The sequence below is a fragment of the Diceros bicornis genome, chromosome 38, assembly GCF_020826845.1.
Source record: "Diceros bicornis minor isolate mBicDic1 chromosome 38, mDicBic1.mat.cur, whole genome shotgun sequence".
Taxonomy (NCBI): Eukaryota; Metazoa; Chordata; class Mammalia; order Perissodactyla; family Rhinocerotidae; genus Diceros; species Diceros bicornis.
Genome location: NC_080777.1, coordinates 9,793,451 through 9,894,500, shown reverse-complemented (window position 1 = coordinate 9,894,500; position 101,050 = coordinate 9,793,451). Strand labels below are relative to the sequence as shown.

Genomic DNA, 101,050 nt, shown 5'->3' with positions numbered 1-101,050 from the left:
AGGAAGGCTTCATGGAGGAGGTGGCATTTCACTTGGATCCTGAAGAATAAGAGACTTGAAGGATGATTAGGATTTTGAAAGAGGGCAAGTGAGAAAGGAGTGTTTGAGACTAGAGGAGGAGGATGAGTAATGGCAGGAAGGAATATCAGTGATCCAGGGCAGCTGGAGTGGGGGAGGAGGGGATGGGCAAGATGAAAGAACACGTAGGGGCTTTGAGAGTGGAATTTTTCTCTAAGGTTAAGAGGCAGTTGCTGTAAATGAAGCAAGAATTGATGACGGCCTAAATAGGGGGGTGGCAGTGGGGCTGGGCAGGTGGGAAGACGAATTCCCAAGTTTCCCTCCTGGGAGTCCAGGAGTGGCCAGGAGGGGTGAATGGGAAGGGAAAACACAGCCAGGATCCACCGAGCACTGGCACTCCCAGAGACCCCATCCCACCCACCCCTGGGGCTGTAACAGTCCAGGACTCAGATTTTGTAAATAGAAGAGACTTGTGATTTCCTCTAAAAGGAAACCACTTCCTAGAAAAGAAAAAGCTGGGAAACAAAGCTGGGAATTCTCCTGACCTGGTCTGTTTTAGAAAACAAGGCCAAGGAAGGCAGCAACTGTGCACATCTGGAGTTCATCATGCAGTCCTTCTCAGAGTGCCTCATGGGATTGGGGGCTCATTAAGAATACTGAGATTGCGGGCTGGCCCCATGGCTTAGTGGTTAAGTGCCTGCGCTCCGCTGCTGGTGGCCTGGGTTTGGATCCTGGGCACGCACTGACGCACCGCTTCTCCAGCCATGCTGAGGCCGTGTCCCACATACAGCAACTAGAGGGATGTGCAGCTATGACATACAACTATCTACTGGGGCTTTGGGGGAAAAAAATAAAATAAATAAATAAAATTATACAAAAAAAAAAAAAAAGACTGGGCCGGCCCCACGGCTTAGCGGTTAAGTGCACGCGCTCCGCTGCTGGTGGCCTGGGTTTGGATCCTGGGCACGCACCGATGCACCGCTTCTCCAGCCATGCTGAGGCCGTGTCCCACATACAGCAACTAGAAGGATGTGCAGCTATGACATACTTGCTCTCGGTCCCTGCTGCCAACTGGCCATGGATGTACCTATGTCATCGGTTTTCTCCTTCTCTCCTAGATCATTTCCTTCAGCATACAAACTTGCTTTAATTTCTCCTGTTTCTAACCTTTCTTGACCCCATATCCCTGCCCCATTTCTCTCTTTCTTTTTACAACAAAATTTCATCAAAGAGGTGTGTATACTCATCATCTCTAATTCTCCCCTCCCATTCTCTCTTACCATCCCTCCAGTCAGATATTCAAGGTAAACCATTGGCCAATGACCCTCATGCCCCTGATGTTGCTAAAACCCAGGGTTACTTCTCAGTCCTCATCTTACTTGACCTAAAAGTAGCAATTGGACACAGGGCAATGCTCTTTCCTCCTAGAAACAGAGGTGGGGAGAGAACTTCATGTGGGATGTCCTTGAGTGGGCAAGAGGGGATCAGATCTAGAACCCAAGGGGAGAGGCTGGCCTTAGCTGGGAGCACAGACAGCCCATCCCTAGTCATAGGAGAGAAGGCAGATGCAGATGTGAGGGCAGATGTGGCAGTGGTACCTCGCGCAGTTCTCTTCCGCTTGCTTGAATTTTTACTCACGGAAATAGGCATTAAGGACATCAGCTGAGAGTGAGAATGGGATGGAGGTGTTGGAGATTTGAAAGGGAGAAGGTACAAAATAATGGTCTAAGACAATGGGAAAATGACAGGACAGGAGACATAACAGTATTGTTACCAGGCAGCATTAAGAGTCCAGTTGAGTTAGTGATCAGTTGAATGTGAGACAAATCAGCATGTATGTTAGTTATCTATTGCTGCTGACAAATTATCCCAAACTCAGTGGCCTAGAACAACAAATATTTATTATCTCACAATTTCTGTGGGTAAGGAAGTCAAGGAGTAGCTTAACTGGGTGGTTCCGGCCTCCGAGTCTTTCTTGAGGTTGCATTAAGATGTTGGCTGGGGCTGCAGTCAACTGAAAGCCTGACTGGGGTGGGAGGACTACTTCCAAGATGGCACACACACATGGCTGTTGGCAGGAGGCCTCAGTCCCTCACTTTGTGAGGCTCTTCAGAGGCTGCTTGAGTGTCCTCACGACAGGGCAGCTGACTTCCTCCAGAGCAAGTGATCCAAAAGACCAACGAGGAAATTGCAGTGCCTTTTATGACCTCATTTCTGAAGTTGCACTGTCACTTCTGATTTATTCTCTTCATCAGAAGCAAGTCACTAAGTCCAGCCCACCATCAAAAGGAGGGAATTAGCCTCCACCTCTTAAAGGGGGGAATATCAAAGAATTTGTGGGCATGTTTTAAAACCACCACAGTTTGATGGTGTGCTTTATTCCAGTCACGTTCATCTGTGCAGGTATAGAGACAGGCATAGCGTAGGTAAGAAGCTGGATTATGGGTTATGGATATCTGAGAACAGGAAATCTAAGAGGCAGAGACGTGATGGTGCCTGGCTTTCTGCAAGCAGAAGTTGAATTCCACTGAATGTTGGACACACAGCTCCAGCAGCCTCAACACCAGGACTTGTGGGTCCTCCCACTACCGTCCTCCCAGTAACAAGCCTCCACTCTGGTCAACCACCTAATTCTGTCCTGCTATCAACCGGCCTCCTTGGACTACTCATCATTTTTGCTCCAGTACAACTTTGCCTTCCCCATGGCCCATCATGGCTTCTCCTGCTCCAACTCTGTCTCTTGCCTCGTCAAGTACAACTCCCACCACTAACTAGCAAATAGTTCTTGGTGGTTTTCTCAGTCCATTTTCCCAAGAGAGAGAATCCAATTGGCCCAGCTCACTTTTTGAGCCAGGCCACACAGGTCCACTGCCCCTGACCAAGCTAAGGGATTAGTTGCTGTGGCATGTGACGTCAGTGTCCATCCACATCCCTCGGAGCCCTTCGCCATTTTTATGCACACAGGGTCTTCTGCTGCCCCAGCCCCTATCTGTGTTTCTCAGGCTGCCATAGCCCACTTTGCCAGCAGTCATGGAAGCCAGAAGTGCCTCTCTACCTGGGGACATACACACTCCAGGGTGCTTGGTGACATGCTGGAGCATAAACATGACATATTGTCTTGAACTATCAATTACTCAATGATTTTTTTGTCAGAGGAATGTTTTTGTTTTTTTCTTTTTGTGAGCAAGATCAGCCCTGAGCTAACATCCGATGCCAATCCTCCTCTTTTTTTGCTGAGGAAGACTGACCCTGGGCTAACATCCATGCCCATCTTCCTCTACTTTATATGGGACGCCGCCACAGCATGGCTTGATAAGTGGTGCGTCAGTGTGCGTCAGGGATCTGAACTGGCGAACCCCGGGCCACTAAGCGGAGCGCACAAACTTAACTACTGCACCACCGGGCCGGCCCCAGGAATGTTTTAAATTTTGAATAAGAAACATATTTAGGAAGCTGCCAGACTCTATTCCCAAGGAGCACATACTTGCTCTTCTCCAAATTTAAGGAGGTTCTTCCCGTTTTAGTAGGGCAATTTTGAATGTGTAAGAAAAAACACACATACATACAAACGTATGAAATAAAACACACCAAAAAAGGAAAGATAAACACAGAGGTCAGAATAGTGGTCCTTCCCATCTTGAAGAGGGGGAGATGGGGTGGGAGAGGAGTATAGAGAAAATGTAAGTTTTAGGTAATGTTTTCATTCTTGGGTAGGGTGGAGGATTCATAGGAGTTCATTATAGTATTCATAATAAATTTTAAAAATCCATGCATGGACTAGTGATGAGAATATGTCATGAAGCAAGGATTATAATTAATCCCATTTTAAACATTGACAGTAAAAGACAATTCCCACAGCAGGCAGCAGGGGAGATATTTATGGGCTGGGAATCCTGCCCATCGACCCTCAAATCCGACAACCCTGGTGCCACAGCAGAGCCGGGAGTGAAACTGGATGGGAGGAAGGCGTCCACAGCCCCTCAGTCATTTCTCCCAGCAGGCTACACTGGGAAACAGCCCAGTTTCCCACCCCCAGCTGCCCACTTCACCAGGACAAAGAGAACACTGAATTTTCAAAGAGAAGGCAAAGGAGGAAAAAAAATGTTCCTAGGTTCTTATTAGACTTTCATTTCTAACAAACTTTAGAGGAATTCCACACCCTGAACCTGCAAGAGCCAGGTGGTAACTTGGGCGTATAGTAGCAACTTCCCAAGGTTGATTACAAAACATTGACATATGGGGCTGGCCCCGTGGCATAGTGGTTAAGTTCAGTGCACTCCGCTTCGGTGTGGACCTAAACCACTCATCGGCAGCCACGCTGTGGCATCGAGCCACAAAAAATAGAGGAAGATTGGCACAGATGTTAGCTCAGCGTGAATCTTCCTCAGCAAAAAAACACAAAAAATAAAAATTAATTAATTAATTAATTCTAAAAAATCAAGATGAGCTTAAATTTATTTTTTAAAAAAATTTGAGATAGATCCTTCCCGTGGTGACTGTTTGAATACGTCTTGTCCAGTCGTTCTCCTAAATATTTCTTGAGTTGCTTCCCTCCTCCCCATCCCCAAAGCCACGGCTTCAATTCTTTATCCCTTCTAGCCTGGTTCACGGCAATAGCCTTCCAAATTTCTCAAATCCAAATCTAGTCTGCTTCTGTTGCTTGAAGTACCTCAGTGCCCCTCATCTTGCCTTGATGATGACATCCCAGCTCCTTGGCCGGGCACCACGACTCTCACCACCTGGCTCCTGCCCTAGCCCCATCACCATCACAACCCAGACCACCCACGCTTCCTCCAGGCAGAACTAACTATGAGAAATCCCCCAAAGCCACCAGGTCCTTTTCTACTTCCATGCCCCCTCTAACTGAAACGACAGTCACTCTGTTCTCTCCCTGCTCAGCCAAGACTCATCTTCCTAGATTAAGTTCAAGCATCACTCCTCCACAAAGGCTCCCAGGCCAACCTGTGCATCACGTTGAATTGTAATCATTGGTTTGCATCCTAGCTCCATATCTCCTCCACTCCTCCTATTAGAGTTGATATTTCTTGCATGCAGGGACTGCATTTTTCATCCCTGGGTCTCTATCTCCCCCATTACCTCAATCCCCTTGGCCGTGCCCACTACCTGACACTTGTCACACAGTAGCTGTTCAGTACAAGTTTGATGAATAAATAACGAGCTAAACATACAAGTCACATTCAAGCTTTGTGTCTCACTTCCTTGGATAGGCAAGAGGCAGAGTATAATTAAGCCCAGGGTGGGTATCATTACAGGAATTTAAGTACACATGTATCCTGAGGGCTCTTGTTTCGTGCTTGACTCTCTGAAAAGGTTTGCAAGTATGACTTAAACCAAGATAACTTGAGAAGGGCTTAGAAAAGGGCTAGGAGTATCTACATAAAATAGTAATTTAGATGCAACCAAGAAGAGTCCTAGACCAAGACTCAGGAGACCCGGATCCCAGCCTCGGCTTGTCCCATCCTCACCATCACCTGGAGAAGTCATTTTTTCCCGGGTCTTCCTTTTCTCATCTGACACAGAGGACAGGGGAGGCCCAGAACAAGGCTCTGCTAAGCTCTCACCCAAGCTACACTTGTCTGGAGGCGACAAGCTCCCAGGCACCTGAACGCCACCATCAGCCAGAGCTAGGCAAAGTCTGTCCCAGGAGAAGGCGAGGCGCGCCTTCCCGGGTACTGCGCATGCGCACAAGCACCGCGCGTCAATCCCCGGGCTGAGCCTTTACTTACGTCATCCTCTGTTTCAGCAACAACCCTGAGCAATAGCAACTATCACCACCCGCCTTTTACAGATGGGGAAACTGAGCTTCATCACACAGGTTCATGAGGAGCAGAACCAGGATTTGAACCCAGGTTTGTCTTACCTAAAAGCCCGTATTTTTTTCCAAGATACTATATTGATACTGTTTAAAGAGTCAAATGATGGCTTGAAAACCTGTAGAATGCCCCTGGGGAGTTGAACTGGAGGAGGCTGCTGTCTTGTCACAGAGTTCCCGCAGGGGCTGCCGGTTCCTGCTGCTCGTCTGAGGTGAGACCCTCTTCTTTCAGCCCCAGGGAACAAGGGCCGGGAGCACCAGAGAGAGCCCCTGCTCATAGCGGCAGCCACGACAGGATGGGGCCTCTCAGATCCGGTGAGATTCTAGCTAGCTGAAATTAGGGCTGCAAAAAAGGCAGTCAGTGGCAAGGAATTTTTAAAGTTATCAAAGGCATGGTGTCTGGCTTCAGCAGCTGGTGGTCTCTGCTGCCCCCTAGAACCCTGTTGCATCCCAACAGGCACGTGCACTCATTTAAAACCAAGGGCTTGGTATAACATTATCTGTGTAGTAACACTCTTCCTGTTTCACTCCTCAGAGGATAGTTGCTAGCTGGTTTTTCTGAAAACACCTATAAACAATATTTTAAACATTTTTTTTTAAATGACTGGGGCATTCTGAAAATTGATAAAGGGAAAGAATCATGCGTTCATCCTGCCTTTCCTGTATGGACCATATTTCAGAGTAAATAGTCGACAAGGCAATGCTTTGCTTTACAGAAGAATTGCAGCTAATAAGAGAATGAGTGATAGAATTAAAAGAGTCACCATTTTGCAACCCTTAATGAAATGATGGATGTAAGCAGCCATCCCCAATGGATGCTAAACTATTAGATGAAAAGTTAATAAGGAACTTTATAATGGATGGATCAGGCTGACAACACCTAAACCCACTTATCAATCACGCATCACTAAAATCGGACACTGTTGCCTTCTTACATGATATAATAGGTTGTACAACACAGGTCCACCTGTGATGAATTCTATCTTCTCCCCAAAAATGGACTTGAATCTAATCAAACCTCTAAATCTAATTGCCATTTTAAAGAAAATAGAAAGTTAAGCAGGGTTTTTCAATGTCTGTATTATTGACATTTTGGACCAGATAATTCCTTGTAGGGGGGAGCTGTTCTGTGCGTTATAGGTTGTTTAGCAGCACCCCTGGTCTCAACTTACTAGATGTCATAACACCCCTGTAGTCATGACAACCAAAAATGTCCAGACATTGCCAAATGTTCCTGGGGTGGCAAAATCACCCCCAGTTAAGCACCACTGGGTTAGAGACACATGTTAAATGACACCATGAGAATACAATCAGCCAGCTCCTGAATGTGGGAAATTCTGCGGGACGAATGATGCACTTTCTTCCACAAATAAATGTCATGGGAAAAAAGGGAGTGAGGGCAAGGCTGTTATAGATCTAAAGGTAGTTAAGAAACCCATCAATCAAATGCAATGCATGAGTCTTCTTTGGATCCCAATTTGAATAAACTGTAAAAAAAAAAAAAACATTTTGGAGACAACTGAGGAAAACTGAACATAAGAGGGGTACTACGTGATATTAAGATATTATTGTTAGTTTTGTTGGGTTTAATAAGATATTATAGATAGATATGTATCGATAGATAGATAGATAGATAGATAGATAGATAGATAGATAGATATAGATAGATTTTAAATGCTAATCTGATAAACACACTAAAGTTTTTTCAATTACACTGCCATTTTTCTGCCTTTTGATTTAAAATATTCAAGCCAAAAAAAATGCAAGGGTGAGTAAATAAAACAAGAATTTGAGAAAGTTGATCAATGTTGAAGCTGTGTGATGAGTAGAAGGGAGTTCATTCTGCTCCTCTCTTTACTTTTGTGTGTGTTTTACATTTTCCATTACAAAAGGGTAAAAATAAAATTAAAAAGGATAAAATAAAAGAGTGGAGAAAAGGTCTTTTGCTTCTAGTAATGATAGGTTAGGTAATTCAAAACAACCCTCCCACTAGGATAACAAATTGCTGGATGAAAGTGTTTAAATTTTAAAAGCATCAAAAGTTTAAAAATTGGTGCAGACTGACCAGCTCAAAATCCAGGAAGGCAAGAACCCAGAGAGATAAGTCGTGCATACAAAGCTGCTTTGCCCTGAGCGTGTATGTGTGTTTGTTGGTTTGTTTTTGCTGCTCCTGATAGAACAACTGAGAAATAACTTTGAAACTAAACAACAGCCCTGTGGGAAGAAGCGAACAACAGCCATGGCCCAGGACCTGTGAAGGCGAGAAATCCAACACCCTCCCACACTTTAAATTGGACCCTGAAGGTTCATCTCCTAAAGGTGTAACAAAAGTAAACCATCACCTAGAATTGCAGCCTGAATCTGAGTGACTTGTCCAAAGAACCTCAAGCCTTGAAAGTCTGAGGTGGTCCCGGACTAGACCCAGGATCTGAAACAAATGAAAATCCTCTCTGGAGGAGGGTGGTATCATCCTAGGTCTCTTAATATTCCTATTTTTCAAAAGCAATATTTATCAAGAGCCATAAGTAACAACAGAAAATAGATACACAAAGACTTAAGCTTTGGGAATTTTCATACACTAACCACAAAATATCTAAGATTATTATAGTGAAACCAATAAAATACCACTTTAAAACATATCATTAGGGGCTGGCCCCCTGGTGTAGTGGTTAAGTTTGCGTGCTCTGCTTCAGTGGCCCAGGGTTCACTGGTTCAGATCCCAGGCGCGGACTGATGCACCGCTTGTCACGCCATGCTGTGGCAGCATCCCATATAAAGTAGAGGAAGATGGGCACGGATGTTAGCACACAGCCAATCTTCCTCAGCAAAAAGAGGAGGATTGGGAACAGATGTTAGCTGAGGGCTAACCTTCCTCACCCAAAAAAAGAAATAGATTGACAATTGATCTTCTCAGCAGCAACAATGGTAGTCAGAATTCAGTGCAATGGGGCCAGCCCGGTGGCGCAAGCAGTTAAGTGCGCACACTCCTCTGCAGCGGCCCGGGGTTCACAGGTTCGGATCCTGGACGTACACAGACGCACTGCTTGGCAAGCCATGCTGTGGCAGCGTCCCATATAAAGTGGAGGAAGATGGGCATAGATGTTAGCCCACGGCCAGTCTTCCTCAGCAAAAAGAGGAGGATTGGCAGATGTTAGCTCAGGGCTGATCTTCCACACACACACACACAAAAAGAATTCAGTGGAATGAAATAGTCAATGTGCTGAAAGAAAATCAGGACCAACCCATAATTCTATGCCCAGCAAACATATCCTTCAAGCATTAAGCTAAAGTAAAGATATTTTCAGATTTTAAAAAAAAAAATCTGAGTTTTGTTTAAAGACAAATGAAAACTGAGTAAACTCCAAGCAGGAAAATGATTCCTGATAAAAGGTCTGAGATGCAAAAAGCAAAGAAATGAAAAGCAAAGAAAGAGGTAAATATGTATGCATCTCCAAATGAAAATTGACTGTGTAGGGGCCAACCCAGTGGCGCGAGCGGTTAAGTGTGCGCGCTCCAGTGTGGCGGCCCGGGGTTTGCCAGTTCGGATCCCGGGCACGCACCGAAACACTGCTTGTCAGGCCATGCTGTGGTGGTGTCCCATATAAAGTGGAGGAAGATGGGCACAGATGTTAGCCCAGGGCCGGTCTTCCTCAGCAAAAAAAAAAAAAAAAAGAGGAAGATTGGCAGATGTTAGCACAGGGCTGGTCTCCTCACCAAACAAAAAAAGAAAAGAAAACTGACTGTGTAAAATAATAACAACAATAATGTTTTATGGGATTTTAAATATAGAGAAAATGAAAATATGTGATCACAGAAACACGTAAATCAGGAGGAGATCAAAGAAATTTAAGTGTTATAAGGGCTTTGCATTGTCCAGAAAATGGTGAAAGTACTAATTTACCTTAGAATTTAATAAGACAAAGATATAGTTTGTAATATCTAGGATAACCACGAAAAGAATAGTAAATGAATGTATAACTAGCCAATCTAATGGTGAAATGGAATAATAAAAAGGTTAATTGATCCAAAACAAAGCAAAAAAAAAAAAAAAAAGAGACAGAGAGATGAGGAGAACATTGAATAGATGGGACAAATAAAAAGCAAAAAGAAAGTACGTTTAAATACAAATATATCAGTAGTTACATTAAATCTAAATGACTACATTTAAAGCATAAAATTCTCAGACTAGTTAAACAACAAGGTGATATGCTTTAATTATAAAAATATAGAAATATTAAAAGTAGAACAAAAACTGCACACAACCACTTATCGAAAGAAAATATAGTATAACTGGTATAGCTATACTAATATCAGAAAAAGAACCCTTTGAGGCAAAAAGCATTGCTAGAGATAAAGAGACATTTCATAATAATAAAAGATCAATTCATCAGGAAGTTCTAGTAATAATTTTAAATTTGTATGCTCCTAACAACATAGCTTCAAAATATATAAAGTAAAAATTGACAGGACAAAAAAGGAAAATAGGCAATCTTAATGTAAGATTTTAATACAATACTTTTAGTATACATACAACAAGCAGACAAAAATATCCATAAGGATATAGAAGATTTGAACAATACAGTTAACGTGCATTGGCCTGCATAGAATACTGCACCTAACAACAGCAGAGTATACAATCTTTTTGAATGTACATGGAGCATTAACCAAAATTGGCCACTACATACACCATAGTCCTGGTGACTTGAACACCCTATTGCCCATAGTTGACAGATGGAGGGGAGTATATCTCACCCAAGATGGGCCAATGGGTCCCTTCCCTGGGTTTTCAGACTTGTATCTGAAGGCTGAAATGAGAAATAAAATGTTCAGTACTTTTCCACCCACGTTTCCTGCCATGAGGGCGAGAGAGGCAAGGTCTGGAGAGAGAATCCTACTGTTATTTTGAGTCTCTGTTTCAATTGTCCCTGAGGTATATGTATATGCTACCCTTGGTTTTCCCATGATATTCCAGAATCTTGATCATGCACTTACTTTTAAAAAAAAATTTTATTGTGGTAAAATATAAATAACAAAAGTTATCATTTTAACCATATAAGTGTACAGTTTGGTGGTGTTAAGTACATTCACATTGTTGAGCAAACATCACTACCGTCTATCTCCAGAACTTTTTCGTCTTCCCCAACTGAAACTCTGTGCCCGTTAAACACTAGTTCCCCATTTCTCCCTCCCCCCAGACCCTGGAAACCACTATTCTACTCCTAGACCACTTTTTGACTCAGTTTCTCTTTTACTTAATAAAAGAGAGGTTCCAGTGCTGACTAGTGGGGTTTATTATAGAGAAAGGTAAGAGAAAGTGAGGCTGGAGAAAGAAAAGGGATGGAGACACAAACCAGATGTGGATTTCATACTGGGCCTCCTGTCCCCAGGCCTCAGCAGCCCTCCACAGATCTGCCCCAGTCTTTTGCATCAAGAACTGATCTTGCAGGCCATTTGCATGTTGTATGTCCACCAGCAGGTGTCATAGGTTTCCCACTGTGGCTGGCAGCAAGACTTCTCAGAGTACCACCATGAGTTCATGTCTTTAATGAGCTCACCCATGGCAAGTATTCTGCTTCAGGTCCTGTATGCACCTTCCACATCCCCTTCCTGTACTATCACAGCCCTGCTAGGAACTTCAGATGCTTTGCCATGACCTTGGATTAAGTCTTCGCTCTGCAGGCCCCCACACCTCAGGATCCAGACTGTATCATGCATGGTACTTTTGTTTTTGGCTTAGTTTGAGTTGGTTTCTGTTACTTGCACCAAAGGAGTCTCTGTACACAGCCTCCTTGTAATATTTTTTTTAATTAGGAGACTTTACTTTTTAGAGAAGTTTTAGGTTTACAGAAAAATTGAACAGAAAATACAGAGCGTTCCTATATACCACGCACCACCCTGCAACACACACACACGCAGTTTCTCCAATTATTAACATCTTGCATTAGTGTGATTCATTTGTTGCAATTGATGAACAATATGAATACATTATTTTAACTATAGTCCATAGTTTACATTAGGGTTCACTCCTTGTATTATACGTTCTGTGGGTTTGACACAGGTATGATGGCTTGTATCTAATATTGCACTATCAAACAGAGTAGTTTCAGTGCCCTAAAAATCCTTTATGCTTCACCTACTCATCCCTCCCCCTTTTCCTCCTGCTGAACATCTAGCAACCATCTTTTTACTGTCTCCGTAGTTTTGCCTTTTCCAGAATGTCATATAGTTGGAATCATACAGTATGTAGCCTTTTCAGACTGGGTTCTTTCACTTAGCAAAATGCATTTAAATTTCCTCCGTGTCTTTAAATAGCTTGATAACTCCTTCCTTCCTTCCTCCCTTCCTTCCTTCTTTCTTTCTCTTTCTTTCTTTTTCTTTCTTCCTTCCTTCTTTCTTTCCTTCCTTTCTCCCTTTCTTTCATTTGTTTTTAATTTTTTTTTTATTTTACTTATACAATAAAGCTCTAAGCAAAAGAAATTAACCTGAAATATCTATTTGCTAGCTGGTGGGAGAGGTGTGAGGAGGCTCTGAGCTTCCTGGAGATGCTCAAGTCTCTCCATATTCGTTGCCACACTTCCTTTCAGCCATCCTTCTTCCTGTCTCTTAAATGTCTTCATGATTTGAGCCTTTATCATTACAAACAACTCCCTTATCTCTCTAATAATGTTTTTTGCCTTAAAGTTTATTTTTTCTGGTATTAATATTGTTGCTCCAACTTTCTTCTTGTTAATGTGTACATGATTTATCTTTTCCCAAAATTTTATTTTCAAATTTTCTGCATCTGTATCCTTATGTATCATTCTATTAATGTAGATCAGTCAATCAATCAATGATTGATTCTCGGATTCCCTAATGTTAAATCAACCCTCTGTTCTTGGAACAGACCAAAGTTTGGTTGTGATTATTATCATATGCATATAGCTGGATTTGTTTGCTAATATTCTCTTCAAAAGACAAAGAAGGATGTGGGTCAACCTGGGGAGGGCATGTCCTTGGGTGAGGTGGCTCTCTGCAACTGAGACAAACCCTAAAGGAGCTGAGAGCTGGAAACTTTCTGCTAATCCCACTCCCTGCAGTTGGGGCAGCCGACATCCAATGACAGATAGAGGCAAGGGTATAAAGACATGTTGGCCCAACTTAGCATCTCTCATGGGCCATGGATGGTCCAGAGCATCCCATGGCATTGGCCAAAATTTTGTTACAACTGCATTGCATTCTGACTTCTCCCTCTGACCAAGACTGCTTCTTCTCTCTTCCATTCACAGGTGTTGTTGATCCCTAATAAATACTCTGCATACCAAACTCCATCTCAGCATCCACTGCTGGAGAACCCAACTAGCAACAGAGTAGGCAGGGCCAACTTCATGGGCAGGCAACCTGTGCAGCCACACAGGCCCTGCTCTCAGAAGGGCCCCAAGTTTGGTTAATGCTCTGCTGTCACCATCTTGAAAGTATAAATTTTGATGGACTGATCAATGCATTTGGAGAAAAGTAAGCCAGAAAACTCTTATGATCAATCAAGATATCAGATTAATAGAGTATTATTATTCATTGTATTATATAAAATTATGACACTAAAAATATATTTTTGCAATTTGTAAGTTTATGCTGTTTCTCATGTATCACTACTACCCCTATTACATTTTACAAGAAAAAAATATTTTTAAAGGAAAACCTTTATATTTTGATGGCTCTTTTTCCTGGGTTTTGAAGAGTGTGGACACATTTTTGTTTTGCACTGAGCCCTACAAATTATGTAGCCAGCCCTAAGGGTAGGATCATGCTCCACTAACTTGGTTGTCCCATAGGAATCTAGAAGAGATGGGTAATGCTTTAAGATATTTTCTGTTATTTACACCTTAATGTGAATGAATTTCAGATTGTTTTATGAAAGATCTTAAAATGTGTGAGATGAGAGGGCCGACCCCGTGGCATACTGGTTAAGTTCGGTGCGCTCCGCTTCAGCAGCCAGGGTTCTCGAGTTCAAATCCCAGGTGTGGACCTACACCACTCATCAGCCATGCTGTGGCAGCGACCCACATACAAAATAGAGGAAGATTGGCATGGATATTAGCTCAGGTCCAGTCTTCCTGCCAATCTTCCTCAAGTAAAAAAAGAGGAAGATTGGCAACAGATGTTAGCTCAGGGCCAATCTTTCTCAGGAAAAAAAACAAAAATGTGTGAGATGAGATTCTAGGGGCCCTGCATACATGGAAAATAGAATACCATTAAGATGAGAAAAAGAGATGAAATGGGGACCAAGAACTTAAAGATAAACTCCAAATTTTGCCCAGAGTTAGGTTTGTTAGAATCTTGTTCTTGATGCTAGTGTGAACAAAACACACAGTCAAGCTATGAAAAACTAAAAATTAAGATGTCATTTATATGAGTCATAAAAAAATTCCCTTACCACCAGAAGTATGCTAGCACCACATATAAAACTGAGCCATCAGGAATGCCATTCAACTTCTTGTTTAAAACTGGCTTTGAATGGCCCAGCTCTAGAGAATTGGAACCACTTCTTATTATCTGGGGTCCTCTGGAGGGATATCAACTTGTCAGAGTCCTACACAGAGAAAAATATCTGGAGTTAATTAAAATGTGCCAATACTGTCATTTTCCACGTGGGATGGGAAGAACTAATGTGTAGTTAGGATATCAGCAAAAGGCTAGTAAAAATAGAAATCACTGGTAAATTGAATGCACAACTCTTGGGAGGTGATCAAACTACAACCTTTTTTTACATCCTGTTACATGTGTATTTGATATTTCTATTTACATGCCCACTTTGTGCACAAAATGAGGACCTGTTTTCATGTAAAAGGAACTTCCACAGTTAACAACGCCCTAGCTGAGGATAGTGGGATAAACCAAGCCAGTCCTATTCTAAACAGATTTCAGACACAAAAAGAGTCTATTGGACAGGGGAGAAAAGAATGAAGCCAAGAGACTTGGCCCCTAGCGTTTTGACCATATATCCTCCGTAAAGACCGAAAGAACTGGAAATGAATATTGAATACTGGTTAGTAGTTTTGATTTCACAGTAGCATGAGTTAGCACTTTGAAACTACTTTCTGTGTATTCCTCGATTAAGTAAACGAAGAAATCTATTAAGAATGACGGAAGCCTGTTTCTCATTGTTGGAGAAGGGAATGACAAATATGGAAAGAGGGAACTTGAAAACAAATCACGTAGTGTTTGCTTGGAGGTCAATATGAAGGTCAATATGAGCTGTGTGGCAAAGTATCATTTTTTATATGTCAAAATTGTATTTCATGTATTCACTTTTGTAAATATAAAGTGAGCGTAAGTTTGTTTACCAAATTTTTTTAATGACTTATTTACTTAATTAAGAGAGAACCAGCTGGATGGTAAAGTTGGTTCAAAGAGAATTTGAGAGATGAAACATTATGGGCACATGGGCCGGCACCGTGGCTTAGAGGTTAAGTGCGTGCGCTCCGGTGCTGGCGGCCAGGGTTCGGATCCCGGGCGCGCACCGACACACCGCTTCTCTGGCCATGCTGAGGCCATGTCCCACATACAGCAACTAGAAGGATGTGCAGCTAATACATACAACTATCTACTGGGCTTTGGGGGAAAAAATAAATAAATAAAATTATTAAAAAAAAAGAAAAAAAGAAACATTATGGGCACAGAATAAAGAATGGTAAAGTAGGATTTCTGGGTTATATAACTGGTTAATGTCATACAGGGCAAGAAAACTGTAACCTTTGGGATTTGGGGCTTTTGTTTTTGATTTGTTGGGTTTGTGTTTTTTAGTTTTTGTTGTTTTATTTTTTCCCCAAAAGAAATTAGTTGCATCTGTACCAGACAAAAATCTACATGTTAATATGTAACCTTATAGAGTCTGGGCCCTATGCAATAATGAATAACAAATAAAACAAAGGTATGTTCCCCTGAAAAAGAAGAAAATTCTTGGGTAAGCCTGTTAGCTGGAGAGTGGACAGAGTGTCCTCTATGGAAAGACGACAGGGGCTGTCCCCTTGGCGTAGCGGTTAAGTGCGTGAGCTCCGCTGCTGGCGGCCTGGGTTCAGATCCCAGGTGCACACCGATGCACCGCTTGTCAGGCCATGCTGTGGCGGCGTCCCACATAAAGTGGAGTAAGATGGGCACGGATGTTAGCCCAGGGCCAGTCTTCCTCAGCAAAAAGAGGAGGATTGGCATGGGTGTTAGCTCAGGGCTGATCTTCCTCACAAAAAAAAAAGAAAAAAAAAGACAGAGGACAGCGATCTGTCCACCATGAGGGCCTAGAAGCATTGCTACTTCAGTAGCAATAAGCACCCAGATCTTGGTTTCTAAATACCATTCTCCACTAAAAGGAACCAAGGCTCCCTGAAGAAATGGTTAATTCCAGAGCTGGGGCAGAAAACGTATAAAAGGAATCTGGAATATACATTTATGTGCCAGAAAGTAAAAGAGTGCTTAAAGAATGGTGGGGACATGTAAAAAGGATACAAGAGCTCGACTGAAGGGACTCCCACTGGCCAAATCTGGGGCAATTTGAGCATTAAGATAAATAATGGTAGTAATGGATTATAATCTATTGAATAAAATATAAGTGACTGGAGAAGGGAAAGCTCTTCCTAACAGTAGAATGCCAGCCAATAAAGGTAAAATAAATAATAAAACAAAATTGACAAACCTTTAGCTAGATTCACCAAGAAAAAACGAGAGAAGGCTCAAATAAGTAAAATCAGAAATGAAAGAGGAGAAATTACAACAGACACCTCAGAAATACAAAAGATTATAAAAGAACACTATGAAAAGCTATATGCCAACCAATTCGACAATCTGGAAGAAATGGATAAATTCTTAGAATCATACAACCTTCCAAAACTGGATCAAGAAGAAATAGAGAATTTGAATAGACCAATCACCAATAAGGAGATCGAAACAGTAATCAAAAACCTCCCCAAAAATAAAAGTCCAGGACCAGATGGCTTCCCTGGTGAATTCTACCAAACATTCAAAGAAGACTTAATACCTATCCTTCTCAAACTCTTCCAAAAAATTGAGGAGGGGGCGAAGCTCCCTAACTCATTCTACAAAGCCGACATTACCCTGATACCAAAACCAGACAAGGACAACACAAAAAAAAGAAAATTACAGGCCAATATCACTGATGAACATCGACGCAAAAATCCTCAACAAAATACTAGCAAATCACATACAACAATATCTTAAAAAGATTATACACCATGATCAGGTGGGATTTATTCCAGGGATGTAGGGATGGTTCAACACTTGCAAATCAATCAACGTGATACACCACATTAATAAAATGAAGAATAAAAATCACATGATCATCTCAATAGATGCAAAGAAAGCATTTGACAAGATACAACATCCATTTATGATAAAAACTCTGAATAAAATGGGTATAGAAGGAAAGTACTTCAACATAATAAAGGCCATATAGGAGAAACCCACAGCTAATATCATCCTCAATGGTGAAAAACTGAAAGCTATCCCTCTAAGAACAGGAACCAGACAAGGATGCCCACTCTCACCACTCCTATTTAACATAGTATTGGAAGTCCTAGCCAGAGCAATCAGGCAAGAAAAAGAAATAAAAGGGATCCATATTGGAAAGGAAGAAGTGAAACTGTCACTATTTGCAGATGACATGATTTTATATATAGAAAACCCTAAAGAATCCGCCAAAAAACTTTTAGAAGTAGAAAACGAATATGGTAAAGTTGCAGGATACAAAATCAACATACGAAAATCAGTTGCATTTCTATACACTAAAAACAAAGTAGCAGAAAGAGAAATTAAGAATACAATCCCATTTACAATTGCAACAAAAAGAATAAAATACCTAGGAATAAACTTAACCAAAGAGGTGAAAGATCTGTACACTGAAAACTATAAAACATTGCTGAAAGAAATTGAAGAAGACACAAAGAAGTGGAAAGATATTCCATGCTCTTGGATTGGAAGAATTAACATAATTAAGATGTCCATACTTCCTACAGCAATCTATAGATTCAATGCAATCCCTTCAAAGTTCCAACAACATTTTTCACAGAAATAGAACAAAGAATCCTAAAATTTATATGGAACAACAAAAGACCCCGAATAGCTAAAGGAATCCTGAGAAAAAAGAACAAAGCTGGAGGTATCACACTCCCTGATTTCAAAATATACTACAAAGCTGTAGTAACCAAAACAGCATGGTACTGGCACAAAAAAAGACACACAGATCAATGGAATAGAATCGAAAGCCCAGAAATAAACCCACACATCTGTGGACAGCTAATCTTTGACAAAGGAGCCAAGAACATACAATGGAGAAAGGAAAGTCTCTTCAACAAATGGTGTTGGGAAAACTGGATAGCCACATGCAAAAAAATGAAAGTAGACCCTTACCTTACACCATACACAAAAATTAACTCCAAATGGATTAAAGACTTGAATGTAAGACCTGAACAATGAAACTTCTAGAAGAAAATATAGGCGGTACGCTCTTTGACATTGGTCTTAGCAACATTTTCAAGCACCATATCTGACCGGGCAAGAGAAATGATAGAAAAAATAAACAAATGGGACTACATCAAACTAAAAAGCTTCTGCACAGCAAAAGAAACCATCAACAAAACGAAAAGACAACCTAACAATTGGGAGAGGATATTTGCAAACCATACATCTGATAAGGAGTTAATCTCCAAAATATATAAAGAACTCATGCAACTCAACAAGAAAAAAACTAACAACGCAATTGAAAAACGGGCAAAACCTGAACAGACATTTCTCCAGAGAAGATATACAGATGGCCAACAGGCACATGAAAAGATGTTCAGCATCATTGATTATCAGGGAAATGCAAATCAAAACTACAATGAGATATCACCTCACTCCCGTCAGAATGGCTATAATTAACAAGACAGGAAACAACAAGCGTTGGAGAGGATGTGGAGAGAAGGGAACTCTCATACACTGCTGGTGGGAGTGCAAACTGGTGTAGCCACTATGAAAAACAGTATGGAGATTCCTCAAAAAAATAAGGATAGAACTACCATATGATCCAGCTATTCCACTGCTGGGTATTCATCCAAAGAATGTGAAAACACCAGTGCATAAAGATACATGCACCCCTCTGTTCATTGCAGCGTTATTCACAATAGCCAAGACTTGAAAGCAACCTAAGTGCCCATCAAGGGAAGAATGGATAAAGATGTGGTATTTATACGCAATGGAATACTACTCAGCCATAAGAAATGATGAAATCCAGCCATTTGTGACAACATGGATGGACATTGAGGGTATTATGCAAAGTGAAATAAGTCAGAGGGAGAAGTTCAAATACCGTATGATCTCACTCATTAAGTACTAGATAATAACAACAAAAAAACACATAGAGACAGAGATTGGATTGGCGGTTACCAGAGGGGAAGGGGGAAGGGAGGAGGGTGAAAGGGATAATTAGGCACATGTGTGTGGTGATGGATTGTAGTTAGTATTTGGGTGGTGAACATGAGAACATGATGTAATCCATGCAGAAATAGATGTATAATGATGTACCCCTGAAATTTATACAATGTTATAAACCAATGTTACCACAACAAACCAAAAAAAAAAGAAATAATAAAACGAGAAAAACACTATTTTCTGATACTCATAGTAATGGTTGATTCAGGCAAGAAATATCAATGAATGCTAAAACCAGTGGATGAAAGTTTGATGAGGAACAGGATATTTATACAGTTTCAAAGTATTTCCCAATAAATGACTGATTAATTACAAAAGGGAAAATAGTAACTTTACAAAAGGGAAACTGGTAGATACCACCTCCACTAAGTGATCAAAATTAACATCAGCAGTAATGGGGCAAGTCAATATCAGGTGCCTCCTGATGTAATGTCCTGAGAAGGACACAGCATCATTTCTATATTATTGCCAAAAATGCATAACCTGAATCTGGTCGTGAAGAAACATCAAACAAACCCAAATTGAAGGACTTTGTACAAACTTCGTTAGCCTGTATTCTTCAAAAATGTCAAGGTCATGGAAGACAAAATAAGACTGAGGAACTGTTCTAGATTAAAGAAGACTAAAAAGACACAACAACTAAACGCACTTCATGCTCCTTGATTGGATCATTTACCTGGGAAAAATAGTTATGAGACATTATTGCGATAATTGATAAAATTTGAATATAAACTATGGATTAGATAATAGCAATACATTGATGTTAAATATTCTGACTTTGATACACCCTGAAGGGTAAATGGGCACAATGTCCGCAACTGATTCTCAAATGGTTCAGAAAAAAAATATTATATACACACCATATATGCATATAGAATAATATATGTATATATCATATGCGTGTAAGAGAAATGGAGGAGTTTGGTGCCTGCAAGATGATGAGGTTTGGAAACCACTGCTCAAGACACAAGACAGTGTGGTTTGCTGAGAGAACAGAAAGAATTTGAACTTTCTGGACTCCAATCCCACCACTGCAATGAAATGTCAATGACCAAGTCCAGAGACCACTCCCCAATTATCTTACTTGATCTCTGATCTGTTACTGACTTCTCCTCCTTCAAAACATCTCTTCCGGGGCCGGCCCCGTGGCGTAGCAGTTAAGTGCACACACTCTGCTGCTGGCAGTTTGGATCCCGGTTGCACACCGACACACCGCTTGTCAGGCCATGGCATGGCGGCGTCCCGTATAAAGTAGAGGAAGATGGGCACAGATGTTAGGCCAGGGCCAGTCTTCCTCAGCAAAAAGAGGAAGATTAGCATGGATGTGAGCTCAGAGCTGATCTTCCTCACCAAAAAAAAAAAAATCTCTTCCCTCTGCTCCCATTGCTGTGGCTTCTCTCGTTTTCCTTCTGCCTCTTTGGTTGCTTGCTCTCCCTCTCTTTACCAGCTCCTCTTTCTCTGCCTAGTCCATTAGTGTAAGTGATATTCAAGGTTCTGGTCTTGTCATCCTTCACAATCTCCCACATCAAGTTCATCTACACTCATGGCTCCCATGACCACCTTCATGCTAATGATTCTCAAATCCTCATCTCCTGCTCGAGTCTCTCCTCTAAGTTCCGTATCTGAATTTCCAAGTGTCCACTGGAAATCTGCACCTGGATATCCCAGAAGCCTCTCAAACTCAACATGTCCCAACCTGAACTTACCGTCTTCCTGCTTCCCTCGGCCATACTCCCACCGCAGTCTTCCCTAGCTCAGAAAATAGCCCATTTCTCAAGACAGAGCCCTGAGCATCATGCTGCACTGAGCACATCCAGTCAATCACTGAGTCCTATCTTTTCTGCCTCCTAAGTCTCTCTCACATCTGTCCATTTTGTCACTACAGTCACCCTCTTGCCAGTCCACTCACCCCCATCTCTCCTCCTAACCGTCCTCCCTGTCCCTCCAACCCATGTACCACACTGAAGTTAAAAGCCCCGGCTGAAGCCCTTTTACTTAGTCCAAGCTCCGTCAGAAAGCTCACGGAGCCCTGGCTCCTGCTCTCCTCTCCGGCCTCCTCTCCCACCGCGTCTCCAATCTTGCATGCTACATACCAGCCACTCTAAACTTCTTTCAGTTTCTCCAACCCAATAGTACTCCCTCAGTTTGGAACTCTCTCCCCTTCCCATCCTTTCTCAATCCACTTGCCTCTCCTACCCATCCTTACATGAGCTGAATTCAGCTCTCAGGCCACAGCTTGGTTATGACTTTCTCAGTGAAACCTTCCAGGACTCCCCAAGTCTGGGTGAGGATTCCCCAGTAACACATTTCCCACCATAGCACTTATCACAGTGAACTGTAATTGCCTGCTTACTTGTCTACATCCTCCACGAGGACAGTACTGTGCCTTGTTAATGGTTGAAGCCTCAGTGCCCAGCATTACACCTGGCAAATTACACCTGGCCACAAATAATGGTAGACAGATACATGGATGGACAGATGAATGGATGGATGGATCAATTAATTTATGATAGATAGAAAGATGATAGGTGATAGCTGATTGATAGATGATAAAAGATATAGATAGATGGATGGATGGATAGATAGCTGATAAATAGATGATAGAAGACAAATGATAGAAGATAGATAGATACATGGAAGGATGGATAGATAGATGGTAGACAATAGAAGATAGATAGATAGATAGATAGGTAGATAGATTAGATAGATGGATGGATGGATAGATAGATAGATAGATAGATAGATAGATAGATAGAAGATATATGGATGATAGAAGAGAGAGGAAGATGATAGAAAATAGATGATAGATGATATAAGAGATAGAGATAGGGACCGGCCCGGTGGCTTAGTGGTTAAGTGCACGCGCTCCGCTGCTGGCGCCCCGGGTTCGGATCCCGGGCGTGCACCAACGCACCGCTTCTCGGGCCATGCTGAGGCCGCGTCCCACATGCAGCAACTAGAAGGATGTGCAGCTATGACATACAACTATCTGCTGGGGCTTTGGGGGAAAAAATAAATAAATAAAATCTTTAAAAAAAAAAAAGAGATAGAGATAGATGAAAGAAGATAGATGGATAGATAGATAGATAGATAGACAGACAGACAGACAGACAGGGATGATGGATAGATAGATTCAGATAGATGATAACTAGGTAAGAACAAGAGAGAGAGTAGATAAATGAACGACTCAGTATCAGACTCTAGAGGACTTTGGAATCCGGAGTCGTGACTGCCTGAGACCCATAGTAATACACTTTGCCAATTTTAGTTGTTTATGCTTAAAAATATCAAAGGCCTTTTGAGGTACAGATTTCCTTTTCCACAGCTAAATTGGGGTTTTTCTTGCTGGGAAATAACAATCCTGCATTTTGCCACGTGGTGGAGCCAACACAACACCAAAGAGGCCTTCAGAGGCGCCATTTCACCCGCACTCTCTGGCTGGGTGTGATGTCAGCCACCATTGTTCACAATGCAGGGCGTTATTTTGGTGTAAATACTTTATTGCAGGCTTACAGTTGTTGTTGGAAATCTTGGTGATCTTTAAAACTCTCGAGATTCAAAGAAAGCATCCAGCTCCAGAAAAGGATAGAGAGAGTTATTTTCTCTCCAGTGAGAGCCTGTCGGCCTGTTGGTACAGACTGTTTCATCGTGGGGCGGGGCGGAGAGAGGCTGCATTCCTGGCCAGAGTTCTGTTCCCAGGAAGGAGCCTTCAGTGTGGCATACCTGCGATGGGGCTCAGGCGCCCTCTCCACCCAGATCCTTACCCCTTCCCTGCCCAGCCGGCCCATAACACTCACATCCTTAATCTTTCAATGACTTTCTCAGTGCCCTTCCAAGGCCCTACAGGATCCGGCCCCTCCCCACCTCAGAGCCTCACCTCTGGCCCCCCTCACCATGTTACCACGACCACCACCCCAGCCCCATCCCCATGCACAAATCCTCAAGAGGCCAAGGGAGTTCCCTGGGTTTCCAGTACTTTGTAGTTGGCTTCGAAATGCCCCCAGGGGTGGAAATGGGGTGCAGAGCCTGGGCTGTGTGTTGATGGCCAGTCTGATCCCAAGCAGACCCCCTGAAGATTTCTTGGGATCCCCACTCCCCTCACCTGCACCAGCACCCACACCTGAGGGATGGACCAGCCCAGCTGCAGAGAGTGAGGGGAGGAGGGAGACAGCAGGAAATGCTTACAGGGCCTTTGTTCTAGAACATTCAGAAGCACCCCACCCTGGGGGAGGGGTCTCCTGGTTCTCCTTGTAAAGAGGGACGGTGCACCCCACCCCACTCTAAACACAGACATCTGAAACAATCCTTGTAGATTTAAATCTGGGCTCCTCAAAACTCTCAATTCAGAGACCCTTCAGCAAGACCTAGGGCCCCAAGCAGCATTTCCCCCACGCTATGTCAGTGACACGAACACGGACAATACCAACAGCCTTGTCTTGGGTAAGCTTTGTGTCTATGATCCTTCACTGAATAAACCTTTACCAAGGACCCACCAGGGGTCAGGACCTATGCCAGGATCACAAGGTGAATAAGGAAGACAGAGTCCATTTCAGGAACCTACAGGCTAGCAGGGAATCGGACACACAATATTGTAGCATCTGGTGATAAATGCTGTAACAGAAGTCATATAAAAAATGCCAAGGTCATAGCTCTAATTATTCATTATCATGCTTTTCAATTTATATTCAAATCCACATCACAGAATTTACACTAGAGAGCACTTATGTCTTGACATGACTTGCTTTTTTCTTTTTTTTTTTTTTTTTTTGCTGAGGAAGATTAGCCCTGAGCTAACATCTGTGCCAATCCTCCTCTATTTTGCATGTGGGTCACCGCCACAGCATGGCTGCCAACGAGTGGTGTAGGTCCACACCTGGGAACTGAACCCCAGCCACCGGAGCACCTCAAACTTAACCACTAGGCCACGGGGCTGGCCCATGACTTGCATTTTTGATCAGTTCCTAGACTGGAAAGAAATTCCTCCAAGACACTCCCTTCTAAGTATGAGTCAGGAAGCCAAAGCCTCCCCAGCATAAGTGTCCCAGGGCTCAGTTGGAGGCAGAGTGACTGAGCCCCAGGACGCTGTCGGCGTCCGAGCAGAGGTTGGGCATAGCCTGAGAAGTAGGCAGCAGGATGAGACCCCCGCTCTGTGAGTCTGAGGCCCCCGCATGGGCTCCAGCCCTCCCTGTGGCTGCTGGATCTCCAGCTGCCCCAACCCTTCTCTGGCCTCAGCTTCTCATCTGCAGCAATGACAGGAGAGGAGATGGTCCAGCCCTCCCTTTCCACCTCCAAGCCTGTTGCTTTTGTGATTCTCATTCTTGCCGTTAAGAGCTGAGGAATCTCCGTGCACTGAGTCAGACGCTGTGTGGCCACATTGTTAAGACGTGACTCAGACTCTGATTCAGCTCTGAGGCCCCCTTTGTAATTTTCCCTTATTTGGCCCTGGGCAGGTCTCTGTGCTCTCTCTCAGGAGCTGCTGCGCAGAGCCTCTCTCTGAGCTAAGGAAGAGCCCCAGCGCCCGACACTCAGACAGTGACAGCTTGGGACGGGCTCTGTAGCTGACCCGCTCCTCCTCAGAAGAGACTGATGCAAAGGAGTGACTTGTCAGGCTTTAAGTCTTACGGAGATTTTTTTTTTTTTGCTGGGACAGATTCACCCTGAGCTAACATCTGTTACCAACCTTCCTCTTTCTTTTTTTTTTTCCTCCCCAAAGGCCCAGTACATAGTTGTACATTCTAGTTCTTCTATGTGAGCCACCGCCGCAGCATGGCTACAGACAGACAAGTGGTGTGGTTCCTCTCCCAGGAACTGAATCCGGGCCGCTGAAGCAGAGCGCACAGAACTTGACCCACTAGGCCATCAAGGCTGGCTCAAAATCCTATGGAGATTTAAGTCATAGGGAGAATGACTTGGGCACAATTAAGCTTCCACTAGCTGTGCACTGGAAGCCCAAACTAATATTCTAAAAAATAAATATTTCCTAGAAAAATCTTATATTATATCTCCTATAAATATCTCATAGAAAAGTTTCCTCTGTATATATATATAAAGAAGAGAAAAAACAAACAAACAAACCACCTCCCAGAGGAGGAAGAAGCCTCAGCCAGTAGAAATTCCTGGTTATTGTACCCCAAGCACTGGCTGAATTTACAAGGAGCCCCATGATTGGAAGTTGGAAGTAAAGGAGATCTTGAACCAGGCACGATTTGAGGCGGAAAAAGCCCGATAAACCTACACAACGGTACAGGCAGAGAAAGAGGAGCTAGTAAAGGAGACTGAGAAAGAACAGCCAGAGAGCTGGGAGGAAAACCAGAAGAGGGAGGTGTCCGCAGAAGCAGAAGGAAGAAAGGTTTTTCCAGAAGGAGGGAAAGGGCATCAGTGCCAGAGGCAGCCGCAGGAGACAGAGGTGAGACCTGAGAAGCCCTCCCTGGATTTAGGATTCGGGAAGCCGTCAGTGACTGTGGCCATTGCAGTCTGCAGTGTGCAGATGAATTCGGTCAGAGTGTTCATTTTCTCCTTCATTTGCTCTGCAAACCACATTGCCCCATGTCTAGGGCAGAGGTTACCAAATGCAGCCTTGCATTAGGATTCCAACTCCACTACTCACTAACTGGATGACCCTGGGCAAGTCACTGAAATTCTTGGTACCTCAGTTCCCTAATATGTAAATGTGGAAAAAAGATCTCATCAGGTCATTGTGAAGAAAACACTGACTCGAAAAGATATCTGAACCCGCATGTTCATTGCAGCATTATTTACCATAGCCAAGACACGGAAACAACCTAAGTGTCCATCAGTGGATGAATGGATAAAGAAAATGTGGTATGTATATACAATGGACTATTATTCAGCCATAAAAAAGAAAGAAATCCTGCCATTTACAACAATATGGATCCACCTTGAGGGCATTATGCTAAGTGAAATAAGTCAGACCGAGAAAGATAAATACCGTATGATCTCACTTGTATGTGGAATCTAAAAACAAAAAAGAAACAAACAAACAAAAAACCAAAGGTCATGGATACAGAGAAAAGAGCCAGAGGTTGGGTGAAATGGGTGAAGGGGGTCAAAAGGTACAAACTTCCAGTTAGGAAATAAATAAGTAATGGAGATATAATGTACAGCATGGTGACTATAGTTAATAACATTATGTTGCATATTTGAAAGTTGCTAAGAGAGTAGATCTTAAAAGTTCTTATCACAGGAAAAAAAATTCTATAACTATGTATGGTGACAGATGTTAACTAGATTTATAGTGGTGATCATTTCACAATATAAACAAATATTAAATCATTATATTGTAAAACTGAAAGTAATATAATGTTGTATGTCAATTATACCTCAATTTAAAAAAATGAATAAATATGTGCAGAAAATTCAAGATGAGGACATGCTCTCCCCAGGCTGCTCCAGCCAATGACAACACGGGAGAGATACTGGACTGGCCATTTCTGCCCAGTGCAGACCTCCAATGGGTCAGCTTTGCTCAGGAGGCTCCGTTGGGTTGGCTGAGACTTTCTCAGGACAGCATTGCAGGCTAAGGATCCCCATCGTCTTTCCTTCTCTCTCTCTTTTCACAGGTGTCAGGCCTGCACAGTGGTCTGAGGGCTCGCCTACCTCCCGTGCTTCTCCTCTTCATCTTTCACAGGCATTACCCTTAATAAATCCCCTGTACTTCTAACATCGTGTTGGCATTCGCTTCCTGGAGGACCCAAATTGACAGACTGGGTGAAACAGAATTCTTTGCTACAGGACTTGTCAGAACCTTTAACATAATAGTATGCATTATGATTCATTAAGAGGGGAACATACTATGAAGTACTTCCCAAATTTATTTGACCACTAAACGCAAACGTCCACCCTCTTACACCCACATACACACCACAGAACATCCATTAACATCTCATGGAACTTATGATCTACTGAACAAAGTTTGGTAAACAGTGAGCTAGAAGACCTCTAAAGTTCCATCCAACCCCGGGATTCTGTCCTGTGGATCTCCAAACATGAAACACTTCAGCAATTACAGTGCATCCAGGGCCTCGTTGTACAGAAGGAAAGCCCCACGGCCTCCCTTGATTTTTATCAACAACCCACGCTATATTTATAAGGCTCCTCCCATCAGAATTACAGAGCACTTTGCTAACACCCTGATGCCATTATCTCTGTTTTACAGACGGAAAAGCTGAGGCACAGAGAGGTTAAGACACTTGCCTCAGATCCACACTCAAGTTCTTGGTGTTGCCACTGTGTCACAGTCAGCTTGACCCGTTGCATTGATGGAAGACTAAAGGGAGCCAGAGCTGGGGGAAGGGAGACTGGAAGAGTTCCCAGAATCTGGGTCCCCGGGATAAGTTGGATCACAGCAAGAACAAGATGGCACTGGGCTGAGCCTTGTGCCTGCAAGGAGCTGATGAATAAATGAAAAGCAACAGGATATATTGATATATACGAGGAAGCCATTTGGTTTAAAACTAATTCAGCCTGACCTTGTTTTTCCAGAAAGGCCTGAGTGGCCTGTTGAGCCTGCATTGTATACCTGCTTTAAACATTTACTACGTCCCAAAGCTGAGAATGATGCCCTTAAAGATAGGGATGTTTCCTCCCCTATATCGGCATTTCTTTACGGATAAGCCTCTCTTCCCAGAAACTAAGGATTAATTACTGACCTGGTTTAACTCATCTCGTGACCACTGACCCGCTGACCACCCACTGGCTGTGCTCACCTTATGACCACCGACCTGCTGTGCCGGCTAAGCATCTCATGACTGCAGTAAAAGAGACATTCCTGTCATATGTGATGTATGCTCTTTGTTCCAAGACAGTATGTAATCACTCTACACCCCACTTCTTTGGTGCCCTTCCTTCCTTGGTGGAAAAGTTTTCCCAGGCTATAGTCTTCAAATTGGCTCATAATAAACTCACCCCAATTTTGATTTATAGATTGATTATGGATTATTTGCATTGACAGAGAGAGGAGGTGAAACATAACAAAATAAGAAAATCATGCCTGACCCCAGGTAGAATACAACATTGCATAGAGGAGAAAAAATATTGAAATGTCTAGATTGCCATAAAACAAATGTAACAGAGTGCAGGGGAAATGTGGAGACCAAAAGTGATCAGGTGACAGAGTTGGGTGGCTGTCATATGGAACAGCAGGATGGGCAGTTGGCTGCCCCCAGCCCCCTCCATGCCCCCTCACTGATCTAGCACCCTGACCCCAGCCCCTTCTCTGCAACCCCCAGATCCCCCTGGTCCATGCACTAAAGGATTATGGCTTAACCCAGCAAAGGCTTCTGCCCCAGTGCCAACATCAACTTCCCTTCCAATGGCTGGGTGTCTGGGACCACAGTGGCTATTAAATATTTTCCTTTCCATTCCATTCCCTGGTAACAAGCCTGTTCATTGATTGGCTGAGAAAAAGAATAGAATTGAGTGAAGGAATGAAACAAAGAGCTCAGACAGAGCCATGTTTCTCAAGACACAGTTACCTAAATGGCCATGGAAATGGGCACTGGCAATTCTTAGCGTTTTCAAACCACTGCCAAAGAGCACAGGGGAAACTGGTTTCTGCCTGCCAGCATGTTGGGAAAGTCCCACAGTGACCACCAGGACTGCAGACTCGGGAGGGCGGAGCGGGCAGAGAGCACTTCAGCCTTCTTACCCTGTGAGCTTGAGCATATGTGGGGCAGATCTAGAATGTCTACGTGGGAAGGACTTAGGGATGAAAACGTGGACGGTAGATGGAGCGGGGTGCGCTGGGGCTTGTCTTGATGCCGTTTTTGTTTCCTAAGACCCTGTTCTGGCTTAGACACATATTTGGGGGGTGTGGGGGGACCGCTGATGGAAATCATGGGTGGGTTCACTGCCTCTCCCAGCACCAGGGGGCGCAGGTCCTTGAGCTTTCCACTTCCTGTTGAGTGGAGAGGAGCATGCTTCCCTTCATTCATTCCCTCCGGCAGGCAGTGAAAATGGAGGGTTCCTACAGCGCCTTTAGAAAAGGGGCTGTCACCGTTGATAATGACAACAGCACCTAAGGAGGTACATTCCCTAGGCAATTTCTCATGCCGCATGATGCCATGCTTATTCATGAACAACTCTGTGGACTCTGCAAAATAGATATGATTTCCCCATTTTAAGAGATGAGAGAACTCATGGTTAGTATCTTGAAAATTGCAAAGGACTGCACAAAGACAAGATATAATTCATCACGAGCAACATTATTATTGGGGGACTCCCGCTGTGAAAATCCACCCCCAGGGACAGAATTTAGTGGGGGAGGGGAGCAGCAACTCTGTCTCTGGCCTCTCCTAGAGGGCGGGATGGACCCTGAGCTCCAACTCACTGGAAGAATCGTCAAAGGGCCCAGCAAACCACACGGGCTTTCTGAAGCTTCTTTCTCAACTTTTCCTCTCTCCTCCTACTCTGCACCTCCCAGCTTTCGCAATACCAGGGAGAGGCCCGTCCCGTCTCCTCTTGAGCCCTGGGAATCCCACAGGGAGCAGCCTCCCCTTGGTGGTATCCAACAGGCCTGTCCAACCCCCCTAAGGAAAGAATAAGCCATGTAACTGCTTCCAAAAGAGAGAAGTCTCCTTTCAAACAAAACCATCGTTTGTAACACTGTGGAATTCTTGTTCTCTCCTCGCTCCTTTGGATTCAGATCACAGTCCTGACAGGGGGAGAAGGAAGAGCTGGCTTTTCCTCAGCGTCCACCGTAGTGAAGACGCAGGCCCCTGTCATCCCTTTTGCCCCCTAAGTCGGGAAGAGAGACTGGACAGGCTGTGGTCCAGGCTCGCTCCACCACGTTAGCCACAGCTTTGCCGGGCCTCCGTTTTCTTGTTTATAGAATGAGGAAGTGAGATCTCCCTTGATCGATTGTGAAGATTAAATGTGCAAGTGTGTGTAAAGCATGGAGCTCGGTACCTGGCACACGGACGCGCTCAATTAAAAAGGTGGCTTCGAATGGTGCGGCCAGAACCCGCAGACTGTGCCTCTGACACCGCTTGAACATCTAGGGCCATCGAGTTGGTGTGGCCTTGATGTTTTGTTTTCTCTACTTTTCACTTGGAGAAAATCTTAAGAAAAATGCTACAAAAAGAGATTGCCTTGCTGTGGCCCTTGGAGACACACATATTTTCTCTCTCTCACACACACACACACACAACTGCTGGCACACAAGGGCTGTGGCCCACACCCAGGCAGTTTTGGGTAATCCCAGCTGCTTTGGACTCACCCACTGCCCTCAGGGCTGGTGACTCACTCCAGGAAGTTCCTCCACGGCTAGGCCAATGGAGAGTGTGTATCTGTCTGCGTCTGCGTGTTCCTGTGGAAGGATTGTGTGGTGAGAGAAAGACGAGATTTTGCCGGATCCAGTGAGATAACATTGTGTAAGAGGCTTTGAAACATATAAAGAGCAGTGTTTATTCAGGTTTAAAAACTGGACCTTGTCCAGTGGCGGGGGCAGTAATCATCATGTGTATCTGCAAATTAATTTAAGTAGCTCAGGACAGCTACAGGCCTTTGTGAGCGGAGTCCTGTGTGCACAGAGGCCCCAGAAGGCTGGTGAATCAGCTGCCAGGGCTGCATGGGAGAGGGTGTTGCCCAGGCAGGGGAGAGGCCTTCCAGGATGAGCCAGGAGGCTCTTCTGCCGCAGGGCTGCATGAAGTTTCTTTCTTTTTTTTTTTTTTTTATAATTTTTATTTATTTATTTTTCCCCCAAAGCCCCAGTAGATAGCTGCATGTCATAGCTGCACATCCCTCTAGTTGCTGTATGTGGGACGCGGCCCCAGCATGGCCGGAGAAGCGGCGCGTCAGTGCGCGCCCGGGATCCGAACCTGGGCCGCCAGCAGCGGAGCGCGTGCACCCAACCGCCAAGCCACCGGGCCGGCCCTGCATGAAGTTTCTGATTTGACTGCCATGATAGGTCTGGTCCGCCCAGTCCTTTGTTGCTTAGAGGACTTGGGATCAGCCATCTGCCTGGGAAGAGGCCCTTCCCCCAGGGATGAGCAGTCCTCGAGGAGACTCGCAGGAGGAGAAGTCAGCACACCCTGGCTGCTCTGCCACACTGGGCAGATGGACGAGCTTTCTCTCAAGAGCTCAGAGTCCAGAAGAAATTGGAATGGGCCCAAAGGAAATCAGACAGTGAAACAAATTAACAGTTTCCAGGAAGGGCTGTCTCTTTCCTCTGTTCTCAATAGTGATGGTTTCATAAAACCCTTGCACCAGAAACCCTGCAAGCTAGAAATGAACGCCTGTGTTCCCCCATTTCATCTAAGGGTAGAGAAAGCAGAGCCCAGTGGCGGGCAGTGGTACCTCTCCATCAGGCAGCGTGCCCAGACTTGCAAACTGGAGATGGAGGATATCAAATAAAAACACCTCAAGACTTACATAGGGAAGACTTAATCAGAAGAAAAGATTATTGCAATAGAGAGAACAGTCTAATCTCAGAAACTGGTAAGTGTCTCCAAATCAAACAGAAAAGGAGTTTTCTCTTACTGGGTTAAGGGAGGGGCAGGCTGTGATAAGCAGAATTTTGGGAGGGGAAGCTAGACAAACACGGGGAAATGACGAGGGCTCTGACAGGAAAAGGGTCTGGCTGTACTCGGCTGCTTCCCAGGAGAAGCTGGTGGAGGGGGGCACATTCCACTTTTTTTGTGTTTGCTCAGGCTTGGAGGCAAGCCGAGTTCAGAATCCTGTAGGAAAGAGAGAAACCCAACTAAAGTTTGGTCAAGCAAAGCAGAGTGTAATAAATGGGCACTGAACACTTGGTCTAGGGCAAGAATAGATGGGGGAGGGGAGGATAAAACCAAAAAATCTAGGCTGATTCCATAGACATGCGGCGGCTGGTGACTGTACTCATTGATATGTCAGCCTGTAAAACCATAAACCAGTTTAATTATAACTGATATGAGGGTGCCTGTAAAGGCATTAACTTAACAGACTTTTGTATAGTCTTTTCTTTTAGGTACCTCTCATACCTTAATTTTTCACTAGCTTTTTGCAATGAAACTTTCAATAAGGCTATTTTGGAATTTTGAAGACTTTGTTTTTAAGTACACTTCTTAAATGCTCTTATCTAATTGGACAATCCCCTCTAATGGCCAATGTAATTCCCCTGAGGTTGGTGGCAGTTTGGTAGGACCCTAGCCACAAATGGGGTATAACCCACATTTCTGTCCTGCCATATTTTGGGGCCCCCAACCTGATGGTTACCAAGTCAGGATCTCAGGACTCAAAACAAGTTTAGTAAGATTTTGCTGTTCTTTGTAAACATTTACACCTTCCAAGACCATAGTTTTTAAGCAGGTGTGCCAGAAGGTGACATGCTTGATTCTTTAGAAATTAAAGATTGCATTCAGTTTGTCTGATTCAAGGTTCTCAAATCTAGTGCACAAAAAGACAAGTTTTGGAATCTCAAAGGAGCCCCAAAGTGGCCACTATAATTTTGTGTGTGTGTGTGTGAGGAAAATTAGCCCTGAGCTAACATCTCTTGCCAATCCTCCTCTTTTTGCTCAGGAAGATTGGCCCTGGGCTAACATCTTCTTCTACTTTATATGTAGGACGCCTGCCACAGCATGGCTAGATAAGCAGTGCATAGGTCCGTGCCCGGGATCCAAACCTGCAAATCCCAGGCTGCGGAAGCAGAGCACGAGAACTTACCACTATGCCACTGGGCCGGACCTGGCCACTATAATTTTAAATCACCTTTTCTATTATCAATCTATTGGGACAAAAATTTACAAAAGGAAGGATGTAGTTCTTTTTTTTTTTTTTATAATTTTATTTATTTTTCCCCCAAAGCCCCAGTAGATAGTTGTATGTCATAGTTGCACATCCTTCTAGTTGCTGTATGTGGGACGCAGCCTCAGCATGGCCGGAGAAGCGGTGCATCGGTGCACGCCCAGGATCCGAACCCGGGCCGCCAGTAGTGGAGCACACACACTTAACCACTAAGCCACAGGGCCGGCCCAAGGATGTAGTTCTTGAATATAAACCCAGCTGGAGTTCCTGAGGGAGGAACTTCTCCGGAACTTTTAGAAGATGAAATTCCCACGTTAAAGCATGCTGGACAGAGAGACAAACGGACACCAGTTATAAGTCCCAGGTTGTTACCTGTGCTTCTGACCCACTGTTAGAGTTGTTTGGATAAAAGACACAAAAGACAGAATCTGAGTACTCACCAGATGGGGAATAAATCCTCGGACAGCAGCGGCCACAGCCGACTCAAACAGAGAAACCCTTCCAGACAGCATTCGCTGTGAGTTGGCTTGGAGACAATTGTCTCCTGGTCAATCTACCCCAGACTGGGCTATTGCCCCAGAATCCCAAAGAAATGCAAAGACTTCAACCAAAAGGGAGGGAGGTCAGATCCTAGGAGGGCTCACAATTGGAGGAGCTGGCGGTCTGTGGAAGCGGTGAGCACACAGGGGGACTCATGTGGATACCAAACCCATTTCCAGGGGACACCAGTCAGGAAAGGTGAGATTTCTTCAGGCCCTGCTTTCTTCTCTTTCTTTCTTTTTTTTCCTCCCCAACACCCCAGTGCATGGTTGTTTATCCTAGTCGTAGGTCATTCCCATTCTTCTATGTGAGCCACTGCCACAGCATGGCAACTGACAGACAGGTGGTGTGGGTCTGCGACCTGGAAATGAACCCGGGCAGTAGATGCAGTAAGCACTGAACTTGAACCACTAGGCCCTCAGGGCTGGCTCCAGGTCCTGCTTTCTGACACCATAAGTCAACCTACAATAACAGAAACCAGTTTAAGAGGCAAAGCATTTATTGGGGATCAAAGAATTGCAATTTGGGGAACACAGATGCAGACAGAGACCCAAATAGTGTCCTCATTATGGAGAGGAGCTCAGGGTTTTTATAGAAAAAAGTGAGTAAGATGAGGTGAGTTGTATTGGAAGAGTTCATCGATGCCAGGTGAGGTAAGGTGAAGTTTGTACTTCACAGAGTGGCTTGAGATTCAAACATCGGGCAAAAGGCTAGACTTGTACATCATTGATTGGTTAGCGATTCGGTCATCAGTAAAGTCCAGTGTCATCAGTCCTTACAAACAGGATATTCTTGTCCTTACTGACTTCTTGGAATGTGGGTGGTTTGGTCCAGTTTGGAAGATGAAGAAAACAAGACGTGCAAGGCAATTCCTCTGAAACGGCTGCTCCGGCTCTATTCTAACATGGCTCCACTCATGTCATCTTTCACAGGAACAGGGGGCTCAATTCTTAAACCTGAATAAACACTCATGGCGGCCGAATGCAACTCACATATCCTAAGACTCTTTCCTCCTTTCCAGGAAGTTTAGAAAATGGGGAGCAACAGGCAGTCCCCGAAACATTTTGAAGGGCAGAGAAATAGATCCTTCAGAATGCAGTCTTATAAAACGGGTGTGTGGCCCCTCAAGAATGAAGCCAATGCTGACTTTAAAGCTAAGAAGAACCTGGCCCCTGATGATGCTGGGAAAGTACCTACCAGGCTGGCTTGTATCACCTGCCAGCACACTCTCAGCACTCTTTGGCTAGGAAAGGACCTCAGAGGTCACCAGCCCCCAGCTCTGCAGGCCCCTCCAACTGTAGGGCTCCAATCTGGCTGGCTCTCAAGCCTTAAAGACCAAAGACTTCCTGACCTACTAAATTAGCATCTTGGTTGCCAGGCCTGGAATCTGTATTTTTAACATGCTCTGCAAGTGATTCTGATGCCCAGTCAAGTTGGGGAACCTCTGACCACTTGAAAGCCACCAGTAGTGCTGTACTCTCTGTCTCACAAGGCGGCCCCCTTCCTTGTGGCACAGCTCGAGCCATGAGACAATTATTTTTTATGGGTTAATCTCCATAATATATAAAGAACTCACACAACTGAACAACAAAAAAACAAACAATCCAATCAAAAAATGGGCAGAGGATATGAACAGATACTTTCCCAAGGAAGATATACAGAAGACCAATAGGCAAATGAAAAGATGTTCAACATCACTAATCATCAGGGAAATGCAAATCAAAACAACACTAAGATATCACCTAATGCCTGTTAGAATGGATATAATCACCAAGACAAAAAAACAACAAATGTTGGAGAGGATGTGGAGAAAAAGGAACCCTCATACACAGCTGGTGGGAATGCAAACTGGTGCAGCCTCTATGGAAAACGGCATGGAGATTCCTCAAAAAATTAAAAATGGAAATACCATACGATCCCACTATCCCTTTACTGGGTATCTATCCAACGAACCTGAAATCAACAATCCAAAGAGGCTTATGCACCCCTATGTTCATAGCAGCATTATTCACTATAGCCAAGAAGTGGAAGCAACCCAAGTGTCCCTCGAGTGATGATTGGATAAAGAAGATGTGGTATATATATATATATATATACACACACACACAATGGGATACTAGTCAGCCGTAAAAAAAGACAAAATCGTCCCATTTGCAACAACATGGATGGACCTAGAAGGTATTATGTTAAGCAAAATAAGCCAGAGAGAGGACAAACAGTGCATGATTTCACTCATATGTGGAATATAAACTAATACACAGACAGAGAGAACTGTTTGGTGGTTACCAGGGGCAAGGGGGCTGGGGGGTGGGCACAAGGGGTGAAGGGAGTCATTTATATGGTGACTGACAAACAATAATGTACAACTAAAATTTCACAATGTTATAAACTATTAAGACATCAATAAAAAAAATCTACGCCCCTTTAAATCCATCACTAGTCCCAGCTCTCCCTCTGGAGAAACACAGAATGAATACACTCCCTATTCTCCATGACAATCCTGTAAACACTTGAAGCTAGCACCAAGTGCCCCTCTTATCCTCCTCTTGTACAAGAAAAATGCCTCCATTTTCATCAAATACGTCTCACCCATTTTATTTATTTCTCCATCATCCATTAAGAGTCTATGATGCCCACATGCCATAACAAAGGCTAAGGCACAGGACCTGACCACAAAGTGTGTGTTAAAAGATACTGTCTTCAAAGGGTAAAATAATGACTCTCATACAAATATAAAATGAATATATGTTATGGCCGGCCCCGTGGCCTAGTGGTTAAGTGCACGCGCTCTGCTGCTGCCGGCCCAGGTTCAGATCCTGGGCGCGCACCCACGCACTGCTTCTCCAGCCATGCTGAGGCCGTGTCCCACGTACAGCAACTAGAAGGATGTGCAGCTATGACATACAACTATCTACTGGGGCTTTGGGGGGAAAATAAATAAAGAAATAATTTTTAAAAAATGAATGTATGTTAAAGTTTTCAATTAACTGATTAATGAGTAAGAGAACTGGTAGGTGTTTTTTTTAAAAAAAAAAATAAGTCAAAGGAGAATACAAAAGAGCAGCCAATTAGGAATACAGAATTGAAATTTGTTAATAGATGCAAAACTGTGTGATCGCACTTCCACCACAGAAAATTCAGTTGCATACATTTGCATTAAATCCATCACTAGTCCCAGCTCTCCCTCTGGAGAAACACAGAATGAATACACTCCCTATTATAAATACAGAATTATTTGCATTATTATCAATTTTCTACAACTTACTCGAGTTGTCGAATAGCTTGAAGACTGTGAAAGGCGCAGATAACTACTGATCTGATCCCTTGGAAGGGTACATTAGGTTCCTTCCACCTAGCATTCCACAGGACACCCCCTAATCCTTTTTTGTTTTTTTAATTCCAAAGACTTTTAAGTTTTTCCTGACAGGTCATTGTTTTGCAGAAAAGTCCCAAATATTCAAATCTCAAACTCTCCTTCAAGATCAACTTAAATGCCACTTTCTCCACAGAGTATTAACCGGTCTTCCTTCCTCTGGCTAAAATATAATTCTCAAATAAAGGTAAAACCATGACTCTCATATAGATATAAAACGAACACATTTTAAAGGCTTCGTTTAACTCGTTAATTAAATGAGGCAACTAAGCAGATGTTGTAGCTGGTTCAAAGGAAAGTCAAAGAAGCACAGATTTCTATGAAGTGAGGAATATTGAAATGAATGTGCAAATTGACTCAGCTGGCTTTTCCACAGTGGGGAGAAAGATCCCTCCACCGGACAGAATTAATTTGCATATCTGCACCGCATTGCTACAGTTATCTACAACTCCGAGTTGTAAAATAATTCAAAAGCAATGAAAGGCTAAGAATCAGATAACCTGGAAGGAGGTGCTCTAAACCAGGGTTTCTCAGCCTCAGCATTATTGACATTTTGGACCAGGTAAGTCTTTGTGTGGGGAGCTGTCCTGGGCATTGTAAGATGTTTAGCAGCATTCCTGGCGTCTACCCAGTGGAGGCCGGTAGCATCCCATCCCCAAGTCATGACAATAAAAAATGTCTCCAGACATTGCCAAATGTCCCCCAAGGTGGGGTGGGGTAGAGAGAGCAAATTCACCCCAGTTAAGAATCACTGCTCTAAACAATGCATAGTTTTCCATTGAAACTCAAATTCTTCCGTATTAGTGAAGGGGACAAGAGGGGAAAAGACCACATTCCTGGGCACACACCCATTTCTCTGTTTATGAGCTAGAATCTCAAGCTCTCTCCCCAACAGAGTGGTCACAGTGGCCCCTAACACAGGCACCATCCTAAATCCTCTACCAATATTCACTCCATCCTCCCAGCTACACGTGAGTTTCACATAAACAACGAATAACTTTTTAGTATAACTATGCCCCCATGCAATATTTGGAACATACTTACACAAAAAATTATTGGTGTTTACCTGAAATTCAAATTTAACTGGGAGGATGTATTTTTATTGGCCAAATCTGGCAACCCTATCTGGGATCAAATAGCTGACCAGTAGCAGTGTAGCATTGTGATTATAACAGGCCTTGGTGACTTAGAATCCCTGTTCTGCCGATGACTAGTTGTGCAACATTGGGTAGTGTTCTTTAACTCTCTGATGCTCAGTTTTCACATCTGCAAAATGGGGACAATAGTGTTACCAAACCAGGTTCCTTTTAGCCACCACACCGTTATGCCCATCACGGAGAGGAGGAGTTTGCAGCAGAGAAAGGGGTTAATTCACAGGGCAGTCAAGCCAGGAGAGGAGAGAACAAATCTCAAATCCGCCTCCGGAAAATACGGATTAGGGATATTTATGGGATGAAGGGGCAGGGTAGTCTGAAGGGTGGGGACAGACAACTGGACGTAAGGAGAAGGGAGGTAATTGCTGATCTGGGCAAGGGTAGTCAAGCTTCACGGCTCTTCATTGAGAGGCATGTTCACAAAATGGTGGCCTGAGGGTGGAGTTTTCCGCCCCTTGACGTCAAAGGGTCACCTATCCGACGTAGGTGCAGGCCCAGCTGATGAGTCAGTAGTCTTAACCAGCCTGAACTGGACAAGGAGCCGGTTCCTGAAAAACCCAAGCACCCTGCTACCATGGTGACCCAGGCATCAGAGATGTTATCTACAGGGTGGATTTTAGTAATGCATTATCTACTTTTGCAAACAGACAAGTGAGTATAGTTAAAGCAAGTTGGCCCCCTGTTTCAATAGCAGGACAACCTTCTTAGGGAGTTGCTGGGAGGATTAAACGAGAGAACGTACGCAGAGCCGTTAGGATAGCGTTTGGCGCAAAGAAGGGCCCAGTGGATGGCCTGGCAGCTAATTTATTCCCCTCAGCCTCCCTCCCCGATGTCCTGACTCACAGGGTGTTTCCTGGACGGTCACGACCGCCCCAGCCTCGGGTTTCGCCCAGCCCTCCTGCCCAGGAGGAGGGAAGTCGGCTGTCGGGTTCTGGTTCGAGGCCGGCCGGCCGGGCCATCCCGGGGCCGTCCGCAGGGGGCAGCAGCGGCCCCGCGGGCCCCGCGTGCGGCCGGCGCTCTGCAGGCCGCGGGCTGCGCGCGTCCCGGGCCGGGCGCCGAGAGGCCGGGAGCGGCGAGGCCACACCCCGGCGGGCGGGCGGGCGGAGGGCGCTTCCCGGGCGGTGAATCATCGCCCGCAGTCCGCTTGCAGCGCGGGGCCCTGGCCGCGCCCTTGGAGACCCGAGCCGCGCTCTCTGGACCGCCGGGCGCCGGGACGCGCACGATGGCGGGCATCGCGGCCAAGCTGGCGAAGGACCGGGAGGCGGCCGAGGGGCTGGGCTCGCACGAGAGGGCCATCAAGTACCTCAACCAGGACTACGAGGCGCTGCGGAACGAGTGCCTGGAGGCCGGGGCGCTCTTCCAGGACCCCTCCTTCCCGGCCGGCCCTTCCTCCCTGGGCTTCAAGGAGTTGGGACCCTACTCCAGCAAGACGCAGGGCATCCAGTGGAAGCGGCCCACGGTAGGAAGCACGCGTGGCAGGGCGGGGTGCGGGCGGCGGCGCCCCAGCCCAGGCCTCCGGGCCAGCGAGGGCCGGGCCGGGCGCGCGGAGAGCCCGATCGCTGCAGCCGGGGAGCCGCGGCCCGCAGCCCAGCGCTCGTGCCCGCCGCCCGGCCTCCAGAGCCCCGTTACCCGGTGCAGGCGCGGGGGGGGGGCGCTCCCCGGGTAGCCCGCGTCCCCAGAGCAGGCCTGTCCCCTCTCCCACCCACGGCGTCTCCCGGGACGCGTCGGGGCGCACGCTGCCCTCAAATGCCATTAGCAGGCCCACCAGGGGAGCCCCCTACGGACTTGAGAAAAACTCGAGTGGCCTAAGAGGGCCTAAGAGGGCCTGGGGGAAACTTTATTGGACTCCAGTGGGGAGACGGTGGGGGGTGGGGAGGAGGGTCTGCGGAGAAAGGGTGGGAGGCACTATCGGACTAGGAAAAGTCAATCTTTACCTCAGGTTCCGTCTGCTTCAGGGAGGGGGACCATCCGCAGCCTGGTCGTTGTGACTAAGGCTTGTCGCATGCAGTCGTAGTTAGATTTGTGCAGTCAGAGTTTCTTGTTTATTTTTCCAAAATGTTGCTGGAGAGACCTCCCCATAACATTTACACTGAGAAAGAACAGGGAGATGCAGCAGGGAGCCAATTCCTACTCGTCATTCGACTGGCCCAGAATTCTCCCTGGAGTACCTCAGGGGCCCCTTCAAGCTCTCTTGTGTCACCCCCCCAGGCTCTCTGTACCCCTTGCCCTGGCAGGCCTTGGGACACCTTGCTGCCTAATCTAATTGTCGGTTTCCCATGGAGCCCCTGCCGGCCCACCCTCTATGGGCCACTTCGTGGACCGCCCCCCACCCCCCACAACCTAAAGGAGGCTCCTGGGAAATGCAAACGCTAGATTCCTGTTGTGAGAAGATGCATTCCTGCTTTGCTTCCACTCCTCTGAGCCTCCCAGGTCGCCTTCTGTCACCCCAGATCCAGCCCCTGGGCAGCAGTGCAGTAGGAAGTGCCCTAGGCCAGGACTCAGCACTTGAGCTCCTTGCCTGCTAACCTGCCGGGTGACCCCACCTGAGCAATTGAACCTCTCTGCCTCCATTTCTTCATCTAAAAGAAGAGGGAATACCTCAATATTTTCCTCTCTTCTGGCTTTCCTTTCTCGAAAGCACCGGGTTCCGTCCTGTCTCAGGCCTTCTCACCTGCCCGGATGCTCTTTCCTGGTTTTCTGGAGTCTGGCTCACTCTCATTCTTTGGGTCTTAGCCAAATGTCCCCTCCTCAAAGAGGTCATTCATGACCATTCTTAGCAGCGCCCCCCCCATCTTTATCACCACCCTGCTAATGTCCTTCAAAGCATTTTCACAATTTATAGATATAATTACATGTATTTGTCCATCCTTCCTACGGGACTGTAGGGACCACGTGTGCATTATTCACCAGTACATCCCCAATACCCAGCAGGGTTAGTGCCCTTTCACACTATGCATGCATTCATTTAACGCTATTTATTGAATGCCTCTTATATGCCAGGCGCTGTCTTCAATGCTTGGGATACCTCTGGGGACAAAAGACAGTGACTCTTTGTGGAATGAGTGAATGAATGAATGCGGGATTGTAGTGAGCCTCAAATGAAATTATGGTTGCGAAAATGATGAACACGTGAATGTATTGACCTTACATTTGTATAGCACTTTACAGTTTACCACGTGAATTCGCACACTCCTTCACTTATTCTTTCATTCGTTCAATAAGCATTTATTGAACACCTACTGTATGCCAGGCACAGTGCTTATAGTTTCTGCCTCTGAAGACTTTAGGGGCTAGTGAGGGGAGACAGACAGGTCACCCAACAGTTGGAAATGCCTGTAGGAAATAGAAATTTGAAGCCGTTTCAGGGCCCCTGCTTAGGGTGGGGCAGGCTGTGCACTGCACTGCCAAGGAGGATGTGGCTATTATAGTCCCATCCAGCAGTTGAGGAAATTGAGACTTTAAAAGGTTAAATATTTGCTCAAACAGGTGTCCGGGGTGGAGCCGGGACCGTGTCCAGCCTGTGGGTGGTTACAGCCCACAGCTCACAGCTGCCCTCTCTGCCTCTGTCCTGCCTTCTCAAACACTGCTGTGGTTGGAGTCAGGCAAAGGAATCAGAAATGTGTCCGCTGGATTTGGACATTAGCGAGTCATGGGTGATGTTAACAGAGCAGTTGCAATGGGATGGAATTTCAGTGGGTGGAAGCCAGGTTGCTGTAGCCTCCAAAGTAAGGAACCGAAAGGAAGAATGTGATCAACTAATTTCAGAAGGGTGCTGTCAAAAGAGAGAGAGGACAGAGGGAAGGGAGAGTGGGACCTGGGGATTGAGAGGCTGTTTCAGATGAAAGCAACTGGAATGTGTTATATGTCGACTCACCAGAGAAGGGACTAAAGATAAAGACGGGGGGAGATAGTGAGACAGGGTCCGAAACCCCAGTTTCCTTAAGGTTCACTGAGGCTTAAAGAGAAGTAACTTGCCAGGGTCCTAGAATTCGTATAAGAAGTGACAGAGCCGGGATTCAAACCCAGGTGGTCTGAATCCAAAACCCTCAAGCCCCTTCCTCTGTGACATTCTGTATTTAATTCAATGCCCGACATGCTGTGCAAGATTCGTAATTTTCTGAAGCATCTCTAAGCACCACTCTGAACTTTGCCTTCTTTGGAGAGGCTGCCAAAGGTATGAGAAGTTTCTGAAATATATTGGAAAAATCTTTCTGGGGTAAGTGTCTGGTGCACTGAGGATTATCAATACAATTCTTGGGCTCCCAGCACTGAGCCCCATCTATTCCATCAGCTGGATAAGTGCTTGGCTGGCAGACCTCGGGCAAAGCTGGCTTCGTCTGCCTCAGTAGAAAAGCGTTCTCACTGTCCGTCATCCTCAGAACAGGCCCACTTGAGTAGGGGAGGGACAGTGCAGAGGCATGCAAGGAATGTGCTCTGCTCTGCTGCAGCTTGTGGTTCTGGAAGAGTTTACAGTCTAAGCCAGGATGGACGGAAGCTAGATCCAGGTCTCACCCAGGAAAAGCTTCTGCTCACCCGAGAGGGGCACACCGAGGGGTGTGGGGTGGAACTCCTGCAAACCAGTGTTGCCCAAGCCGAGAGAAGCCCAGATTTACGCTCTGACTTCCTTTGTGGCTTTGGGGTGGAGCTCTTCAGAATCAGGAAACGCACCCTAAGAGGGCTGTGCGGGGGCCAGACTTATTCAAGGTTGGCTTCCATCAGGCTGCTTGTGGGCCAGTCCTGCGGTTTAACACCCTTCCAGGCTTGTTACTGATCAATTAGAGGCAGCGCAGGAGCAGAAAGAGAAACACTTCAGAGCAGTCGGTTCAAATCCCAGAGCTGTCCATAACTTATGAGCAGCGTAACTTTGGACACGTTGCTTTATCTCCTTAGCCTGTTTCCTCACCAGTAAACTGGGGACAACACCCATCTTGCGTTCCTGAGAGGGCTCCATGAGATAGAGCCCCAAGCCCGGTATTGATATACAGCAGGTTCACGATATATGGATGCTCCAAGGATCATGGCCCTGTGGACAAATTCAGAAGGCCAGCTACATCCCCCTGCCCTCAAGAAGCGTGTGAGTGTTAGGAAGATGGAGTGATACCCATCAGCTCCACCAGACAGTGCACAACCAAATACTAAATTGCAGAGTACAAATACTCTGGGACTCAGAATTGAAGGGATGAGTGAGGGCTGAACTGTGAAGGAGGGCTTCATGGGGGAGGTGACAATGAGTGTTGAGATATGGGAAGATGTGGAAAAGGAGAGAACAGGGTGGGAAAGGGAGGAATTCCATGCAGGCAAAGCATCTTACATGCAGGCACCGAGGAGAGGGGCTAGCGTGTTGGGTAGGGTGGTTCCAGAGTGTGAATGATCTCAATGTCCTGCAGAGGTGGCTGGACTCCATGCTGCCAGGCCCTAGGCAGGGGCATGATGAAGTAGGGTCTAGGCAGTTTGGAGCATTGGGGTCCAATGACTGCCCTTCTTAGCAGGGAGGTCCCCCACCACCTATCAGGACCCCCAGAGCAGGGGTCAGAGAAGAACCCCATGACAGTCTAACTGTAACTGCAAAACCTTCCCCGGAGGGAAGGAGAAGGGGGAGAAGGGGTCTGATGTCCCCACTGGGAACTGAGGCATCCTAAATGCAAAAGCACGTGCCTGGTGGGTTGACAGCACTCTGTGGGTCTCATTCCCAGGAGATCTGCGATGACCCCCAATTTATTGTTGGAGGAGCCACCCGCACAGATATCTGCCAAGGAGCCCTGGGTAAGTGATGGCACCTAAAGCAGGTGCGGGGTCTTGTCTGCAAAGTTGTGGGTGGAAGGGACGAGGGATGATCTGTGGCTTCTCTCCCTCCCCAAGCAGCTTGGCGATTTCCATTTCCAGAAGCTTCCTAGAATTTCTTGTCCCCTGAGCGCCCCGTGCTAATGCACGCAAATGCACAAATGTGCACCGAGGCCTCCTGTGTCCCCGGCATTGGCAAAGTTGTTGAGGTTACAAAGATGCTCCCGCTGGAGGATGGAGGAGCTCCCAGATGTCAGCCACCCCTTGGTCTCTACCTCCTGGGGCCAGTATTACCAGTGGCCCATGAAACAGTCAGGCTCTGGGCTGAGGGCCAGGTGGGAGGACTTCCCCAGCTCAATTATAGCACTGAGACCTCAGTTCTCTGGGGCTTCGGGACAGGGGATGGTGACTCAGTGTGAAGGAAGAGGAAACCCTAATTCTGGTTGCTGAGAGGAAGTTCAAGTACCAGGGCGTTCTCGGTGTTTGCAAGACCGGCTCACCATGGTATCACAACAGTGGGAGGCAGTCGTAATGTTCCTCTAAGGAAGATTAACTGGAGTCGCTGAATTGTGAGAGTCTGGAACTTTGCTCTCTGAAGCTGAGCTCTGATTTCTTTCTGGATAGAGTACCTGCTGAGATTGGAACCTGCAGAGTCTCCAGCTTTGGTCTGAAAGCTCCTAAGTTTTCTATGAACACGTCTTAACACTGGGGCCTGGGGCCATGACTTAGATTCTCATAGAGTCCACCCTCAATTTTTTTTACTCACGATAAATACAGGCCTATGATCACTGGAGCAGATCATTTGCTCTGATAAACCAAAAACTTGTTTCCTCCCATCGGCTTCAGCTTGGTCCCCAAACTAGTCCATGGTAACAAAATTGGTCAACCTGAATTGTGCCTCCTTTCTTGGCCCACCTAGCAGAGGTCTGATACTCAGAATATAATAGGTAATATTTATTGAGTGTATACTCTGTGCCAGACACGAAGCTATGCTTGCAAAATCTCTAAGGTATGGTGATGATTGCCATTTTAGAGATGAGGACACTGAGGTCCTGGGAGTGATTTGTGTAAGGTCAGCTCGCAGCTGAAGTGGGGGCCTGGGATACAAATGCAGACCGTCTGAATCCAGGGCCTGTGTGTTTAACCCTGAGCTAGACTCCCTGGAAGGGGGCCTGGAAAACTTCCCACCCCTGACAGGTGTCAGGGCAGCTGTGTGAGCCATTAGGACGGGCACACTGGGAGGCCACAGGAAGTGCCTCTCAGGGATGACGTGAGCCAGGGCTGGGCAGGCAGAACCCAGCTGGTCTGAGCTCAGCCTCTGTGCACAGATTCCCGAGATGCCGGAGCACATTCTTACCTGCAGAAAACACCCCACCCCCATTTCTTGCATATTCCCCACAAAAGATAGAAGCCCTGGGGTCCTTGGGCACCTAAGGTGGGTGCACTGGGAAAAATCCATTGGTTGGAGAAAATGGACATTAATAGGGCTGGAAGTTGATGGAGACTTTGAACCAACCCTGCGGGCTTTGGAGAATCTGGAGATGAACACAGCGGCTGCCACACCTGAGCTAAATTCCACCTGGGCTACACTCCACACCTGGGCTCAATTCCACGCCTGGATTATACTCCACACCTGCACTCAATTCCACACCTGTACTGCACCCCACATCTGACTACATTCCACACCTGGACTAAATTCCACAACTGGATTAAACATCTATTTCAAAGTTTAATGACATAGTAAGGGACAAATTTCAAGTAACAAATACAAGATGTAAGTCCTGTTTAAATATTAGCAGACCATTTAGGGAGGAGACAGGCATAGCTTACATTCCTGGGGTAAAATTCCCCATGAGATGCACCAAATCAAATAGAAACAAGATGAAGTGGAAGTCCTTTTAACATTTCTCAGTAACCGGTCTATAATTTCTAAGGGTTTTTTTACACCATCTTGGTCATTTTGTTCTCTTGGCCTTTTATTTTGGAGGATCCTCATTCGATTACCATCTGTGAAATGTGGTTGACTGAACTCTCACCCTGATTCTGGCATCTGGGCAAAGAGTGGTGATGGGGTGGGGATGGTCACCAAGTCCCAGCAGACTCAGCAGCATCTGGAACAGGGGCCATGGCAGCGACACCTGGCCACATGACCATAGATAAGAGCTGAGGCTCAACTCTCAGGATACAGTGGGCAAGTCTTCACTCGGAACCTCAGTCCCTTCTACAAATGGGAGGGAAATAACGTGAATGAGGTGACCTCAAAGATCCCCTAAGATGTGGCATTCAGCTATTCTACAGCCGTTCCTCGGGCCTGACACTGAGTGTAGACCTTGGGCTAGAGGATTTTTCGATGCTGTATCTTTTGTAATCATCCCAAGTCTGAAGTAAATATTTTCACCCCCACTATGCAGAAAAGAAAACTGAGTCAGGGGGGTACATGAACGGCCACTCAGCTAAAAATGGCCAAAGGAAGGAACCCTGATCTGCTTTTAAATCTTTCTGTGCTCTTTTTCATAACCCCATGCTCCCTCTGAGTTGCTGCGATGCTGCGTTGAGGGAATGTGAAATTCTCAAAGCAGATTTCCTTTTCTTCCCTGTGCTTTCTGCCCTGAGATTCCCTCAGTTACCCCGTGAACCTGGGCAGGAGTGTCCTTGGACACTTGTACATCTCCCAGCACCCTACCGGCCTTCACAGCGCTGCCCAGCAACGGTTAACCCACCAGCTCCCACGCTCTCTCCCAGAAGGCTCGACTCGAAGCCTCACCAGTGTCGTTCAAACTGTGTTGGCAGAACTGGTTTGCAATGAGCCACCTGTACGGCGGACCCTGATTGTGCTAAGAATTGAGTCAGCAAAGAAAAATCTGCCCATCTGGAGAGAGGGCCAGAGACCCGGGCTGCTGCAGCTAGTTATAGCTCTGGGATTGCTGGAAGCAACCTGTTCTTACAGGTGATTGCCACTGGGAATGGTCCCTAGGGGCCCAGGAAATTCAAATGTTGAGCTCCTCATATCTTAGGTTTTCACTGTGCCTCTGCGGAGCTTTCTTCACTGTCCCCCATAGCCCCCCACAGCCCGCACAGCTCACAGGGAAAGGCAACTCCCCAGCCTGGTGCCCCCACAGGCCCTTGGCTTCCTTGGGGAGGGTTCAAGGCTGCCAACGCTGTCAAAGCTCTTAAAACGGCACAGCCCCATCTCCTTGTAACCTGTTCTCAGGGCCCCGAAGAGGTGGCTCACCCTGCCTCTACCCCCAAGAGTCACATGGGCCCCCGAGCACCTATGGGAGGTGTTTGGCTGCAAGGTGCCCCTCCCCACAGCCCAGCTCAGCAGAGAGTGGATAGCGAAGACCCATGGGAAAAGCACCCTGGAAGAATTTTCCAGTTCCTGCTTCCTCTACCGCTTACGAGCCGGGGTGGCCATGGGCAGGTTACCCAAGCTCTCTGAGCCTCAATTTCCTCTTCTGTAAAATGGGAATAATGATCATGCGCCCTTCCCAGGGCTGTGGTGACAAGTGAGATTAATATAGGCAGACAGCTTTGGCAAACTGTAGGATCCTGAACAAATTCAGGGGGCCGTGATTATTACCGAGTCCAGCTACATGAAAGGTCTCTTCAAATTGTAGAAAAGGAGATAATCTGGGTTGGAAACCGGATCCTTGTCTCTAAAAAGTCAAAATCTAAGAGTGGAAGTACCAAAGAGAGGGAAGGGCAGACATGGTGTCTGCATTTAGGTAACACACAGATTGTAGCGCTCAGAGGAAGGGGAGATGTAAGAGGAGATCATAAACATAAAGGGGGCAGACGCACCCCCTTCAATTTTAAAAATTGAATTTTTTTTACATATTTATCTTTTTTTTTCTTAGTCAGAACATTTAAGTTCTGCTCTCTTAACAAATTTCAGTTATGCAATGCAGTGCTATCATCTACAGTCACCATGTTGTACATTACATCCTCAGACCTTACTCATGTTATAGCTGAAAGTTTGTACCATTTACCAACCTCTCCCTATTTCCCCCATGTTTAAATGTCATAAATAATTTTTTAAATGATTTTTAAATTATAATTTTTAAAAGTCCATTGTATTTGTGCCTTTTTAAAATTTTAATTTTGAAACTTATTTTTTAGAACAATTTTAGATTTACAGAAAAATTGAGATGATAGTACAGAGGCTTCCATACACCCCACCCACAGTTTCCCCTGTTATTAACATCTGACGTTACTGTGTATCTCACATTAGTGTGATACGTTTGTTACAATTAATGAGCCAATATCGATACACTATTATTAACTCAAGTCCAGACTCTGTTTGGATTTCCTTAGTCTTTACCTAAAGTCCTTTCTCTGTTCCAAGATGCCATCCAGGAGACTACATTACATGCAGTTGTCACGTCTCCTGTTCCTCTGGGCTGTGACGGTTTCTCAGACTCTCCTTGGTTTTGATGACCTTGACAGCTTTGAGGAGTACTGGTCAGGGATTCTGTAGGATGCCCCTCTATTGGAATTTACAGGTGCCTTTTTTAAAAATAGTGCATGTAGTTTAAAAATGCAAAAGGACTAGAAAATAGTTGTTGGCTGGTTTGACGGAGAAAGTAAATACATTCTTTTCACTTAAAAACCATTGCTTCACCAGCAACTCCAGCAGCACCCTCGCCGCCCCAGCGGAGGCCTCTCCTAACCCCCTGGAGCAGATGTGCGGTGTCCATGAGTCATCGTTTCCTCTCAGCCTCTCTCTGGGTAGAAATGCTCTTTCACAGCTTTTCTCCCCCATCGCTGCTGCCCGTGCTCCCCACTCCCTTTCCTGCTGCATCTCAGACAGCCTTGTAAACAGGGCCAGGATGGATCGCTCACCCTACTGTTTTGCCCGGAGGCCCCTGTCCTGTCCTGGCTGCCCCAGCCTTGGCCGTCACACAGCAGGGTCCCCGCCTCATCTGAAGCCTGAAGGGCAAATCTCTCCTTGGCTGTCCCTGACTTCCCCTCTCCAGGCAGTAGATTCAGTGGGAATCTTCCCCAAGAGAATCCCCCCGTTGTCGCCTACACTTTCCTCTGAAGCCGCAGGGTGCCCAAAAGGAATTCACAGGGTCCCGCCTGCTCCCCATGGGCATAAGGATCAGAGTGTGACTTTTCGCTTGTCGGGTGCTCCCTGAGCCGGGAGCCAGGCCACACCCCCCCGTATGGCCTCAGTTGTCTGTCTCTGAGATGAGAGGGTTGGGTCAGATTTTCCTAAGGTCCCACTACTTCTGATATTCTTTGACTCCAAAATATGCTACCTTCTGCCAGCAGTCCCCACGCCCCCCCAAATCCCCTCACACTCATGTTTGTGAGCAGTAACGTCTCCGCTCCAAGGTCTAAGGATCATTGCTCAGATCATCCCCCAACAGTATCAGCCACAGAGAAGCCCCCATCCTGGAGATCTCAGAAATGAGGGACCATGTGTTCTGTGAGGTCTGATGGGGTCCTGGCCAGGAACAGTAGTGGTGATGGAGCCCCAGGATGAGGGAGGGCCACTCTGGCTGGCCCACCATCGAGTGACCTGGCCAGCAGGTGTGCAATGGAGCAGACTCTGGACCAGCACTGCCCAACAGAATTTTAGCGATGATGGAAATGTTCTGTGTCTGCACTGTCCCATTTGGTAGCCACTAGGCAGATGTGGAACACTTGAAGTGTGACTAATGCAACTGAGGAACTGAATTTCTAATTTTAATAAATTTCAATTTAAAGAGCACACATACATTGTGGCTACTGCAGTGGACGGCACAGCCGACCATGGAGCATTGGGATCCAGTCTCCCATCCTTGACTCTCCAGGCTGGGATGGTCCTCACAGGCCTGTGTGTCTCCACATGGAGCCAAGCAAGGCACTTACATCAGTAAACAGCTATAAACAGCAGATTCAAGAGTGAGGACTTGGGTTTCCATCAGTTACAGGTTGGCCTCTTGGTTCTGCCACGTCCTGGCTCTGTCACTTTGGGTGACTCACTATCCCCTTCAATCCTCAGTTTCCTCATCCATGAAATGAGGATGATAATAGGGCTGTGAGGATGAAATGAAATAATGCATGGAAAGCTCGAGCGCCAGAGGCTGACACATGGTAAGTGTGTAGTAACTGCAAATGGCAGGTTATCTTTGGGGAGGGTGTGGCTCGAGGGGAGTATGTCAGATGAGGTTGGGGGTGAGGTGGAGCGCACTGTGCCATGTCTTGAGTACCTGACTGCGTCCCAGCTCTAGAGCCTGGCATTGGCGACCACTGAAGTTGTAGAGAGGGGTGACAGAGGAGATGGTGTTCAGAGAAAAGTTCAAGAAACTCAGGGAAGTCCCCTCTGCCCCACTTCCATGGCACGTGCAATGGCCGTTGCTTCCTGATGTTCCCTCCAAGGCCCAGGGGCCCTGGAGTGCCACAGCTCTCAAGGCTCTGTCCTCTCCCTGCACATGGACTTGGCCACCAGCACCCCTGTAACTTTCAGCTGTGAGCTTCCACTTACCCATCTTTGAAATGGGAACAATAGTGACATTTGCATCTTTCCTTTTCCCATGAGGTGGAGAGCTTTAGAACTGTATGACTGGAAGGTGCCATTGGGACCCAGGGCCCCTTGTGGTCTCTGTCTCTCTGGGATCAGGATCAGAGTGAGAGAAGATCTCCAGCGTTCATTCTTGTTGGGCTGGTCCATCACGTGATCTTTCTCCTGCATCTTGCTGCCCCAGCCTCCATGAGACTTTTTCCCTTTAGTTCAACACTGAATGCCCCCAGGAAGTCAGGAAAGTAGACTGTCCCGCTGGTTCCTCAGAAGGGGAGGGAGGAGAGGTCCCCAGGAGTCGGAATTTAGCACAGGAGTTGGCAGCCAGGGCAAGGCTCCCCTCCTCCTGTGGGGGTCAGTGAGGACCACAGGGGTTAGGGGAGGAAGGGTGTGGATTTGACTGGGCCTGGCAGAAAGACGCCATGTCCGCTGGAGTACTGGCAGATAAAAACTCTGATTTAAGGTAGTGACCAGTGGGGCCATGGCCGCAGGGAACTGGGGCAGGACAGGGACTCAGGTGACGGGCGGGGACGCCCTTCTGAGAGTCCAGTAGTCCATGCAGGTTCGGAGTGGGAGAGTGTGAACCTCGGGCCTCAGCATCTCGTCTCCCTCCCTTTTAGGGCCTCCTCCAGCAGGAGCAGCAGGGGGAAGGGAAGGGAGAGGGGACACGTGGTTTGTTTTTTTTTATAATTTTATTTATTTATTTATTTTTTCCCCCAAAGCCCCAGTAGATAGCTGTATGTCATAGCTGCACATCCTTCTAGTTGCTATATGTGGGACGCGGCCTCAGCATGGCCAGAGAAGCGGTGCGTCGGTGCGCGCCCGGGATCCAAACCAGGGCCGCCAGTAGCGGAGCGCGCGCACTTAACCGCTAAGCCACGGGGCCGGCCCAAGGGACATGTGGTTTGAATCATTTGTTCTTGCTCACAGTTCCCTGTGCAGTTCCCGGAAGGAGGCTGAAGGCTTTCGTGCTAACCAGGGTTGAGATGTGACTAGAGTGAAGCATCTTCCCCCCGCCCCCTCCCAGCCCCTAATATAATGAGACATGACTGTGTTTGCATGGAGAGGGATTCTGGTTTGGGGTTACCCTTTTCTGGGCTGCTGCCGGGCCAAAAAACGAGTCACAGAAGGGACAGCCCCGTGTGACTCATCACTCACCATCTCGAAGGCCTGGGCTGCTGGCAGGGTGTGCACTTCCTCTAGAGAATCCCCCTGCCCGCCAGCTCCTGGAGTGGCCCTAAATTGGCTCCTCAGGGCTTCTGTCCTCCCCTTTCCAAAGCTGAAACTCCAGCAGCCTGACAGTAGGACTCCCCTCCCTCCCTGGGCTGCCTAGGCCATGAGAGATTCATCCTGTCTGGCAGGGTATCGGGTCTGCTGGAGACTGTTAAATACCAGCGTCCCAGGAAGGGTCACTGGCTGCCAGAAGCAGCCTCAATATCTTGGTCCATTTATCATTTCCTAGCAAAAAAAAAAAAAAAAAAAAAAAAGGCACCAAGGGAATGGGACACAGGATAAGCGAGACCTGAGACAGCAGGGTTTCCTGACTGTTTGGGGCCAGGCGGTTCTCGGTCACGGGGAATATCCTGTGTGCTGTGGGGTGCGCAGCAGCATTCCTGGCCTCTGCCCACTGTGCACACAAGCACCACCCTCCCCAAGTGCAACAATCGAAAATATCTCCAGACATTGCCAAAAATCCCCAGAGCGGGTGGCAGAAATGCCCCTGCTGGAAAACCGCTGATAGCCAGGGAGAGTGAAGGGGGCACACAGGAACATCAAGTACTATGGGAACCGTGGGGGTGGTCCTGGGCATCGGGGCGCAGAATGGCCCTGCAGGGAGCCTGGTGAAGGCAGCGGCCAATGAGAAGGATCCTAAATGGGTGGTGAGGGGGCAGCGGTGATTGGTCACTGAGCTGCTGGAGACCAAGGTCGCACACTTCCCGTGTGGCGTCACCTAACCCAGCCACAGTTGGGAGTCAACATTGTCGTAGGAAAGGAGAAAACAGCATCGAGAGTGCAAAGGCAGGGCCGCATGGCTGGGATATTTGACCTTGTGGGAGAGGGGCTCCAACCCTCCCAGCGTCCAGGGGAGATGCTTCGGCAAAGCAGGAGATGGGGACCTCCCTGCTTCTCAGAGGATGCTCCCCTCATCAGGACCGTCTGTCTTATCAGCTTCCTGGACCAGGTGAAGGGTGCATCTCAGGTCCTGGGGTGCCCTGGGGACCGCAGGGTGACTGAGCATCTGGACGTCTTGGCACGGCATCCTGCCACAGGCATATCTCAGGGCTGGCTCCATTCTCTTGCGGGTACCCCCCAGAGAGGCAGACTCTGTGAGTTAGCAGATGCATCTTACTGTCCCTGGCCAGGCACAGGTTTCAGTAGGGTCCCTGTCTCGTTATACCTGTATCTAGTGTGTGACAGCTCACCCGCAAAATCAGTGGCTTACAATAACAGTCATTTCCTTGTTCTCGCTCATGGTTCTGACGGATGACTGGGCTCAGCCAAGTGACTCTCAGGATCTCTCACCATGGTTGCAGTCAGACGGGGACAGGGCCAGGGTTACCTGAAGGCCCCTCACGCACATGTCTGGTGCCCGGGATGGAGGCTGGACCACCTGGAGGCCCAGGATCTCTGCCTCTTATGTGGTCTCCTCCAAGGAGACTTTAAGGTAGCCGAATTTCTTACACAGTGGCACATGTCCCAAGAAAGATAATGGGGAGCTGTCTCGCTTTTTATGATCTAGCCTTGGAAGTCACGTAGCATCACTTCTGCCGTACCCTCTTCATTAAGACAGACAGAGGGGCCGGCCCGGCAGTGCAGGCGGTTAAGTGCGCGCGCTCTGCTTCGGCGGCCCGGGGTTCGCAGGTTCGGATCCCGAGCGCGCACCGACGCACCACTTGTCAAGCCAGGCTGCGGCAGCGTCCCATGTGAAGTGGAGGAGGATGGGCACAGATGTTAGCCCAGGGCCAATCTTCCTCAGCAAAAAGGGGAGGATCAGCATCGGATGTTAGCTCAGGGCTAATCTCCCTCACAAAAAAAAAAAAAAAAAAAAGACAGAAGCCCGCGCAGGTTCAAGAGGAGGGACACAGATTCCACCTCCTGGTGGAGAATGGCAGGGTTCTAGAAGAGCATGTGAAACCGGAAATATCGTGGCCACCATTTTGGGAAGATGCCATGGTTCCTCCCCTTTGAATAATGGCCTTGTCCTTCACCAATGGTGACCCAAGGCTGCTCAGACCCTAGCTCATCATGGTTGGGTGGGTGTGTTCTCTGGGACCTCCCAAAATGCAGGGCAGAGGGGCACTCATCTGGCTGGGCTGACCCTGCCAGTTTCAGGACCCCCTTTACCTGCCAAGCTTTGCTGAGGCACCCTACCGGGCCCAGACTCCTGGACCACCCAGGCCAGCCAATTGCCTCTCTGCTGCCATTCAGCCAGCTTTCTTGGTGCCTGTGATGGAAGCAAGTGGGCTGGGACTTCAGGCAGAAGAAAACCAAAAAAATGCAGTCCTTTCTCTACACAAGACTTTTGTCTCTGCCTGCTCTCCCCACATCCAACCAGCCCTCTCCCTTCTGGGTCCTTAATCCCTCTCCAGGCCTCCTTCCCTCCTATCCTCCCATTACTGCAAGATGGGCCTTAATTCTCACCTGGATTTCTGCTCTGGGTGCCTGCCTGTCTCCAATCCATTCTGGATGTTACTCCCAGAACCCTGTCCCCAGTGGTGGAAACAGTTAAGTGGACAAATTAAATATAACTTTTGATTGTGCTATAATGGGGTCAACTAGGATGCAGTGTCAGGACACAGGAGGGGAACTGCAAGGAGTTAAGAGGGGCCCCCCAAAGGCTGGGACTGAGTCCCCAAGGATGACTAAGGAGCAAGAGGAAGCGGGGAGCAGGGTATGCACGTCCCATACTTATTATTCTGGAAAGTGCAATATTATCGTGCCTGAAGGGTCTGGTGCAGAAAGGGAGAGGGTGAGAAGGAATTAGCTTCAATTCCCCCAGGGGTCAGTTCAGACTCGTAAACTAATCTCTCCAGCCTCAGCCCTCCACGCACCCTGCACCCCATGCCCGACCTCTGCCCTGCTCCCTGCCCCTCCTGGACTGAGCGCTCCCCTACTCCTTTTGAGAGTCTGCACTTGACCTTCCCTCTCTCTGCCGGTGCTCCCCATCGCCCCCACCACCCTGTTATTCAGGACAGTCCCAGCTCCCCTCCTCTGAGCCTCACCACCCACCCCACCCCCTCCTACAGCCCCAGTCTGCCCTGTTCAGACTTGAAGCCTCGTGCTCGCCACCATCTTCTGTGACCCTCTGTTCCATGTCAGTCCCTGGGTCCTGAGCCTCCGAGAGTGAGAGCCATTCTTTAGCCCTAGCACAGGCCAGGTGTGGAGGGACGAATGAGGAGACAAGGAGCCGGAGACCAGGAGGGAGGAAGAAGAGATCCCCATACAGCAGAGTCAGCTCGAGGACAGGTGCTCAGAGGCTTTCAAGGGTGACACGGGCAGGTCGGGCCACAGGACATGAGAGAAGCGACAGAGAGGGGTGCTGAGGCCAGGGAGGGTTCTGGAATGCCATGGGGCTAGCCTCGGGCTTGTGTTCTGTCTGCTCGTTCTCCAAGACAAAGAACTGCCTCAGTCTGTGTTTTTGAAGTATTTGCACATGAGTGTGTGTGCACGCGTACATGTGTGTGTACACGTACACGTGTGTGTGTATTTTGCTTCACAGAGCACATGCTCCACTGTGATACGGTCCCTGCACTCACAGAACTTGGAGTGTCAACAGGCAACTGTGCTCTAGTGGACAGAGCTAGAGCAGGACAGGTGGGAGAGAAGCCCAGCCTATCCTGGATTGTCTGCTTCTCTTTCCTGTTTGTGGAGGAAAGACGGTGACAGTGGAAAGGAAAGAAGGAGAAAGCAGACAACAAATATTATGTTCCCCTCTTGGGAAAACTAACGGCAGCCGCAAATATTAGTAACCCAACCACATCCTGCTCCCCGCAATGGGCCCCAGGTGACCACGGCCCGTGTGCGAGGCTGACCTTCGGGACACGGGCACAGAGGCCTGGGGAGCATGGCTCTGGAAATTTACTGACATGGCTCTGCATGAATTTACCTTTTCAGAAAAGGAGCTTAAAGAAGCCATTCATAGGGTCTGCTTGGGAGTGTCGTGTCCTCAGAGGGCGGTCTGGGCAGGCCCCTGAGTGCGTGCCTGGGGAGGGAAGCCTGTGTGTACCTGGTGTGCTCACAGAGGAGCCAGGAGGGGGGTGAGCCCAGCTGGAGACAGTTAAACCTTTTTTTAAAAATTATTTTATTGAAGTCCTAATGGCTTATAACGTTGTATAAATTTCAGGGGTACATTATTATATTTCAGCTTCTGCATAGACTGCATCGTCTTCACCACCAGTTTTCTAGTTTTTATCTGTCATCATACATATGTGCCCCTTTACCCCTTTTGCCCTCCCTCCATCCCCTTCCCCTCTGGTAACCAACAATCTGTTGGAGACAGTTGAACCTTTTATCAAGGTAGGCCTAGGTTGTCTGGGTCCAGAAGGGTGAGGCAGCCGTGCTTAATGATCCAGAAATCCAACTCAAACCTTCTTTTCTCAAGCAAATCAGAAGAGGAGGGGGAGGTTTGGACTTGGAGGGGATTCCTTGGGGGCCCATGAACAAAAGTGGCTTGAGACATCTCAGCAGGTGCCTGAGGCTGGGCCAGAGAGAATGTCACTGAACAGTTGTTGAACAAATGAATAAATTAATAGATGAATACTCTCTGCCATAGGCACAAAAGTGGTAAAAATTCTGTTTGAAAACCCATAGCCAAGGCATGCAGAGAGAGCAACTGATTCTCAAACTGCAGACACAGGAGGAGGCAGGAGGCCGTTTGGCTGTTAAAGGACCCTCTTGCCTTGTGTTATGTGAGGGAACTCTAGGGGCGGAATAAATATTCCTCTGCTCTTGTAGGTTCTTCTGGCTGGTCTAAGAATTAAATTGACATGAGACAGAATAACAGGAGAAAATCAAACAAAGTTTAACAACATGTATACGTGGGAGAGACCCAGGAAAACTGAGTAACTTGCCAAAACAACCAAAGCCACCACCTTAAATACCAACTTCAGCTAAAGAGAAAGGAGGATGTTGGGGATAGTGGTTTGGCACTTCAAAGGGGAGGAAGGCAATTTGCATGGAGTTAGAAAAGCAAATATTTCATAAACAAATGTTTGCCATGCCTTTCACAGACAATGGGACATGGGGAGGACTTGGATCAAATGGGCCTTACTAGGTTCCGCCTGTCTACCACACCTAGTTCATATGATACTATAGTCATCTATGGTGAGAGCTCCTTCCTGGGGCAGGCCTTCTAAAATTATTCTAGGCAGTCAGGGGGAGGTCAAAGTTTCTTCCTGAGTCTTTTGTTCTTAAAAATAATCAAGCCAGAGAGACACATTTTGGGATAGCAATTCTACTCCCCTATAAGACAAAGCAGAGAAGAGACTCATCCCTCATCCCAGGGAGCTGAGCGTGGCTCTCAGGCCCCCTGATCCGGCACCAAGGGGCATGAAGGGGGACTGTCAATAGTCCCAGCTGAGGTTCCCCCAGGCCTGGGAGTGGGGGAGCTGCACACGGCGGTGGTCACTGTTGGGTTTGGGTAAATGCGTTTGTATCTATAACCTCATCCGTGCTCATTTATTACCTTTGTTTACTCATTATTTGAACCCCGCCCACTACTTTCGAAGAGTTTGAGGAGACCCAAGACGATGAAACAGGCTCCATATGCACTCAGGGGTCACAGTCCTTCCCCGCCACCACATCCTCCCCATCTGCAGCTCTCCCCTCCTCATTCCCGCCCCCACACCACCCCCATCATCAGCCGTCACCCCTTCTGGGACAGGACAGCCAAATATGGCCAATGTGGCACATAACTCAGCCTCAGTCAAGACTTCACCTCTTTTCGGTCTCAGTTTTCTCCTTTATAAAATTAGAAGATAAAAACAGCAAGCACGTGCTTGCTTCCGCAGCACATATGCTAAAATTGGAATGATACAGAGAAGATTAGCATGCGCCTGTGCAAGGATGACACGCAAATTCGTGAAGCGTTCCATAGTTTTGAACACGATGCAGTCTATACAGAAACTGAAATATAATAGTGTACACCTGAAGTTTACAATGTTATAAGCCAATATGACCTCAATAAAATAATTTTTTAAAAAAACAGCAAGCACTTAGTGTTCTAAATGCTTTACATGTTTTCTCCCGTTTAATTCTCCACTCTATGAGGCAGTTTACTATTAGTAAACCCATTTTATATGTGAGGAAACTGAGGCACAGAGAGAGTACTTTGACCCGGGTCAGAGCCAGGATTTGAACTCAGTGTTCTGGCTCCAGTGTTTCTTAACTTTTGGGGGTGGAGGTGGGAGAGAAACCTGACTCCTTCTCCCTAGAAAACCACATATATTCACATACATGCAAAACTGGAACAAAATGTTTGGGTTTCCAGATCTCTGAAGCCCATTCATGGACTCCTAGTTTCCCTTTTCATCTGATACTGACAACCTTCTGAGGATATGTGAGTATTATTCATTCCCCTTCCACAGCTGAGAAAACCTGAGGTCAGAGAAATTAAGAAATGTATCCAGGGCCTGGCCTGGTGGCATAGTGGTTACGTTCACGTGCTCTGCTTGGGTGGCCTGGAGTTCACAGGTTCAGATCCTGGGCATAGATCTGTACACTGCTCATTGAGCCAAGCTGTGGCGGCTTCCTATATACAAAATAGAGGAAGATGGGCACAGATGTTAGCTCAGGGACAATGTTCCTCAAGCAAAAAGAGGAAGATTGGCAACAGATGTTAGCTCAGGGCCAATCTTCCTCACAAAAAAAAAAAGTTATCCAAGTTCACATAATCATAAGTGGTGGGATCTGGATTCAAATCCAGGTCTTCTAACCACAAATCTAGTGGTCATTCTTACCCCATCTGGTCAGGCCTCATAGGTCTATCCAGAAGGTCTTTCCACTCTGCTCCCTTCTGGTGTCCCAGTGTGGCTGTGCAGTGCCCGTGGAGCCATTTGCTCTGTGCCTAGCAGCTGGGGAACAGCCAGCAAAGGCCCTCCACCCCTGTGAGCCTGCCTCCAGCCTTACTTGGGACCCCTCAGCCCTTAGGCTGACTGGCACCCTGCCTGGAGTGCCCACCTGTTCTGTGCCACTCACCCACTGCCCAAAGGTCTCAGTCCACCAGGCCAGTGCTCCCAGTGGGCAGGGACCCTGCCTGCAGGTTTGGTCACCTCTTACTGGCTCAGTGCCAGGAGAGAGGGTGCTTGGGACAGTGTGGAATGGATGGGCACACGGCACCAGGGAGGAGGCTGTGCAGAATGGGATCCCCAGGGGCTGGGCTGGAGGAATAAATCCAGCCAGAGGAGATGGAGAGGGCAGCCAAGAACCCGGAATCTGGTTGAGGGTGCGGCAGGTGCCTCTTGGTGCCGGGAGGCAAAAAGGTGTGTGGGAAAGTGAGAGAATGGAGTGCAAGCAAGATGTGGAACCAGTGAGGTCAGTTCTTTGAGGGAGCGGGCATGAACGCAGCCTCCAGGGAGACACACCTTTTATGGGAATCCAGAGCCACTGGGGAAGGTAGGGTATCTCAGTGCTGCCCTCAGTAAAAGATAAAGGGGCAAATCTGGCATGAGGCCCTGGGCCACCAACTGCCCCTGGGTGACTGATTTCTTTCCTGTCATGCTGGCTTTCTACCCAACCCCCATCCCAGCTCCGGACTCCCAGAAACCTACCTCTCCCATTTCCACACAAAACTGCTTTCTGTCATTTTCACATGAGAGCATTTAAATCCAACGTTCCCTTTCCCACAGGTATTTGCATTCTAGGTCTGATCTCAATGTGGGGTGAGGATTCTTCTGTTATGGGAATTGTTGGGGAAGAAAAATTTCTCCTCTACCCTTCTAAGTTCTTCTGGCTGGTCTAAGAATTAAATTGACATGAGATAGATTAACAGGAGGAAACCTAAGAGAAGTTTAGTAACATATATACCTCCTGTGTACATGGGAGAGGCCCAGGAAAACTGAGTAACTCGCCAAAATGGCCGAAGCCATCACCTTAAGTACCGTCTTCAGCTAAAGACAAAGGAGGATGTTGGAGATGGGGAGACAGTTATGGGAGGTTACCAGGAAAAGCACAGTAAACAAGAATAAGATTGTTATGCAGATTTAAATTGTTGCCTTCTCCATTGGTAACAGTTTCTAGAGATTGAGTCATCTCCCTTTTCCTGGTACAGCTAGGGAGACACCCTTACAAATGGAAATTTCTCTTACACTGTCTTTTACAAAGCATAACTTCTACTTGTTTTCAAAGCTTCTCCAATGTCTGCTGTTTTTCTGAAAAAATAACCAGCCTAGGGGCCAGCCCGGTGGTGTAGTGGTGTAGTGGTTAAGTTCACACACTCCGCTTCAGCGGCCTGGGGTTCGCAGGTTCAGATCCCGGGCGCGAACATACTCACCGCTCATCAAGCCATGCTGTGGCAGGTGTCCCACATATAAAGTAGAGGAAGATGGGCACAGATGTTAGCCCAGGGCCAGACTTCCTCAGCAAAAAGAGGAGGATTGGCAACAGATGTTAGCTCAGGGCTGATCTTCCTCACCAAAAAATAATAATAACCAGCCTAAAATCATCCTTATGCCAAAAAGACATGTTTTGGGGTGGCAAATTCTGCTCCCCTGCAGTATCTTTTTTTTTTTTTTGTGAGGAAGATCAGCCCTGAGCTAACATCCATGCTAATCCTCCTCTTTTCGCTGAGGAAGACTGGCTCTGAGCTAACATCTATTAGCAATCCTCTTCCTTTTTTTTTTCCCCCCAAAGCCCCAGTAGATAGTTGTATGTCATAGTTGCACATCCTTCTAGTTGCTGTATGTGGGACGTGGCCTCAGCATGGCCGGAGAAGCAGTGCATCGATGCGCGCCAGGGATCCGAACCCAGGCCACCAGTAGCGGAGGGCACGCACTTAATGCTAAGCCATGGGGCCAGGCCCCTCCCCTGCAGTATTAAGCCTGGATGTAGTGTGGGTTTTTGGAGGAAGGGAGCAACGGGCTGCTGTAGGCAGCTCCTGCTGGACTAAGCTTGAGGCTGTTGGGGCATCTAGGTGGGCTTTTAGGACAGGAAGCAGAAAATCCCTCCACCCTGGGAGGGTCCCCAGCTTCTCAGTCCTGTACTGGTTGAGTGTCTTCCAGGACAGAAAAGAGGGACAGAAATTAGCTGGGTGTGAGGGGAGCCCGGACATGGCAATGGCTAGTCTGTCGAGCCTGTGGTCAGGGCCTTCAGCAGGTGGTTCTGGGCAGAGACCTGTCTGTTGCCTTTAATGATAGATGTGGCCAGCAGCCGCCTGCTGAAGGAGATGTCACAGACAGCCACCTGTAGTGACCCAGCTCTGACATTTGTCCCCACTTGTGTCCAGGGCACTGGAGAGACAGAGGCAGGCATCAGGCTCCCAGGATGAGAAAGGCAGAGGAGAGGTTGTGAGTCAGATCTTTAGGGTGACTTAGGCAGAATGTGCTAGTATTTATATGTGCCTCGCCTCATTCCTCAGAGAATTAAGGCCTAAGCAAAAAAAAAAAAAAAAAACATTCAATAAAACCATGGATTGTAAAGAAAAAAATCAGTTCTAAAGAAAAGACAATCCAGAAAGAAGAGGAGAGAGAAAAATAGACATAGATGCCATTAAAAGGACCTCAGCTGCTGGGAGTGGGCCCTACATTTAGTGCTGATGCCCAACAGCCGTAAAAGAATCTCACTGAGCCCCCAGGGAAGGTCTGGTTCTGAGCAGCCCAGCTCCTCTAGAACGTGCCAGGGAACCAGCTGCAAGCATGCCCCTCACTAAGTAAGCTGGCATTTCCAATGGGCACTGCGGGTCACTGGCCATGTGAGATGTCAAGGAACGGTTCCAGGGTCAAGTCAGTTTGGGAAATATGCGTATTATGTCCCCTCACCCTTGGGAAGGTCACCATGTGTAATTATTGAAAAGCTCTGACAAATCTCCACACTGGACCTGGTTAATGGAACCCATTTCTCAGGGAACATCTGTTAACTTCTTGAGGACCTGGTTTCTGCAGAACACACTTTGGGAGACACAGGAATAAGTGAATTGATTGACTGTTCTTATTGAATATAGACCAATTATTATGGAAGACCTCTACCAAAAATAATATTCACTTATGTCGACACAAATAATCCATAATCAATCTATAAATCAAAATTGGGATGAGTTTATTATGAGCCAAATTTTGAGGACCATATAGCCCGGGGCCTTCCTTCCCCAAGGAAGGAAGGGCAACAAAGAAGTGGGGTGTACAGAGTGGTTATATACCTTCAAAGCGCATGTATCTCATATGATTGCAATGTCCCTTTTACAATAGTCACAAGATCACCCTGCCAGATTGCCCTGTCAGCATAGTGATTGATGGACACAGTGGGTAGCAGGTCTCCTGTCTCCATGGGCGTGGCTGGTGGTGGGTGTGTTGTCTCGAGTTGGGTGGTCACAGGTTGAGCACAGCAATCAAGTCCTAGCCTGAGGAAAAATGCTTATCCTTAAAGAAATGCCAATGTGGGGGAAGTTGCGTCCATATCTTAAGGGCATTTGTTCTTGTCTTTGGGACATGTTAATTGCTTAAAGCAGATATACAATGAATGTTCAGAGGCCATAGGCCCCTTTTGGAAAAACAAGGTCAGGCTGAATTAGTTTTACACCAAATGGCTTCCTCATATGCTCCAATATATCCTATTGCTTGCCATTTATTTATCACTTAGAATAACTATGTTAAGCTAATTTTTTTTTACTGTAAGTACTAACATAACCAATTATCTATTGAGGACAATAAACTAGAGTTTGTGGTAATAAAACCACAATCTAAGCACATAGAAGGACACATATTGATTGTCCTTCTATATAACAGATCATCCAAAAATAACTTCAGATTATGAAGATATAAATTACAAATGGGGGCCACTGTAATGTTTCCCCATTTTTTATTTTTTTCTATTTTTTATTCTTCCCCATTTTTTTCTTTTTAGCATATTATACATACTGTCTGTATGTATAATTGCTTTGTTTTACTTAACACATCTTGTAGATCATTCCATATCGACAGAGAGAGCATCTTCGTTCCTTTTATGGCTGCGTATAATTTCATTGTAGAGGGGGACCATAATTGTTTCACCAGCCCTCTATGGAAGGACATTTAGCTTGTTTCCAATCTTTCTGTTACAACCAATGCTGCAGTAAAATAACCTTATACATAACATCATTTTTTCATGGAAGTATGTCTGAGGGCAGATGACTAGATGGGGAATTGCTGGGCCTCATTGATATCGTCAAATTGCCTTTGTAGAGACTGCACCAATCTCTGTGCTCACTGACAAGGTATCAGAGTGTTTACAGTGGTCCCCCTGTATCCATGGGGGACATATTCCAAGACCCCAGTGGATGCCTGAAACTGCAGACAGTACCGAACCCTGTGTATACTATGTTTTTTCCTATACATACATACATATGATAAAGTTCAATTTATGAATTAGGCACAGTAAGAGATTAACAACAATAATAATAAAAGAGAACAATTATAACAATATACTGTAATGAAAGTTACTGTAGATCTTAGCAACCTCAGCATACAATTTTTTTTCTTTCCTCATTAAGTGGAAAACTTTCACCTTTTCACTTAAAGGAAGCACTTGACGGCTTCTCTTTGGCATATCCGAATTGCCAGCATCATTCCTCTTGGTTTGGGGCCGTTATTAAGGAAAATAAAGGTGACTTGAACACAAGTCACCTTGTGATACCGTGACAGTCGATCTGATAATGACTACTAAGTCGGATGATCACTACTACTATTACTACTAACCCAGATGGCTCCTAAGTAACTAACGGACGAGTAGCATGTTCAACTTGGATACGCTTAACAAAGGGATGAGTCACGTCCTGGATGGGGCAGAGCAGGTTGGCACAAGATTTTCATCACACTACGCACAATTTACAACTTATGAATTGTTTATTTCTGGAATTTTCCATTTAATATTTTTGGACCAAAGTTGACTGTAGGTAACTGAAACCGTAGAAAACGAAACCACAAATAAGGGGGGGACTCCTTTATTCCCCCACAGCCTCTCCAGATGATCACACATTTTGATCTTTGCAATCTGAAAGATGAAAAATGACACCCATTTTTAGGGTTTTTTTTGTAGTTTTACTTTATATTTCTTTTATGCTGAGTGAGGGTGAGTACCTTTTAATATGTTTGAGACATTAATTTTTCCTTCTTCCATTAAGTCTGTTTATATATTTGCCCATTTTTCAGTCAAGCTCATTTTTTTCTCTATATAGTAGAAAGGTTTATATATAACCTTTGGTCTGGGATCTGAATAACATATTTTTCCCTGTTATTTTTTTAGTTTGACTTTGCATATTGTGATTTTTTTTTTTAGCATGTAGATTTTTTTTTTATTTTAATGTAGTTAAATTTATCATTTTAAAATTTTATGGCTTCCAGGTTATGATTCGATAGCCTATCTCCACTCTGAGAGTATAGCAGAATTCCCCTGTTGTCTCTTCTAGAATGTTTATGGATTTATAGAAATATTATATTAATAAAGTTATCATAATGTAAATATATTAATATAGAAATAAATATATATAAATACATAAACAATAAAAATGTAAATAATACAAATGGTTAGATTAATCATATTTATGTGAGTGTATAAATAATATATTCAAGTATACATTTAAGATATAAAATGTTATGTTTACATAAAAATATTATTCCGTTTAGAATTTATCCCTGTGACAAGATGAGCTATAACTTGATTTTTTTCTAAATGGCTACTCAGCTGTTCCAATTCCATTGGTCAATAATTTGTCTTTTCTAAATTCCTATGTTTGGAACTATTTCTAGACTTTCTGTTCTGTACCATTTATCTATCTGTATACTCATGCCCAAGTTCTGCACTATTTTAATTATTGTAGCTTTATACGTGTTTTAATATCTGATAGAGCTAGACTCCCTTCCTTTTTACATTTTTTTCTGGCTAGTCTTCATGTTTAATTTTTCCTTATAAACTTTAGAATCAGCTAAGTTCTAAATTAAAAAAAAATCCTTATGCTATTTTTATTGGGATTGCATTAAATTTATAGACTAACTTAAAGGGAAGTGACATTTTTATGATGATAAATCTTTCTAGCCAAGAATATGGGCCACTTTTTTTTTTTTCTTCACTGAGGAAGATTCACCCTGAGCTAACATCCGTTGCCAATCCTCCTCTTTTTTTTTTTGCTTGAGGAAGATTAGCCTTGAGCTAACATCTGTGCCAGTCTTCCTCTATTTTGTATGTGGGTCGCCGCCACCGCGTTGCTGGTGAGTGGATTAGGTCCGAGCCCGGGATCCGAACCTGTGAACCCAGGCCACCGAAGTGGAGCACATGGAACTCCAACCACTTGGCCATGAGGCCAAGCCAGCTGGGTCACTTTTTAAATGGGGTAAATGATTTCCTAAGCCTCTCCAGGCAGGATGGTGCCCTTGGAGTTAGTTTATAGAGATGAACAGCTGATGAAGGACAGACCACACTTGTCAGGGAAGTCTTGAACACCGCTGGAGATTAATGGCTTGTGTCAGAAGCTTTCTGTAATCCAATAAGGAAGCGTAACCAAATCCCTCCCAGAAGAGGACCCTGATCTGTGAGTTGGAGGCAGTTGTCAGGATTCTAGAACTGGGAGTGGGTCGTGTACAGATGCCACCTTCAAGGAGCAGTGCCCTGCGGTCAAGGGAGATAGCTCAAGCCGAGCTCACAAAGGAGCCAGGGAAGAAGAAACACCTTTACCTTACTCTCCTTTCTTCCTCTGGTCTCCAGGGCTCCCCACTGGCCAAACCCCACCAGCAGTCAGAAGTCCTGGGAACCCATGCTTTCATCATTGAGGTCAGCTCTGGGGCAGAGAGCAGGGTTAGACTGGACATGGAGAGGCAACCAGAAGGTATCAGGTACTCACCTCCAGCTCACCAAACCCAGGCACTCAGGTTCCCAAGACAGTTTCTAAGATAAATGGAGTAAACAAGGATCAGAAGGTTATCAACAGGTAACCAAGTCTAGACAGACTTGGTACCTGGGCAGGAGAGCTAAAAGCACAGAAAAACTGGAAAACCCACCAGGAGAGGAAGGCAGAAGTTTCGTGGTGCACTGTTCAGTGACAGTTTCTGCGGGTCTGGTGGCCATCCCACCCTCACCTCTGCCAAAATTTCTTCTTGTGTGACTGGAGAGCAGAGCCCCCCAAAAAATGAGCATGAGGAAAAACATATTTGCTAAAATCTAGAATCTCTTATAGATACAGAATTTAAAAATCTATGACTACACACCCAGATCTTTCTTTTTCAAGCCCCATCCATGTGGCAACACTCCAGGAGAGCCCTTGGTCACTGGAAGGCACCCTCTAGGGCTTTCCTGCAGCTAAAAGCAGTTAGAACCATAAGCAGTTTGTAGCATTGGAATTAAACCGGTCATCCGGGCTGTCTTGAATTAGCCAGCCTGGTTTTGTCCAGATCAGGATGAGACTGACCCAAACTGGCTCTGTGGGCGGAGACTCTAGTGGCTTCTCCGACCAGGTCACCTCTGTGGGAGCAAATCACTGCAGGATTATGCAGAGGAGAATGTATGAAAACATAAGTCATTGTAGGGAAGGTGGATTCTGACCTCGATAGGGAGAACCGAGGATCTGAACCCTCAGCAGGGAGGGTGGGAACGAGTGAGACTACATAACTGATGAGGCTGTATAACAGGTTTCCTTGTGGGGAGAAAACCCTTGTGAGGATCCGGGCCACCCAGGCAGAGCGAGCAGGAAGTTAGTAAAAGAACACTGTGCAGCCCAGACGCTGAAACATAATCGAGTCACCTCCCAAGGACAAAAGTCCCCAAGACAATATCCTGTGAATTAGGTGAATTTGAAATCAACACTTATTTGCAATGAGACCATTTTGGTTATACATTAAGAGCATGTGCTTTGTGCAGGCAGACCTGGCAGCCACTCAGGAGCTGGGACTTTTGGGTGAGCCACCCCACCTTCCTAAACCTCAGTTTCCCCAACTATGACAAGGAATTGAATTGTGACAGTGACAGTGTCACTACTTACCTTGAATTGTTTTGTGACAGTGAAATACAATAACTCGATGAGACGTAGAAAGCATTTAGCACAGAGCTTAGCATATATACTAAGTCTCCATGGATGTAAACTATTATAATCATTGTTCAGATCTGGTCACTGAGAAAGTTTACATGAACAGATATTAAACAAATAAAAGAAATGGGCTGTTTCAGGGAACTTCCTGACTTAGTTAAAAATATTTTGCTGCTTGGGGTAAGGGAGAGAGTTAAGGAGTCAGAATTATAAAATAAGATTTCATATGCTTCCACCGTATTAGAAATCAGGATGTTCTTCTAGTGGTCTCTAAGTCTCCTGCAACTCCAGAATTTGGAGAGCTGATGAGGAACTTTTCACATCTTTGACTGTAAAATGCAACTAACTCTAGTTTCATCTTGATTTTGCTGTGATCTTAGTGCTTTGGTCTTGGCTGTGGGATGGCAGGCCATCCTCCTGTCACTGAGTTACATTGCGTTGAATAGGTGACATGTTTTAATATTTCATGAGCCAATGGGTATTAGGGTATGAAAATGCAATATAGGATTTAAGGAAGCTGACATCTTGTTACCCCTTAGTTTTAAATTTGGCCGGCCTGGTTGCATAGTGGTTAAGTTTGCACGCTCTGCTTCGGTGGCCTGAGGTTTGCGGGTTCGGATCCCGGGTGCGGACCTACAGAACTCTTCAAGCCATGCTGTGGTGGCGTCCCACATACAAAATGGAGGAAGATTGGCACAGATGTTAGCTCAGGGACAGTCTTCCTCACCAAAAAAGAAAAAAAAATTTTAATCACAATTGGATATTCCTAGTTGGGTCTCTCCTTTGTTAAAGGAATCAGATACTCTTAACCAGAAGAAATCTCTAGCAAGGTATGGTTTTTAAACAAAACCCAGGATTTGGATTCAGAGGATTTGCATGTGAGACCTGCCAATGATCTAGTAGATAGACCTCCTGAGCTTTAATTTCTTCATCCCCAAAAGGTGATGATGACAAGGATAATCATCTCATAAAATTTCTGCGAGGATCAAATAAAATGTGTAACATGTTCTTTCTAAACTGCAAAATATTATACAAAATGCTAGATACTTGTTAGGTTTTTTTAATTCTTGCTGGTGGAAAGAGCATAGACCAGAAGTCAAGTGTCCAGGTTCTGGTCCCTGCTCTGCCCCTTCCAGGACATGTGACCTCAAGCAAGTCACTTAATCTCTTAAAGCCACAGTTTCGTCATCTAGGAAACATTCCAGGATTATGAATCCTTTGAGAGGAAACAAGTTAGATTGGAATAAAGAAATTCTCTCCAAAGGGCAGGGGGAGGTGAGGCGTTGCTCCCCCCATGAGGTGACCAGGAGAAATGCTTCTGAGACATGAAGGAAGAAAACTGGAATCCATGAAGCACAGCCACTGATTTCTGGGATGTGGCAAGAGCACGCAAGCCTGGTGCTGAGCGGTAATCTGAGACAGGTGTGCAGTCAGCACTGCCCTAGATGTCTGACCCACAAAAATATAGTTGGTGCCACTACCTGAAGCCAGTCCTTCTTGCATTCGGTCATTGTCCCATGAATAGCAGCACAGTCAGCCGTGACCTCTGAGACTACAAAAGCAATTGACTGGTCCTGCAGACACACACTTGTGTGAGGCCTACACACATGCATTATGGAAAAGCATCGACTCTTGGTACCAAGGGAAACAGAACACGGAGGACGTTAAGATGGCCACTCCAGAGTCAGACAGACCCGGGCAGCTCTTCTGAGGATGCTCAGGGATTTGATTTCACGACTTCCGTCGCTGGAATCCCTACATTTGGGCCCACTTTGTCCGTCTGCCTTTCTGCCTCCATGTGTTGGTGGACCCAAATCCAAGCGCTTTGCAAGATTCCTAGAAAATCTCAAATAAGCTCAAGAAAAATAAGAATCACTGGCATCTCCAGGTTGCCAAAGAAGGACTAAAGTCATGAGAAGACCCGAGGTTAGAGGAAGAGGAATGGATTGAAAAGGAGGACTTGTGACCCCAGGAACAGCTGAATTTGTCCTCCAGGATGGACAGGATGATAAGTTCCAGTGGGAGAGTGGCAGATGCTCAGAAAAGGCCTGAAGGTCATCAGTTTAACTGATCGCCTGGTCCACCAGGAGGCATGTGAGATCAGGTGGGGAAAGGCCCTCTAGGTAGATTTCTGTCCCCACCAATCAATGGGTCCTTGGCTCCTTCCCAATAGCCAGAGCTAAAATCTCTCACTGCCAAATTTCTCTGCAAGCTCCTTATTCTCAACATGTCAAAGAGTCTCTAGTTTGGTTTATATAAAGGCCTAGTTGACCCAAAAGGTTGTCTCTGAGATCTGACAGAAACTCCATACCGTTTAAACTCTTATTTGTACTGTTGGTGGTGCACTTAATCTCCTAAGCCTTGTTATCGTCAGTTCTAACATAGAGATGGTAATAGTACTATCCTCATAGAGCTGTTGTGAGAAATAAACAAGATAATGAAACTGAAGCTCTTAGAACAGTGGCTGGCGCAGAGGAAGGGCTCAATAAATAATGGCTGTTGCCCAAGTTCTCCTAGCAGTCAAGTAGCAGGACCTTGTAGTCCAGCATAATGGGTAAGGAAACAGGCAAGTTATCAGTTCATGTAACTGAGAAGTCCAAGGCAGGTCTGGCTTCAGGTACAGCTTGATCCAGGGACTCAAGTGATGACACCAAGACCTGGTTTCTCTCTCTCCATCTCGCAGCCCCTCTTCCTCTGAGTTGGGTCCATTCTCAGACAGGCTGGTCCTCCCACAGAGGCCAGATGGCTTCAGCAGCAGCAGACCATCCATCATTATAGAGTCAATGCAGTAGAAAAGGACACCTGTCCACTCTCGCCAAAGCCCCAGTAAAGGTCTCATGGCACCTCCTCGGCTCTAGCTGGGCCACAGCACGTTCCCCGAGCCAACCACTGAAGCCAGGGGAGTGCTCTGCCTAGATTGCCAGAGGCCCACCTCTGGAACTGGGGGCAGGTCAGCACTACTGAAACCACAGATTGAGAATGCAGGAAGGCTGGTTTCTCAGAGGGACGTCGGTCTTACCAGGAAGAGAGCAAATGGCTGCTCAGTGGAAAACTACAGGTGAATACACAGCACCACAGCACCCACCCAGTTGAAGGAGCCAAAGGATTTGTTTAACTTCCTTTGGTTACTGCCTAATTAGGGAGGGACATATCTCCACCTCCTACAGAGTTGGCACTAGCATATATAAAGAGCTATACGCATCATTTCTAAATGTTACAGGGCAATCTAGTTCAAGGACTATGGACCAGAATGCAAAGAACTTCAGTAACATTGTTAATAGACCTGCCAATTGGTAAAAATGAATCCAGCAATTAAACTTATCTGAGGCTATTTCCTATTATTGTCATGGGAAATTGTAGGAAAGTGCACATTCCATAAGAATGCAGTAAACTTCCTCCTCCTCTCCCCAGAGCCCCCTCAGTCGGGACTCTGCATTTGGTGGTAAACGTGACTCCTCCCCACAGACCATCATGTGTTGTTGCTGGCACAGCTCGCTTCTAACCACGTGGAATGGTCCTGGTGCTTGCCAGGCCGAGCACCTACCACGGGCGCCAAGTGGGTGTGCGTGCTTTACACACGTGCTCACACAGTTATCCACGTGTCACGGAGGAGGAGCCTCGGGGAGGAGCCAGGCTGCCTGACCAGCTGCCCATCTGATGTCCCCATCCTTGTCCCCCTTCCCGTGGTGCCCACACACATCCCAGAAGCGACCTGTGTTCATATGTCCCCGCCCATCCTCAGAGGAGACAGCCCAGCCCTATGCACCTCCTCCCCTGACTCCTGCCTCTTGATCTGCACCGCTGGGTCCTTCTGCCGTCGGACTGCCTGCCGGTCTCTTGCCTTGCCTCTGCACCCGTCTCTCCGGGAGAAGATGCACAACATTCCACCACTTCCATCTATCACTACGTTTTCCTCCTCGCACTCAAACTCACCTTTAAACTCTCTGTTCTCAGAAACTTCTGCTGCCGAGGTGGATTCTCCCTCCGCAGATGCTCCCTGCTGCGCCCCCAGGGTACCAGGCATGGGACCAGGCTGTGAGGACACAGTCCAGCTCTCGCAGAGTTCTGGGTCTTTCGGAGAATGAATTGTCCCATCTCCACACAACCATTCTCACGACAAAAACATTTCTCACTCAGCGTTCCCTGCAAAGCATCACCCCGACCCTCCTCCTGCCCCTCACGTGAGGCCCGTCTGAAGCATCGCTCTGTCTGTGCGCAGCTCCTCGTAGGCGTCAAGCTCCCAGAGGCGGGGACAGATGTTTACTCTCCTCCCGGCTTGAGACCACTCTGATGGGAGCTCTGGGCCCTGTGTTCACAGGTGACTGCTGGCTGCTGGCAGCCATCGCCTCCCTCACCTTGAATGAGGAGATCCTGGCTCGAGTCGTCCCCCTGGACCAGAGCTTCCAGGAGAACTATGCGGGGATCTTCCGCTTCCAGGTAACTTAGTGGTTGGCTCAAGCTTCTCCTCAGCAGGTCCTAGGGGCTAGGAGTGCGTCCTGGGGGCTAGGAACAGCTCCTGGGAGCTAGGAACATGTCCTGGGGACTAGGAGCGGGTCCTGGGAGCTAGAAACAGGTCCTGGGGACTAGGAGCAGGTACTGGGGGCTAGGAGCAGGTCCTCGAAGCTAGGAACAGGTCCTGGAAGCTAGGAACAGGGCCTGGGGCCTAGGAACGGGTCCTGGGGGCTAGGAGTGGGTCTCAGGGGCTGGGAGTGGGTCCCAGGGGCTGGGAGCAGGTCCTGGGGGCTAGGAGCAGGTACTGGGGGCTAGGAGCAGGTCCTCGAAGCTAGGAACAGGTCCTGGAAGCTAGGAACAGGGCCTGGGGCCTAGGAACGGGCCCCGGGGGCTAGGAGTGGGTCCCGGGGGCTGGGAGTGGGTCCCAGGGGCTGGGAGCGGGTCCTGGGGGCTAGGAGCAGGTCCTGGAAGCTGGGAGCGGGTCCTGGGGACTAGGAGCAGGTCCTGGAAGCTAGGAGCAGGTCCTGGGGGCTAGAAACAGGTTATGGGGGCTAGGAGCATGTCCCCAAGTTTGGCCAAGTCATCAGTCCCCCCTGTTGGCAGACTCCTACGACCAATGCTGTTCTCCACAGAACACTGAGAGACAGCAGGAAGCTCCCTGGCCTGCCTCTGACATAGGACCCTTTGAGGACAGCAGAGGGGGGCCTCTTGGGACATGCAAGGAGGGAGGTAGATCACAGTGCTTAGGAAATAATTTCCAAGTTTAAACTTATTTGAGATCTGTGACAAAATGTTAAGGTACTCTTCACCCTCCTCCTTTTATGCTGGTAACTGAGAAATAATATTTTAAAAAGCATAAAGTGCAGAGCAGAATGCTCGAGAAATGGGTGTAGATTTGGAGGGAAGGACAAGCAGTTCTGTCCTCGGTTTCTGAGTGAAGACTTGCCTGCAGGAGGAGAGTTAGAAGGAACATCTCCTCCCAGGATGGCCTCATGAAACCTACACCAAACACTTCGACCCTGGGTGCCCCCCCCCCCACCACCTAATAAATGGTTTTGTAGGGGAAGAAAGGCAGGAGGGAGTCAGATGCGGCGGAGGCTCAGGGATCCCCATGCTGCCGCCGGCTCCTCCTCCAGCCCACCCCACCTCACCCCTTCCCTCCCCTGTCCCCCAGTTCTGGCAGTACGGCGAGTGGGTGGAGGTGGTCGTGGACGACAGGCTGCCCACCAAGGACGGGGAGCTGCTCTTCGTGCATTCGGCAGAGGGGAGCGAGTTCTGGAGCGCGCTGCTGGAGAAGGCATACGCCAAGTAAGTGACCGTGCCCTTCCCTCCGACAGCCTGCCCGCACTGCCCTGGATGCTGGAAAGAAACAGGAACTATTCAAGGACGACGTTGAGCAGAAGTCTTATTCTATGGAAGGACTACTTTGGCCAAAATTGGGCTCTCAATTCAAAGAGATAATGCATGCATCATGTGGTGCCTGGCCACATTATGCGCTGATCAGTGACAGCTATTGCCATTTTCAACCAAAAGCCCAGGAACAAGTTATGGTACTGAGTGTGCTGGCCTCGAGAAGGACCTCTACTTCCTTGGCAGGTCCTTGGCAGATCATGTTACATTTTTGTCAGCTAAATACAGCAACGAGTTTTTGCCAGTGGGCAAAACTATCCATTGCAGAGGGATGAAAATTATGGAAATTTGCCCAGAGTATATGGTGTCTCTGATTAGAGACGGTTTCCCATACTCCTCCCAGCTGTGTCCCACCCAAGTGGTCCAGAGCGGACCTTGTCCAGCGCCCAGCACTGCCCATTTTCAGAGGGAAGGCCCACGTCAGCCCCCCTCCGGAATGGCCTCGTCCTGGCCATGCTGCCTGGGCTCCCTCTGTGAAAGTGACCGGCTCTAAGGCCTCAGAGGATTTCTGTTCCTTACAGCTCCTGCCAGGGAGGTGGCTGAGATTCACATACCCAGCCCTGGGAATCTGGGGCCTGAGAGCCACTTCTAAGTCACATGCTCAAATAGTAGAGAAGCCACAGGATGCCCACATTGGCAGTAATAAGCGCCGCCAACACAGTGCCCACTGTGCAGGGAACTGCTTTCATTATTGAATTGTTGTCTTTTTCAAAGTTGTAAATGCCCAACAGCTAACTAGCAGACCTCCCCTTTCCTGTTAGGATGTAGGGAGAAGCAGTACAGGAGGTTGGATGAAATAATCACCTAGGTCCTTCCAACCTTAAGGTTCTGTGAGATTTTCAACAAACTTCACAAAGTACTCAGGAAATGGTAACCATGGAGGTGGTTGCCCCCATGGGCACCGTGAGTTGGAGACAAAGCCAAGGAGAATCTGAGCAGAGGGTCCCTGGAGTGTCCAACAAAGAAAGCATTAAGAGGGGACACTTGGAGAGGCAGCAGCATCAGCACCAGGTGGCTGCAGCATCGGTCTATTCCCTCCTGCAGGATCAATGGGTGTTATGAAGCACTCTCGGGGGGCGCCACCACCGAGGGCTTCGAGGACTTCACCGGAGGCATCGCTGAGTGGTACGAGTTGAGGAAGGCCCCTTCCAACCTGTTCAAGATCATCCAGAAGGCACTGCAGAAAGGCTCTCTCCTTGGCTGCTCCATCGATGTAAGTCCAGGCGTCCCTCCCCAATCCCCCCCCCCAATCCCCCCCCAACCCCCGGGTCTGCTGTAGCTGAGATGAGCCTCCAATGGTGCCCAAGGCAGCCCCTTAGCCCATCCCTTGTCCACATATTGTGCATCACCTGGGACCCAGGGGTTGCTAGGCAACAGACAGACTATCTGGGGTACAAGTGATGGGGTTGATGGTGCCTCCAGCCCTTCCCTGTCCAGGCCACTTCCCACCCTCAGCATCTTGTGAATCACAACCCCAGACCACAGGTGCCCTGAGAGCCCCCTGCCCTCTGCTGGTCCAGAGGGAAGGACCACTCCGGACACTTCCCCCAAGGGCAGGGCCTCTGCCTGGAGCCCAACAGCCCTCCCCTTCACTGTTGCAGGGTTAATGGGCCTGTGGGAAGACTTCAGAAGGCGCGGGAAGGAACCATTTCCTCATACTACCCTTCCTGGCAAACCTCACCAGGGGGAGGGAGGTGGGCACGATGTTCTGTCCCCAAGGAGCCTCCAGGCAAAGGCTGTGCCCACTCCTGAGCCCTGTCCTATCCACGACCTTGTACCTGTGGGACAGAGATAAGAAGCCCTGGTCTTGGGGCCAAAATCTCCATCCAACTCCAGGCAGGGATTCTCAGACTTTCTACTCACAGCCCTTCTTCCCATTTGCCAAGACAAAAATAACAGCTTTCATCAGAATAGATGGGAGAAAGAGTGACTTTGAGGAAGTTCTAATAGAATAGGAGCAAATTCTGAGCTCATGCCGGAAACACAGAACTGTCATAGTGTAAACAGCAGCTGGGCTCTGCCGGGCCAGACCTTGGAGCATGCGGGCACTCGGCGCATCTGGGCCACCCGATGCTGTCCAGGAGGGTCTGTCCTGAGCCCGGCGCCCACCAGCCTTCTCTCCATGGCGTGCCCTTTCCTGCCCTCCTCAGCCTGCAGAAATAAGTGTGTACCGTGCACACTTAATGCTGGTGCTCACTCTCCCAGAGCGCTGCATTTCGACTTTTCTCTGGTTGTAAACGGCGGTTCAGCCTCTGAAAGCAACAGTTGGAGGTCCTCGAGGTGCAGAAGCACAGCTGTGCACCCTCCCCCCCCAGGACAAGGCCCCTGCAGTCGTGTGCCCTGGTCCCGGGTCATGGCTGGGCTCTGGCATCTGTGGCATTTGTTGTAGGACTGGAGGGAGGGAGGGAGGGAGGGAAACAAGATCCAGCAGCTTGGCCTGATTCTTCCCGTGTCTCCAGATCACCAGCGCTGCAGACTCGGAGGCCGTCACGTTCCAGAAGCTGGTGAAGGGGCACGCGTACTCCGTCACCGGAGCCGAGGAGGTAACGCCCAGCAGGGATTTCTCTCAGGCGCATTATTGCTTTTGACGGCCCAGGGCGGGGCCCCGTGCTCCCACAGTTGCTTCTAAACAGTCCTGCGTTCCTGAGGTTCAGACGGGATTCATCTGGCTGTCCCTTCCCAAGCGTGCGCTGCCCCCTGGTGGCCGCAGGGGCCCGCGCCAGGCGCTCTGATTTCACTTAGTTCTGGAATTACCTTACTCTTCTGGACCAGCTAAAAGTAATAAAACAATACTTTGCATCTGTAGAGTGTTTTATGCTCTTTAAAGTGCTTTCACATTTGATCTCACAAAAGCATTAGTGCCCAAATTGCTGTTCAAATCTGACTCTGCCTCTGCCAGCTGTGTGGCCTGGGCAAGTTACTTAACCTCTCTGCCCCCTAGTTTCTTCATCTTTAAAGTAGAAATAATAAAAATATCCATTGTAAGGTTGTTGTGGCGATTCAAGCAGGTTAATATAGGTAAAGTACTCAGACCATGCCTGACACATTGTATCTAAGTGTGTAGCTATGCTTGCTGTTGTTACTGTTATTATTATTATTATAAATATTATTAAGCAGCCCAAGTTCACTGTTAATCTCAAAACTCAGACTAGGTCTTCTAATATGTCAGTGGTTCATCGAGTTTTTTTTTTTTTTACCTTGAATTTTTGTTTATTCTCCCATACATACATATACATCTTTTTATTTTGAAAAATGTCAAGTCTACAGAAAAGTTGAAAGAATAGTGTAATAAACACAAATGCTATTGCTCTAGCATTTGTAGATTCAATGATTGTTAACATTTTGCCACATCTGTTTTGTTTCTCTGGATGTGCATACTTTTTTCCTGAGCCGTTTGAAAGTCATTTGTAGATGTCATGACATGTCAATTCTTACTACTGTCCAGTACTAGTGTCATGCCCAAGAAAATACACATTAATTCAATAACGTCATCTAATATAGAGTCCATATTTACATTTTCTCAATTGCCCCAAAATATCCTTTACAGCGCCCACCCCCCCATCCCAGATTCAATCACGATCATGCTCTGCATTTGCTGGTTATCACCAGTGTTCATTCGACAGGTGGGGAAGCTTCCTGGGACAAAAGTGCCCCCTATTATAGTCAGACTGAGGTTCAGAGTTAATGTGCCAGTGCAGAGTCTAGAATAAGTGCATTTGTGCCTTGGGGTTGAAGAGCCCGGGTCCTCCAAGGGCCGGATCCTGGGAGCTGTCGAGCTGGGCAGCAGCAAGGGGTCTAGGGGTCAAGCCCTCTCCCCTTTGTGACCCCCTTATAACATGGACTCAATCCCCCACGCTCATGGATAAGGGGGCTTTGGGCCCGAGACCCTCCGGGCCTGGCTTGTACTCAACATCTCCCTCCTCTTCTTCACACATTCCTCCCTCAGGTTGAAAGCAACGGAAGCCTGCAGAAGCTGATCCGCATCCGGAATCCCTGGGGAGAGGTGGAGTGGACCGGGAGGTGGAATGACAAGTGAGGAGGGCACAGGCTGGGGGGCCTGGCGGGGGTGTGCATTCTGCCTGGGAGGCTCTGGGGAAATGAGGAGAGAGGAAGGCTCGGTGGCTGTGCTGAGGAATAAAGCCCCAAGAGCACAGGACACACAGAGTGGGACCCCTGGGGCAGGTGGCCCTCTGAGACTTAACCAGCACAGTCTAGCAGTCTGGGTGCCTGTTTACAAGGCCCAGGGCTCCGGGGATGCTCATTCCTTTCATCACCATGTGGCTCATCCCTTCCCTAGCTCAGAGTCACCTGCTATTGGACTGTCAGGGGGAAAAATACACCCTCCTGCCCCCAAGCAGTGTTCTAGTCCAAGGATGTAAACTGTGCCTAAAACCAGAGAGGCGTCCTTCTGTTGATTTCCGGAGCTTCCTGGTAGGCCAGTCATACCTTTGACTATTTAGGGTAAAATCTCCCGTGAGCCCCTCTGGTGGTCTTCCTCCTGCTCTGCCACAGCCCAGCACCTACAGCTCTTCTGCCTTTTTCACTGGCCTGCTCCCGGGCAACCTCAGTCCTGACAGAGAGACGCCAGCCAGGGCCTCCAGGTCAGCTACTGAGCCCAAGATGAGTGCTCCTCATCAGATTTTCAGTTGCCCCTTAAAATTGCTGCCAGGCCCATCTCATTTGGGCCACTGAGGCTATGTCATCCCCCTCTGATGGGCTGTGTTCATTTTCTGGACCCTTCCTTGCCACCATCTTCCAGGTTAATGCATCCTCTTACTTTGTTCCCCTGCAGCTCTTAGCCACATGTGCATTACTTACTGGGGTCCGGGCCCTTAGGGGTGAGAGAGTCTGTCCCTGGTCCTCAACTTTGGGGAGAAGTCATCGCCCTACACTCCTTTCTAATGCCTCTCCCATTCCTTGCTTTCCCAGCTGCCCAAACTGGAATACTGTCGACCCAGAGGTGAGGGAAAGGCTGACCAGACGGCATGAAGATGGAGAGTTCTGGTAAGATTACTAGAGGCTTCAGGGAAAGAGGGTCTGCCCCAGTGATCTTTCCTAGGAAACTAGTGAGATTATCACGTGGAGGGCACAGGGGCATGGGATCCTGGCTTTGTCATTGTTTTAAATTCCCTGTAAGACCCTGAACAAAAAAATTCCTAAACCTCTTCAATTTGTCCGTCTCAACAATGGAGTTTAAAAGCTGAGTGGCTTCACAGAGAAGGCCAGGAGGAATTCCTGCAATGATGTTCAGATCCCAAGAGAAAACGGGCACCCAGTTCCTGGAGATTCATCCCATCGCCTTAAGAAAGGGTCCGTTGGAGAGCAGCAGTGGACCCACGCTGTGTGTGTCTGTGCCACTCTGAGACCACCCACATTGGACACTACTTGTAGTTTACCAAATGAGTGCATGTAGGGTGTCTCATTTGATACTCATGGCTTCCGTTTTTACAGATGAGAGTTCTGAGCTTCAGACAGGTTTAAGTAACTTGTTCAAAGCCACCCAGCTAGAAAGTGGCAGCACCAGGACTCTGACTGTGGGCCTGGTGGCCATTTGGCCCCGAGGTGCTGTCTCCTGGCCGCTCTGCCTGGCCTGACTGGCTCCTAGTCTGGCCAGGGCGGAAGGTCAAGGCTTCTCAGCGGGTCCTCTTGTAACCTGGCTGCCTGCGTCCCCGCTTCCTCCAGGATGTCTTTCAGCGACTTCCTGAGGCACTATTCTCGCCTGGAGATCTGCAACCTGACCCCCGACACCCTCACCTGCGATTCCTACAAGAAGTGGAAACTCACCAAGATGGATGGGAACTGGAGGCGGGGCTCCACGGCCGGAGGCTGCAGGAACTACCCGAGTAAGGCTGCTGCCACGCGGGGCCACGAGAGGCCACGGCACCCCCACCCTACCCTGCTGTGCTACACCCAGCCTGGCAGCCCCTGCCCCCTGGGACCCTCTCCTTCCTTCTCCCTGAGTCTCCATCTCAGTACTCATCTCTGTCCTCTCAGCCCCATCACCTTCTGCATCACTTGCCTCCCTACCCAGGCAGAACCCGGGACTGGCCATTTCTGTGATGTCTCCTCCAGGCCTTAGATTCCCAGAACCGTGGCCTTCCACCATATGCGCTGAGGCAGTGCTCCATCCCACTTCAGGCCTGTGGGCTGCTTTACCCACCCTCAGCTGGGGGAGACTCGCCCTGCAGGGGAAGCTTCCTCACTGGGCCTCTGCATACGCAGGCCTTGGTTGTTGCCGGGCAACCATCTCCTGCCCCCAGTTCACTCAGCAAATGGTGACTGGGCCCTGGTCAGATGAGATAGGGTTTCTCCTCTGGTCCATCCTTCGTTGATTCCCCCTGGCTCTTCTGCCTTGATGGCCCAGTCTTCCTCTCCCCTCACCCCCCCAGAAATTGTCTAATCATAATGACATCCGCCAATTATGGAACACACATTGGGCTTCTGAGGCAGGTACTTTATTATCATCTCCATCTCTAAGATGAGGGGACTGAGGCCTGGAGAGGTTAAGTGACTTGCCCAAAGCTGCACAGCTTTCCAGGATTTGAATCCAGGCAATCTGACTATGGAGTCAGTGTTTAAGTGCTGTGGAGGCAGGTCCCGATCATATATCAAGTCTTTGTTACAGATGAGAAGACTGTGGCTCCAAGGGGCGTACCTGGGCCACAGAGCAAGTAGTCAGACTGGGACTAGCTGACTGGTCCTCTAGCTCTGGTGCTTTTAATCCTTCACCTCAAGGATGCCACCACCAAGTGGCGGTTCCAGAGATGCTGGGAAGGCCCTCTGCCCCAGACAAAAATATCTTTCTTACCCACTAGATCAGGGATCAGCAAACTTCAAAAGGGCCAGATAGTAAATACTTTTGGCTTTGTGGGCCATTCCATCTCCATGGCAACTACTCAGCTCCACTGCTGTAGCGCAAAGGTGGCCATACTTAAACGAATGGATGTGGCTGTGTCCCAATAAAACTTTATTTACAAAAACAGGCAGCCAGCAGCCCACAGAGCTGTAGTTTGCCAACCCCCGCACTAGATGATGCCTTTATTTCCACAGTTAGAATTTTATCCCATTAGGTAAAGGGAGGCAATCGACCTAATTATCCTTAAACACCAATGAACCTCAGATCCTTCCTGTAAATGGGTTTTAGAAGTGGGGAGGGCAGAGATACCGCGGGAGTGGGCAAGGGGACAGGCCCAGGAGGATGAGGGACACAGAACAAGAGGCTGAAATTATGCACAGGCTGTTCCTGGCTTTGGGTTCACTGAGGGGGTGCGGGAGCCAGTCCCCACGTCTCCTCAGCCAGGCGCATGTCTAACCTCCTCATTAGAGCCTGGTGAGGGGAAGGCTCCATAAGGGGGTGCCACAGCTCTAAACACCTGTTCCAGGGTGACAAAAACAATCCCCAGGCAAGCCAGCCTGCGGGCAAGTGAGAGAACTGCAAGGGGAAGCTTCTAATTTAGGTGCCATGAGATTCAGACAAGTGCAGGCCGTCCTCTCCCCACGGCTCACCATCACCCGTTCCCACCCCACGGGCTGCTAACCCTGGTTCCTCTGCCCCACCACCTCCCTCATCTTCCTCCCTCTCGCAGCAGCCTCCCTCCCCGGAGACCAGGGCTCGCCTCCGAGCTCCTCCTCCCCCATGCACACCTGCTCAGGGCCGGGCTCCTGTGTCCTGGGTGACTGACCCCGGCTCCTCTCTGGCCACAGATACCTTCTGGATGAACCCTCAGTACCTGATCAAGCTGGAGGAGGAGGATGAGGACCAGGAGGACGGGGAGAGCGGCTGCACCTTCCTGGTGGGCCTCATCCAGAAGCACCGGCGGCGCCAGAGGAAGATGGGCGAGGACATGCACACCATTGGCTTTGGCATCTATGAGGTGTGGGGGGGACAGGCGTGGAGGCCCCCGTCCCCTCCTCCTCTGCTCGTCCCAGCCCCTGCGAGGAAGGCCAAGCTCAGAAGCTGAACTGGAGATGGGACCCCAGACAGGGAGACTGGCCGAGGAAAAGCAAAGCCGCAGGCCCTGCCACTCGTAGAAGACTCACTGGGAGGTCCCTGTAGCTGGTCTGTGTCACTGGGAAGTTCCCCCCGCATCCAGCCTCCTGGAAGTCTCACTCTTTCAAATGGCCTCCCTGTCCCTCTGCACAACCCCCCCAGGCCTGGCACTCGGGTTGGCCCGCCAACTCCAAAGATCAGAGGAGACTTAAGCTGAGAACAGAGTGCACTGGCCCCCACCAGGAAATATTGTCGGGGCAGGAAGTGAGCCAGCGGTCCAGCTGGTCAGAGCCCAGCAGAGGTTGGCCTGGAAGGTGGAGAGCTCAGGACAGGGGCACAACTGTCATTATGCTCCCGCCAGGGCTCCGCTGGCTGGAGCCGTGTCCCCACACAGGCCCTCTCGCTGCCCACATGTCCTTTCTCTCCATACGAAATGAAAGAAAAGCCCAGCTCAGCCACAGTCAGAGGGCTGCCGCATTATTGCCGCCTCTCCCCTCTCGGGCTGGGGCAGGGGGAACTGAGCCGTCATGCTGGGCCTCTGTACCCTCCCCACTCCTTTCTGTAGCACAGAAAAGAGCTGCTCACGGCCCTGGGTTAGCAGGGGGGAAGAGGGGAGCAAGGAAGACTTCAGGGCAGGTGAAGTGGGGTGCACTTTGGTTTGATGGGTGGAACCCAGTGATGTGCTAGAGCCAGCCCCCAAAAGCCGAATGGGCCGTTGCTTCCCGGCCCCACTTTCAGTGAGGTCACATTGGCAGCCTCCCATGCTGGGGAGGAGGGAGTATTTATACCTTAGAAATTAGCAGACACCATAAATCTGGGCTCCCACCCTCCCCCGAGAGCTGGTTTCCCAGCACACCACTGGTAGGGGTCAGACAGGGTGTCGGGAGAGGGCTCTCTCTGCTCGCTCGTCACTGGCAATGTGGCCACCACCAATGGGACACTGATCTACCTGTTCACTCACCAAGAAATGGAGTTGTGCCAACACCAGCAGTTCTAAAAACGCAGACAATTCCAAGCCCCTCAGTCTCTGAAATAGGAGCTGAGAACTTCAGATCTCAAAATAGCTTCAAGGAAAATGCAGGCGGAGTTGTGACACAGCCCACCCCCACGCCACTGCCTCATGGGATTTCAGAGCTGCCAAGGGCCCCGGTGATCATTTGGGCCCATTTTAGAGATTAGGAAACAGGCCTAAGAGGGGAAGTGACTTGCCCAAGGAAATACAGGCTGGATGTGGCCGACAGAAGCCTGGAATTGACGCCTGCTGGCTCCTTGCCCAGGGTGCACCCGCCCTGCTCTCCCTGAGTGGAAGGCAGGGTGTGGGCATTGCCACAACTGGCTGGGTGACCTTAGACAAGTCACTTCACAGCTCTGAGCCTGGGTTTTATGCTCTATAAATTAGGAACAGTGCTAAGGGCTCATCCACGTTATTGGGTCATAAGAAGATTTTAACCCTGGGAATGCTTTGAGTTCCTTGGAAAACAATTGCAATATTGACTTAGTTAGAAAGCTACAGAGAAAGCGGGTAGCAAAGGAGACGGCCACAGTGATGGCATTTCCAGATGCAGCTTTCCCGAAGTCTGAGTTAAGCGTGCTCTCCTTTGTCTTGCAGGTTCCGGAGGAGGTACGTCTGGCCTGCATCAGCCCCGTCCCGGGGGGCTCAGGTTCACCACCAAGTAAAAGGCATAGACTGCGGGCCCCGAGGTCTTCTGAAGCCTGGATGGGGGCTGGGGCTGTGAAGGATGAGTCCCCGCTTCCTTTGGGGCCCTGGTGAGGTTGCTCAGGTCCTAGACCCTGCTGGTCTGAGCTCGGAGTGAGGTGTCACAGGCAGTCCCCATGGGGCTTGCTGGCTCCCCATGGCCCGGTAGAGCCTGTGCATGGATTAGTTCTGGGTGGGCGATCTGAGGTCCTGGCACCGCAGGAGGCTCTTCACGGAGTCCTGCAGTGCTCTTGAAACAGGCCTGAAGGGAGAAGAGGAACCCTGCAGATTGTATTATAAGATGATGTGAAAGCACCCAAAGAGGCCTGGACCCAATTCCCAGCTCTGCCATTTGCAGGCTGTGTGACCTTAGACAAGTTACACATCTTCTCTGGACTTCAGTTTCTTTTTCAGTAAAACTGGCAACCATCCGCCTTGCCGGACCGTGGTAGGGATGAATTGAATTACTCGAGAGCGCTTAGTAGGCCCACAGTTAGCATTAACTGATATGAGATGCACAGTAGCAGTGCGGGTCTGTAAAGGCCACAGTTATTCCAGGGGACACAGAGGGCGCTCTGACTCCCCAGCAACACACCTCTGTCAGGCTGACCGCACCTGGTTTAGAAGCGGGGCCCCCTTCTCGGCCCCGGCCCTGTCTTTGCTTTCGTTAGTGTGTCGTCCACCACGTGGAACTAGCCGATTCCTGCCGCGTGCTCTGCAGACATCCCCGAGGGTCGCTTAGAGGAAGGCCGAGCACCTCCACGTGGAGAGAGGGGGTGTCTCTGCAGGCAGAGTCGGGTGATTGTGGCGCCCCCTGCCCCAATCTGCCTGTGCCTCTGACATCCTCAGTGGGCGTTTGTTGCTCTCGGTAGAAAGTTTCCTTTTTCTCTAAAACGATCCAGACGTTATTGCTGCGATCCTTTTATCTGGATGAGTGGAAGTGACGTGGATTTGGAGCCCCCTTGCCCTCTACTCCCACTTGTCTCTGTTTACTCCTCAGTTAAATGGACAGACCAATGTCCACCTCAGCAAAAACTTCTTCCTGACGCACAGAGCCAGGGAGCGGTCGGACACCTTCATCAACCTGCGAGAGGTGCTCAACCGCTTCAAGCTGCCCCCGGGCGAGTACATCCTCGTGCCATCCACCTTTGAGCCCCACAAGGATGGGGACTTCTGCATCCGGGTCTTTTCTGAAAAGAAAGCTGACTACCAGTAGGTCGCTTTGCCCCTTCTTACCCCGCCTCCCCTTCTTCCTATCACTGGCCTGTTCCCGGCCCAGGCAGAGCTCTTTACTCCTCTGAACGTCAGTTTCTTCTTCTGTAACACCTGCCTGCTTTGGAGGGTTAGTGTGGGGATTTGACGTATTGAAGGACTTTTAGTCTGATTCTCAGGTAAGCAACGAAAATAGCCACTCGGGATATTTTTGGTTAGAAAGGGGTGGTGTAGAGCGAATTGCAGAATCTAATTTCACAGTGGGGTCTCTGAATGATCGAGTCGTTATTTTCATTATTGACCCAGATTAGACTCTGTGAAAACAGTCCCATCAGCTGGAGAAAGCTGGGCAGTGCTGGTCTAACCCTTGCTTTCCCAGGTCGCCAGCCTGGGAGAGCCCAGCGTAAGTGACAGTCTCAATGGTCTGTCTCCACAACCTCTCCCCATTACAGTCATAGGTCTCCAGGTCCCTCCCCTCTTCCTTATTGGATCCCAGCTGTTCGAGAACCCTTTTTGGCTGATGCCACTGTCAGCACAGCCTCAGTTCACCATGGCTCCTGTCGCTTTAGGTGCTGCCTCAGCCATGTCTGTTCCATTGGACACTTGATTGCAGGAGACATAATCAGCCTTGGGCAGCTTAAGCGAAAGGAGATTTACTGCAAGGCCACAGGGACTCTAGAACTGATGGGAGGCTGGGGGACCAGATGGGGAAGAGCAGGGACCAAGGATGTGCGGGAGGGCCAGGGTGTGGGGAGCAGGGGACATGGCAACTGCTGTGTCCCCTTTGAACTTGTGCCACGTGCTGAGATCCAGTGACCCAGTAGAGCGTCTGGTGGCCTCTGTAAGCCCGCCTATAGCAGGAAGAGGGCAGTGGGAGAGAGAAGCGGGGAATAACCCGTGCTCGAAGACAATACACGGCAGAGAAATAATTTCCCCTGAGAAGATTAGGGTGCTGGTAAGGTGAGGGAACAGTGCCGGGCAGCTGCAAACCGCTAAATGTCACTACAGTGTGGCTGCAGCTTTCTGGCCACTATAGGTTCTCTTTTTTGCTAAAGCTTCCACGGGAAGGGGACTTTGCTCCAAGCTCTTAGGATCCTTGGAGGAATCTGGTGTGTTCAGCTTACAGTCCCCACTGACAAGGAGATGGGGACAGGACCCAGTGGCATTGGAATTACACTGTCCTGTGTCAACCTCAGGACCCTCCCTGCCAATCACAAGCCACTGTCCCAGGGAAGCCTCCACTCCCTCAATTTTCCTGCTCTCCAGGGAAGCTCCCCACCCTGACGGGACACCCCCAGCCCTCAAAGGTGTCTGACTCCCTTGTCCCAGGATATTAATCCTTCTGTTCCAGATTCTAACCATCAGCAACAAGAGTCCCATATCCTTTCCTCTGCAAGGTGTCGGCACTGCAGAAAGGACTCTCGGGGGCCTGGTGTAGGATGCAGGGGGCCCAGGGAAGACCCTCCTAAGCTTAACTACCCTCACATGGAGCAGAAGGACCCAGCCCTGCACGCAGGACTGTGCATGGGATAAATAACCACTGCCTGAGCTTCAGTTGAAATCACACAGAGGCCTCCACGCTGCCCGCCTGCTCCAGCCCTATCAGAACATGGAGACAGCGGTGTCCGTTGCCTGATTCTCAGGGTGAAACATTTACAATGGCAAAGAGTTTCCAATGGAACTGAAAAGCGGTTCCTCGAGGCCAGGAACTGAGTGAGTGGTACAGACTTCCAGCACCCTGCTACCCAGAAAGGCCGTGCTCTCTGATGAAGACCAACACCTAGTAAACAAAAAAATCTCCGACTCTCCAAGTTGTTTTGGCCATGACTCTCCCTTGGATTATTTCTGCCTAAACTTCTACTATGTAGGGGACAGGTTTTCACAGAAACTTGGGACGCAGAGAAATCCCCTCTGCCCACCCCATGCTGGATTTAACATCAACTTCCATTTTAGCAGGATTTCTGCAACATTTCTTTCCGCCCTCACCTCCCTTCCTACTGTAACACATCATTTCCTTCTGTTTCCAGAGTTGTTGATGATGAAATCGAGGCCAACCTTGAAGAGGTACTTGTAACTCCTTGATTTCTACCCACTCTGTCCTGGACACCCCAGAGCAGAGGGACAAAAATAATCTCAAGGGTTTAGGAGGCCCCCAGGGCTTCATGAACACAGCTTGAAACTAAGAACACAGCCATGCCCCGGGACTCCACGAGTGCCTCCTGCACCGGCTCTGGCCACCGCCTTGGGCCTGGGCAGTCCCCTGCCCATTAGGGTGGAGTTAGCCCGTGTGCGCGTGGGGTGTTGTGGAGAGGGACGGGACACCAATGCTGCACGGATCGTGCAACGTTCTCGTCACACGCCTTTCTGGGCCTCAGTTTTCTCATCTATACAATGAAACCACTGGATGACAGGATTTCTCAGGTTGCCCAGAGTTCTAAGCGTTGTGATTCAGTGGTAAATCCTGAGGGGCTTTGAGGGATACAACTGAATAATTTCAAACTAGGCCCAGCCATAACAAATCCAAAGTCAAGGAAGGACGACACCACAGAGGAAGAGGAAGGACCTCTTCCCGCTGTCCCAGGACCTGAGTGGCTTGGTAATCGTTGGCTCCTCAGTTGCAGAAGCTCTGTGCTTGTCCTGTGTCCTCAGTAAGAGACCCAACAATTTCAAAGAGCCTCATGGGCTGTGCTCATTAGCCACTGTCAAAATCCTTCTAGAACATTCCACCTAGTCTTTTTGCTTCTGAATCCCCATTAGAGTAGATCATAAAAGGCCATTTTGGTTGAATGGTAGAGAAGATACCTATGTAAGAAATTCGAGTGTAACTCCTTCTCACATAGTTTCTATTCCCTCTCGTGTGTTTTAACTAGAAAAAACATTTCTTGTATTAATTCTTCACACCATCATTTATCTCAATCCCAGTAACCTTAGAATTCAGGCCCAAGAAGTGGAGAAGGGGAACCGTGATGGGGGAGGGGCAGCTGCCCGGGGAGGGAGGGAGGGAGGGCAGCCAGGCCCCCTGGTGTCATTCTTTGCTCCGTCCGTTGTTTCTTACCTCTGTGCCTCACCTTCCAGACTGACGTCAGCGAGGAAGACATTGATGATGGATTCAGGAGGCTCTTTGCCCAGCTGGCGGGGGAGGTATGTGTTCCCCACATCTCTGTTATGTACTCTGCTTGATGCAAAGGAATAGACAGTCTCTGTCCTCAAGGAGCCTTGAATTTAAAGGGGGAGAGGAAACAAACAACAAAAGCAAAGAGGAACTGCAAATTAACTCAGACTTCTGCTCAGATTCCTTGCCCACATCCTCCCTAGGACATTGGTACATTGCCAAGGCTTCCATTCTCATCGTCCCTCTGGCTCTGCGTTCCTCCTGCCTTAGGATCCTTGGCCTCACCTTGTGGCTGTTTTCTTTCCTTGGTTCCACTCGACTAAGACATGGAACTCGGCCCCTTATCCTTGACTTCCACAAAAATATTTGGGGAGACAGAAGGGTTTTAAATCTCAAGAATGCAAGCAACTTACAACAGGGTATTAGACTTCCCTGTTCTTAAAAAAAAATCCCTCAACCATTTAGGCTTTATTCTGCTACAAATTATTCAGCTTTCTTCCTTTCCAACAACTCCAAGAAAAGTCATCCTCCATATAACGGAGGATCTAGCTCTCTCCAGTGTCCACCATGGAGCTCATCTGGGCCTGCTCATCAAAGTGCTCCAGCAGGTGCTGTCTGTACCACCTGCCTGCCTCCAGCCCTCCCTCCTGGTTTCTAAGGGAAGGGGACACCATGGAGACTTATTTCCCCACTGATAGAATCATACACACACACCTTCCCCAAGGAGGCAAGAATGACTGCAGTCAATCTTGGTCTTAAACGAGGGGGCTTGTCCCCAGCTACACAACATGTGTGAGTGAACAGAGGCACGTGAGCCACCTCTGAGGAACCCTGGCATAATGGACCGTAGAGAAAGCGCTGGGACAGTTCTTGGAGACAGCTGGTTCTAACCAGCTTTACAGGAAGCCAGATCTGAATTTCACAGTGTGAGGAAAGCATGCTGGATGGGAGGGATGGTCTGAGTGAACTAAGTCAAGTAAGACCACAGACATGGGCAGATTGGAGAATTTAGTCTGCGTATTCTGTACGGCAAAGAACTGGTGAATGAACGTTACCCAGAGCATGTGGTACATTACAAGGCTCTATCTAAAACACGGGCTATTGGCAGTGCTACTCGAAGTGCGTTGTGGGGACAGCAGCAGCATCTCCTGGGGGCTTGTTGGAAATGCACATTCATAGACGCCAGCCCAGATCTGCCTAATGCCCCTCACACGGGCTTGGCCGGGGCAGGCATCCATTACACGGGTGCCGCTCCGTGCTTCGTGCAGCTCCAAGGGAGCCAGTAACGATGCTCTGGTTCCGTGTCCACAGGATGCAGAGATTTCTGCCTTCGAGTTGCAGACCATCTTGAGACGAGTTCTAGCAAAGCGTAAGTATCCCCTCCTTGCAAATCCCTCATCCTGCTCCTTCTGCTGCGGACGCAAGGGAACATGGGAATCCTTCCTCTTCCATGTCTTGGCTGCTGTGGCTTCACCATCACTCCCTACTCCCATGTAAATACCACGGCCACCGCCACCACCAAAGTAGATGAAGGAGGTTCTATTTGATGTGATAAAAAGAAGAAAGGTTTCCGGGGTCTAGAGATCAAAGATTACATCCAGGTTTTCAATACTGACTAACTCTGTGATCTAAACCAAGGTATATAACCTCTCTGAGTCTTGTTTCCTTATCTGCGTAATAGGCCTATTACTACTTACCTCTTAGGAGTGGTTGAAGTCTTAAATGAGATAACATGTAGAAATTGCCGAGCACAAAGCCTGCGCTCCATAAATAGTTGCTATTATCATGATTCATTGGTAAGAAAAGGCTGAGTCAGCTCAGATAATCAGAGCCAGAAGGCATTCTCAAGCCCCTGAATTCCCTGGCTGTATATAGCAGGGAACCATTGATAGTGATGACATCTCACTGATTAGCCAGAATGGAAAAATAAATGGACCATCGTATACTCAAACTAAGTGAATGGTGTTCAACTCTCAAATGTGTGTTTAAATGAGCCCAATCTGACCAGTTCTTTACTGGGAGAAATGTCACTTCATTTGAGGCAATGGGCTAGGCAGGTGACTTCAAGGCTCCAGAAATGGCTGCTCTCAGCCCAGGCTGTAGGGTTTCCACAAAGAATAAATACAACTGGATAGAGACTTGAGAAGGAGCTAGGGAGCCATGCTTCTCACAAACCTTTTCAGCTTGTAACTATTTCTTAAGCAAAAAATATCAAAGCAGGGGCCAGCCCCACAGTGTAGTGGTTAAGTTCAGCATGCTCCACTTTGGCAGCTGAGGTTGGCGGGTTCAGATCCCGGGTGCGGACCTACACCACTCATCAGCCATGCTGAGGCAGTTACCCACATACAAAGTAGAGGAAGACTGGCACAGATGTTAGCTCAGGGCTAATCTTCTTCAAGCAAAAAGAGGAAGATTGGCAACAGATGTTAGCTCAGGGCCGATCTCGCTCACCGAAAAAAAAATATATATATATATCAGAGCAAATATCACTTGCCCACTATTGATCTCCAGGAGGGAGAAACACACACACACGCGCGTATATTTTTTCCTCCTCAAATGATCACAAGAAAACGTGCTGCCTTTGATAAGATAGCAGTCCACTGAGCAGGAGTTTGTACAATATCAAAAGTTACAAGCCTGTATCAGAAACAAACGCGTATGTTGTCGTGTCCTGAATATCAGCGCTGTGGATCATCTCTAGAATCTCACGGCCTTCAAAGATGGCCTCTGGCCTAACCCTATGAGATAAAAGTAAATCCTCCTTTTAGAGCCAAAGAAGAGTCCAGGGCCAGCTGGGTCTTCCATCCCGGTGAACGTGAACCACGCGCATTTCACAGGGACCAAATATAGCTGGTTCTTGCCCTGTGGCCACCGAACAAATGGCTGTATTAGAGCTTCTGTGATTCCCAGAGCTCCCGACCAGGGGGTGGGAACGGCCAGGCACGGCCAGTCCAGTGCCGGACTTCTCTGAGGCAGGCCTGGCCCTTGCTCTCCCTCCTCTAGTCTGGGGAGAGGACAAGATGATGGTGTTTACCCTTGAGGCCACCAGGCACAAGTGAGGTCATTCAGATGTGTGGCCGTCACGAGCCCAAGGAGACGAAAGCCCCATTGTTTCTCCCCAGATGGAGGGTGGGGGTGGGGGCAGGGAGGAATCAGGCCAGGCTCGATTCAGCCGCTCCTTGTTGGGGGAGCAGCATTTGCTTCACTGGTGCCTCTGAGCTCGGTCCCCTCCCCCGGCTGCCTAGTAACTGCTGCCTTCTGCCCAAGTGTCCCACACGCAGCCTCATGCCCACACCCAAGGAGGGGTCGGTGCCCAGGTGGCAGCTTTGAGACAGGTTAGGTTATAACCTTTCACAAGGACATGACAAAACAGGGGGCTCCTTATGAAGTCTGTAGGGAACCAGATTCACGTTTATGACAAGGGTCTTATACCCCCTGCCGATCCCCAGTGAGACAGGACTCGCCCAGTAGAGCACAGTGGGTCCGGATGGCTTCCGGGACCTCAGGCTTCTCAATGCGCTGGGGACACGGATGCTCCGTCAATGCCTGCAGACAGAGGGTTCAGGTAAACCTCTTCCTGTCACAGGTCCCAGCCTAGCATGAACTCACGTGCCCTGTGCTTTTCATTTCCCTGCCTGATGACCACAGGCAACTTTGCACCCTGTGAGCACTTAGAGACCCAGTCATTTATCATTCTTTTATTTATTTACTTAAAAAGCACTTATTAGAACCCTGTTCGCCCGTGGCAAATCTATAAAGAAGTCAGGCAAATTTTACACATCCTCTGTACTGTCCCAGTAGGGTAGCCAGTAGCCAGATATGGCGATTTAAAATAATTTAAGTGACTACTGTTTTGGAGGGTGCAGATATAGAACATTTCCATCATCATAGAAAGTTCTATGAGACAGTGCTGCTCTAGGGGATTTTCCAGTCACACTTACTTTGTCTTCCAGGCCAAGATATCAAGTCAGATGGCTTCAGCATCGAGACCTGCAAAATCATGGTTGACATGCTAGATGTATCCTTTCGTGTGCTCCGGAGAACAGAGGCTGGAGGAGTGGGAAACCTCACTCCAGAAAGATTCAAACACACTGCCCTCCAGAATGGCCGGCTGTACCCGGCTTGCTGACGTGCTATAAGGCTGTTGTCACTGCTGACCTCCCTTACTCAGGAAATAGGCTCAGCGTGCAGGTCAGCCAGCTTCCCTGGGCAAGTGCTGGAAATTTCGGACAGCACACCTGCCATCCTCTGCCCAAAGCAGCTTGGATGTTTTTCCTGAGTGACAGTGTGTCCACTGCTTCCTCTAGGAAAATAGTCCCTAAACCATGATATTTCTGATGTGAATCTGTTTTCTCTGGTCATGATTTTCTTGATTTGTAGAGCTGGGGTCTGCCTTCCATGAGCATTCTCCTTCCCTGTGCTCTGGCTCCTTCCTATGCCACCCACCTGGCCGTGAGGCAGACTAAACTGGGACTAACATCCATGTCCACCTTGTTCCTGATGCTTGCTGAGAAGGGCTGGCCAGAGATGGACTAAGCTTCTAGCAGGTTTTGTCTATTGGCTTATGGCACCCACTGTGTAGGTTCCCCCACAAAAGGCCTCTTAGAAATACTCCAAACAGTACTCCCCAAATCACCAAGGGGCCAGCCATTAGGAGCCCTCTGAAGCCCTCTGCATGTCATCCGATAGCTCATTTTTAGCAGGATCTGGCGCCCCCACAGCACCCCTGGACCAAACAGCAAGCCGAGTCAGGGGGAACCAGCAGGTCTCTATCTGGCCCTTCCTCCTGCCCATAGATGCAGGTTTGGCCAACATGAGAAGCAGGACAAGGGTCTTTCTGCAAGAGCTCCTTGTGAACATGCTGTGGGTACCACAATAAGAGGACAAACCAGGTGACACGAGGCCCACCTGAACCCAGACTCTGGGAGCTTCCCTTAACTGAGGGCAGTCGGATGGGACCGGTAAGCTGGGGCTGAAGGAGTTCTACATCCTTTGGACGAAGATTCAGAAATACCAAGTAAGAGCCCAGGGGGCCAGAGGGTAGGGCGGGGTGGGTCTGTATTGGGAACATGCTGCGCATAGACCTCTGGAGGCAGCAACTCTTTAGGAGGGTGGAGGGACCTTTCCAAGGGGATGGGGATTTTCCCATAATGGAGCTCAGGGTGAGGGAAGACAGGGCGGGGTCAACGCAAATAGAAAGAACAAGGACTTTGCAAGTTAAGTGTCTGCTCCCTGCCTTCGCCTCATTATTGACGGGCTATGGGGTCATCTAAAAGCCACCATCAAGTGTCCTGAAGAGGCTGTGTAGCCTCTTGTCGCCTGGATTTTTGACAGTCCAAGTACAAAAATTACACAGACAGTAACATGGGCCCGTGGTAGTTGGCTAGATGATTTGATGGGCATCTTTACAAACCAGCTCACAGGGAGGCAAAATGCTATTAGCTATTTAAGGCAGAAATATTGATGACTCTTCTAAGGCCAAACTAGAGGCAGGGAGCTGGAAAAACTTCATCCCCACTGGGCACACAGCACAGAGGTGACTTGCCACCTGCTACGCTCCAGGCCATGGTTTTATAACTATTTTGCATGTTCCAGAAAATTTACCGGGAAATCGATGTGGACAGGTCTGGTACCATGAACTCCTATGAGATGCGGAGAGCATTGGAAGAAGCAGGTAACCCTCGTGACTGTATTTTCTTCTTTTGTTTTATCCGTGGAGTGTATGAACACTTATTCTGTACCATACATTACAAAGTGGTAAGCTATGAAATAAAGCAGGGGCTGGTTCAATACAGACACATTCTTTTCATTCCCCTTTTAAAGACTTACTGGTAAAATAAAATGCAGTCCAGAACGTTCTGGCCATTAAGCCTTCTTGAATCGAAGTTTCCTTCTGAGCGGCCTGGCAGGTCAAGCCCACAAAGCTAGTTCTTAAGCAGACTCCCCCCAGTGCCTCCTTTCTGGTGCAGGGTTGGTTGGGCAGAAGTGGGAGGGCTCATCTCCACGGTGGGATAAGTCTCTAGCAGAATGTGATCTCAGTAAAAAGGACAACAGCTGTGGGAGACCAGCAGAGCGCGAGACTGGTATGCTTTGGGGACAGATATGATAACGTGAGGTTGTTCATTGTATTAGCTGGGATATAATACCACAGCAGAGACCCCAAATGACTGGTCTAAACAAGGTACATCCTCCTCTCACATGGCAGTCCAAGCTCAGGCAGTCCAAGGCTGGGGCGGTGCCTCCTGCTGTCAGGGACCCAGGCTGCTTCTCATGTTGCGTCACCAGCCTTAGAGTGTTGCCCTTATCCGTGGGATAAGGGTGGCCTGCCACCATAACCACGTTCTGGCAACAGGTTGACGGAAGGAGGGAAAGGTGGACTCCTTGCCTTTGAGAGCACATGTCACTCTACACACACATCCCACAGCCAGAAGTTAGTCACAAGGCCTCAGATGGCTACACTGGAGGCTGGGAAATGCAGTCTTGATTCTAGGCAGCCACAGCCCATTAAAAATTCTCTTGCTATGGGAAAAGGGAGAATCAGTATTAGTTTACCATGAACAGTTTCTGCCACATACATCCAGGAAGAACCTAGTCTCCCAGATGATTCAGAGCTAAATAAACAAACAGAGAAGGAAGTCTGGTTAACAGCATGACGCAAGCAGCGTGACCATGAAAGTAGGAACATCAAGAAAATCTTCCATGTCAGTCAGTAAGGAGACAGGCAGGGTGAAGGTGAACAGTTTAGAAACAGAAGCAATGGCAGAAGGCACTGGCTTTGCAAAATAAAATCAGCCTTATAGAAGAGCAGCCAAGGGACGAAAGCAGTTATAATTATGTATAATTGCCTCGTCAGTCCCATAACCGTGAAGAGAGCTCCAGGGTGCAATCTGATACTCAGCAACCAGTTTGCCTGTTTGTTTAACTTCAGGTTTCAAGCTGCCCTGTCAACTCCACCAAGTCATCGTGGCTCGGTTCGCAGATGACGAGCTCATCATCGATTTTGATAATTTCGTTCGGTGTTTGGTTCGACTGGAGACGCTATTCAGTAAGTGGGTATTTGGGGAAAGACCCATTTCGGTTCCTCGGTGTTCAAATGGCTTGCCTTTCCACCACCGGTGCAATCATCTGAGCCAGAGATGTGTCTGTCCGGTTGAGAATGAAAATCCTTCTTTAATTTGGGGAAGGAGGGAAGAAATGATAGCTTGTGACATTCACTGAAATCAGCTGCCAAATCGGGGAGGCGGATAAGGTGGTCTCTGTTTAGCTCACTCACGTATGACATCCTCTTTCTTCCTCTGCAGAGATATTTAAGCAGCTGGACCCCGAGAATACTGGCACGATAGAGCTCGACCTTATCTCTGTGAGTCAGCTGCTTACACCAACCCCCTCGCTCCTGAGGGGATGGGGGATGGGGTGGGGGGCACCTATGACTTATTGACTTCCTCTGTAGAACTTTCTTTAAGACTCTTTTGGTCTGTCAGGGCTAGACCTGTAAATGGTTACAAGATCCCACAATGCACTTTTATTTGCTCGTTTCCCAACTACCTATTGGTTCTTGAGTCCAAGAAAACACACCTGGTCCCTCCTCCCATGAGCTTTGCCTTGAGTGTAGCACAAGGTTAAAATAAGAAGAGGGTGGCTGCAGATCCTTCTTAGGAAATCAACTGCTAATTAGCTTGCATGGGAGAAGGTGCTTATAGAGAAACCCTTTGGATGAAATTCCAGTGGGTTTTGGGAAGATCTGTCATTCTTGAAACAGACCTACTTAAAATACTTTCTGAGCAAATTTCTTTTCTCTCCCTCCTCCCCCTTTAAAATAAAACGAACAGTAATAAATAAGCTTGCCATATATAATTATTGTGCCCATGTGTCTGGAACCCCAGCAATGCCCGCCTCTGAAATGATGTCAATCCAAGTGAAGTTGGTTGACCAGTTCCACAAAGTGCAAAATGTTCTCTTGTCATCCCGATGACAGCAAGTGCTCTCACTTCAAAGAAAGAAGCCAGCGGGGGTCTACTTGCTTCAGCACCTGGCTGCGGTCTGCATTTCCTCTTTCCTCGGGGGAACTGAGCTTGCAGTGGCACAGGCTACAGAGGGCTGGGTCAGGTGGCCGGCGCTGGGTGGGAAGGACAAAGTCCCTATGTACCAGAAAGGAGCCAAGTCATAAGAAGGACAAGTATAAGGGACTTGCGACTCCTTTCCTTGAATTTTGAACTCGGGAGGAAGCCAGCAGCTAAATAGCTCTTATGCTCTGCTATTATGTGTTATAAGGTATCTTTAGTCCACTGAAAATGTATTTTGGCTGGTTACAAATAACACTAACTTGCTTAAAACACTGTGTAGCCTAGGAAATATCCCTACCCTGAGATTACAATCTAAAGTAGAGGCGATACAATAGTGACATAAAATTTGCCATATGGTAAGTTCTGGAAACTCTAGCCTCTTTATCATTCTTGCTGGATGTCCTTTTCCTGCCCAGCTCCCACCAGTCTATGCTGGCTGGCCGACTCCATCCACTCCTCCCCACCTCCTCTGAGACGGATCTCACCCATTGGCTTTCCCTGCTATTCTAGGCCTGACTTTCATGGGTCCCTGGAGACCTGCGTCTTTGCTACTAGTCTTTGCTAAGGACGAGCAACGTCAAGAAAATCTCCCCTTCCGTGCGCAGTGATCTCAGCCCTGGCTGCAGGTTACGTCACCTGGGGAGCCTTGCCAAGTTCCTGCTGTCCACGCCCATCCCTGACCTGTTCAATCGGAATCTGATTTACGGTTCCCAGATCACTCCAATATAGAACCAAGGGTGAAAACCACTAGTTTAGGCATAGCCACACCCCAAACTAACAGCTGCTGTGACACTCTGGGGTCGAGACGCGAAAATGCGAATCTGTATGTTGTCTGAGTTTCACGTGTCATGTTATGTCAGTCAATCCTGTAATCTGATTCATGACCACCTGATTCAAATAACACGCAGACCACTGACCTGTAAAAAGCTAGATTCAGGGAGAAAAAATGTGAGTTAGTGCGCTGATCTCTCTTAACCCTTGATCAGGTTTTCTGGTACAACCATCAATCTTTCAGAGTAACCTACGTGCTTAAATAGCCCTTATTTTTAAAAATGGTCACTCAACTGATTTTTTTTCTTCCCCACAGTGGCTCTGTTTCTCAGTCCTTTGAAGTCATAACTAATCTGCCTGAAGACTTCTCATGGAAGAAAATCAGCCAAGGACTCGGCTTCTACAGAGAAATCTTTTATCTGGACTTTGAAATTATGGGAACATTTACTTAGACTGCTGATTATAGCTGAACATCGTGATATTATTTGAGATAGAACTTTCAGATATCAGAGTAAAAGATTTGCTTATCATTATAATAAATGCAAGTGATCGCTTAGCATTTGATAAGCTCAAAGAAAGCTTTAAATCTGTAAATAGAATACACTTTTTACTCTTACACACTTCCCTGTTTATAGCAATATTAAACCAGGAAAAAATGCAGGGAGGTATTTCACAGCTGAGCAAACATTAGGCCCATCTCAAAGGACACAAGGTCCTTGCCGGGAGTATTTAAAGCAACTTCACGTCTAAAGCCGCAGCTGTGGCTTGCACCAAACAGCCGTTTGGTGTTACCAGATACCAAGGGAATGGGTTACCATTTCCTGTAAGCAATATGGAAAATATGATGCATCTCAAAGTCATCTTGTCGAGGCATCAAAGGGTCCAGGAGAGAAAGCACACCTCTGTCATTTGGGTTAAACAAGAGACAGATTTTATAAAATTCATTGGTTAACAGTAAGTCGTTGTTCTTAGACTCAAGTCCTTGAGCACGTCTGGTCTTACACGCTGTGTTCTCCATCCTGAAGGGGTTCTCCTCTTGGTCAGCTGAAGCAGGACCCCGAAACCGGGAGTCCAGTTTGCAAGCCAATCGTGATGTGAGACAAAACAAGCCATTTGCTGCCTGCCTCAAAGCTTCTCGAACGCCACCACCTCTGCTGTCTGTGCATGGAGTCGGGGACCATCGTATGGGAGTACCTGTGGAAACGACCCAGGCTTGTTTCCTGGCTTCACCTTGGGAGAATGCTAGCGACATTATAAAAATATTGCCTTGTTGCCTTATCTCCTTCCAAACGTACTGTTTAAATAAAGAGTCGCCCGGGCAATGGCGCGCCGTGCTGTCCTTCCTGGAGGGGCCCGGTGTGCGGTTTCTGAGCACACCCAGGTACAGCCTGCCTCCACTTCCACAAGGGGTGCTACCTCTGTAAAGCCTCGGATTGCGAGGAAAAGGCAGCTTACCTATCATTTCAGTGTGGAACTATAAACTTTTTAAATCCAATTCAGAAGCTCTGATAATTGACCATAAAGTAGGCACGGCTGTAATTTCCACAGCTTCTTGGTCTCTCTTAAGGAGGCACAGGCAAGGTCCCTGCTCACCTGCCACCTAAATGTCACTTTGGCGGGCTCCTGCTGGTGCAGGGGACAAGAAAGGGAGTTGAGACGACAGGCAGAGGGATCACTGGTCTGCTCTTGGTGATCCTTGAGGAATCATGAAAAAACAGGAACAATGTAGGATGACTTGAGATAGGTAAATGCCAGCCTAAGATTGCACGAAAAGGGAGGAAGATGGATTTCCCAAATTCAACTTGAATGAGTTTCAGTTCTTCCTGCTTGTGGAGTACTGTCTGAGGGCCCAGAGGAGGGCGGGAGACAGTGACCTGCGGTAATCCCCTGGGGGATGTCCTTTTTCTCGGTTCAGTGGCGCAGGGTTAGGGATAGAGTGAGGTGTTTGTTTGGAGTGACTCGGGATTGAAGTGGGCAAGGGTAGTGTGGCCAGGGCCCAGGGAGTGGAGGGTGGTGCCTAAAGCAGTTGGAATTGGGAGGAGAGAGGCAGGCCCCTCCCAACCCACGGGCTGCTCCAAAGCTCTACTCCAGTGCTGGGTGCCCGGCCCCTGCCGTTGCACGTTAATCTGTAGAGCTGACCTAGCTCACCACTTCTTAAAAGTCTATTTTAGTCACAGTATAAGAAACAACATGGGGCAGCCCCCGTGGTCTAGTGGTTAAGTTCAGCATGCTCTGCTTCGGTGGCCCGGGTTCGGTTCCCAGGCGCAGACCTACACCACTCATCTGTCAGTGGCCATGCTGTGGTGGCAGCTCACGTACAAAAAGAGGAAGATTGCCAATAGATTTTAGTTCAGGGTGAATCTTCCTCAGGGAAAAAAAAAATTTTTTTAATGTAAAAAAAATGGTATATGCTTATCTTAGCAAATTTAGAAAAGACTGAAAAGGGGGAGAGAATTTTCAAGTGCTCTGAGTTTCCCCATTTAACGTAACCTTTGCCAATGCCTATTTTACAGAGAAAAAAAATTGATGATCAACAAAGCACATGCCCTCAACTTTCTGACCCTGTAGGTCACCCAAAGCTGACCCCCCCACTGCTTCCTTTCCCCCAGGCCGTGAAGAAAGCCCTCCCCAATCTCTGCTCTGAATTCAGGCTGATCACCTAGCCCCTCTCCGCCTTCAATTCTTCTTCCCACAGGATTTAAGCACGCCGAAGTGCTCACCACCTTCTGAAGTGCACTTACACCGCCCCCACCCCACCACGAGCACGCCTCCTGAGCAGCTGTCCCTGGTGGACCCTGATTCTGCCTTTCACAGGCACTCCTTCACCTTCTGCAATCTGGCTAACGGCCCTCCCACTCCCCTACAACTGCTGCTTTTTATGATCACCACTTACCTCCTAGTGCCGGACCCTATGAGTACGGACCAGTCGTCATCTGCCACCTCGCACAGCATTCCCTCTCTGCTCTCCCCCCAGGTGTCCTGTTATCTCGCTTACTCTCTCTCTCCCTGCGTGTGCAGCCTCTGCTCCTCCCCTAGTTAAAATCCCTCAGTGGCTCCACTGCCTTCAGACTCTGAGCACAGCTGAAGTTTACACACGACCCTCTTGAGCCGAGTCCATTCCTCAGCTGCTCCATTTCCCCTTACTTTTCAAAAATCTAAAAATTCTGCTGCCATGAAGATGTGAGTACAGCACAAATTATACTACACAAGAACTGGAAAACAGCCGTAAGTTCAACATTAGAGAGCCTGGATAATGTTGCATGATGGAATGTTGTGCAGCCATTAAAAATCATGTTCATGATGCAGTGTCAGGCATAAAACAGAATACAGAATTGCTTAAACAGTATGCTCCCAACTATGTAAAGAGCAAAAAATCAGACAAAACTAGAAGGAAATATGCCCTAACGTTAATAGTGGTTGTCTTTTGTTGTTGTTGTTAGTGCCATGGAGTCCATTCTGACTCTTGGCAACCCCGTGTACAGCAGAGCAGAACCCTGTCTGGTCTCTTTTGCCATCCTCGCCCCTTCCGGCGCTATATCAGACAATGCTCTGCTGCTGTTCATAGGGTTTTCATGGCCAATTTTTTTGGAAGTGAGTGGCCAGATCCTTCTTCCTAGTCTGTCTAGTCTGGAAGCCCCACTGAAACCTGTCCACCACGGGTGACCCTGCTGGTAGAGATACTGGTGGCACAGCTTTCAGCATCACAGCAACATGCGGCCTGCACAGTAAGACAAGACAGACGGGTGGTGTGGTTCCCTGACTGGGACATGAATCTGGGCCGCGGTGGTAAGAGCCCCGAATCTTAGCCACTAGACCACCAGGGCTGGCTGTGGTGGCCTCTAGAATGGTCTTTCTCTCCTGCTTCATAATGCCCTTTCCTGTATTTTTAAATATTTCTATAAGGAGCTTTGATATAAGGATCCTTTGATAATAAAACAAGTAAAAAACCAAAAAGAGAGAATAAAAACAAACGACGTTCTAGGTTTCGGATAAGAAAATAAACCTGAGATGATCACGTTTTCCTGATTTTCACATCTTCTCTTTTCATACATTTGTGCAATTCTTTGTAGTTTATCAAGCACCTTCATGGATGGTATTTAGTACAGTTCCCCTCAGCTACCTGGGGTATGTAGAGGTGATGGCATTAAACTCCATTTCAGATTAGGAACTCGAGGCTCAGCGGGTCCAGTGTCCTGGGCGAGGTCACTTGATATGAGTAGTAACAGCTCTAGCCCAGGACTGGAATCCATGTGGTATTTGCTTCCTATCGCTGCTGTAACATATTAGCACAAACTTAGCAGCTTAAAACACCTCCCAGAGGCCAGCCCGGTGGCACAAGCGGTTAAGTGCGTGCGCTCCGCGGTGGCGGCTCAGGGTTCACAGGTTTAGATCCTGGGCGCGCGCGCACCGACGCACCGCTTGTCAAGCCATGCTGTGGCGGCGTCCCATATAAAGTAGAGGAAGATGGGCACGGATGTTAGCCCAGGGCCAGTCTTCCTCAGCAGAAAAAGAGGAGGATTGACAGATGTTAGCTCAGAGCCGATCTTCCTCACAAAAGAAAAAAACAAAACAACATCTCCCAGTTCTGTAAGTTAGAAGTCCAACACCTATCTCATCGGTCTAATTCATCCCTTACTGGAGACTCAAGGAGGATCTGCTTCCAGGCCTACTCAGGTTGGCAGAATTCAGTTCCATGTGGCTACAGGACTGAGGTCCCCACTTCCTCACTGGCTGTCAGCCAGGGGTTCTTCTCAGCTTCCGCATTCCCTGGTTCACGACCCCCTTCATCTTCAAAGCCAGCAATGGCAGGCTGAGTCCTTCTCTCACTCCCAATCTCGCTGACCTCCCTCTCTGCCTCATCTCTCCTGTTCTCAAGAGCTCACGTGATTGCACTGGGCCCACCTGGATATCCAGGAGAATCTCCCTATTTTAAGGTCAGCTGATTAGTAAATTTAATTAAACCTGAAAAGTCTCTCACAGCAGTACCTACATTAGTGTTTGATTGAATAACCAACTATCCTACTCTGTTCAGGCTGCTGTAACAAAATACCACAGCCTGGGTGGTTTAAACAACAGACATTTATTTCTCACAGTTCTGGAGGCTGGGAAGTGCTAGATCAAGGTGCCAGCAGATGCAGTGTCTGGTGAGAGCCCTCTTCCTGGCCTGCAGGGCAGTCTTCTTGCTGTATCCTCACATGGCACAGAGAAAGGGGGAGCTCTGGTCTCTTTCTCTTATAAGGATACCAATCCCATCATGGGGGCTCTACCCTTATGATGTCATGTAACCCTAATTACCTCCCAAAGGCCCCACCTCCTAATACCATCACATTGAGGGTTAGGGCTTCAACACACAAATTTTAGGGGGACACCAACATTCAGTCCATAGTGCCAGGGGACAAGAATATGGGGGCAGGGGGGTCTTTAGAATTCTGCCTACCACACATCTTCTGACCTTTCGTTCACGTTGTCACTATGTCCCCATTGCTCTGAAAGGCATGGTATGTTCTTTCATCTACTTTTCTTGCTAGAATATAGCTACTTACAAAAAAGTATAAGGGAAAGTGACCATTGGTTTTCATTTGTGTCTTCTATTAAATAAAATAGTTCCGGGCCGGCCCCATGGCTTAGCGGTTAAGTGCTCACTCCGCTACTGGCGGCCCCAGGTTCAGATCCTGGGCGCGCACCCACGCACCACTTCTCCAGCCACGCTGAGGCCGCGTCCCACTTACAGCAACTAGAAGGAT

General features: G+C 47.8%; 1 protein-coding gene and 1 non-coding gene across 2 annotated transcripts; both read left to right on the top strand.

Annotated features, from left to right (window-relative positions):
• Positions 1–39,220: 39,220 nt before the first annotated feature.
• Positions 39,221–96,631, top strand: CAPN2 (calpain 2). The gene is made up of 21 exons (XM_058533642.1): positions 39,221–39,572; positions 43,807–43,876; positions 70,919–71,037; positions 72,227–72,360; positions 73,507–73,675; positions 74,922–75,005; positions 76,409–76,494; positions 77,392–77,466; positions 78,145–78,305; positions 80,167–80,336; positions 82,062–82,073; positions 83,149–83,360; positions 85,388–85,424; positions 86,436–86,501; positions 87,784–87,841; positions 90,426–90,490; positions 91,421–91,489; positions 92,068–92,146; positions 93,401–93,517; positions 93,774–93,832; positions 95,623–96,631. Exons 1-21 carry the CDS (start codon positions 39,336–39,338, stop codon positions 95,644–95,646), a joined length of 2,103 nt encoding a protein of 700 aa, XP_058389625.1. The 5' UTR covers positions 39,221–39,335; the 3' UTR covers positions 95,647–96,631.
• Positions 57,394–57,499, top strand: LOC131399607 (U6 spliceosomal RNA). The gene has a single exon (XR_009217166.1). It is a non-coding gene; the product is annotated as a U6 spliceosomal RNA (small nuclear RNA).
• Positions 96,632–101,050: the final 4,419 nt, after the last annotated feature.

Excerpts from the sequence above, each read along its gene's own strand:
- CAPN2 (XM_058533642.1), top strand. The coding sequence starts at position 39,336 with ATGGCGGGCATCGCGGCCAAGCTGGCGAAGGACCGGGAGGCGGCCGAG. Across the intron at positions 75,006-76,408 it reads CCGTCACCGGAGCCGAGGAG|GTTGAAAGCAACGGAAGCCT; the intron begins GTAACGCCCAGC and ends TTCCTCCCTCAG. Across the intron at positions 78,306-80,166 it reads AGGCTGCAGGAACTACCCGA|ATACCTTCTGGATGAACCCT; the intron begins GTAAGGCTGCTG and ends CTCTGGCCACAG.